The following is a 144179-nucleotide window of genomic DNA, read 5'->3' as shown; positions in this document are numbered from 1 at the left end:
CCATAAACTTCCACACCAAGGATTTTATATGTTCTGTCTCTAAGCCTGCCAGCAGCTCCACGGAGTCCCCCACTCTCTTGTTGATGATCAGAGGAACACCCACAACTGAAACACACAAATACACATGCTATTTTGACATCAATCAATGGTTGCACACTATATTACAATGATCTTATTACTGTGTAATTATTAATGTAGTACAATGTAGCAAGTGTTGTAATTACTCATTGTTACACTCTAATACTTGTTACAGTGTGCCTACATGAATATTTACACAATAATATCCTGCAATGCAACGTCCTACCAAATCAATAATAGATAATAATGGATTAGATTTATATAGGCCATTTCCAGGTTTCATTTATACTGTACATGATACTTTGCATATTTTCACTTGATATATTTACGTATCTGAGTGCTTGGGTCCTATTTTACTTCATTAAAGTGAACTCCTCCCCCAAATTCAGTAGAACAGGATGAAATTATAGGAAAAGAGAAGTGGGGGGTGGATCTGATAACCCCTCCTCAGCACACAAGTACAACTCCCACTGTGTTAAATGTTTAATAATTCACCTGAAATGTGTCATATACAACGCTGGCGGCATTATAAATACATGTCAGTCTGAAGTTATGAAATATAAACCCTTACACGAAAAAACATCTGTCATGAATTAAGGCAAAATAAAGTTACAACTCAATGAGGTGGGATATTTAGGGCATAACTGCAGTTATCCTAGTCTGGCAATGTCTCATATTATGTAATAGAAACAATTGATACAGTCCCATATCGCTTTAATTTTAATGAATGGCAGCCATTAGGCACAGGGTCTTAAGATCTGTTGCGATCTAGAAGCACTTGTTAGGTTCTTAGACACGGGAGAAGCTTAAACAAGTTGAATTCTTCCCAAAGGGTCAACACAGCTGTAGTCAGACAAAGACATGTTCCCACCATCACAAGTATATATACTGCATCACAAGTTTATATACTCCATCATAAGTATATATACTCCATCACAAGTATATATACTCCATCACAAGTACATATACTCCATCACAAGTATATATACTCCATCACAAGTATATATACTCCATCACAAGTACATATACTCCATCACAAGTATATATACTCCATCACAAGTACATATACTCCATCACAAGTATATATACTCCATCACAAGTATATATACTCCATCACAAGTATATATACTCCATCACAAGTATATATACTCCATCACAAGTACATATACTCCATCACAAGTACATATACTCCATCACAAGTATATATACTCCATCACAAGTACATATACTCCATCACAAGTATATATACTCCATCACAAGTATATATACTCCATCACAAGTACATATACTCCATCACAAGTATATATACTCCATCACAAGTATATATACTCCATCACAAGTATATATACTCCATCACAAGTACATATACTCCATCACAAGTATATATACTCCATCACAAGTACATATACTCCATCACAAGTACATATACTCCATCACAAGTATATATACTCCATCACAAGTATATATACTCCACAAGTATATATATAGTCCTCCTTCTCTCCAATCCTTACATCTTATGGTTCGACAGGAAAAGGGTAATAGGATAATAAACCATTATTTCTCCCTTCAGGGGATCTGACCTGACCTCCTGACCTCAACCCCTCCTTCACCTAATGCACAGATGTCCATCCCCTTCCCCTATAGCAATCATGTGACCTCCTCCTGTCCACCCAACACATTCCAAAGCCATCTGTCCTTCTACAGAGACCCATTACCTTCTGACATAAAACCCAGTCTCTTTCACTCCTCTATACACTATGCGTGTCTTTCGTATCTCAATTTTCAAAGTTTACCCCAAAACCAACCCAATGCTACCACACCATTGGCACTCATTCAAAACTGCAGAATCACTTGTCAGGAAAATAACCTCACACTCAATGTCAACAAAACTAAGGGGATGATTTTGTGGACTTCAGGAAACAGCAGAGGGAGCACCCCCCCTATCCACATCGATGGGACAGTAGTGGAGAGGGTAGTAAGTTTTAAGTTCCTTGGCGTACACATCACAGACAAACTGAATTGGTCCACCCACACAGACAGCGTTGTGAAGAAGGCGCAGCAGTGCCTCTTCAACCTCAGGAGGCTGAAGAAATTCGGCTTGTCACCAAAAGCACTCACAAACTTCTACAGATGCACAATCGAGAGCATCCTGTCGGGCTGTATCACCGCCTGGTATGGCAACTGCTCCGCCCACAACCGTAAGGCTCTCCAGGGGGTAGTGAGGTCTGCACAACGCATCACCGGGGGCAAACTACCTGCCCTCCAGGACACCTACACCACCCGATGTCACAGGAAGGCCATAAAGATCATCAAGGACAACAACCACCCGAGCCACTGCCTGTTCACTCCGCTATCATCCAGAAGGCGAGGTCAGTACAGGTGCATCAAAGCAGGGACCGAGAGACTGAAAAACTGCTTCTATCTCAAGGCCATCAGACTGTTAAACAGCCACCACTAACATTGAGTGGCTGCTGCCAACACACTGACTCAAATCCAGCCACTTTAATAATGGGAATTGATGGAAACTGATGTAAAATATATCACTAGCCACTTTAAACAATGCTACTTACTATAATGTTTGCATACCCTACATTACTCATCTCATATGTATATGTATATATTGTACTCTATATCATCTACTGCATCTTTATGTAATACATGTATCACTAGCCACTTTAAACTATGCCACTTTGTTTACATACCCTACATTACTCATCTCATATGTATATACTGTACTCGATACTGTACTCGATACCATCTACTGCATCTTGCCTATGCCGTTCGGTATCATCACTCATTCATATATCTTTATGTACATATTCTTTATCCCTTTACACTTGTGTGTATAAGGTACTAGTTTTGGAATTGTTAGGTTAGATTACTCGTTGGTTATTACTGCATTGTCGGAACTAGAAGCACACGCATTTCGCTACACTCACATTAACATCTGCTGACCATGTGTATGTGACAAATACATTTGATTTGATTTGATCGTGATATGTTCCTGAATATAGGTATTATGTAGGTGTTATCAAACAGTAATAAAGCAAAATATTCGAAATAAATTCTACATTCAATACACACCGTTGCAAAGACCAACAAGGTAGTTAGAGAAAGCTAACGGTTTTACTAACTTCATAATTCAAGAAAGCACATGAAATAGATATACAAAGCATGAACAGGATACAATTTTTTTTTTTTTTACAGAACTTACCATAGTGGAGGTTGGAGAGTAGGAGAAGCAGTATTCCCTGTTTGGAGAAGGAGGAGAAGGGACCACCAGACATCTCTTTAAGGCTTTGACTGTTTCCTCTGGCTGTATGTACTTATCTATCACTGTCACTGGTAGCTAGCGGTTGACTAACCGATACACACAGAGAAGGAATAGTAGTGTAGAGAAAGAGCAGAGACGTCCTTTTGATGACGGCTGCTGTTCTATAAAATTATGATTGTATGTTAGCTGAAAAGGAAGTCACATTCTCTAGTTGCTCTCTGAAAATACCCCTTCACTCAGCTTGAGAGTTAGACGATGAGACGTGGGTGTGTTTGGGGTCTGTCACTGTGTTGATCAGTCTGATGGTGCTGGTTTTGGAGCATGTGTTTCCTAGCTGCTGCTGGTTGTGTGGTTAATGGTCGTGGTCCTGGTGTTTCACAGATACCGGTAACTTGTTACTTTATGAGCAAACCACTCAAAGTTGCAGAGAAAGATAGGGGGCTCGGGGGAAGAGAGAGAGAGTGAGACAGAGACAGAGAGAGAAAGAGAGAAAATGATAGAGAAATAGATACAGAGAAAGAGAGAGAGAGAGAGAGAGAGAGAGAACAAAAGAGAACAAAAGAGAGAGAATGGGGGGGTTAGATAGAGTGAGTGAGAGAGAGCAAAAATATCAAAGCAGTTTGTGTGCATTTTCATCTAGGCTTCGTATGTCTGCAGACGTGTTTGCATGACTTCTTCTGCATGCTCATAGGTCAGGGTGACTGGGGGACATGAAACACCCGCCAACTTTTTCTGAAGGTACTGGGTCCCAGGTTACTGACAAAGGCCCCCCTTCTATGTTTCAGGCAACATCTTGTGGTGATGTCACTTCCTGTGACTTGTGGTCTCCGTGGCGACCTGTTTTATTTTATCAGGAGCAGTGACAATGACCTGGCTGCCGGCTGTCTGTCTGATCACATACACATAAACACATAGACACAGGAACCCCCTAACTGGAACAGTGATCTTCCAGACCATGCAGGGACACTGGAAATAGCAGTCAGAGTCATACACCACTAATGTCATCATTTGTCGGGACATGTCACACATTGTGGAGCATAAGATCTCTACTAGGCTGAAAGGAGTTTTGACCAAATTAGGTTTTATGGAAAAGTTGATGACGATGACAATATCCATTTACTGTAAGGAAGCACTCATACCATCTGGTGGATAAAAAAATTGCTTATTAAAAAAGCACAACGCAAAGATATTGTAAAAGTACAGGCCATTAGAAGAAAGCGTGAATAATTATTCTAATATTTAGGAAATTCATATACAAATATGTTAGTCTATCATCTGAATTACAGATATAATAAATCAAAGACAGTAGGTTTTAATAAAGTTACACAAAAAAAACATAACAATGCAATACACAATACATGTAAGGCGTGCGTACTGGTGGCAGAGAAGTCAGGCGAAGGAGAGCAAAAACTGTGTTTACAATGGCACAGTTTAAAAATAAAAACCACCGGAAACAGAACAATATATCAATGGGTACAAAACCCGTCGCACACCAGAATAACGTGCACAAGCACTTACAATAAACAATTCCGGACAAGGACATGGGGGGAACAGAGGGTTAAATACACAACATGTAATGATGGAAATGAAACCAGGTGTGTGGGAAGACAATATAAGACAAATGGAAAATTAAAAGTGGATCGATGATGGCTAGAAGACCGGCGACGCCGACCGCCAAACGTCGCCCGAACTAGGAGAGAAACCAACTTCGGCGGAATTCATGACAATACAAAGCAGACACAATTACTGTAGCTGCAGATAAGATCCATCTTCATTACACCTTATAATAAAAAAATCTGTTACAGTGAAACACAATTAAACCATGCTTAAGTATAATATACAGTGGGGCAAAAAAGTATTTAGTCAGCCACCAATTGTGCAAGTTCTCCCACTTAAAAAGATGAGAAAGGCCTGTAATTTTTATCATTGGTACACTTCAACTATGACAGACAAAATGATAAAGAAAATCCAGAAAATCACATTGTAGGATTTTTAATGAATTTATTTGCAAATTATGGTAGAAAATAAGTACCTACAAACCTACAAACAAGCAAGATTTCTGGCTCTCACAGACCTGTAACTTCTTCTTTAAGAGGCTCCTCTGTCCTACACTCGTTACCTGTATTAATGGCACCTGTTTGAACTTGTTATCAGTATAAAAGACACCTGTCCACAACCTCAAACAGTCACACTCCAAACTCCATCCACTATGGCCAAGACCAAAGAGCTGTCAAAGCTGTCACATCATTATATGTTGAAAACATTAATACATTTTAAAAAATGATTTACCTCTAAACATATCTAAGTGGTTTGTTGTAGAGTTTGAGACACTGTGTGACGAAACAAGGTAAACATCTGGGGTTTGTTATCGACCCCTTCAGTTCAGGCCTGTAACTACACCACATTCTTATGGATCACAATATAGAAACATATAATATATGTTTATGTAATATAATAATATGGTGATTGGTCCATAGCAACAACATAACCTCTCAGTCTACTGGGTTTGCCCTCTTATTCCTTCCTCTCTCTATGTCATCATATTAGTTCAAACATGGACCACTTCTGTATGGGTTCATATCAATAGAAGTCAAATCTGGATGTGGTTTACAGAAGACTGACAGCAATATTTTCCAAGCAATACAATGATGATAGATGCAACAGTGTAGCGGCTCAGGTTGGGCTGAAATCTCTGCCCAGCCTCCCTCATACTCAATCCATGGTTGAGCACATGGTCAACCAATGTGGCCCTGATCTCATCTGAGACAACTGTCCTTCCTCGTTTTCTCTCACTATTCTGTCTCTTTCTATTGCAATCCCATAAAAACAGACTTACATGACATGGTTAATTGTAGAGCATTACTTGTCTGGGTGTGTTTTAAGCCATTTCTTTTCTGAAGACCTTCACAGGTATATAGACCATTCATTGCAGGACTGATTCTGTACTCAGGCTCTGTTTTGGAGTAGACTGACTTCCCACTGTTATAAAAAATAATACTCAATCTCTTCTCCCCCCTGTATGTCACATCTGAGAGTGACAGTCTCTCCACTGAATATCTGGGGCCTGTTGGGTTGGAGGGTCAGAACAGCCACAGGTCTCTCTGCACAAACAAATATTATCACATTAGGTAACCTAGTGGTTAGAGTGTTGGGCCAGAAACTGGGAGGTTTCTGGATCGAATCCCATAGCTGAAAAAGTACAAATATGTCACTCTGAGCATTTAACCCAATGTTCCCCCTGTGCCAAAGCTGAGAAATTAATTTGGGGTTCGTCTTGTCCTTATCAACTGACACTGGTACTGACCAGCCTGATCAGAGAGAGAGATGGTGGTGGTTTTACTGGTCTGACTGGAAAGCCATTCTTTATTTATTAACCAGTGGTATGTCCAGTCTGTGTAGTCTGATAGTTCACACTGCAGCTTGACTGTGTCTCCGGAGTACAGTGTCTCCTGGGTAGTGACTATCTTCACAGACGCTGTAGGCAGAGCTGTGGAAACAGTTCAATGAAGACAAATGCAGTTAGTGCACCAATCAGTTAAAAGTATGATCTTAGTACCGTGCACCATATTTCTTCAATTATTACATGAAATGAGATTGAATTAATGGAGGAATCTGAACAGCAATGGTAGGCAGACCTTGAAATAGCCTTCTTAAAATGGGGCCCAATGTCAAGTTATTATGGGCATGGAGGCATTGATGTGAGTGAGAGATAAGATGATATACCTGTCACCGTCAGTCTGACTGCATCACTCCAGTAGAATGCTTCTTCTGATCAATATGTGTACCCAGACAACTGTAGTCACCATTGTCTGAAATCTTAATCTCACTGATCTCATATTCATGCTTCCTACTGAGGAAGTCTACATCATCCTTGCTCCATGTGTATTTCCAGTCTGTGACTTCTCCCCTCTATATGTTATATCTGAGAGTGACAGACTCTCCACTGAATATCTGTGAGGATTTGGGTTGTATGGTCAGAACACCCATTGCCTGTCCTGCACAAAATAAAACCAGCAATTGCTTAATTCGGGATCGGTGACCCTTCCACGGGACGGTTGAGCTAATGCAGGCTAATGCAATTAGCATGAGGATGTAAGTAACAAGAATATTTCCCAGGACATAGACATACAGTGGGGGGAACAAATATTTTATACACTACCTATTTTGCAGGTTTTCCTACTTACAAAGCATGTCTGTCATTTTTTTCATAGGTACACTTCAACTGTGAGAGACGGAATCTAAAACAAAAATCCAGAAAATCACATGGTATGATTTTTAAGTCATTAATTTGCATTTTATTGCATGACATAAGTATTTGATCACCTACCAACCAGTAAGAATTCCGTCTCTCACAGACCTGTTAGTTTTTCTTTAAGAAGCCCTCCTCTTCTCCACTCATTACCTCTATTAACTGCACCTGTTTGAACTCGTTACCTGTATAAAAGACACCTGTCCACACACTCAATCAAACAGACTCCAACCTCTCCACAATGGCCAAGGCCAGAGAGCTGCGTAAGGACATCAGGGATAAAATTTTAGACCTGCACAAGGCTGGGATGTGCTACAGGACAATAGGAAAGCAGCTTGGTGAGAAGGCAACAACTGTTGGCGCAATTATTAGAAAATGAAAGAAGTTCAAGACGACGGTCAATCACCCTCGGTCTGGGGCTCCATGCAAGATCTCACCTCATGGGGCATCAATGATCATGAGAATTCCATGCTATTTCTTGAGGAGAGTGCACAATTTTTAACATGAAAAGTTGTTAATAAACAAATTAGGCACATTTAGGTTGACTTGATACAACATTTTGAACAGAAATGCAATGGTTAATTGGATCAGTCTAAAACTTTACACATACACTGCTGACATCTAGTGGCCACAATCTAAATTGCACCTGAGCTGTAATAATACATTATGGCCTTTCTCTTGTGTTACAATAATGATAGTACAAAAAAATACAAAGTAACAGTTGTATTTTTCTTTGTATGATCTTTTACCAAATCTATTGTGTTATATTCTCCTACATTCCTTTCACATTTCCCACAAACTTCAAATTGTTTCCTTTCAAATGGTACCAAGGATAATCATATCCTTGCTTCAGGGCCTGAGGTACAGGCAGTTAGATTTGGTTATGTCATTTTAGGTGAAATTTTGGGGGAAACGGGCGGATCCTTAAGAAAAAAAGGGGCGGATCCTTTTGAGTCACTCAAAACACAAAACATGTCTATCCAAAAGCAGCTTTAAAAATAACAAATAAAACATTTGATGAAGCATTAAGAGATGGAGGCTTGATCAAGTGTACAAATATCTACCACCATCGTCTTCAGAGTGTCCAGAGTAGGTGTGTACTCAGCACTACAACAAAGAAATTCACATTGCACCAATATAAACTTGAAATAAATAACAACATGCCATATTCATGATACTGTTATTAGTCACATGCGCCAAATACAATTGGTGTAGACCTTACAGTGAAATGCTTACTTACGAGCCACTAACCGACAGTGCAGTTTCAAAAAACATGGATAAGAATAAGAGATAAAAGTAACAAGCAGCAGTAAGTAACAAGCGGCAGTAAAAAATAACAATCTATACAGGGGGGTGCTGGTACAGAGTCTAGGGTGGGTGGAGTCACCCTACCACTGAGTTAGCCTCAATCTTTAGTTCCTGAGTGATGACCTGGTTTTAAATGCACACCACCACACTAACCAGGTCTGCATGGCATCGACTATACAAGCTCAGGTTTTCACAGAGATACAACATCAATGTAGAGTGTTCACATTCTTACTTCATATCTCCACCATATTTGCTGCAATTTCCTTTGAGTGCCATTTACTAAGCTTTTGCACTGTTTTCTCAATAAGGGCACACCAAAAACACCAAAAACAAAGCTAAAGCATGAAACTGACTTCATTTCCATTAATGTCTTATTCGTTTTTCTCTTAAAGGCTTATTAAATTAGGTAATTATTATTCATACACAAACACATGTTGAAATCATGAATCCATTTGTATCAACAATTTACCTCTAAAAATAACTAGGTGGTTTGTTCTAGAGTGTAGAGTGTGAGACACATGTACAACATGTGTGAAGAAACCAACATGGGGAGAGAAAGGTTACAGGGGAAATCAGTTAAAAGCATAACTATTATTAAACATCAGGGGTTTCTTATCACTCGATTCAGGACTGTATATACTCCACATTCTTGTGGAGTAGAAACTAATATGGTCACTGGTCACATAGCAACAACATAACCCCTCAGTCTACTGGGTCTGCATCTTTGGTCCGACAGACGATTACATCAAACCCAGAATGCATTGTGTGTCAACAAACACGGCTCCACATATAGCTGGAATTTGCTTAGCTCATTATGATCAATACAACTTTCAAAAAAGTAACAATATGCGCCCATTACAATCGATTTATGAATCAGGATGTGTGATTTATCCCCGGGACTTGAAAACATGTTAATAAAATTACTACACAAAACACTTCCTGATAGTGATTTATTGATACAAGTAGCACGTGCCGGCAGTCAATCACGTAACCTCTTACTCACACTCTGGGCCAACCTAGCTCCTCCTGCTGCTGCTTTTGCTGCTGCTGCTGCTGTTGCTCCTGCTGCACCTGTTGCTTCTCCTGCTGCTGCTGTTGCTGCTGCCTCTGTTTACCACGCCGCTTGGTCCTTGGTTGGTGGGTGATTCTGTAACGGTTTTCTTCTGGTGAAAGAGAGGCGGACCAAAATGCAGCGTGGTTAGTTTTGTACATCTTTAATAAAGATGAAAATACAACACTCTACAAAACAAGAAACGTGAAAAAAACGAAACAGTCCTATCTGGTGACACAAACACAAAGACAGGAACATACAAAGCAAACTATGGTCAGGGTGTGACACAACCACTGTCGGTTAGGGGCTTGTAAGTAAAGGCCTTTTGGTTTTCAACCAGCGATTGAGTTGTGAGACTCCGCGGGAGAGCTCATCACTCCCCGCAACTGGGAGGGGTCAATAGGTCACATGGCAACAACTTAAACACAGGATCTGCCCTCTTATTCCTTCCTCTCTCAATGTTATCATATTAGTACAGACATGGACCACATCTCTATGGGTTCGTATAAGTCAACTTAGAATGTGGTTTACAGAAGACTGAGAGCACTATGGTGCATAGAGATGTTGTTAGAAAGTGTTGCTTTACACAATAAGAAGAGTTTAGGAATGTTCAAGATGTAAAAGCATTGTTTCAACTCAGCAATACAGACCGTAAAAAGGAATATGTCCTTGAATTAAATTAAATTTTAAAGAAATACAATGATGTGGGGATTCATCGCTTTCTATTTGACATATGTGAATTAATACAGTATAGAAAATACAACAGACACCCCATATGCAGTACCAGTCAAAGGTTTGGACACATCTACTCATTCCAGGTTTTTTTGTTTTTTTAAACTATTTTCTACATAGTATAATAGTGAAGACATCTGTACTATGAAAAAACACATATGGAATCATGTAGTAACCAAAAAAGTGTTAAAAAAAATCAAAATATATTTCATATTTTAGATGCTTCAAAGTAGCCACTCTTTGCCTTGATGACAGCTTTGCACACTCTTGGCATTCTCTCAACAAGCTTCATAAGGAATGCTTTTCCAACATTCTTGAAGGAGTTCCAACACATGCTGAGCACTTGTAGGTAGCTTTTCCTTCACTCTGCGGTTCAACTCATCCCAAACCATCTCAACTGGGTTGAGGTCGGATGATTGTGGAGGCAAGTACATCTGAAGCAGCACTCCATCACTATCCTTCTTGGTCAAATAGCCCTTACACAGCCTGGAGGTGTGACTTGGGTTATTGTCCCACTAAGAACAAACCAGATGGGATGGCGTATCGCTGCAGAATGCTGTGGTAGCCGTGCTGGTCAAGTGTGCCTTGAAATCTAAATAAATCACTGACAGCGTCACCAGCAAATCAACCCCACACCATCACACCTCCTCCTCCATGCTTCACGGTGGGGACCACATATGCGGAGATCATCCAGTCACCTACTCTGTGTCTCATAAAAGACACGGCTGTTGGACCAAAAATCTGAAGTTTGGACTCATCGGACTAAAGGACAGATTTCCACTGGTCTAATGTCCATTGCTTGTGTTTCTTGGCCCAAGCAAGTCTCTTCTTCGTATCGGTGTTCTTTAGTAGAGGTTTCTTTGCAGCAATTCGACCATGAAGGCCTGAGTCACTTTGATTCTTCTGAACAGTTGATGTTGAGATGTGTTTGTTACTTGAACTCTGTGAAGCATTTATTTGCAGCAGAGGTAACTTCCTTTCCTGTGGCGGTCCTCACAAGAAGCAGTTTCATCATAGCGCTTGTTGGCTTTTGCGACTGCACTAAAAGAAACTTTTAAAGTTCTTGAAATTTTCCGGATTGACTGACCTTCATGTCTTAACCTCTCTTGAGTAGGGGGCATTATTTTCAAGTCCGGATGAAAAGCGTGCCCAAAGTAAACTGACTGTTACTCAGGCCCAGAATCTAGGATATGCACACTGTAAAGTTTCTAAAACTGTTAAAATAATGTCTGTGAGTATAACAGAACTGATATGGCAGGCGAAACCCCGTGGACAAACCATCCCACAAAAAATAGATTCAGCCTACCACTATTTTCAATGGCTGTCACTTTTATTATAAAGTGAAGTCCTCCCAGATTGCAGTTCCTAGGGCTTCCACTAGATGTCAACATTCTTTAGAAAGAGTTTCAGGCTAGTTTTTGGAAAAATGAGCCACAAATTGTAGCTTTTCTAGGTGTTTCCAAGCGCGTGAATGAGAGCGCGTTCGGTGGTATTTTTCTCCGGTAAAGACAATAACGATTCTCCGTCTTAAATTTTATAGTTTATTTACATATTAGGGTATCTAAGGTTTGATTATGAACGTTGTTTGACTTGTTTGGAAAAGTTTATTAGTAACGTTTGGGATTCATTTTGTATGCATTTTGATGGAGGGAAACTGGGTGGATTATTGACTGAAGTGCGCAAGCTAAACTGAGTTTTTATGGATATAAAGAATGACATTATAAAACAAAAGGACCATTTGTGATGTAACTGGGACCTTATGGAGTGCCAACAGAAGAAGATAATCAAAGGTAAGGCATTTATTATAGCGCTATTTCTGACTTTCGTGTCGCACCTGCCTGGTTGAAATATGTTTTTCATGGTTTTGAATGTGGGCGCTGTCCTCAGATAATCGCATGGTGTGCTTTTGCCGTAAAGCCTTTTAAAAATATGACACAGCGGCTGGATTAACAAGAAGTTAAGCTTTAATTTGATGTATTACACTTGTGACTTTATGAAAGTAAAACATTTATAATTCTGTAGTTTGAATTTCACGCTCTGCAATTTCACCGGATGTTGGCCAGGTGGGACGGTAGCGCCCATAAGAAGTTAAAGTATTGATGAACTGTCTTTTCTCTTTGCTTATTTGAGTTGTTCTTGCCATAATATGGACTTGGTCTTTTACCAAATAGGGCTATCACCCCTACCTTGTCACAAAACAACAGATTGTCTCAAACACATTAAGAAGGACAGTAATTCTACAAGATAACTTTTAACAATGCTCGCCTGTTACTTGAAATGCATTCCAAGTGACTACTTCAGGAAGCTGGTTGAGAGAATGCCAAGAGTGTGCAATGCTTTCATCTCAAATATAAAATATATTTAGATTTGTTTAACACATTTTGGGTTACTACATGATTCCATATGTGTTATTTCATAGTTTTGAAGGCTTAACTGTTATTCTACATTGTAGAAAATAGCAAAAGTAAAGAAAAACCCTTGAATGAGTAAGTGTCCTAACTTTTGACTGGTGCTGCGTATAAAACATAGCAAAATCAGGTTTTTACCGTACAAGAGTGGTTGGCCAATAGTTTGATGTCTGTCTGGATCGCCACCGTGGATATAGGCTCTGACCAACCAGGAGAGAGATAGAGACTCATAATCAGTCTTCTAAATGAACCCTACCATAGCCATACCACCAGGAGATAGACGACTTGAAAATGGGATGGATATTTAACAACGCTTGGTGAGTTAGGTCAGTATGAAACCACAAAATCTATGTTATAGTTTAAAGATCATCAGCCATGGTTATGGATATACTTAACAATGACATGAAAATAGGATGCAAAAATGGTATTAACAGCCTACCGTGGACCTTCAGAGTGATGGTCTTACTGCCAATCTGACCTTTGTCCCCTTCACCTGTCATAGTTTAGATCCCCTGAATCTTGTCAGTTCTCTGACTGTTAAACTGAAGTGTGGTGTTCATATTTAGTCTCTTCTCGAACTTGGATCCAGGTGAATATACAACTTCTGAGTTGAATTCTGCAATATCATTTCACACATTATAAAGGCTAAATATATATTTTTTAAATAATTCTGACATCAATCGATGGTTGCACACTGTATTACAATGATCTTATTACTGTATAATGAATTATTCATGTAGTACAATGTAGCAAGTGTTGTAGTTACCTATTGTTACACTCTAATACTTGTTACAGTGTGACTGTAATACTTGTTACAGTGTGCCTGTAATACTTTTTGCAGTGTGCCTACATGAAAAATGACACAATAATAAACTGTAAGCAAAGTCCTATCTATTCAATAATAGATTATAATGGATTGGATTTATATAGCGCATTTCCAGGTTTCGTTTATGCTGTTCGTGGCACTTTGCATATTTTCACTTTATATCTTTACGTATCTGAGTGTGTGAGTCCTTTTTAACTTCATTAAAGTCCACTCCTCCCCCACATTCAGTAGAACAGGATGAGATGACAGGAAAAGAGAAGTGGGGGTGGATCTGATTACCCCTCCTCAGCTCACAAGTACAAATACCAATGTGTTTAATGTGTAATTATTCACCAGAAATGCATCATATACTGCATGGGCAACATTATAATTACATATCAGTCTGAAGTAATGTTTTATAAACCCTTACAACAACAAAAAAGTCAATGTATTAAGAAAGAAACACTGTTAGAGTTCATTGAAGTATTAAAGACATAACTGCAGTTATCCTAGTCTGGCAATGTATCATATTATGTAATAGAAACAATCATTTTAATGGATGACAGCCATTAGGCACAGGGTCATAAGATCTGTTGCGTTCTAGAAGCACTGCAACAGCTACTGACCCAACCACACAATCAGCACTCAGTAAAAATCTGTCATTCTGCCCCTGAGCAAGGCAGTTAACCCACTGTTCCCCAGGCTCCGAAGACGCGGACGTCGATTAAGGCAGCCAACCGCATCTCTCTGATTCAGAGGGGTTGGGTTAAATGCGGAAGACATATGTAATTTGAAGGCATTCAGTTGTACGACTGACTAGTTATCCCCCTTTCCCAGTACCATTGTCATTACTGTGTATAACTGCAGAATACACACATCATGATATGTTCCTGAATAAAGGTATTATGTAGGTGTTATCAAACAGTAATAAATCAATTGTTTTGAGTTATCCAACCAATCACTGATGACTAGGCATTCTACATTCAACACACACCGTGTAAAGACCAGCAACGAAGTTAGAGAAAGCTGACGGTTTTCCTTACTTCATCATTCAAGCAAGCTCATGCAGTAGATCCTGTTTGGGGATGATTCTACCCTCTTGGTTTCACATTAGAATAAGGAGACCGTTGAAAAGACCCTAAGCAGCCAACTGACTAAAGTCAGTAAGTGGTTATCCGTTTAGGCAAGACAGAATGTATCCTGTTTGGCAAGAAAGCACATTCAATACAAAGCATGAGCAGGAGAAAGTTTTTTTTTTTTACAACTTCTCGGTCAAGTTTAATGGTGTAGTGGTGAATTAAAAATGCTCTGTTACATACATTGGGGTGTGAACTGGACCAAGACATGACATGCAAACTTGAGGCTCTGAAGGCCATTGGGAATTTTCACTCCAGGACAAAGATCCTGGCAAGGGTAGCCAAATTCCTGGATATAGAGACTATGAAGACCCAGGCAACATCTCTGATACAGTGCCAGCATGACTAATCTTGTATCTCATGGTTCAGTGGCATAACAACAAATCTGAAGGACAAACTTCAAACGGCCCAAAACAAACTAATGAGAATTATGCTAAAACTAAGCCATATTTTCAACTACCTCAGAGTCTGATGGTGATTTGTTGTTCTCTCTCCAGGCGTAACTTCTGGACCCTCTACATCAGTCCTAGTAGGAGTGGTTGTGGGCCTGGTTGTTGCTGGTGTTCTACTGGCCTTTCTCCTAGTACTGCTGTGTCTATATAAAAAAGCCGAAGGTGAGACTTTTATCAATTCTAATTTATCTTTTTGGTTCATGTTTAGGAGAAAAAGGTCTAATTACAAAAGTTTAAAACAGTAACGACTTGATACAGTTTAATAGTATGCATTTCTCATTACAGATTCATGTTGCAACATAATGTTCTCGTGAGTACACCTGCCTTTCAACTACGTTCCTTTTCATACAGTAAAATATAATCTGTGTGTTTCATGACTCTCTCTCTCCCTGTAGGCCCACCCAGCCCCAGAGCACCAACCTGGACCTCCAACAGGACCAAGGATCTACCCAGGGCCAGGCTCCTGATGCTGGGTATAATAATCTGCAGCATGGTCAGTCTCTCATCCCAGACCACTGTCACTCTCCTCTCTGTAACTTCACGTACTGACTTTTCACCATTCACTATATTTACATGTTACCGTACTCTATGTCCCTAGGCAAGCTGATGGAAAACCAACCTATTAATCTTTCTCTCTTCTTTGGCCAACAGGTGGCGTCTAACATCTATGATACAATCACACCCTCAGACAGTAATGACAATGGTACTGGGAAAGGGGGATAACTAGTCAGTCGTACAACTGAATGCCTTCAAATTACATATGTCTTCCGCATTTAACCCAACCCCTCTGAATCAGAGAGATGCGGTTGGCTGCCTTAATCGACGTCCACGTCTTCGGAGCCTGGGGAACAGTGGGTTAACTGCCTTGCTCAGGGGCAGAATGACAGATTTTTACCTTGTTAACTCAGGGATTCGATCCAGCAAACTTTTGGTTACTGGCCCAGCAACCTTTTGGTTACTAAGCACTAGGCTACCTGTATGTTAAATTTGGCATGAATACAGTGTAGAGTTGTCGCAGGTGTTCTTCATATGTTTAATATGACTAGCATACTAACAGTAAGTAGAGATATTAGTGTATTACCTGTATGTTTCAGATGCTGGTGCTGCTACTGCTGGACCAAGTGATGTGATGTACAGATTCAACACAGAAAGTTGGACAAGAAAAAGAAAAGTAACTCAACTGTTACGAATTCATACAAAATGTAGCAGTGTTTTTTTACTCATCCAATGTGATAAAAACAAACAAATTCTCTCCCCCTCCTTCTTTTGGACAGCTGATCCAAAAGAAAATCCAGTCTATTCTGAGGTCAAGACAGGGAAGACCACAGGTATAAGACCCATTCTACAGGTTGGCAGTCAGTGAAATCTAAATGTGTGATTTTGGAGTTTTGAAAAAGATAGAAAGGTAGAATATTCAATAAGCTAATTCCTTATTTTGTTGACTGGAAATGTCCATTTTCAGCAGCAACTGGACCTGTTGATATGGCCAATGCTGAGGTTGACCTTAAACAGAAGGCCAAAGCCAGGAAGAAGAAAGGTAAGACTGGACATCCCTCCTTCAATATTCCCTCTATCATAACCTCACACCTCTGACCCCATATTGACTAGCTGCATAATATTCTGTATATAACTGTTATATTATTCTGATGTTTTATCCTCACCCCTGACAGAAACAGCAACCCCACCAGAGGCAGATTCAGTCTATTCTCAATTGAAGCCAGGTACAGCCTCAGGTAAGACTAATAGCCATGTGCTATTGATACTTAATATGATACTAATATGGAACTAATGCTCTGATATCAACGTATAATGTGTCTCTTTAAAGTATGTCTCTTTGTTTAATTCTAAAGAGTTTGTTTGACTGCATGTCCGAAACAACTTTGTGTGGTGATATGTAGCAGGTACTTGAGGGGGCAGGGATGGAGGGATTGAGCAATGGAGGGATGAAAGGATGGAGGGATGGAAGAACACACCATCAGAGGAGGAACCTGGAATATGGCTTTTGTACGCTCAACACACACATACACAAACACACACGCAATAACACCTTGTACATTAAGGAGTTCTTACCTATTTTATTTACTTATTTTGTTGTATTTAAACATGGTTTAATTGTGTTTTATTGTAACAGCTTTTTATTATTATAAGGTGTAATGATGTTGGATCTTATCTGCAGCTACAGTAATTGTATCTGCTTTGTATTGTGTATTGAATTGTGATGTTGATTTCTATCTGTCATTCAGATGATAGAATAAAATATCTGTACATGAATTTCCAAAAAGTATTATTCACGTTTTCTTCTAATGGCCTGTACTTTTACAACATCTTTGCGTTGTGCTTTATTAATAAACTATTTTTTTCCACCAGATGGCATGAGTGCTTTCTTACAGTAAATGGATATTGTCGCTCTCTCTAATCCCCCCTCTCACACTCTCTTTCCGCCCTCACATCATCAACTTTTCCATAAAACCTCATTTGATCATACCTCCTTTCAGCCTAGTATAGATCTCAGACTCCACAATGTGTGAGTTAAAGGGCAATTTGCTATTTCTGCATCCATTTTTGGACTTAATTACATCTACCCATTGAATCTTGAAGAATATAACATAAATGCCCCAAGAGCAAAGGTCAAATGCTGCACCCCATCAACTGAAGACCCATTGAGATTTTCAGAATTACTTTTTGGGGAAGAGTGTGCCTGAAAAGAATAGTTCCTCTCTGTTGTATTATGTCATATAATAGGGGTTCTGAGAATCTAGTAACCTACGTATGAATGACTACCATTTCTCCCATATTGCCTCCTCATCCTACAGACAGGTCATGACGATTAATGACATTAGTGGTGTATGACTCTGACTGCTATTTTCAGTGTCCCTGCATGGTCTGGAAGGTCACTGTTCCAGTTAGAGGGTTTCTGTGTCTATGTGTTTATGTTTGTGGTCAGACAGACAGCCGGCAGCCAGGTCATTGTCACTGCTCCTGAGAAACATTCACAGGAAGTGGCATCACCACAAGATGTTACCTGAAACGTAGAAGGGGGGCCTCTATCAGTAACCTGAGACCTACTGCCTTCCGATAAAGTTGGTAGGTGTTTCATGTCCCTCAGCCACACTGACCAATGAGCATGCAGAAGAAGTCATGCAAACACTTCTGCAGGCATATGACGCCAAGAGGAAACTGCACCGACACTTATGACATTCTTGCTCTCTCTAATCCCTCCTCTCACACTCTCTCTCCCCCCTCGCTCTTAGTCTTTCTTTCTCTATCTCGCTCTCTCTCTTCGCCTGAGCCCTCTATCTACCTACTTTCTCTTTCTCTGCAACATTGAGTGGTCTGCTCATAAAGTAACAAAGCTACCAGTATCTGTGAAACACCATGACCGTTAACCACACAACCAGCAGCAGTAGGAAACACATGCTCCAAAACCACCCCCATCATACTGATCAACACAGTGACAGACCCCAAACACACCCACGCTTCATCTTCTAACTCTCAAGCTGAGTGAAGGGGTATTTTCAGAGAGCAACTATAGAATGTGACTTCTTTTTCAGCTAACATACAGGAATTATTTTATAGAACAGCAGCCCTCATCAAAATGAAGTCTCTGCTCTTTCTCTACTCTTTCTTCTCTGTGTGTTTTGGATAGTCAACTGCTAGCTATCAGTGACAGTGATAGATAATGACATAAAGCAAGAGGAAACTGTCATACAACACCTTAAAGAGATGTCTGGTGGTCCCTTCTCCTGCTTCTCCAACCTGGGAATACTACTTCTCCTACTCAATAACCTCTAACTATGTTAAGTTTTGTATCTATTTTTTATTTTATTTAACATTTTAAACACAATAAAACCACAATACAACCATCAACGAGGATGACACAAACAAGTTTAAATACATCCCCATTGTGGTCCTCTTGAAAACACAAATATACACAAGATAACATGTGTCGTGTGTTTGATATAATCAAAGTTGAAGACTGATATTTTATCAAATCAATTCTCTGTAATTATTATTACGTCATTACAGTAATCATGTCAATTTAATTAACTAAGAAGTCGGGGCACCACGGAAAATCTTCCTTTTGGGAAGGAAGGCTAAGGAACGTTGGTCTTTAACGGACCTGGGAAGCTATTCTCACATAAATACACACTGTATGCCACAAACAATCGCTCAATCGGAAAACTAATGCACTCTATTTACTTGAAGCTGGTGGTGTGATGCTCTGGTTTTCCCTGTCCTTTGTGGTATCTTCCAGGTCGTCGTATGGTCACGTGGTCTGAGAGGTTCATCTCACTCTGGAGAGTCGTCCACTTCGGTCAGTGTTCTCATACTAGATTTGCATATATGTTCAGCTGCAGTCTGATATATGCTAGTTTAGTATGAGTTCATACCATTTCATGTGTGGCGCAAGCTTTCATGTTTCTTGGCCTGTAGGGTTGAAATTAGAATTAGCCCTTTTTAAATTTGAGGACAAGTCCTCCCATTATTTGGAACTTACAGTGGGCCAAAAAAGTATTTAGTCAGCCACCAATTGTGCAAGTTCTCCCACTTAAAATGATGAGAGAGGCCTGTAATTTTCATCATAGGTACACTTCAACTATGACAGACAAAATTAGAAAAAAAATCCAGAAAATCACATTGTAGGATTTTTTATGAATTTATTTGCAAATTATGGTGGAAAATAAGTATTTGGTCAATAACAAAAATGCATCTCAATACTTTGTTATATACCCTTTGTTGGCAATGACAGAGGTCAAACGTTTTCTGTAAGTCTTCACAAGGTTTTCACACACTGTTGCTGGTATTTTGGCCCATTCCTCCATGCAGATCTCCTCTAGAGCAGTGATGTTTTGGGGCTGTTGCTGGGCAACACAGACTTTCAACTCCCTCCAAAGATTTTCTATGGGGTTGAGATATGGAGACTGGCTAGGCAACTCCAGGACCTTGAAATGCTTCTTACGAAGCCACTTCTTCGTTGCCCGGGCGGTGTGTTTGGGATCATTGTCATGCTGAAAGACTCAGCCACGTTTCATCTTCAATGCCCTTGCTGATGGAAGGAGGTGTTCACTCAAAATCTCACGGTACATGGCCCCATTCATTCTTTCCTTTACACGGATCAGTCGTCCTGGTCCCTTTGCAGACAAACAACCCCAAAGCATGATGTTTCCACCCCCATGCTTCACAGTAGGTATGGTGTTCTTTGGATGCAACTCAGCATTCTTTGTTCTCCAAACACGATGAGTTGAGTTTTTACCAAAAAGTTATATTTTGGTTTCATCTGACCATATGACATTCTCCCAATCTTCTTCTGGATCATCCAAATGCTCTCTAGCAAACTTCAGACGGGGCTGGACATGTACTGGCATAAGTAGGGGGACACGTCTGGCACTGCAGGATGTCACTGATGGTAGGCTTTGTTACTTTGGTCCCAGCTCTCTGCAGGTCATTCACTAGGTCCCCCCGTGTTGTTCTGGGATTTATGCTCACCGTTCTTGTGATCATTTTTGACCCCACGGGGTGAGATCTTGCGTGGAGCACCAGATCGAGGGAGATTATCAGTGGTCTTGTATGTCTTCCATTTCCCAATAATTGCTCCCACTGTTGATTTCTTCAAACCAAGCTGCTTACCTATTGCAGATTCAGTCTTCACAGCCTGGTGCAGGTCTACAATTTTGTTTCTGGTGTCCTTTGACAGCTCTTTTGTCTTGGCCATAGTGGAGTTTGGAGTGTGACTGTTTGAGGTTGTGGACAGGTGTCTTTTATACTGATAACAAGTTCAAACAGGTGCCATTAATACAGGTAACGAGTGGAAGACAGAGGAGCCTCTTAAAGAAGAAGTTACAGGTCTGTGAGAGCCAGAAATCTTGCTTGTTTGTAAGTGACCAAATACTTATTTTCCACCATAATTTGCAAATAAATAAATAAAAAATCCTACAATGTGATTTTCTGTATTTTTTTTCCTCATTTTGTCTGTCATAGTTGAAGTGTACATTTGATGAAAATTACAGGCCTCTCTCACCTTTTTAAGTGGGAGAACTTGCACAATTGGTGGGTGACTAAATACTTTTTTGCCCCACTGTAGGTGACGGGGGCTTTTATAGAAATGTAAGAAATGGGTTAGGTGGCTCCACTCCCTGTTCGGGCGGCGCTCAGCTGTCGTCGCAGGCATACTAGCTGCCACCGATCCTTTCTCCTGGTTATGTCTGTTTTGTGTTTCACCTGGTTTCATTTTGGTTAATTAGAGGGGTATTTAATTCAACATTTCCTTTGGGGCTAATTGTCTGACCTTAGTTCCTTTTTTATGTCTTTAATTTAGTTGGTCAGGGCGTGAGTTGGGGTGGGCATTCTATGTTGCTTTTCTATGTTTTGTTCTGTTATATTTCTATGTGTTTGGCCTAGTATGGTTCTCAATCAGAGGCAGGTGTCAGTCGTTGTCTATGATTGGGAGCCATATTTAGGTAGCCTGTTTTCTATTGTGTTTTGTGGGTGGTTGTATAATGTGTTAGTGTTTTCACCATACGGGACTGTTTCAGATGTTTGTTTGTACTTTTTGTTATTTTGTTCAGTGTTCTGTTGATTTTATTAAATATGTCATTATGGACACTTACAGTGCCTTGCGAAAGTATTCGGCCCCCTTGAACTTTGCGACCTTTTGCCACATTTCAGGCTTCAAACATAAAGATATAAAACTGTATTTTTTTGTGAAGAATCAACAACAAGTGGGACACAATCATGAAGTGGAACGACATTTATTGGATATTTCAAACTTTTTTAACAAATCAAAAACTGAAAAATTGGGCGTGCAAAATTATTCAGCCCCTTTACTTTCAGTGCAGCAAACTCTCTCCAGAAGTTCAGTGAGGATCTCTGAATGATCCAATGTTGACCTAAATGACTAATGATGATAAATACAATCCACCTGTGTGTAATCAAGTCTCTGTATAAATGCACCTGCACTGTGATAGTCTCAGAGGTCCGTTAAAAGCGCAGAGAGCATCATGAAGAACAAGGAACACACCAGGCAGGTCCGAGATACTGTTGTGAAGAAGTTTAAAGCCGGATTTGGATACAAAAAGATTTCCCAAGCTTTAAACATCCCAAGGAGCACTGTGCAAGCGATAATATTGAAATGGAAAGAGTATCAGACCACTGCAAATCTACCAAGACCTGGCCGTCCCTCTAAACTTTCAGCTCATACAAGGAGAAGACTGATCAGAGATGCAGCCAAGAGGCCCATGATCACTCTGGATGAACTGCAGAGATCTACAGCTGAGGTGGGAGACTCTGTCCATAGGACAACAATCAGTCGTATATTGCACAAATCTGGCCTTTATGGAAGAGTGGCAAGAAGAAAGCCATTTCTTAAAGTGTTGTTTAAAGTTTGCCACAAGCCACCTGGGAGACACACCAAACATGTGGAAGAAGGTGCTCTGGTCAGATGAAACCAAAATTGAACTTTTTGGCAACAATGCAAAACGTTATGTTTGGCGTAAAAGCAACACAGCTCATCACCCTAAACACACCATCCCCACTGTCAAACATGGTGGTGGCAGCATCATGGTTTGGGCCTGCTTTTCTTCAGCAGGGACAGGGAAGATGGTTAAAATTGATGGGAAGATGGATGGAGCCAAATACAGGACCATTCTGGAAGAAAACCTGATGGAGTCTGCAAAAGACCTGAGACTGGGACGGAGATTTGTCTTCCTACAAGACAATGATCCAAAACATAAAGCAAAATCTACAATGGAATGGTTCAAAAATAAACATATCCAGGTGTTAGAATGGTCAAGTCAAAGTCCAGACCTGAATACAATCGAGAATCTGTGGAAATAACCGAATACTGCTGTTCACAAATGCTCTCCATCCAACCTCACTGAGCTCGAGCTGTTTTGCAAGGAGGAATGGGAAAAAAATTCAGTCTCTCGATGTGCAAAACTGATAGAGACATACCCCAAGCGACTTACAGCTGTAATCGCAGCAAAAGGTGGCGCTACAAAGTATTAACTTAAGGGGGCTGAATAATTTTGCACGCCCAATTTTTCAGTTTTTGATTTGTTAAAAAAGTTTGAAATATCCAATAAATGTCGTTCCACTTCATGATTGTGTCCCACTTGTTGTTGATTCTTCACAAAAAAATACAGTTTTATATCTTTATGTTTGAAGCCTGAAATGTGGCAACAGGTCGCAAAGTTCAAGGGGGCCGAATACTTTCGCAAGGCACTGTACCACGCTGCACATTGGTCTGATCCTTGCTACTCCTCTGAAGAAGAGGAATTCCGTTACAATAATAAAAATCAATCATTTTGCACCTTATTCAACCATCTTACATATAAAACCTTATTTGTTCATTGCAAATTGTGAATAACTCAAACAGGTTAATGGAAGGGGTGTGCTTGAAAGGATGCACATAGCTATGGCCATATACTCTTATAATATCCACCTGGCACAGCGAGAGGAGGACTGGCCACCCCTCAGAGCCTGGTTCCTCTATCTATTTTTACATTTCTCTATACAATTGACCATGTTAGGTAAGTCTGTTTTTGTGGGATTGCAAGAAAAAGCAGACAGTGAGATCAATAATAAAACAAAACTATAGTTTGATTTTGGAATAAGGTACAATAACAAAATGGGTAAACATTTTAAAGACTAAACATTTGATTTGTGTAATTTCCTTCATAACAGATAAACCCCAAGCTGTCCTAAGTGTCTCTCCTCAGTGGCTGAACCCTGGAGACTCAGTTACTCTGAGCTGTGGGGTTAAAGAGTAATCTACAGGCTGGAGGTTCTTATTGTACCAAGCTGTTGACTACACAGCTTGGTTACTCTCCCTTTTGGACAGGTCCTATTCTGTAGATCCTCTATCTGGCAGTGGGACTACTGAAGACTCCTACACTCTGATCCCTGCTGGTCCTAGTCACACAGGAGGATATGTGTGTAGAGCTGGGAGAGGAGACCCAGTCTATGACACACTCTACAGTGAACTTCAGTTTTTCTGGTCAGGAGGTAGCTAACTGCATTGAAACTGCATTTAGTCATATTTAAGTCACCCTTGTGTGTATATATAACCACTGTAAACGTTTGACTTGTTTCAGATCCGCAACCTTCAGTATCTCTCAAAATAAGACCTAACAGAACTCAACACTTTACCTCAAAGTCTCTCTCACTAAGCTGTGGGGAGAAGGGGAACTCTACTGAATGGAGACTGAAGAGATACAGAGAGAAAGCAGTGGAGTCAGAGTGTGGCTCTAACTGGGGATCAATAGCAGAGTCCACATGTACCATCAGATTCACATGTAAAAAGGACAGTGGAGTTTACTGGTGTGAGTCTGGATCAGCAGAGTACAGTAATGCTGTCAACATCACAGTGGATGGTACATCTGTTGTACAACAGTGACTAACCTTTTTTACTTTTCAATGTATGATAATGATGTTCAATTCTGAAACTGAATGAACGTATCTTATATAAAATGCAAGCTCATAAGAGGTTAATATATTGTGAGTGATTACTCAAGATTTACAGTTTAATGTATATATTATTTTACACAGTTGGCCCTCTGATTCTGGAGAGCCCTGCCTATCCCATGACTGAGGGAGACTCTGAGCTGTACAAATAGATATCAGGAAACAAACCCGAACCCCAAGGTTAATTTCTACAAAGATGGAGTACTCATCAGGAATGAGACCAATGGAGAGAGAACCATCCCTGCAGTGTCCATGTCAGATGAAGGCTTCTATAAGTGTAAATCTAATGAAGGAGAATCACCAGAGAGCTGGGTGACAGTGAGAGGTGAGAAAATGGTCATGATCACATTACCTTTTCATAATATCTGTGGTCATCAGTCATTTGTTGTGTTAAAAAGCATACTGTAGGTATGGAGTTACAAGCTCAGACTGGTCATCTGATCTCAAATCAGTTGTCAAATATATATTCCCTTTGTCCACTACTATTTATTTTCTACAACTACCTCAGAACCTGATGGTGATTTGCTGTTCCCTCTCCAGGCGTAACTCCTGGACCCTCTACATCAGTCCTAGTAGGAGTGGTTGTTGGCCTGGTTGTTGCTGGTGTTCTACTGGCCTTTATCCTGGTACTGCTGTGTCGACATAAAAACGTCAAAACTGTAAAGACCTGATATAATCGAATACAATTCTCATTGCAGGTTCTTGTTGTAACAGGACATTCTCGTGAGTAGCTTATTCAATAAGCTAATTCCTTAATTTGTTGACTGGAAATGTCCATTTTCAGCAGCAACTGGACCTGTTGATGTGACCTATGCTGAGGTTGACCTTAAACAGAAGGCCAAAGCCAAGAAGAAGAAAGGTAAGACTGGACATCCCTCCTTCCATATTCCCTCTATCGTAACCTCACACCTCTTTGACCCCATATTGACTAGCTGTATAATATTCACCCTTATTCACCCTGATAATATACACACCCTGATCTGTTTCACCTGTCTTTGTGATTGAATCCACCCCCCTCCAGATGTCACCCATCTTTCCCATTATCACTTGTGTATTTATACCTGTGTTCTCTGTTTGTCTGTTGCCAGTTCGTTTTGTTTCTACAAGACTACCAGCGGTTTTCCCTCTGCTCCTGTCTCTCGATTGTTCCTGTTTCCTTGTTTTCCCAGTGTTGACCATTTTGCCTGCCCTGACCCTGAGCCTCCCTGCCGTCCTGTACCTTTGCCCCACCTATCTGGATTACTGACCCCTGCCTGCTCTTGACCTGTCATTTGCCTGCCCCTGTTGGATTAATAAACTGTTGTTACTTCGACGTTGTCTGCATCTGGGTCTTACCTGAAACGTTATACTATGAACTGGCCAAGACTGACGCAGCAGACCCGGGGCCAGCTGCGCAACGCCATCTTCTCCCAAGGAGCCACCATCAGCACACAAGGATTTGCTTCATGGCCCAATGAAGGGGGTCCAAACGTTGGCTGAACCCCATGATCGTGTATCGGACATTTTGCTGGAGCAATTCCGCAATTCCGCTGGGAAACAGCCTACCATGGTGGAAACCTCACAGCCCCTCAGTAACTCAGCTGTTAACCTCTCTGGCGCAGGCGTTCCGCTAGCAACCCACCTCGACAACACCGGGTGAAATTGCAGAGCGCCAAATTCAAAATACAGAAATACTCATAATAAACATTCATAAAAGTAAAAGTGTTATACATCGGCTTAAAGATTAACTTCTTGTTAATCCAGCCGCTGTGTCAGATTTCAAAAAGGCTTTACGGTGAAAGCATACAATGCGATTATCTGAGGACAGCGCCCCACTTACAAAAGCATACAAACATTTTCAAGCCAAGTAGAGGAGTCACGAAAGTCAGAAATGGTGATAAAATTAATCACTTACCTTTGATGATCTTTATCTAGTTGCAGTCACAAGAGTCTCTGTTACACAATAAATGTTTGTTTTGTTCGATAAAGTTTCTCTTTATGTCCCAATAACTCAGTTTTGTTGTTCAATAATCCACTGGCTCAATGGTGGTCACATGCAGGCGAATACATCCTAATAGTACCGGTAAAGTTCATCGAAACGTGTCAAACGATGTTTAGAATTAATCCTCAGGTTGTCTATTGTCTAAATAATCGATAATATTTCAACCGGACAATAGCGTATTCAATGGAAAGGAAAAAGAATGTAGGGCGCGCAATCGGTCACGCGCGCAAACCAACTCTGCTTCACTCTACAGTCCACTTACAAAATGTCTCATTCTTCCTCATTTTTCAGAAAACAAGACTGAAACAATGTAGCGGAAGCCATAGGAACTGCAATCTGGGTCTTAACCGATTACATACTGTGTAGGAATTAAATTGAAAACTACACACATCAAAAATTTCCCACTTCCTGGTTGGATTTTCCTCAGGTTTTCACCTGCCATATCAGTTCTGTTAACCTGTTAGAGCTCTAGGGGCGCTATTTCATTTTTGGATAAAAAACGTTCCCGTTTTAAGCGCGATATTTTGTCACGAAAAGATGCTCGACTATGCATATTCTTGACAGTTTTGGAAAGAAAACACTCTGAAGTTTCAGAATCTGCAAAGATTTTGTCTGTAAGTGCCCCAGAACTCATTCTACAGGCGAAACCAAGATGATGCATCAACCAGGAATTAGCAGAATTTCTGAAGCTCTGTTTTCCATTCTCTCCTTATATGGCTGTGATTGCGCAACGAATGAGCCTACACTTTCTGTCGTTCGCCCAAGGTCTTAGCAGCATTGTGACGTATTTGTAGGCATATCATTGGAAGATTGACCATAAGAGACTACATTTTCCAAGTGTCCGCCTGGTGTCCTGCGTCGAATTCGGTGCGCAATTGCCAGCTGCTTCTACTTTACCATTTGATTCAGGGGAGAAAGCATGTGTCCAAGAACGATGTATCAATGAAGAGATATGTGAAAAACACCTTGATGATTGATTCTAAACAATGTTTGCCATGTTTTCAGTCGATATTATGGAGTTAATTTGGAAAAAAGTTTGCGTTTTGAGGACTGAATTTATGGATTTTTTTTGGTAGCCAAATGTGATGTATAAAACGGAGCTATTTCTAATACACAAGGAATCTTTTTGGAAAAACTGAGCATCTGCTATCTAACTGAGAGTATCCTCATTGAAAACATCAGAAGTTCTTCAAAGGTAAATGATTTTATTTGAAGGCTTTTATGTTTTTGTTAATGTTGCGTGCTGGATGCTAACGCTAATGCTAACGCTAAATGCTAACGCGAAATGCTAACTCTAGCTAGCTACTTTTACACAAATTATTGTTTTCCTATGGTTGAGAGGCATATTTTGAAAATCTGAGATGACAGTGTTGTTTACAAAAGGCTAAGCTTGAGAGATGGCATATTTATTTCATTTCATTTGCGATTTTCATAAATAGTTAACGTTGTGTTATGCTAATGAGCTTGCTGATAGATTTACACAATCCTGGATACAGGGGTTTTTTCATAGCTAAACGTGACGCAGAAAACGGAGCGATTTGTCCTAAACAAATAATCTTTCAGGAAAAACTGAACATTTGCTATCTGAGAGTCTCCTCATTGAAAACATCTGAAGTTCTTCAAAGGTAAATGATTTTTTTGAATGCTTTTCTGTTTTTTTGTGTAAATGTTGCCAGCTGAATGCTAATGCTAAATGCTACGTTAGCCATCAATACTGTTACACAAATGCTTGTTTTGCAATGGTTGAGAAGCATATTTTGAAAATCTGAGATGACAGTGTTGTTAACAAAAGGCTAAGCTTGAGAGCTAGCATATTTATTTCATTTCATTTGCGATTTTCATGAATAGTTAACGTTGCGTTATGGTAATGAGCTTGAGTCTGTATTCACGAACCCGGATCCGGGATGGGGAGATCAGAAAGGTTAAACTCACAGACATTATTGTAACAGTTTTGGAAACTTTAGAGTGTTTTCTATCCAAATCTACCAATTGTATGCCTATCCTAGCTTCTGGGCCAAAGTAACAGGCAGTTTACTTTGGGTGCGCTTCTCATCCAGATGTCGAAATACTGTCCCCAAACCATAACAAGTTTTTAAAGTGTCATCTCATTGGTCACTCCACCTTCTCGGGAGCCCCACTTACCTCCCCCGTAAGCTTCAATGGAGAGCCGAGCACCTGTTGGGTGTTTCTAACTTAGCGTGCCCTCATCTTCGAGCTTCAGCCCTCCTCCTTCCCCTCGGATTGCTCCAAGATTGCCTACCTCATTACGCTGATGTCCGTGAGGGCTCTCACCTGGGCTACCGCTGTATGGGAACAACAGCCGGCCATATGCGTTAGTCTGGAGGGGTTCGTGGGAGAGGTGAATAGGTGGGTTTTGATGCCCGTTCTCCGGGAGAGAAGCTGCTCGGAAGAAAATCCAGCTTCGGCAGGACTCCCTTCAGTGTGGCAGACTATATGGTGGATTTACGCATGTTGACAGCGGAGAGCGCTTCGAACCAGAAGCGCTGTTCTATATGTTCCTGCACGGTGTCTCGGAGGAGGTCAAGGACGAGCTTGCTGCTCGGGAGTTACCTACGGATCTCAATTATCTCATCGCTTTGACCATCCGAATCAACAGGCAATTACAGGAACGACGGAGGGAGAGGAAATTTGATTTCACTCACACGTCCAGGGATTCCACCTTGCCTTCGAGTCATCCCGGAAGTCCCCGACGGTCACATTGCTGATAGAACCCGAGGCTTCCCGACCTCCCCGGAGAGTCACCGAAGACGGCTGAGTCACCGCTTTCCAAGCCTATGCAACTAGGCAGAGCTGGGCTGTCGCCAGCAGAATGGCAATACAGGATCAACACTAAGAGTTGTCTGTATTGCGGGACACTTGGTCATTTTGTGTCTTCTTGTCCTTTAAAAAGACTAGGTTTACCGGTAGGGCAAGTACTCCGGTGGAGCATATGGAGAACTTTTCTGCTTTCCTTGCTCATAAGCCTTTTCATGACATTCTGCTGTGGGGAAATCAGTCTAAATCTCTCCGGGTCCTCATTGACTGGGGTCGCTGAGAGCTTTTTGGACGCTACCCTGGCTTCCGAGCTGAACATCCCCACTCAGCCCCTCTCCATTCCCATGGATGTTAGAGCACTGGACGTGCGCTCCATTGGCCGGGTCACTTATAATACCACTCCTTGTGTCAGGGATCACAGTGAGACTATTACATTTCTGCTCACCCAGTCTCCTCAGTTTCTTGTGGTTTTGGGATTCTCCTGGCTCCAGCGACACAATCCCCTCATCAACTGGTCTACTGGTGCCATCATGGGCTGGAATCCATGATGCCATGCACATTGTCTGATGTCAGCGCAACCTTCCCCGGGGGCTTGGAAGGTCCCCCGGACCTCTCCACCATTTCCGTGGAGTACCAGGACCTTAGGGAGATGTTCAACAAGGCACGGGCCACTTAGCTCCCGCCGCACTGACCATATGACTGTGGGATTGATCTTCTCCCTAGCAACTCTGCGCGCCGGGGGACGACTGTACTCGATGTCGAGACCGGAGACCAAGGCTATGGAGACTTGCATTGGGGACTCCCTACCTGCAGGTTTATCCATCCGTTGTCCTCTCCCGCTGGCACAGGGTTCTGTGGAGAAAAAGGACAAGACCCTGCGCCCATGCATCGACTACTGGGGACTCAATAAAATAACGGTGATGAACCGCTACCCGCTACCACTCATCTCCGCGGCCTTTGAGCCGCTAAAGGGGACTTGTTTTCCAAGCTGGATCTACAGAACGCCTACCACCTAATGTGGATACGGGAAGGGGATGAGTGGAATATCACCTTCAACATGGCCAGTAGCCACTATGAGTATTTGGTCATGCCATTTCGCCTCACCAATGCCCCTGCCATGTTCCAGGTTCTGGTAAATGATGTTCTCCGCGACATGTTGAACCGGATCGTCTTCATTTACATTGATAACATCCTCGTCTTCTGCCGCTCCCCCGAAGAACATGTGCTCCACATCCGACAGGTTCTTCAACGCCTGCTGGAGAATCAGCTGTTAGCTGTTAGCTGTTCTGGCAGAGAAGTGTGAGTTGCATCGCGCCACCATCCCCTTTCTGGGGTACATCATCTCCGCTGGGAGTGTCAAGATGGATCCCGGGAAGGTGAGAGCGGTAGTGGATTGGCCCCAGCCTGGGGTTCGCCAACTTTTATTTTTTAATTTTATTTTTTTTAATTTTAATATTTTTTTTACCCCTTTTTCTCCCCAATTTCGTGTTATCCAATTGTTGTAGTAGCTACTATCTTGTCTCATCGCTACAACTCCCGTACGGGCTCGGGAGAGACGAAGGTTGAAAGTCATGCGTCCTCCGATACACAACCCAACCAAGCCGCACTGCTTCTTAACACAGCGCGCATCCAACCCGGAAGCCAGCCGCACCAATGCGCCGGAGGAAACACCGTGCACCTGGCCACCTTGGTTAGCGCACACTGCGCCCAGCCCGCCACAGGAGTCGCTGGTGCGCGATGAGACAAGGACACCCCTACCGACCAAGCCCTCCCTAACCCGGGCGACGCTATTTTCAAAATATGCTTTTCAAACAAAGCTACACGAGCATTTGTGTAAGATTATTGATAGCCTAGCATAGCATTAAGCCTAGCATTCAGCAGGCAACATTTTCACAAAAACAAGAAAAGCATTCAAATAAAATTGTTTACCTTTGAAGAACTTCGGATGTTTTCAATGAGGAGACTCTCAGTTAGATAGCAAATGTTCATTTTTTCCAAAAATATTATTTGTGTAGAAGGAATCGCTCCGTTTTGTTCATCACGTTTGGCTAAAAAAAAATCTGAAAATGCAGTCTCTACAACGCCAAACTTTTCACCAAATTAACTCCATAATATCGACAGAAACATGGCAAACGTTGTTTAGAATCAATCCTCAATGTGTTTTTCACATATCTATTCGATGATAAATAATTTGTGGCAGTTGGGTTTCTCCTCGGAAGCAAGCGGAAAAATACACGCAGCTGGAGATTACGCAATAATTGCGACGGAGCACACCAAGCGAGCACCTGGTAGATGTAGTGTAAAATGGTCAATCTTCCAATGATATGCCTACAAATACGTCACAATGCTGTCGACATTATGGGGAAACGACAGAAAGTCTAAGCTCATTCGTGACCCATTCACAGCCATATAAGGACTCATTGGAACACAGCGCCTTCAAAATCTGGGGCACTTCCTGTTTGAAATGTGATCTTGGTTTCGCCTGTAGCATCAGTTCTGTGGCACTCACAGACAATATGTCAATTATATGCATAATCGAGCATCTTTTCGTGACAAAATATTGCGCTTAAAACGGGAGCGTTTTTTTATCCAATAATGAAAACCGCCCCCAGAGTTCCAAGAAGTTAAAACCTCTTGAGTGTAGGGGGCAGTATTTTGATGTTTGGATGAAAAACGTACCCATATTAAACTGCCTATTTCTCAGGCCCAGAATCTAGAATATACATATAATTGTCAGATTAGGATAGAAAACTGTCAAAATATTGTCTAACAGAACTGATATTGCAGGCGAAAACATGAGGAAAATCAAACCAGGAAGTGGCTTCTATTTTGAAAGCTCCATGTTCCATAGCCTGCCTTCGCTCCTTTTAAAGGGATATCAACCAGATTCCTTTTCCTACGGTTTCCCCATGGTGTGAACAGTCTTTAGGCATAGTTTCAGGCTTTTATTTAGAAAAATTAGCGAGAAAGATCACATCGCGTCATTGTATGGCTGGGTGCCAGCAGCATTTTGTATGCGCAACAGCATGGAGCATCCATTTTCTCTCTCTCTCTCTGAAGAAGCTACATTCCCAGTTGATATATTATCGATTATATATTGCAAAGACAACCTGAGGATTGATTATAAAAAACGTTTGACATCCTCGATCATTACGGATACTATTTGGAATTTTCATCTGAAATGTCGTGACCGCTCGAGCCTGTTGATTTCTGAACATATCGCGCCAAACAAATGGAGGTATTTTGGATATAAAAATAATCTTTATGGAACAAAAGCAACATTTATTGTGTAACTGGGAGTCTCGTGAGTGCAAACATCTGAAGATCATCAAAGGTAAGCGATTTAATTTATTGCTTTTCTGACTTTCGTGACCAATCTACTTGGCTGCTAGCTGTTTGTAATATTTTGCCTACCGAGAGAGATGTGCTTACATAAACGCTTGGTATGCTTTCGCCGAAAAGCTTCATTGAAATCTGACACGCCAGGTGGATGAACAACAAGCTAAGCTGTGTTTTGCTATATTGCACTTGTGATTTCATGAAAATTTAATATTTTTAGTAATTTAATTTGAATTTGGCGCTCTGCAATTCAGCGGTGGTTGACGAAAATGATCCCGCTAACGGGATGGGTGCATCAAGAAGTTAAAGGAAAAAGATTTTTCCAGTCCGTGGTGAGTAATCACTTTTCTGATGTCCAGAAGTTATTTTCGGTCATAAGAGGCAGAAACAGAAACATTATGTACACAATAAGATAAAAAATAAGTTACACAAATTGCAAAAAACTGTAACAAAATTCCACAATTGGTTGGGAGATTGTAAAACGTCAGCCATGTTCTTCGGCGCCATCATTAATTGCCTTTTAAACAGAGTATCTCCACACCACGAAACGCCTCAACTCCAGGCAAGCTAGATGGGCCCTGCTGTTCACACGGTTCAACTTCTCCATCTCATATCGGCCGGGATCCAAGAATGTCAGGCCGGATGTGCTGTCTCACCGTTATAGCCCCATGGCTATTACCCAGGAGCCCGAGACCATCCTTCCCAACTCGTGCCTGGTGACGGCACTCAGCTGGAAGCAGGTCAGGGAGGCGCAGCGATCCCAGCCAAGGGGGAGGGGTCAAGATAACCAAATGTTTGTGCCTGAATCATCCAGACTGGCCTGCCACCTGGGCTCCCGTTGAACCCTGGCTTTTGTGCGACAACGCTTCTCGTGGCCTACCATGGTCCCTGACGTCTCCGCATTCGTCGCCGCTTGCGCGGTTTATGCACAAAACAAGCCTCTTCGACAAGCTCCGGCTGGTCTCCTCCAACATCTTCCTGTCCCTCACCGTCCCTGGTCTCACATCTCCCTGGACTTGGTCACGGGTCTTCCCCCATCTGATGGCAACACCGCCATCCTGACTGTGGTGGATCGGTTTTCTAAAGCCGCCCACTTCATTCCTCTCCCCAAATTACCCTCTGCCAAAGAGACGGCCCAGTTTATGGTGCAGCACGTCTTCCGGATCCATGGACTACCAGTCGGCATGGTCTCTGACCGGGGCCCTCAGTTCTCGTCCCGGTTCTGGAAGGCATTCTGCACCCTCATTGGGTCGTCGGTCAGTCTGTCCTCCGGGTGGAATCCCGCTAACTCTTCCCCCCCGGTTAATCGACCCGTTTCCCATTTCCAAAATCATTAGCCACTCTGCTGTTCGTCTTCTGTTGCCCTGGACCCTTCGTATGCATCCTAACTTTCATGTGTCCAGAGTTAAACCCATGTCTCACAGCCCTTTGTCTCCTGCCTACCCTGACCCTGAGCCTGCCTGCCATCTTGTACCTTTGCCGTACCTTTCTGGAATACTTACCCCTGCCTGCCCTTGACCTGTCTTTTGCCTGCCCCTGTTAGATTAATAAACTGTTGTTACTTCGACGTTGTCTGCATCTGGGTTTTACCTGAAACGTGATAATTCTGTAAATAATTAGTAATATTATTCTGATATTTTATCTTCACCCCTTATAGAAACAACAACCCCACCTGAGGCAGATTCAGTCTGTTCTGAAGTGAAGCCAGGCACACCTGAGTGAAGGGGTAGAATGTGACCTATTTTTCAGCTAACATAAAATAATTATTTCATAGAACAGCAGGCCTCATCAAAAGGAAGTTTCTGCTCTTTATTCTCTGTGTTTTGGTTAGTCAACCGCTAGCTATCAGTGACAGTGAAAGACAAGGACATACAGCCAGAGGAAACAGCCAAAGCCTTAAAGAGATGTCTGGTGGTCCCTTCTCCTGCTTCTCCAAACAGGGAATACTACTTGTCCTACTCTCTAACCTCCACTATGATAAGTTCTGTCACTATTTTTATTTATTTCAACATTTTAAACAATGTAGAACCATCAACGAGGATGACACAAACAAGTTTAAAAACGTATCCCCATTGTGGTCCTCTTGAAAATACAATAAAACAAAAATACAGTAAACACAAGATAACATGAAAACAAAATACATCTCATCATTAGAGAGGAACCCGTAAAAGGAATAAAATAGATTACCAAGTAACATTCATTGAAACAATTATACTTGCACAGTTTTAAAGCATTTTGCACATAAACCCTTTCTTAAGGTTTATCTTAAAACTCCCTAGTGTATTGATCGATTTTATATGGTTTGGTACACCATTCCATTCCTCTGCACCAGTGTTAAGGAAAGAGCTTTTTCCAGCCATGCTCCTATAGAGCAGCAGTCTCATATTGGCAACACTGGCTCTGGTGTGATGGCTATGAGAGTCTCTAATGAAATTAAAATAACCAGACAGGTAACTGGGGGAAAGGTCATGTATCACTTTAAAAAACATCAACAGTTTAATCTGCACCACCACCAGATCGCCTGGAAACTGGCGAAACTGTTTTGGGCCATTGGAAGTTTGTCCTTCAGATTTTTTGTTATGCCACTGAACCATGAGATACAAGCATAGTCATAGTGGCACTGTATCAGAGATGTTGCCAGGGTCCTCTTGCCGGGAAATGTGTTCTGGAGTGAACATTCCCAATGGCCTTCAGAGCCACAAGTTCACATGTCATGTGTTGGTCCAGTTCACATCCCAATGAATGTAACAGAGCATTTTTCCTTCACCGCTACACTATTAAACTTGACCAAGAAGTTGGAAGAGTTGTTCACTTTGTGTTTGGAACCAAACAGAATACATTATGTCTTGCCTAAATGGATAACCACTTACTGACTTTAGTCAGTTGTCTGCTTAGGGTCTTTTCAATGGTCTCCTTATTCTAATGTGAAACCAAGAGGATAGAATCATCCCCAAACAGGATCTATTGCATGAGCTTGCTTGCATGATGAAGTGAGGAAAACCGTCAGCTTTCTCTAACTTCCTTGTTGGTTTTTACATGGTGTGTGTTGCCTGTAAGCATGCCCAATCATCAGTGATTGGTTGGATAACTCAAAACAATTGATTTATTACTGTTTGAACACCTACATAATACCTTTATTCAGGAACATATCATGATGTGTGTATTCTGCAGTTTTGAATGAGTGCCAATGGTGTGGTTGGGTCAGCAGCTGTTGCAGTGCTTCTAGAACGCAACAGATCTTATGACCCTGTGCCTAATGGCTGTCATTCACTACATTTAAGGGGATATGGGACTGTATCAAATTATTGTTTCTATTAAATAATATGATACATTGTCTGACTGGGATAGCTGCAGTTATGTCTTAAATTCTTAAATGAACTGTAACTGTGTTTTTTTCTTAATTCAAGACAGAGGATTTTTCGTGTAAGGGTTTATAATTCTTTACTTCAGACTGATATGTAATTATAACGTTGCTCATGCAGTATATGATGCATTTCTGGTGAACAAATACACAGTAAACACAGAGGTATTTGTACTTGTGAACCGAGGAGGGGTTATCAGATCCACCCCCACTTCTCTTTTCCTGTCATCTCATCCTGTTCTACTGAATGTGGGGGAGGAGTGGACTTTAATGAAGTTAAAAAGGACACACACTCAGATACGTAAAGATATAAAGTGAAAATATACAAAGTGCCACGTAAAGCATAAATTAAACCTGGAAATGCGATATATAAATCCAATCCATTATTATCTATTATTGATTATGTAGGACTTTGCATTGTAGTGTATTATTGTGTAATTATTCATGTAGGCACATTTTAACAAGTATTACAGTCACTCTGTAACAAGTATTGCAGTGTAACAATGAGTAATTACATCACATGCTACATCGTACTTACATGAATAATTATACAGTAATAAGATCATTGTAATATAGTGTGCAACCATTGATTGATGTCAGAATAACGTGTGTATTTGTGTGTTTCAGGTGTGGGTGTTCCTCTGATCATCAACAAGAGAGTGGGGGACTCCGTGGAGCTGCTGGCAGGCTTAGAGATGGGACATTTCAAATCCTTGGTGTGGAAGTATATGGGAAAGGATATTGCAGAATTCAACACCGAAGTTGTATATTCACCTGGATCCCAGTTTGTGGGGAGACTAAAGATGAACACCAAAAACTTCAGGGGATTTTCTACTTACAGTAAGACCATCACTCTGAAGGTCCACGGTAGGCTGTTATCACCATTTTTTTAATCCTATTTTGATATAACTCTTATTTATATCCATAACCATGGCTGATGATCTTTAAACTATAACACAGGTTTTGTGGTTTTATACTGACCTAACTCACGTGCTTTGTTAAATATCCATCCCATTTTCAAGTTGTCTTTCTCCTGGTGGTATGGCTATGGTAGGGTTCATTTAGAAGACTGATTACGAGTCTTTATCTCTCTCCTGGTTGGTCAGAGCCTATATCCAAGGTGGCGATCCAGACAGACATCAAGCTATTGGCCAACCACTCCTGTACGGTACGGCTGGTGTGCAACGTGTCCTCCTACCCCAACATTACCTACACCTGGGAGAGAGACAATGAGATCTACGGGGACGCCCAGCAGATTCACTTCTCTCTCTCACCAGCAGAGAGAGACATCAGTGTAAAGTGCAACGCCTCCAACCTAGTCAGTTGGAAAACTGCTTTTGAGATGGCAAAGTGTAGTAATGACACAACCACCCCAGGTACCTAGATATCATAATAATCCCTTCCATACACTTTTTAGTGTGCTTATACGATAATGTTGAACGCAATGTGATTACATTGGATGTACTGTACATGATATAGAGACATTCAGTCTTTATCATATTGTATAGTCTAATCGTGTGTGTTGTACAATATGTGACAGGACTGGCGTGGTATACCATCTACATCGGAATATCAGTGGGAGGCGCTGTGGTGCTGATCCTCACTGTAGCTGTGGCAGTCTGCTACTGCAGGGGCCAAAGTAACACAGGTATGTACAGCTTAGGGGCCTCAGCTATACTTAAGGTGACATTTCAGGTGGTTCTAGAAGTATTCTTCAGCTGCTATGATTTTGGGGGGGGATTTGCTAGAAATGAGAAAAACCCCTAATTAATTCATGGGTATGTTTGTTGATATCCCGTATAAAATGTTTCTGATTGGTTGATATTTTGTTCTTATAAAACACAGAAGATCTAATTGACAACACAATATATGCTGATGTTATGGACAACATAATAATTAGAGATGTAAGTATACATTGCCTTATTATGTATCTGAATGTGTTAAAGCTGTATGTACTGTATTGTAATGGGCTGTATTTTGATTCCAGACAAGATCAAACAGTCATCGAAACCCAGTATCCATCTATGAAACTGTCAATGATCTGGTTATCCCAAGATTGAACAAGGTAAGATATAAATGGTCATAATGGTAAAATGTCTGTGGTTGAATGGAAGACTATGTAGTCTACTTTGAGAATAGTCAGTACCTTTCTTGATGCTGAAATAGTTTCTTCTTGATTATCTGTCACATGTAGCTGCAGACTCTGTATGACAAGATCACATTTGGACGCCCAGAAGGCCCCCCTTTTCCCTACCAGGAAGTACTGTGAGCTGAACAGGATGTGGTCATAAGCTGGGCCTTCCATAGATGTGGAACCCTCTCCATCTTACAAGTGTATATTCTGTAGATAGGCCTAGATGTTGCTGTTTAATTTCATCACAAACTACACTATTTGCTTTCTTTTTCACCATTGTAATCTTCTCCCTTTATTATTTCTCATATCTACAGAATATCATAAGGCCTTATGCCTTTCTTTGAAGGTCTAGTTACAATTAGGAGATTCTGAAATGTCACTACATCTCTGAGCATGAGGACTTCCACTGACCGGCGCCGACAGAGATGGCCGCCTCGCTTCGCGTTCCTAGGAAACTATGCAGTATTTAGTTTTTTTACATTGGTACCCCAGGTCATCTTAGGTTTCATTACATACAGTCGGGAGGAACTACTGAATATAAGGGAAACGTCAACTCACCATCAGTACGACCAGGAATGATTGATTTTATGATTGATTTTATGATATGATTTTCCCGAAGGGGATCCTGTGTTCTGCCTTCCACCCAGGACAATGGATTGGATCACAGCCGACGACCCAAACAACGACGTCGTAAAAGAGACAAAAGAAGCGGTCTTCTGGTCAGGCTCCGGAAACGGGCACATCGCGCACCACTCCCTAGCATACTACTCGCCAATGTCCATCTCTTGACAATAAGGTTGATGAAATCCGAGCAAGGGTAGCCTTCCAGAGAGACATCAGAGACTGTAACGTTCTTTGCTTCACGGGAACATGGCTCACTCGAGAGAGAGAGACGCTAACGGAGTCGGTGCAGCCAGCTGGTTTCTTCACGCATCGCGCCGACAGAAACAACCATCTTTCTGGTAAGAAGAGGGGCGGGGGGGTATGCCTTATGATTAACGAGACGTGTTGTGATCATAACAACATACAGGAACTCAAGTCCTTCTGTTCACCTGACTTAGAATTCCTCACAATCAAATGTTGACTCCATTATCTACCAAGGGAATTCTCTTCAATTATAATCACAGACGTATATATTCCCCCCCAAGCAGACACATCGATGGCCCTGAACAAACTTTATTTGACTCTATGCAAACTGGAAACCATAGTTGCATTCATTGTAGCTGGGGATTTTAACAAGGCTAATCTGAAAACAAGACTCCCTAAACTGTATCAGCATATCGATTGTGCTACCAGGGCTGGTAAAAGCCTGGATCATTGCTATTCTAACTTCCGCGACGCATACAAGGCCTCCCCCGCCCTCCTTTCAGAAAAGCTGACCACGACTCCATTTTGTTGCTTCCAGCCTACAAACAGAAACTAAAACAAGAAACTCCCGTGCTCAGGTCTGTTCAACGCTGGTCCGACCAATCTGATTCCACGCTTCAAGACTGCTTCGATCACGTGGATTGGGATATATTCCGCATTGCGTCAAACATCAACATTGATGAATACGCTGATTCAGTGAGCGAGTTCATTAGACAGTGCATTGATGATGTCGTACCCATAGCAACGATTAAAATATTCCCAAACCAGACACCGCGGATTGATGGCAGCATTCTCGTGAAACTGAAAGCGCGAACCACTGCTTTTAACCAGGGCAAGGTGACAGAAAACATGACCGAATACAAACAGTGTAGCTATTCCCTCCGCAAGGCAATCAAACAAGCTAAGCGTCAGTATAGAGACAAAGTAGAGTTGCAATTCAACGGCTCAGACACAAGAGGTATGTGGCAGGGTCTACAGTCAATCACGGATTACAAAAAGAAAACCAGCCCCGTCGTGGACCAGGATGTCTTGCTCCCAGACAGACTAAATAACTTTTTTGCCCGCTTTGAGGACAATACAGTGCCACTGACACGGCCCGCTACCAAAACCTGCGGACTCTCCTTCACTGCAGCCGACGTGAGTAAAACATTTAAGCGTGTTAACCCTCGCAAGGCTGCAGGCCCAGATGGCATCCCCAGCCGCATCCTCAGAGCATGCACAGACCAGCTGGCTGGTGTGTTTACGGACATATTCAATCAATCCTTATCCCAGTCTGTTGTTCCCACATGCTTCAAGAGGGCCACCATTGTCCCTGTTCCAAAGAAAGCTAAGGTAACTGAGCTAAAGGACTACCGCCCCGTAGCACTCACTTCCGTCATCATGAAGTGCTTTGAGAGACTAGTCAAGGACCATATCACCTCCACCCTACCTGACACCCTAGACCCCCTCCAATTTGCTTACCGCCCAAATAGATCCACAGACGACGCGATCGCAACCACACTGCACACTGCCCTAACCCATCTGGACAAGAGGAATACCTATGTGAGAATGCTGTTCATCGACTAAAGCTCAGCATTTAACACCATAGTACCCTCCAAACTCGTCATCAAGCTCGAAGACCCTGGGTCTCGACCCCGCCCTGTGCAACAGGGTACTGGACTTCTTGACGGGCCGCCCCCAGGTGGTGAGGGTAGGTAACAACATCTCCACCCCGCTGATCCTCAACACTGGGGCCCCACAAGGGTGCGTTCGGAGCCCTCTCCTGTACTCCCTGTTCACCCACGACTGCGTGGCCATGCACGCCTCCAACTCAATCATCAAGTTTGCGGACGACACTACAGTGGTAGGCTTGATTACCAACAACGACGAGTCGGACTACAGGGAGGAGGTGAGAGCCCTGGAGTGTGGTGTCAGGAAAATAACCTCACACTCAACATCAACAAAACAAAGGAGATGATTGTGGACTTCAGGAAACAGCAGAGGGAGCACCCCCGTATCCACATCGACGGAACAGTAGTGGAGAGGGTAGTAAGTTTTAAGTTCCTCGGCGTATACATCACGGACAAATTGAATTGGTCCACCCACACAGACAGCGTCGTGAAGAAGGCGCAGCAGCGCCTCTTCAACCTCAGGAGGCTGAAGAAATTTGGCTTGTCACCAAAAGCACTCACAAACTTTTATATATGCACAATCGAGAGCATCCTGTCGGGCTGTATCACTGCCTGGTACGGCAACTGCTCCGCCCACAACCGTAAGGCTCTCCAGAGGGTAGTGAGGTCTGCACAACGCATCCCCGGGGGCAAACTACCTGCCCTCCAGGACACCTACACCACCCGATGTCACAGGAAGGCCATAAAGATCATTAAGGACAACAACCGCCACTGCCTGTTCATCCCGCTATAATACAGAAGGCAAGGTCAGTACAGGTGCATCAAAGCAGGGACCGAGAGACTGAAAAACTGCTTCTATTTCAAGGCCATCAGACTGTTAAACAGCCACCACTAACATTGAGTGGCTGCTGTCAACACACTGACTCAACTCCAGCCATTTTAATAATGGAAATTTGATGGAAATTGATGTAAAAATATATGACTAGCCACTTTAAACAATGCTACTTAATATAATGTTTACATACCCTACATTACTCATCTCATATGTATATACTGTACTCGATACCATCTACTGCATCTTGCCTATGCCGTTCTGTACCATCACTCATTCATATATAGTTATGTACATATTCTTTATCTCTTTACACTTGCTTTGGAATTGTTAGGTTAGATTACTCGTTGGTTATTACTGCATTGTCGGAACTAGAAGCACAAGCATTTCGCTACACTCGCATTAACATCTGCTAACCATGTGTTTGTGACCAATACATTTTGATTTGATTTGATTTAGTAGGCGTGGTGATCAGACAAGCTCCTATGTATCTTTCTTGATTAAAGAAAAGAGTTGTAGATAATAGTGTGACATTGATTAGTGAGGTTGATTTATGCCTGTGAATAGAAAGTGTACTCTTTTGCATCAGGATTATGTGCTGGTTAGGCATTGTTGAGGTTATAATCAGAGAGTATATGATGGAGAGCCTTTGTTACATGTGGATTGTAGTTGTTCTTATTTGATTTGTCCGCATGTCCAAAATGGCATTCATGCCGGTCCCAATAACCAGATGGAATTCAATTACTTCCAAAAAATATGCCGTTCACAGAATAAACAAGTTTCTAATTTTGTGCGTACATTGAGTGCCTTGCATTTAGAGTGAATTGTAATTAACACTCATGACTGTATTTGTTTGCTACAGAGACATTATTGTTGTATTGAATGGTTTTAAGTACTCTAGCCTTCACCAACTGAGTGCCTAAGTGAATATGTTGTCTTTAAAATTAAACTCATTATGACACACATTACATATACAGGTATCATAAAGCCTTGGAGGGCCTAGTTACACACTAACACACTGGTCTGAAACTCCTTGTTTACTGGCCATATCAAGCCTGCAAGTCACATTATGTTGGCTTGCAAAGTGAAGTGAAGTGACTACTATTGGATTAGTTTAATTGGTTGATTAATCTTATGCTACACAAACATAGATAACATAATTTTTTTCTAAAGTACATGCAAATACACAGGTATTGAAACAAACCATTCTGAAAATCAACCTGCAAGAGATCGTGCTGAAATAATGATAATGATAATGATTGGTGTGGTTTTGAGTTATTTTGAGCAAACATGAATTTGTAATTTTACTCAACAAGTTTGTTCAAATACAACTGACTTCAAGCAGAGTTTCTTGACTAAAGACACGAACACATTGGCTCAAATTATTGTCCGTTTTAAGTCCACTCAACTTGCATAATAACACTAAATAAGTAATTGGTTAAGTTTGACTTTTTGTGTATGAAATTAAAAGTCTGAGAAACTTCACATTAGGTCACCTGTTTGTCATAGTTGAGGGGTCATGGTTTGCTCTCTTCCTCTTTAGCAGTGTGGGTTTGTGAAGGAAGGCGCTGTGTGATGCTGATCAGAGAGAGTCAAATAGAGAAATGGTTGTAGTCATATGCAAAAACCTGCAAGAACCTAGTTGTTGGGCTGATGAGTACACATGAAAAGTTGTGCATGGATTTATGTCCTTTTCAGAGAGAAGAATGACAATGTTCTGGCAGCATCTATTATCTGTAGTTCACTTATTAATTTATATTTTACATTCAATCTATCACTGTGATCACTACTTTCCTGGGTTAATACTTTGAACAGTTGACAGACTGTAACTCAAGAACATCCACATGCAGTTGACCTCCAAATAGCTACAACATAAACCAAATGATAAACATGCCATGACCTCAAACCTTTGACACCTCTCTTAGTGACATTAAAGATTGTACTGAAAATGTAAACATGACCAGGTATGGTCAATATTGACTTCACTTTTTACACAAATATGTTATTATTCACATACTATAGTTTTCTCTTCCTCCCACAGAAAGACCACAGTGTTGATGTGTCCATTTACTTTTACAGTAAGAGGAAGTTGTGTAGAAATGAACATGACAATAGATGCTATTTAAGCATCTGTACCTTTCTAATTTTGTCAAAGCCCCATTCGTGTCACAGACCGCAGGAACTGTAAGGGTCCGGAGGACACGCTGGTGTCGACAGTCACTTACCAGCGGCTCAGAATGGAGCACACTTCACTTTATGTGCTACTCTGTGAGTATGATTAATGTATTTATCTGTATTTAAAATATTGCTAGCTAACTATTTCCTTCATTGGAAGAGAAAATGTTTCAACCGTAGAATATGAAGTATGTCACATATGCGACAACAGATGACAATGTTGTTTGGTTACACTATGTTTACCGACTACAGAGATATGGAGATGTTGGTCAATGCAGCTTTTACTTCTTCTATAGTATGAGCCTGAGAGACAGGAATCCATTTTTTATTTACCTTTTATTTAACTAGGCAAGTCAGTTGCAAACAAATTCTCATTTAGAATGACGGCCTACCCGGACCAAACCATAACCCGGACGACGCTGGGCCAATTGTGTCGCCCTATGGGACTCCCAATAACGGCCTGTTGTGATACAGACTGGAATTGAACCAGGGTCTGTAGTGACGCCTCTAACACTGAGATGCAGTGCCTTATACCACTGAGTCTATATAGTGTCATTTTATACTATATACAGACAGGTTCAAAATTATTGGCATCCTTGATTAAAGTACCATTAATAAATTGACAAAATAAAAATATTGTCTGTGAGTATAACAGAACTGATATTGCAGGCGAAAGCCTGAGAAAAATCCAATCAGGAAGGGACTCTTATTTAGAAAGCTCTGGGTTCCAATGCGTCCCTGTTAAGCAGTCAAAATCAAATCAAATCAAATCAAATCAAATGTATTTATATAGCCCTTCGTACATCAGCTGATATCTCAAAGTGCTGTACAGAAACCCAGCCTAAAACCCCAAACAGCAAGCAATGCAGGTGTAGAAGCACCGTGGCTAGGAAAAACTCCCTAGAACGGCCAAAACCTAGGAAGAAACCTAGAGAGGAACCAGGCTATGTGGGGTGGCCAGTCCTCTTCTGGCTGTGCCGGGTGGAGATTATAACAAAACATGGTCAAGATGTTCAAATGTTCATAAATGACCAGCATGGTCGAATAATAATAAGGCAGAACAGTTGAAACTGGAGCAGCAGCACAGTCAGGTGGACTGGGGACAGCAAGGAGTCATCATGTCAGGTATTCCTGGGGCATGGTCCTAGGGCTAAGGTCCTCCGAGAGAGAGAAAGAGAGAAGGAGAGAATTAGAGAACGCACACCTAGATTCACACAGGACACCGAATAGGACAGGAGAAGTACTCCAGATATAACAAACTGACCCTAGCCCCCCGACACATAAACTACTACTGCAGCATAAATACTGGAGGCTGAGACAGGAGGGGTCAGGAGACACTGTGGCCCATTCCGAGGACACCCCCGGACAGGGCCAAACAGGAAGGATATAATCCCACCCACTTTGCCAAAGCACAGCCCCCACACCACTAGAGGTATATCTTCAACCACCAACTTACCATCCTGAGACAAGGCTGAGTATAGCCCACAAAGACCTCCGCCACGGCACAACCCAAGGGGGGGGGGGGGGGGGGGCCAACCCAGACAGGATGACCACATCAGTGACTCAACCCACTCAGGTGACGCACCCCCTCTAGGGACGGCATGAGAGAGCCCCAGTAAGCCAGTGACTCAGCCCCTGTAATAGGGTTAGAGGCAGAGAATCCCAGTGGAAAGAGGGGAACCGGCCAGGCAGAGACAGCAAGGGCGGTTCGTTGCTCCAGAGCCTTTCCGTTCACCCTCCCACTCCTGGGCCAGACTACACTCAATCATATGACCCACTGAAGAGATGAGTCTTCAGTAGAGACTTAAAGGTTGAGACCGAGTTTGCGTCTCTGACATGGGTAGGCAGACCGTTCCATAAAAATGGAGCTCTATAGGAGAAAGCCCTGCCTCCAGCTGTTTGCTTAGAAATTCTAGGGACAATTAGGAGGCCTGCGTCTTGTGACCGTAGCGTACGTGTAGGTATGTACGGCAGGACCAAATCAGAGAGATAGGTAGGAGCAAGCCCAGTGAATGAGATATCAACCAGATTCCTTTTTCTATGGCTTCCCTAATGTGTCTAGTGTCACAATACATAGTTTCAGGCTTTTATTTTGAAAAATTAGCCTGAACGTCAACATTGCGTCAGTGGTCAGCTGGAGTCTCTCAGAGTGTTTTGTGCGTAAGAGACAAATACGGCCATTGTTTCTCTCTTTCCTACTAAGAAGCCACCTGTCCCGGTTGATATATTATCGAATAGATATTTGAAAAACATCTTGAGGATTGATTATAAACAACGTTTGCCATGTTTCTGTCGATATTATGGAGCAAATTTTGAATACTTTTCGGCGTTGTCATGACCGCAATTTCCGGTCGAATTCTCAGCCAAACGTGAAGAACTAACGGAGTTATTTCGGCTACAAAAATAATATTTTTGGAAAAAAGGAACATTTGCTATCTAACTGGGAGTCTTGTGAGTGAAAACATCCGAAGCTCATCAAAGGTAAACAATTTAATTTGATTGCTTTTCTGATTTTCGTGACCAGGTTGCCTGCTGCTAGCTAGGCATAATGCTATGCTATCGATAAACTTACACAAATGCTTGTCTTGCTTTGGCTGTAAAGCATATTTTCAAAATCTGACATGACAGGGTGATTAACAAAAGGCTAAGCTATGTTTCAATATATTTCAGTTGTGATTTCATGAATATGAATCTTTTCTAGTTATATTTTTGTCCGTTGCGTTATGCTAATTAGTGTCAGTTGATGACAACGATCCCGGTAGTTACAAGAGGTCTGATGGCCTTTTTCAGTCTCTCGGTCCCAGCTTTGATGCACCTGTACTGACCTTGCCATCTGGATGGTATCGGGGTGAACAGGCAGTGGCTCGGGCAGTTGTTGTCCTTGATAATCTTTTTGGCCTTCCTGTGACATCGGGTGCTGTAGGTGTCCTGGAGGGCAGGAACTTTGCCCCCGGTGATCTGTTGTGCAGACCGTACCACCGTCTCGAGAGCCCTGCTGTTGTGGGCGGTGCAGTTACCGTACCAGGCGGTGATACAGCCCGACAGGATGTTCTTAATTGTGCATCTGTAAAAGTTTGTTAGGGTTTCAGGTGACAAGCGACATTTCTTCCACCTCCTGAGGTTGAAGAGGCGCTGTTGGGCCTTCTTCACCACATTGCCTGTGTGGGTGGACCATTTCAGTTTATCAGTGATGTGTACGCCGAGGAACTTAAAACTTTCCACCTTCTCCACTGCTGTCCCGTCAATGTGGATAGGGAGGTGCTCCCTCTGCTGTTTCCTGAAGTCCACGATCATCTCCTTTGTTTTGTTGACGTTGAGAGGTTGTTTTCCTGACACCACACTCCGAGTGCCTTCACCTCCTCCGAGTGCCCTCACCTCCTCCCAAACTGCAGACAGTGAGATCAATGATGAATCAAAACTATAGTTTGATTTTGGGGTAAGGTACAATACCATACAGTGTTTCAGAGGCACGACTCTCAACCTTCGCCTCTCCCGAGTCCGTACGGGAGTGATGGGACCAAACTGTAACTAGGGTGGAGGGATGGAAGGGTGGAGGGATGGAGAGGTGGAGGAATGGAGAGATGGAGGAATGGAGGGATTTAGGGATGGAAGAATGGAGGGATGGAGGGACACATCTTCAGAGGAGGAGCAGAAGGAACCCGGGAACATGGATTATGCACGCTCAACGCGCACGCACAAACACACCAACACACTCACGCACAAACACACACACACACACAAAACACACACACAAGCACAAACACACACACACACACACACACACACACAATAGCACCTTGTACATGAAGGATTTTTTTCATATTTTATTTACCAACAGATATATTATACTTTAGCATGGTTTAATTGTGTTTCACTGTAACAGATTTTTTAATTATAAGGTGTAATGATGATGGATCTTATCTGCAGCTACAGTAATTGTGTCTGCTTTGTATTGTGTATTGAGTTTTGTTGTAAATTCATTCAAATGTATTATCTTTGATTTATGATGTCTGTCATTCAGATCTGTTTGATGTCTGTCATTCAGATGATAGAATTACATATGTGTACATGAATTTCCAAAATATTACAAGTATTATTCACGTTTTCTTCTAATGGCCTATACTTTTACATTATCTTTGCATTGTGCTTTTTAAAAAAAGCTATATTTTATCTACCAAATGGCAAGAGTGCTTTCATACAGTACATGGATATTGTCATCGTCAACTTTTCCAGAAAACCTAATTTGGTCAAACCTCCTTTCAGCCTAGTATAGATCTTATGCTCCACAATGTGTGATTTAAAGGGGCAATCTGCTATTTCTACATCAAATTTTGGACTTAATTACATCTACCCATTGAATCTTGAAGAATATGACATAAATGCCCCATTAGCAAAGTTAAAATGCCATACCCCATCAGCTGAAGACCCGTTGATATTTTCAGAATGATTTTTTGGGGAAGGGTGTGCCTGAAAATAAAAGTTCTTCTCAATTTTATGATGTTATATACTCTGCAGGAGTTCCTTTTTAAAATTGAAATGTGGACATGCACATCTATGATGGCAAAGCGGTCTTCCAAGTAAGCAAAGGTTAGACTCATGAGCCAAGGTGTGGTATTTACACAGAAACAATATTGAATATTTCCATTACTGTGTTGAATTCCAAGTAGAAGAGGGGCCTTTGTCAGTAACCAGGGAACCACTACTTTCCGAGAAAGTTAGCAGGTGTTTCATTTCCCTCAGCCACACTGACCTATGAGCATGCAGAAGAAGTCATGCAAACACTTCTGCAGGTATATGAAGCCAAGATGAAAACACACACACACTGTTATGATATTTTTGCTCTCTCTCACTCGCTCTCTCTAAACCCCCCTCTCGTCCTCTTTCTGTATCCCTCCTTTTGACTTTCTGCAACTTTGATTGGTCAGCTCCTAAAATAACACAGCTACCGGTATGTATCGGAGTAATACCATGACCATTAACCACACAACCAGCAGCAGCTAGGAAACACATGCTGCAAAACCACCACCATCAGACTGATCAACACAGTGCCAAACCCCAAATAGTGCCAAAGCCCACGCCTCATACGGGAATTATTTTTTTTAAACAGCAGCCCTCCTCAAAAGGAGGTCTCTACTCTTTCTTCTCTGTGTGTTTTGGTTAGTCAACTGCTAGCTACCAGTGACAGTGATAGATAAGTACATACAGCCAGAGGAAGCAGTCAAGCCTTAAAGAGATGTTTGGTTGTCCCTTCTCCTCCTTCTCAAAACAGGGAATACTACTTATCCTACTCTCTAACCTCCACTATGGTAAGTTTTGTAAAAAAAAAAGTTTTTTAAATAACTTCCTCCTGTTCATGCTTTGTATCTATTGCATGGGCTTTCTTGTATTATAAAGTTAGTAAAACCGTTCTCTAACTTCCTTGTTGGTCTTTGCAACGGTGTGTGTTGACTGTAGATTGCCTAGTAATCAGTGATTGGTTGGATATTCAGGATCTTTTGCTTTATTACTGTGTGATAACACCTACATAATACCTATATTCAGGAACATATCGTGATGAAGTGATTCAGCAGTTTTGAATGAGTGCCGATGGTGTGGCTGGGTCGGCAGCTGTTGCAGTGCTTCTAGAACGCAACAAATCTTACGATGTGAAACGCATGTCATTCATTAAATGTAAGGCAATACGGGACTGTATCAAATTATTGTTTTTATTACATAATGAGATACACCGCAGGACTAGGATAACTGTAGGTATGCCCTAAATATCCCCCCTCTTGGAGTTGTTACTTTATTTTGTCTTAATTCATGACAGATGATTTTTTGTGTAAGGGTTTATAATTTGTTACTTCAGACCGACATGTATTTATAATGCCTCCAGCGTTGTATAGGACACATTTCTGGTGAATAATTAAACATTAAACACAGTGTGGTTTGTACTTGTGAGCTGAGGAGGGGTTATCAGATTCACCCTCACTTCTCTTTTCCTGTCATCTCATCCTGTTCTACTGAATGTGTGGGAGGAGTGGACTTTAATGAAGTTAAAAAGGACCCACACACTCAGATACGTAAATATATAAAGTGAAAATATGCAAAGTGCCACGTAAAGCATAAATGAAACCTGGAAATGCGATATATAAATCCAATCCATTATTATCTATTATTGATTAGGTAGGACTTTGCATTGCAGTGTATTATTGTGTAATTATTCATGCAGGCACACTGTAACAAGTATTACAGTGTAACAATGAGTAATTACAACACTTGCTATACAGTACGTACATGAATAATTATACAGTAGTAAGTGCACTGTAATATAAAGAGTAACCTTTGATTGGTGTCAGAATGCTAATGTACATGTTTGTGTTTCAGGTGTGGGTGTTTCTTCATACTCGCCGTTCCACAAGACAGTAGGGGACTCTGTGGAGATCCCTGCAGGCTTAGAGGGGCAAAATGTCACCAATGCAGTGGAAGTACAGAGGAAAGGATATTGTAGAATTCAACTCAGAAGTTGTATATTCACGAGGATCCCAGTTTGATGGGAGACTAGAGTTGAATGTCATTAACTTCAGTTTAACAATTAGGAAACTGACTCTGCAAGACTCAGGGGAATTTCTTGTTACTGCTGAAACAGACAAGCAGATTCCCACTAAGGCTGTCACTCTTCAGGTTCACGGTAGGCAGCTATCAGCTTTTTTTACATAGTTTGTTTCCTTTTCTATGACTATAGTGTTAATGACATCTTCCATCCATTGTCTTGCACTCTGGTATCATCTCGTTGACGTCTCTCTCTCAGAGCCTATATCAAAGATGGTGATCCAGACAGACATCAAGCTATTGGGCAACCACTCCTGTACGGTACGGCTGGTGTGCAACGTGTCCTGCTACCCCAACATTATCTACACGTGGGAAAGAGACAACGAGATCTACGGTGACGCCCAGCAGATTCAATTATCTCTCTCACCAGCAGAGGGAGACATCAATGTAAAATGCAACGCCTCCAACCTAGTCAGTTGGAAAACTGCCTCTACGACAGTAAAGTGTAGTAATGACACAACCACCCCAGGTACCTAGATATCATAATAATCCCTTCTATACACTTTTCAGTGTTCTTATAGGCTTATGTTGTCAAGTAGAATATGTCATACTTTTGATTACATTTACATCATTTAGCAGACACTTTTATCCGGCTCGGGGGTTCAAATGGTGTGTGAAAAACGCTGACTCAGATACCACTCCAGAATCCCCCATAAGTGTTCAATTGGGATGAGCCCTGGTGACTGAGACACACACACCCTTTAAGCCCCCTATAATCCATTGATACCCCTCTTTCAAAGTCATTGACATCTCTTCTTCTAGTCATGGTAGACAAAATAATGGACAACTGGGCTTTTTTTTAAACCCCTTTTCCTCCCCAATTTCGTGGTATCCAATTGGTAGTTTCAGTCTTGTCCCATCGCTGCAACTCCCGTACAGACTCAGGAGAGCCAAAGGTCGAGAGCCGTGCGTCCTCCGAAACACAGCCCAGGCAAGCTGCACTGCTTCTTGACACAATGCCCGCTTAACACGGAAGCTAGCCACACTAATGTGTCGGAGGAAACACCGTACAATTGGCGACGGTGTCAGTGTGCATTGCGCCCGGCCCACCACAGGAGTCGCTAGAGTGCAATGGGACAAGAACATCCCTGCCGGCCAAACCCTCCCCTAACCAGGACGATGCTGGGCCAATTGTGCGCCGTCCAATGGGTCTCCCGGTCGCGGCCTGCTTCGACAAAGCCTGGACCCGAATCAGGATCTCTGGTGGCACAGCTAGCACTGCAATGCAGTGCCTTAGACCACTGTGCCACTCGGGAGGCCCGCAACTGGGCATTTTTATTTATGACCCCAAGCATGACGGGATGTTAATTGCTTAATTAACTCAGGAACCACAACTGTGTGGAAGCACCTGGTTTCATTTTACTTTGTATCTGTCATTTACTCAAGGGTTTCCTTTATTTTGGCAGTAACCTGTATAAGACATAGAGCCCTGTAGTTGTTATCATACTGTATAGTCTAATCATGTGTGGTGTACAATATGTGACAGGACAGGCATGGTATTCCATCTACATCGGAGTATCAGTAGGAGGCGCTGTGGTGCTGATCCTCACTGTAGCTGTGGCAGTGTGCTACTGCAGGAAACACCGTAACAAAGGTATGTACAGCTTAGGGCCCTCAGCTGTACTTAAAGTGACATTTCAGGTGGTTCTAGAATCATTCTTCAGCTGATATGATTTTGTTTTCAATTTGGGGATTTACTAAAAATTGGTAAAAGAGTGAAACCCGTTATGAGTGTTGTTTATTTATTCCTGGGTATGTTTGTTGATATCCTGTTTGAAATGTTTCTGATTGGTTGATATTTTGTTCATATTAAACACAGCAGATCTAACTGACAACACAATATATGCTGATGTTATGGACAACACAAGAAGTAGAGATGTAAGTATACAATGCCTTATTATGTATCTGAATGTGTTAAAGTTGTATGTACTGTATTGTAATGGGCTGTATTTTGATTCCAGACAAGATCAAACAGTCATCTAAACCCAGTATCCATCTATGAAACTGTCAATGATCTGGTTATCCCAAGATTGAACAAGGTAAGATATAAATGGTCATAATGGTAAAATGTCTGTGGTTGAATGGAAGACTATGTAGTCTACTTTGAGAATAGTCACTACCTTTCTTGATGTTGAAACAGTTTCTTCTTGATTATCTGTCACATGCAGCCGCAGACTCTGTATGACAAGATCACGTTTGGACGCCGGGAAGCCCACCCTTCTCCTTTCCAGGAAGTATTGTGAGCTGAACAGGATGTGGTCACAGGCTGCGCCTTCCATAGATATAGAACCCTCTGCATCCTCTGCATCTTACACATGTACATTCTGAAGATAGGCCTAGATGTTACTGTTTAATTTCACGCTCTACACTATTTGTTTACTTTTTCATGATTGTAATCTTCCCCCTTTGTTGATCTCATATATACATTGTATATATTTACAAGTATGTGGACACCTATTCAAATTTGTGGATTCAGCTATTTCAGCCAATCTCCACAGACAAACATTGGCAGTAGAATGGCAGCACTGAAGAGCTCAGTGACTTTAATCATGGCACCGTCATGTTTTGTGGCTGTTTTTCATGGTTCCCGCTAGGCCCCTAAGTTTCAGTGAAGGGAAATCTTAACACTACAGAATACAATGACATGCTAGACGATTCTATACTTTTAACTTTGTGGCAACAGTTTGGGGAAGGCCCTTTCCTGTTTGATGATTAACAATGCCCCCATGCACAAAGTGAGGTCCATACAGAAATGGTTTGTCGAGATCAGTATGGAAGAACTTGACTGGCCTACACAGAGCCCTGACCTCAACCCCATCGGACACCTTTGTGAAGAATTGGAACGCAGACTTCGAGCCAGGCCTAATTGCCCAACATCAGTGCCCAACCTCCCTAATGCTCTTGTGGCTGAATGGAAGCATGTCACTGCAGCAATGTTCCAACATCTATTGGAAAGCCTTCCCAGAAAAGTGGAGGTTGTTATAGCAGCAAAGGGGGGACCAACTCCATGTTAATGCCCAGAATTTTGGAATGAGTTGTTCGATGAGCAGGTGTCCACATACTTCTGGTCATGATGTATTGATTCTGAAGATTTGAATGATTGGCAATGGTGTGGTTGGGTCAGCAGCTGTTGCAGTGTTTCTAGAATGCAAAAGATCTTACGACCATGAGCTAAACTCAACAAAAACAGAAATGTCCTCTCACTGTCAACTGTGTTTATTTTCAGCAAACTTAACATGTGTAGATATTTGTATGAACATAACAAGATTCAACAACTGAGGCATAAACTGAACAAGTTCCACAGATATGTGACTAACAGAAACTGAATAATGTGTCCCTGAACAAAGGGGGGTCAAAATCAAAAGTAACAGTCAGTATCTGGTGTGGCCACCAGCTGCATTAAGTACTGCAGTGCATCTCCTCCTCATGGACTGCACCAGATTTGTCAGTTCTTGCTGTGAGATGTTACCCCACTCTTCCACCAAGGCACCTGCAAGTTCCCAGACATTTCTGGGGGGAATGGTCCTAACCCTCACCCTCCGATCCAACAGGTCCCAGACGTGCTCGGGATTGAGATCAGGGCTCTTCGCTGGCCATGGCAGAACACTGACACTCCTGTCTTGCAGGAAATCACGCACAGAACAAGCAGTATGGCTGGTGGCATTGTAATGCTGGAGGGTCATGTCAGGATGAGCCTACAGGAAGGGTACCACATGAGGGAGGAGGATGTCTTCCCTGTAACGCACAGCGTTGAGATGGCCTGCGATGACAACAAAAACAGTCCGATGATGCTGTGACACACCGCCCCAGGCCATGACAGCCCCTCCACCTCCAAATCGATCCCGCTCCAGAGTACAGGCCTCGGTGTAAAGCTCACGATAAACACGAATCCGACCATCACCCCTGGTGAGACAAAACCGTGACTCGTCAGTGAAGAGCACTTTTTGCCAGTCCTGTCTGGTCCGGCGACGGTGGGTTTGTGCCCATAGGCGACGTTGTTGCCAGTGATGTCTGGTGAGGACCTGCCTTACAACAGGCCTACAAGCCCTCAGTCCAGCCTCTCTCAGCCTATTGCGGACAGTCTGAGCACTGATGTTGGGATTGTGCATTCCTGGTGTAACTTGAGCAGTTGTTGCCATCCTGTACCTGTCCCGGAGGTGTGATGTTCGGATGTACAGATCCTGTTCAGGTGTTGTTACACATGGTCTGCCACTGCGAGGACAATCAGCTGTCCGTCCTCTCTCCCTGTAGCTCTGTCTTAGGCGTCTCCCAGTAAGAACATTGCAATTTATTGCCCTGGCCACAACTGCAGTCCTCATGCCTCCTTGCAGCATGCCTAAGGCACGTTCACGCAGATGAGCAGGGACCATGGGCATCTTTCTTTTGGTGTTTTTCAGAGTCAGTAGAAAGGCATCTTTAGTGTCCTAAGTTTATTGAACAAGCATGGGAAACAGTGTTTAAACCATTTACAATGAAGATCTGTGAAGTTATTTGGATTTTTACGAATTATCTTTTGAAGACAGGCTCCTGAAAAGGGGACGATACTTTTTTTGCTGATGCATGTCATTCATTAAATTTAAGGTGATATGGGAATGTATAAAATGATTGTTTCTATTACATAATAAGATACAGTACACTGTAGGATAACTGCAGTTAAGCCCTTGTTACGGTCATCGTTGCATGAAGATGTGGACAAAAGCACAGCGTCGTAAGTGTTCATGATTTATTAATAGAACTGAACACTGAATAACAAAAAAAAACAACGAGAACGAACGAAACAGTTCTGTCTGGTGCAGACACAAAAACAGAAAACTACCCACAAAACACAGGTGGGAAAAGGCTACCTAAGTATGGTTCTCAATCAGAGACAACGATAGACAGCTGCCTCTGATTGAGAACCACACCTGGCCTAATACACAGAAATAGAAAACATAGAACACAAAACATAGAATGCCCACCCCAACTCACGCCCTGACCAAACCAAAATAGAGGCATAAAAAGGATCTCTAAGGTCAGGGCGTGACAGCCCTAAATACCACACTTTAAATACCACAATTTAAATAACACACTTTAAATACCACACTTTAAATAGCACACTTTAAATAACACACTTTAAATACCACACTTTAAATACCATTATGACAGTTGTTTTGGTTGAAGGGTTTATAATACATTACTTCTGACTGACATGTAAAGAAGTAAAATCGGACCCACCTGCTTAGATACGTAAAAAGTGCAAATATGTAAAGTGCCACGTACAGTATAAATCAAACCCTGAAATGTGCTATATAAATCCAATCAATTATTATCTATTATTGATTAGGTAGGACTTTGCATTGCAGTGTATTATTGTGAAATTATTTATGTAAGACACACTGTAACAAGTATTACAGTGTAACAATGAGTAATTATAACACTTGCCACACCGTACTCACATGAATAATAACACAGTAGTAAGTGCACTGTAATATAAAGTGTCAACATTGATTGATGTCAGAATGCCAATGTGCATTTTTATGTTTCCGTTGTGGCTGTTTCTTCATACCGGTCATTCCACAAGACAGTAGGGGACTCTGTGGAGATCCCTGCAGGCTTAGAGGGGAAAAATGTCACCATAAAGCAGTGGAAGTATAGAGGAAAGGATATTTCAAGTTGTATATTCACCTGTATCCCAGTTTGAGGGGAGACAAGAGATGAATGCCAATGAATGCTTCAGTTTAAAAATGAGGAAACTGACTTTGCAAGACAATAACTACAAAATACCATTTCTAAAACACCACTACGGTAGTCTAGTTTGGAAATGGGCCACCTTTCATGATGCTGAAATGGTTTATTTTTGGTTGTCTGACACATTTTGCTGCAGACTGTGTATGATAAGATCACATTTGGACACTCCTCTTCTCCCTACCAGGAAGTACTGTAAGTTGAACAGGAAGTTCTCTAGGCTGAACAGGATGTGGTCATAGGCTGGGCTTCCATAGATACAGTGCCTTGCGAAAGTATTCGGCCCCCTTGAACTTTGCGACCTTTTGCCACATTTCAGGCTTCAAACATAAAGATATAAAACTGTATTTTTTTGTGAAGAATCAACAACAAGTGGGACACAATCATGAAGTGGAACGACATTTATTGGATATTTCAAACTTTTTTAACAAATCAAAAACTGAAAAATTGGGCGTGCAAAATTATTCAGCCCCTTTACTTTCAGTGCAGCAAACTCTCTCCAGAAGTTCAGTGAGGATCTCTGAATGATCCAATGTTGACCTAAATGACTAATGATGATAAATACAATCCACCTGTGTGTAATCAAGTCTCCGTATAAATGCACCTGCACTGTGATAGTCTCAGAGGTCCGTTAAAAGCGCAGAGAGCATCATGAAGAACAAGGAACACACCAGGCAGATAACCTGATGGAGTCTGCAAAAGACCTGAGACTGGGACAGAGATTTGTCTTCCAACAAGACAATGATCCAAAACATAAAGCAAAATCTACAATGGAATGGTTCAAAAATAAACATATCCAGGTGTTAGAATGGCCAAGTCAAAGTCCAGACCTAAATCCAATCGAGAATCTGTGGAAAGAACTGAAAACTGCTGTTCACAAATGCTCTCCATCCAACCTCACTGAGCTCGAGCTGTTTTGCAAGGAGGAATGGGGAAAAAATGTAGTCTCTCGATGTGCAAAACTGATAGAGACATACCCCAAGCGACTTACAGCTGTAATCGCAGCAAAAGGTGGCGCTACAAAGTATTAACTTAAGGGGGCTGAATAATTTTGCACGCCCAATTTTTCAGTTTTTGAAATGTTAAAAAAGTTTGAAATATCCAATAAATGTCGTTCCACTTCATGATTGTGTCCCACTTGTTGTTGATTCTTCACAAAAAAATACAGTTTTATATCTTTATGTTTGAAGCCTGAAATGTGGCAAAAGGTCGCAAAGTTCAAGGGGGCCGAATACTTTCGCAAGGCACTGTATACTGTAGAACCGTCTGCAGGTTTTTGGTTTTCCCTTTCAATTAAGACCTAAACAACCAGGTGAGGGGAGTTCCTTAATGTACATTTTGTATATTGGCGTAGAAGAGAAGTCTAGCGGTTAAAAGTGTTGGGCCAGTAACCTAGTGGTTGTTGGTTTGAATCCCCAAATGACTAAGTGAAGGATTTGTCGATGTGCCCTTCAGCAAGGCACTTAACCCTAATTGCTCTAGGGTCACTGTCAATAATGGCTGATCCTTGGCCAGACGGAGTGGGATATGCAAAAAAAACACATTTCACATTTGTATAATACACACTTTTAAATGATTGAAATAGGACAAATGTAAGCACCCACCTAATGATTATTAAGATGTTACTGTTGAATTTCATCATGACCTGCACATTGCAGAATTTTTTTGTTGCCTACTTTTTCATTATTCAATATTTTCCTTTTGTTGATCGTAGAGTAGATAGATAGATATAACCTTTTATTTTGAAGAGATTTAGGCTTACATAACTTGTTTGATGAAGTTGTATTGTTTGATGAAGTACATGATAGGCATATAAGACATTTAGTATCTTAGATAAAGTGATAAGTCTGCATCACAAATGACTGGGTGACAGGCAGCATAAGGTATGAAAGAGGTACTACAGAAAGTACTTTTACTGGATTAACTATGGGAACCCTACACAACATTTTCTTATTCAAGAACAACTAGCGTAGTAATCAAATGTGCTTCAATATCTTTATATTGTTACCAATTATGGCAATATTCTCTGGTCTGATGAAACCAAGATTGAACTCTTTGGCCTGAATGCCAAGTGTCACATCTGGAGGAAACCTTGCACCTCCCCATGGTGAAGCATGGTGGTAGCAGCATCATGCTGTGGGGATGTTTTTCAGCGGCAGGACTAGGAGACTAGTCAGGATCAAGGGAAAGATGAACGGACCAAAGTACCGAAAGATCCTTTATGAAAACCTGCCCCAGAGCGCTCAGGACCTCAGACTGGGGCGAAGGTTCACCTTCCAACAGGACAATGACCGGAAGCACACAGACAAGACAACGCAGGAGTGGCTTTGGGACAAGTCTCTGAATGTCCTTGAGTGGCCCAGCCAGAGCCCGGACTTGAACCCGATCAAACATCTCTGGAGAGACATGAAAATAGCTGTACAGCGATGCTCCCCATCCAACCTGACAGAGCTTGAGAGGATCTACAGAGAAAAATGGGAGAAACTCCCCAAATACAGGTGTGCCAAACTCCCCAAATACAGGTGGGCCAAGCTTGTAGCGTCATACGCAAGAGGATTCAAGGCTGTAATCGTGGCCAAATGTGCTTCAACAAAGTATTGAGTAAAGGGTCTGAATACTTATACAAATGTGATATTTCAGTTTTTGTTTTGAATACATTTGCCAAAATTTCCACAAACCTGTTTTTTCTTTGTCATTATGGGGTATTGTGTTTCGATTGATGAGGATTTTAGAATAAGGCTGTAACGTAACAAAATGTGGAAAAAGTTAAGGGGTCTGAATACTTCCCGAATGCACTGTACATGCGACAACGAGCCAGTAGGATCTCGCTAGCTCGTGCTTTGCTCACCTTCTTGCTTTTTCTGCCCACTATGCTTAATTTGCTCCCACTGTAAATGGCACAGATGAACTATATTGGGTTAGTTATAAATATATTTAGTCTGGTGTAAGCAAGACTATATTGGAATGGCAGCAATCCTAATACCTTTAATTGTTGATTACCAAAAAATATAAATAATAATTCAGCTTTATTTGAACAGGGAGTCATGCTAAGACCAAGGTCTATTTTAAAGATGAACCCTGTATACACATCAATATACAGTTCATAAGCACATCAATATACAGTTCATAAGCACATCAATATACAAAAAGCTAAACAGTCATAGAAAACAAATACATTCTTCAGTATAAAGGTCCTCAATTAGCCTTTTGAATTGCCCCTAGAGGCCCCAATTCACCCAACTTTAGAAAGCCTTGGAGATCTTTCCACAAGTAAAGTTCAAGATAACTCAAATCAGATTTACCTAACTCATTGGAGATCGAAGGGATCTCCAGAGTTAGCCATCCCTGAGACCGGGTTTGGTATCTCACCACCTTTGTGGAGAGGGAGAACACGGGCCGCCTTCCAAACCCTGGGGATAACACCCAAGATAATTGTCAGTTAAAAAACCTGTGTCAATTACTCCGCAGAAAGCTGCAGCAAGAAAGGACCAAGCAAATCAGCTGCAGCGAATTTCATTTTTTACATCAATTTTAAGCAAGGCATCATGCACATGAAAACAAAGTTTACAAAGTTGGTACGGGGAATACTTTTAACTCAACTCTAAAACAAATATATGTTAAAACACATCCAAACACAATTCCTAAGAGCAACATTAGAAAAACTATTCCAGGGAAGCGGGTCTCTCCCACCATGTCGGGCTCTGAGGAGACAGGGAGAGAATAGAAATACAGTCAGGTCCAAAAATATTTGGAAAGTGACAATTGTGTTGTTGTAAAGTAGTCAAAAGATTAGTATTTGGACCCATATTCCTAGCATGCAATGACTACATCAAGCTTTTTCAGTGTAAACTTACACGACTTAAACCGGATATGAAGTCTGTAGAAAAGATAATGGGGCAAAATGTTTTTAAATAACATCATCTTTGAGAACTATCACCAAAATAAGAAAAATCTGAAAATCTGAAATTCCAAAAATGTCATGGCATGGGGCACCCATTGATTTTGTTTTAATGTTTAAGTCACTCAGATAGCATTAGGACACGGCGTAAGCCATGGCAAAATGTGTATAATTGCAGGAAATTAGCTATAAAATGGAAAACATTTGTATATGCGGCCATGAGGAGAGCCTCTAAAACTGTGCCATTGACCACACCCACTACTTTTTTCTTTTTTTTTTACAATAAAAGTGACTCCAAAATGATACAATACATTATTTACCATTCATTTCTATAGGGCACAAAATAATCTGAAACAACCAAAATGTGTCATTGTCCAAATACCTCACTGTAAGACAAATACTGTTCTCAAACACAACAGCAAGCTTGACCAGCGTAAGAACTCCCTGCCCATAGAATGATGAAATCACCACTGTTTTTCTGGTCAGATCATGTGTTCCCGGGGAAAGAATCCTGGCCCTAGAAGTGACCGTACCTTGGCATCTCTCCGTCACAACCCTGGAGGCTTTAGAGAGCCCATTGCTGGCAGTACAGGTGAAGGTGGCATTTCTGTTGGGGCTGTAAGACGTCCAGACGACAGAGACGTTGGTGTTGGGATTCCCCTTCCAGAAGGCATCCTCAAACGCAGCCTCTGGTTCCCAGGAGAGGTGGGTGTCCTTCACTGAAGAGGAGCACTGAAGAGCCATCACACAATGGCTGTGCTTCAACATGCTGAAGACCTTACGGACGCTGGGCTTGCTGAGACGCTCTGGACATTTGAACGGAAATACAGGAAGCTCTCGTGAATAGAAAACACATTTTCCAGAAACAAAACTGGGAATACAATATGAATACAGTAGAGCTGTTCCACCAAATGAGTACAGTTTGCATCCCTTTGATATTTTAATTAGAAATTGTGCTTAAATATTCAGTTTTAAAAGCCTGTTATAAGAATAAGACCTCATAGAAAATACAATAAATCTGTGAGAAAGTGCCAAAATTCTGCATTTGAACATGTCCCTCCTGTCCGCACCTACTGTGATTTCTAGATAGATCTCAACATAATTAACCCCAACCCCAAAAGTGTTCACCATCATTGTAAAGCCCTAGTTATTTTGTTGCTTTAACAAATTAATTTCTGAAGATTATTATTTATTTCATATGATTAGTGATTCATCTTATCACATGAAACACCTGTCCCTCATGTTAAGGTCAACCCTGTTACGTGAACTGGACTCTTGTTTTAATATTGTGAAACTATTCATATTTTTTTCAAAAGAAACATTGAACATCTAATATTGAAATCATAATGTAAAAGCAGGCGAGCTGGTTCTACTCTTTTTTGGCCTTTTTCTGGTGTTTTGTGGTGGAAAACTGAGTGAGTCGAGCATAACACGTATACCCTGTTACCCATAGATAGACAGACTAGAAATGTTTAACAATACATTTTTGGCGGGCTGAAGCTTGCATTCAATTGCCATTTTGGGACCCTTGGGTTCTGGGCTCACTTGCCCCGGCAAATCTGATGGAAATCCTAGAGTGCACCTTTAATATAGGTACACTGTTGTGATTGAGAGCCTTACCTCTCACAGTGAGCTGGACAGATACGCTATGCTGCTCTCCCTTATAGTCTTTCAGGAGAACAGAGTAAACCAGGGCATCCCCTATCCTCACATCTCTTATCTCTAAGTCCCCGGACGAGATGTTGAGTCTTAGACGACCCTGAAACTGCCAGAAACGGTCTGTTTTGAGAATGTGTGGTTCTTTCCTGTACGTTGCAATCCAGGTGTTGTTGCTGAATATATACCACTCTATCTTGCTCAAGATCCAGGATGAGTTGGCTCCAGAAGACAAGGTGACCGAATCTCCCAGGTAACCAGTGGTATCTCCCATCACCACTGAAACATAATGGAATGGAATGATTGTCCTGATGGTGATGGTATCATGTATAGTAATATACACAGAATTAGATAGAACAGAATTCAAATATGTATCCTTATGTTAATAACAGAGATCATCATCATTATCATCATCAATTGCTTCAATATTCTGAGAGTATAAACATAAATTATTATTCAGTTTAAATAAATAACTGGTTTTGTGATCTGTCATTTTAATGAGATAGTATATAATTTAGGACAATTTAGAATTTGCTTTCTGTTTCTGTTTTCTATTTCGGTCATGGGTCAAGACGTAGGCAATACGTATCAATGGAGGTTTGAAATCTTAACCTTAAACAAATTGTATCAAAAGTGGTCAAATTAGCCTAAACTACTTCATACGAGATGTGATATGGACTGATGAAAGGTTACATATACCTTGATCTTCGGTACACCATTAGAGTTCAAAAAGCTCATCGATAAAGGTGACATCATAGCAAGTGCCTTTATCAGGGTTTGGGGTCAGTCCCATTTTATTCAGATGATTTAATTCAAGAATGGAAAATGTACATACAGTTGAAGTCAGATGTTTACATACACCTTAGCCAAATATATTTAAACTCAGTTTTTCACAATTTCTGACATTTAATCCTAGTAAAAATTCCCTGTTTTAGGTCAGTTAGGATCACCACTTTATTTTAAGAACGTGAAATGTCAGAATAATATTAGAGAGACTCATTTATTTCAGCTTTTATTTCTTTCATCACATTCCCAGTGGGTCAGAAGTTTACATACACTCAATTCATTTTTGGTAGCATTGCCTTTAAATTGTTTAACTTGGGTCAAACGTTTCAGGTAGCCTTCCACAAGATTCCCACAATAAGTGGGGTGAATTTTGGCCCATTCCTCCTGACAGAGCTGGTGTAACTGAGTCAGGTTTGTAGGCCTCTTTCCTCGCACACACTTTTTCAGTTCTGCCTACAAACGTTCAATAGGATTGAGGTCAGGGCTTTGTGATGGCCACTCCAATACCTTGACTTTGTTGTCCTTAGGCCATTATGCCACATCTTTGGAAATATGGTTGGGGTCATTGTCCATATGGAAGACCCATTTGCGACCAAGCTTCAACTTCCTGACTGATGTCTTGAGATGTTGCTTCAATATATCCACATAATTTTACTCCCTCATGATGCCATCTATTTTGTGAAGTGCACCAGTCCCTCCTGCAGCAAAGCACCCCCACCACATGATGCTGCCACCCCTGTGCTTCAGTTGAGATGTTGTTCTTCGGCTTGCAAGCCTCCCCCTTTTTCTTCCAAACATAACAATGGTCATGATGGCCAAACAGTTCTATTTTTGTTTCATCAGACCAGAGGACATTTCTCCAAAAAGTATGATCTTTGTCCCCATGTGCAGTTGCAAACCATCGTCTGGCTTTTTGATGGCGGTTTTGGAGCAGTGGCTTCTTCCATGCTGAGCGGCCTTTCAGGTTATGTCGATATAGGACTCGTTTTACTATGGATACAGACACTTTTGTACCTGTTTCCTGCAGCATCTTCACAAGGTCCTTTGCTGTTGTTCTGGGATTGATTTGCACTTTTTGCACCAAAGTACATTCATACCTAGGAGAGAGAACGCATCTCCTTCCTGAGCGGTAAGACGGCTGCGTGGTCACATGGTGTTTATACTTGCATACTATTGTTTGTATAGATGAACGTTTGGAAATTGCTCCCAAGGATGAACCATACTTGTGGTCTACAATTTTTTTCTGAGGTCTTGGCGGATTTCTTCTGATTTTCCCATGATGTCAAGCAAAGAAGCACTGACTGAAATGATGTCAATTAGCCTATCAGAAGCTTCTAAAACCATGACATAATTTTCTGGAATTTTCCAAGCTGTTTAAAAGGCACAATCAACTTAGTGTAAGTAAACTTCTGACCCACTGAAACTGTGATAAAGTGAATTATAAGTTAAATAATCTGTCTGTAAACAATTGTTGGAAAAATGACTTGTGTCATGCACAAAGTAGATGTGCTAACCGACTTGCCAAAATTATAGTTTGATAACAAGACATTTTTGGAGAAGTTGAAAAACAAGTTTTTTTTTAACTTCCGACTTCAACTGTGCATTTTCAATGAGGATTTCCTTTAAAGTCTTGTAATGTAATTTCAATTGACTTACTTGATTGAAACAGAATTGACCTCAACCCTGCCTCTCTCATCACTCATTACTTCAAAGTATTAACAATGACAGAGTTTTAGAGAGACCCTCAATGAAATCAAGAACATTTTAAAAGTAAGCAGCCTACCTGGTAAGATTGTAAGAAGAGCGAGAACAACACATGCCATATTGAAATGTGACCTTCAAAATGGATACTGTTCCACCTTCTAGTGACAAGTTGATGCAGAGGCTACATCCTGTCATTTGTGGTTAGGCTTCCGTTTTGTTAACAAACGTGTCAAAAAACAGTTTGTCAAAGTCACAAGTATAAAAGGTTATTCCACACTATTCCTTTGAATTGTACATTCAGCATGAATTTTCTGACAAATCTATTAATCTACAGTATAAATTGTCGTTCCAATACTACTATAAATTTAAATATGAGACAGAGAGAGACAGGGGTGGGAGGGGCATCATATCATGAGAGATAATTTATTGAAAAGGTCGTAACAATTTAGTCCTAAAATTATGAAATATGAAAAACATTCACATCATAACTGCAATCTACAAATGTATTTACAACATGAAGTGATACTAAAAAATATCAAATAAAATGCATTTCTTATGTAGAAAAAAAGGGGAAAAAAGCTACCATTGTCTCAAACATATGGTACACATATAAAAAGATAAAAAACATTTATATACAACAATAGGAGACAGACGACAGCAGCTCTAAGCTGCCAAAGAGCCCAAGAACCGTTGTTTGTGCTGGACCCATAAGGACTGTTGCTGATGTTCACCTCAGAGCCTTGAATCGAACAAATCATATCTTAAACTGCACGCAAGTACAGGTTAATAAAAACAAATGTGTTAGTTTGTGTGTTTAGGCATGGTCAAATGTTCAGAACAGTACAGTGGTCATGTTGTACACATGACTATGGATGTGTCTCTCTTTCTTACAAAAAAATGACTTCTTCACTGACTTGATGACTGGTATAAGTAATATGGTGGAAACTCCCACTAGCCCTGGCCTCCACCAAGGCAATGCTTTTGATGGGAAGTAGTAAATGAGTCCACAATTCAGGAGAAATTAGATACTATTGGGACTCAGCCCTATATCTGATATGGACTTTTATTTGGGACCAAAAACAAAAATAACCTCTCATATCATGACGACAATAGGTTCAGTCTGTTTTTTGTATCTGTTCCGTCTTCTTCATTATAAAACCAACACTGGAATACACCTCAAAAGTCCCCAACATAACATCCATTAATAAACGTCACAAAAAATATCCTAAACGTTTAATTTCTTATGAAAATCAGCTGCTCAGTGTTTCAACTAAACATTCATCAGCTGTCCCTAGAACAACCCACTTCCTTTGGACCAGGGTCAGATGTTGTCCAATGAAAATGGTTCCACTGTCAGGAAGCAGTCAGTTTATTTGTCGATTCAGTGATTCCAATCACCTGATTGGTTGACGTCGTAGCTAATTTGCAACTTTTGCAAGCACGTAACTTTTCTAGTTCTTTAAAAAAAAAAAAAAAATGTTTAATCAAGTCTTCCTATTCACATTTATCTTTAATATTTTATCAGTTCATTGGTTAGTAATGTAGTAATGTCAACTTCAAATAATGCGGTCCAGTTACTGTCAAGGAATGAGAAACATACAAGTCCCAATGACTAACACAGTAACACACACAAAGACATTCACACACAGTTAATAAAACGGGATAGCCACAGAGGTCTCTCCTCCAGCCCTTGGTAGCAGACGCCACATTTCCACTGCTTTGTGCAAAAAAAGAGACACATAGCCGTCTTCTCTCCCTTTTTCACACGGAGGTCAACACAGAGAGATGGGCTTTGAGGAAAGATGAATCATAAGTTCCCTCTTCCTCTCTCGCACCCCCCCCCCTTTATCCACTACTTTCTCTCCCTCTCTCTACACAGAGGTTTCCGACTGCAGCCTCATGACAAACTTGTGGCTCTTGGGGTCGATAAACTCCTCCCCCAGGTGGAGGAAGGGGAGGGGTGTCACCGTGACAACCAGGGAGAAGTCGAGACGTCGCAGGGAGAAGACGAGACCCCGACTCAGGGCTGATGTCACCGGCTCCTCGCTCACTAGGGTCCACTGGCGACCCATACCGTTCTCCCGCTGGTACTGCAGCGTGGGGCCTGGAGAAAGGTAGCGCTCCAGGAAGGCCTGAGAGAAACACACAGAGAAGAAGCAGATAGACAGCCAGCCAGGGTGGGACGTCATATCGATAGTGGGGCAACCGCTAGGAGTTAAGTGTTTGTAGTGTGCAATTTCTCTCTGTGGAATGTAAAGTAGGCTAGATATTATTCCTCAGGGGAAACATGCTTATATCAATCCCTTTACGGTCAAGAATAGTGTCTTATATGGGCTGTTATTTGGGGTATAATACGGGTCCTATTTAAGAGCGTAGGGGTCATATGTAAAGGGTATAGGTGTCACATCAAGAGTGTACATCTTACTGTCTGATGGGCATCTTAGGGGTCATGTTGTGAGGGCGTAGGAGTCATGTTGTGAGTGTGTATGGGGTCATGTTGTGAGGGTGTAGGGGTCACGTTGTGAGGGCATAGTGATCATGTTAAGGGAATGGTGGCTCACCTTGGGGGTCATGTTGTGCGTGATACAGAACTGCAGGTGGTTGATAATGCTCTCCATGCTGTGATAGGGTTGCTGGCGCGTGGTCCTCAGGTACTTCTGCATGGCCCGGGCCATGGGGGCGAAGATGGCCTGAGCTGCCTCCCGGGGGTCCATCACCTCACGGGGGTGTTTGGGGGACGACGCGGCTGGCTCGTCGTCCTGGAGACGCTTGATGTGGGTGAAGGCTTCCTCTACCGCCACCACCAGCCTGGGAGGAGAAATAGGCACGCGTAATGAGTACGCAGGTGTCGTTTCAGGCTAGCATTTGTATTGCAAGCGCTAAACCGAGAGGTGCTAAAATAACGTCCGCCTTATTGAAATAGCACAGGCGACGGAGAAAAACAAATTGGTACCATTTAAGGCCAAGTGGCAAACAATAATGCAGGAACTAGGGATGGGGATATGAGCAGGCAGGTCTAGGCGGATGAGATGTAGCCATTGTTTGGATGCGTCTGTAAGTTGGTGTTCGTATGTATACGTTTGTTTTTGTATTGTAATGTAAAAAAAAAAGAAAGAATAGGAAAAATTCAAAAATATATATATTTAAATCTACTATTTTTTTTTTTATAATGGCAGCCTTTCTATACCTGGGGTTTGAAAAATCTGTGATGTTCCCTTGATTAGTCTTGAACTGTTTAACTCACCAAATGACACAAAAAAAATGCACTTTTCACAAAATAAGTTTTTCTACAACAAATGGATTGAAATGTTCTTTCTTTGACGATCTACCCAGCCCAGCGTGTCTCCCCTCCTCACCTGGCCTTGCGCTTGCGGACCCTGCGGTCCGTCTCTGCCTCCTCGTAGTAATACTCGTTGTGGGAGTTGTCTCTCCTGCGGGCGGCCGCAGCGATCATCGCTCTGGACTGACCCGTAGAGTTGTTAGTGTTGTTCTCTGGAAGAAAAATCACAATAAAGAAAAAGGATCAACAAACATCTAATGTTACAATTTCTTTGCAAAAAAAAAGAACACATAGAAGACAGAGGCGAAGAGGTGAGAAAATGACTGAGGGAAAAGAGGGGCGAGACGATGAGAGACGGAAAGGATAGCATTCGAGACTTACCTTCACCCAGAGTGTAGACTTTGAAGCCAGAACTCTTCTTAGAGAGGATGGACTTGGGCAGGTTGAGGAGGGCAGGGTTGTAGACTGGGAAATCACTGTAGTACCGGTCCAGCACCCACACTGCTGCCCTCTGAATACTGGAGAACAACAAGGGAGGTACGAACCCTTATTAATCTATGTCATTACTATGGAATATGTCCTAATCATCATCAGTAGCAGCATCATCATTATCCCTTTGGCAGCATCTTAACTCTAGCGATGTGCCCTTGAGCAAGGCACTTAACCCGAGGTGGTCCTGCAGCTATTTTAGATGATCAGCTGGGTGGGGTATAGTTGCACCCCAGGCCTTGCTGCTTCAAACACACTAAGGTGGGAACCAGATGACTAGCGGGGCAGACACAACCGCTCCCATTTGATCATATGTATGACTGCTAACCAAATAGCCTGGTGCAACCAAAACATTTTGAGGGGGAATAAACATACACAGACACACATATTATTTTGTTTCTCTTTGTATTATTATTATTATTATTTGCTGTATATCTTTGTATTTTACATTTGGGTGAGTGTCCTTGTCTACCAGTGTACCAGTGTTGTGTTACTTGTCATGTTTTGTGTCTTGTGTGGATCCCAGGAAGAGTAGCAGCTGCCTCTGCAAAAGCTAATGGGGATTCAAACAAAGAAATGAAGAGATTTGTATGCAAAAAGCCCAAACAAACTGACTGATGAGGTAATGCGGGTTTCGGTTAATCTCCGACTGACAGATTTGCAGGCCAACCACAATGATATCATAAGTCTCTGAAATCAGAGTACTAGGTTACTAAAAATGCAAACAAATCAAAACAACCTTTACACAGAACCCCACACAATAGACACCCACTCCCCAATCGCTATACAAAACAGCATGTAAACTACAAACACCTCAAAACACCTCAAAACACAACCACAACGTCTCCAAGACCCACCTGAGATGTCCCACGTTGTAGAAGCGACTTTCCCCGTCAGTTGTGCGCACCACCTTGAGGCAGAAGGCAGGCTGCAGGTGTCTGACCTCCAGCAACACCAGGGCCAGGTACTGGATGAAGAGCAGCGCGTCCACCAGCGACGCCGCGTACCCCACGATGCCCCTGTAGTCCCTCTCCCGGGGCTCCAGCACGCGCACGCCGTAGAACAGCCAGTAGGACGCCACGAACAGGAAGACGAGCGCCAGCAGCAGGCAGCGGAAGACGTAGAAGCGAGGCAAGGTAGCGCGCGGCGGGCGCAGGAACAGAGCCCAGGTGGAGATGAGGAGGACCAGGAGCTTAAAGGCCAGGGAGACGTAGAGACCCTCGCAGGGCGTGCCGCAGGGCTCCAGGGTCTCGCGCCACAGCAGCTGCGGAAGAGCCAGGAAAGCCAGGGGGGTGACCAGGGCGAAGAGGCCAAGGATGGCACCCAATCCTGGGCCCAAGAAACGCCGGCATTCCAGCGGGGAGGACTCCTCGAGCTCCTTGGAGACGCGCGTCAGGTCCTCATTGGAGACGCTGTGTTCTGACGTGCCAGTCTGCACGGTGGTTGTCTCACCCCAGTTATCATCCTGGAGTAGGGAGAGAGGGGGGGGGGGAGATTTCTTTGAGCATATGTTGGGAGGTGTGATAGGGAAGGGGCAATATTACCTGAACAAATGGGAGAAGACAAGAGGATGAGTGATAAGAGACAGAGTAGACAGAGAGAAACTAAAGCCAGGTATTGACCCTCAATCAAAGATCAGGGTGTGGAAGTGAGGGGAGATGTAATGTAGGAAAGAAGTGAACTCTGACCCGATCGTCTCCGCGGGTGGACTCGGTGTCCAGTAGAGGCTCTCCAGGGGCATGGATGGTGACCGACTTGTCTCCACGACTACTGCCGTCCCTGCTCTTGGAGCGGTGCCTGTCCCGCCTATCCCTGAACATCACACACAGAGACAGAAACAAAAAGGGTTAACCGTAACTGTCATGGTTTTCTATTTCTGGGGGAGGATAACCAAACCAAGTCAACAAAGTTATACACAGCTTCCCTGATATGCATGTTCACGCAAGTGAGAGTGTAGAAACAAGAGAGTGAGTGTGAGTACATGTACAGTATAAGTATCTATGTCGTACACGTGTTACCCACCTGTGCTTCCTAGAGTTGCGGGAGTGTGAGGACTTGTAGGAGTAGCCCGAGTACTGCGACTCGTTGTCCATGTCAGAGGCCGGTGGGCGGGGTTTGCCCCTGTGGGCACCTCCTCCCCCCGTGCCGTGCTGCCCGGCTCCGCCCAGCTGACTCTTGCGGTGGCTGATGGACTTGGATGAGAGGGCCAGAGGCAGGCGGAGGAGCTCAACCTTACTCCTGAAGGAATCTATCTTGGAGGCCGGAGAAGAAGGGGTGGGATGGACAGACCTGACGGAGGGGGGAGAGGGGTGGTGGGCAAATGAGGAGATATTAATAAACAGTTTTCTGTGTTATTAACATGTCCGTCAGGACTAATTACATGGTAATAGTGTATCGGACAGACAAGCAGTCACAACAGGACTAAAGGGCAGGTTGTGGAAAAAAAAAGAGCTCAAAGGGATAGCTTTTATATACGACTCTAAACAGCAATGTGGGAAAAAAACTATATTTTAATAGCCCAATTTCACTCCTCATACGTAAGTTCAGATGGAAAATACACACCATTTAACAGCAACAAAATGCGTTTCACCAAGTTGACAGGAGCTTGCCACTGCCTTTTCATATTCCCGATTGTGCGCACGCAAAAACTGCATTCCCTGCCATCCCCTGTGGTCTCCAGGGCAACAGAGCTTGGCTATTGCTATGGGGATGAATAAGAGGCGATGGGTGAGAGGGGATTGGGGGGTGTTACCATGGTGGCCTGACCAACTCCCCACCTTCTCTCCCACTTGTGTCTAGAAAGACATTCGGGTTCTGAACTACTCCATCCTGATTTTGCCAGTATGTGTTTACATCAGGTAATATGTTGCAAAGAACCCAATGCAATTTCAGCTGGACTAGCACTGCTATCTCCAATGAGAGAGGCATTGATTCTTAATGTGATAATGTGTGGTGAATGAATAACTATTTCTGTCGCTCTCCCTCGTCTCTCGCTCCAATTCACTCCTCAACCCTTTTTGGGCCCTCACAATAGGTTTCATGTGAGAATAAGACAGGAGCTTCTTGGTTAAGACACACACACACACACTCTCTATTCATACAAATGCCAATGACATTAGCTAGAATTCTATACATGGCTTCTAGAGGCCGAGAAGGCTAAATCATTTAAAGAACGATGACAACAAAATGAGGAGGTTTGCAGAAACACCAACTGTTTGCCCAGGTGCCTTAACAATGAATGAAATAGCTGAATAAGAATGAAACGTCTAGAAATCGACAGAAAAAAATATATATGGCCATCTAACATTTAATGGGGAATAGGCCTCTTTTGAGAGAACCTGAGTAGCTCACGGAAGTAAAGGTCTCACCAAATTCATCAGGACAGCTATATAGAAAACAGGAGAGGTAATGATGTCAAGAAGTTAACTACTTTTTGGTTATCAACTGTGTTAGAGAGAGTAAGCTAATAGCAATGTCGGCTATCCTCCTTTAAACTCAAGTTAAAACAGTCTTTGCTAGCCGCAATCCTTGGGACGTCCCTACGCCATTGAAGTTGGGACGTCCCTACGCCATTTAAATTGGTTAAGGTAAGAATTATGGTTAGGGTTAAGGATGTCCCAAGTATCCTGTATAGCACTGACCAAGTTAAAACTATTGGCAAAGATCATCATTGCTGATGAAAACCTAAGGCATTTTTAACTCAAATACTTCTAATAAGTTGAACTCAAAGTCAATGAAAAGTCATTATTACTTAAAATGTTTGTGGTACTGACTCAACTAAATGAGAATTCACATCAACTCTATTTTTTAAAAGTTACTATAAGAAATCATTTTTACCCCCAGGATGCTCTACTGCAGGTAGATTTTTTGGAACTGTTTATAATACGTGTTTTTGCATGTACATTGAGTGATTAATTGATTAATTGTATGCTACACAAAGATAAATAAATGTTTATAAAACGAATCCAATCATTTAGTTTGATTTTTAGCACCACTTACTGAAATGGTCATTCCAGTTTAAAATGGCTTAGGTATTCTCCTCACACTGTTCCTAACGCTGGCAGACATTATGAATGCAGGTTGCGGGTGAATAAAAATGTAAATTGTTGGAAATCTTAACTCTGGCTGGATTCCAATAGGAATTACATATCACTTGGCAAGTCCACATAATGCAACTTGCAGATAAGGTTGCAAAATTTGGGTACATTTTCAAAGGTTTTCCACAAATCTGGGAATTCTGGTTAAATTACAGGAATTTTGCAACCCTACTTGCAGGGCTGATGTGGCCTGTAAACCATGAGTTTCAGGCCACTGTATTAGGGTAAAGCTAGGCTTCAAAATAAGGCCGTACAAGATATGTAATGTATTGTCATAAAGAGTTTAATTATAAAGATAACATTCCCCTAGGACCTCACTTTGTGAAGGGCACAGAACTGAAAATAAATACATCCAACAACCATGTCTCTATCACTAACAAATCAGTTTGAGTAATGATTACTAAAAAAATAAATAAGTAGCTGTACTCAGATATATGAAGTGCAACGGGTTTCCTCAAAAGTTTTGAGTAATGGTATCACATTGGGGTTTACAGTGTGGGTTCAATCGGAGTTCACCCTCTGTACTGGACCATAGATGTGGTAAGAAGTCATGTTAAGATGTCGTCCACTGTCAGCTCGGACTATCGTCTCTTGCCTCTGCACCGCTCTCCCACCATCCTCTCCCAAAAGCCAAACTGTCTTCTTTCTTGACTTTATTTTCTATGTGAATCACTGCTAAAAGTAGTTTGACTCCCTTCAGCTTGGTTTATTCAATGACTCATCCAACTCAGATTTGCAAAAGGCAAATAAGCCCTTTTCAAATCTGTCCTCTCTCTCACACACACAGTAATTACAGTAGCTGGCATTGTTTCACAAGCAGCAGGGCACTATTGTGGTTGATGTGTGGAGGTGTGGTCATGAGTGTGTTGTATAGCTTAGTGGGGATATTACATTACCTATTATTCTCCATTTCTTCTCTACCAGTTAACCCGAGACTTAACAAGTCACTTGCTTAACAAGTCACACAATAAGTTGAATGGACTCACTGTGTGTAATAATTGTGTTTAACATTCTTTTTAAAATGACTCCCTCATTTTTGTACCCCACACACACAAGTAAGGTCCCGGAGTCGAGGAGTACATTTCAAACACAGATTCAACCACAAAGACCAGGGATGTTTTCCAATACCACACAAAAAAGTGCACCTATTGGTAGATGAATATCCCATTAAGCATGGTGAAGTTATTAATTACCCTTTGGATGATTTAGCAATACACCCAGTCAGTACAAAAATACAGGCGTCCTTCCTAACTCAGTTGTCGCAGAGGAAGGAAACCGCTCAGGGATTTCACCATGAGGTCAATGATGACTTTAGAAACAGATAATTTAATGGCCGTAATAGGAGAAAACTGAGGGTGGATCAACAATATTGTAGATACTCCACAATACTAACCTAAATTACAGAGTGAAAAGAAGGAAGCCTGTAGAGCAGGGCTCTCCAACCCTGTTACTGGAGAGCAACAGTCCTGTAGATTCTCTCTCCAACCCTAATCTAGCACACCTGATTCTAATAATTAGCTGGTTGATAAACTGAACCAGGCAGTGGTGTAAAGTACTTAAGTAAAAAATACTTTACCTAAGTAGTACTTTAGTTTTTTGGGATATCTGTACTTTACCATTTATATTTTTGACAACTTTTACTTTACTACATTCCTAAAGAAAATGTACTTTTTACTCCATACATTTTTTGTTCTCACAACAAAGTGGGGCAGGGCGGCATTGTAGCCTAGTGGTTAGAGCGTTGGACTAGTAGCCGGAAGGTTTCAAGTTCAAACCCCCGAGCTGACAAGGAACAAATCTGTCGTTCTGCCCCTGAACAGGCAGTTAACCCACTGTTCCTAGGCCGTCATTGAAAATAAGAATTTGTTCTCAACTGACTTGCCTGGTTAAATAAAAAAATGTAATTATGTTTGTGCAAATCCAACACATCAATGAGTACCACTCTTCATATTTTCAAGCATGGTGATGGCTGCATCATGTTATGGGTATGTTTGTCATCTGCAAGAACCTGGGAGTTTTTTCAGGATAAAAAGAAATGGAATAGACCTTAGCAAAATCCTAGAGGAAAACCTGGATCAGTCTGCTTTCCAACAGACTTTCGGAGACAAATTCCCCTTTCAGCAGGACAATAACCTAAAACACATGGCCAAATATCCATTGGAGTTGCTTACCTAGCCAACATTGAATGTTCCCGAGTGGCCTGTTTATAGTTTTGACTTAAATTGGCTTGAAAATGTATGGCAAGACTTTAAAATGGCTGTTTGGCAATGATCAACAACCAAATGATCAACAACCAATTTGACAGAGCTTGAATAATTTTTTCAGACTGTACAATTGTTGCAAAATCCAGGTGTGGAAAGCTCTGGGAGACTTACCCCAAAATTCTCACCACTGTAAATGCTGACAAATGTGATTCTAACGTGTATTGACTCAGGGGTTTGAATGCTTATGTAAATTACATATTTAATTTGCAATAAATTTGCAAAAAAATCTAAAAAATTTTTCACTTAGTCATTGTGTTTAGATGGGTGAGAAAAAAAAAAATGTAATCAATTGTTGAATTCAGGCTGCATCACAACAAAATGTAGAGTAAGTCAAGGGGAGTGAATACTGGGAAAGGCACTGTAAACCCCTAGTTTGTGGGACTAGTGTGTGTGGTAGAATAAATGTGTGTACCTTTAATTCCATTGCAGTCCACTGCAACCATTTAACTGTAGGACTCTAATTTAGACAACACACAAATGTTCTGGGTATTCCATCTGGAACCTCAAAGGCACCTGCGACTTCATAATATGCTGTAAAAGTTATAGTCCCTAGTGGCACTGCTGTCGAAATGCCGGGGGCTCTCCTCCCTTCCACAGGCCTCGATGAAAGCCTCGGAGGCGCAGCAAGGCGCTAGAGCGTGGCGGCGCCTCAGCCCAGTGTAACTCAACTAATCGAGCCACAGGCTTCATGGGGCCTATCCATTACGAACCGGTCTCATTCCAACAATGAGACGCATGCAACTCAAACGCGCAGATATGTTTAAAATTGGGTCAGAATAGCCCTTTTCCCTCAAAATATTAGCTACGTTTTGTCGGTGAAGGAGTGTTTGTGCGAGCCGACTTGAAACAATGTAAAACGTCTCACGCCCATGCAGCAGCACGGATATGTTGGTTGCCAATACAGATTTTTAGGGGATTTGTTTATAGTCTGGACGAAAAACCGTCAGCATGCTCACATTCATCAACCTAAACTGTTATTAACCAGTTTTATACCTGTGCTATATTTGGCACACATGCGTAAAAGTGCAATTTGGGTGACTAGTGAGATACTTCATCATGTTGTTGCCTAGAGACATGCAAACTCAAACTCAATGGATTCAAATCGGAGTTTAATTTATCGGACCAAACTGCAAGTGGCTACCATCAAGCCATAATGGTTTACAGATATTGCGCCAATGTCAACGGATAATGTTCTAATTACATTTTTCTAATAAATTGACCAAATATCCTAACCATCAATGCCACCTATTCATTAATGATAAACAATCGGCCAGCAAGAAATGAACGGTCCCAGAGTGCTTTGAATAGAGAGGCTGTGAATGACAAACCTGCCACGGAGAAAGGAAAACTATTTTAGAATTTTTTAAAAAAGACTCCAAGCTGTTCAGAAAGCTTACCTTTCTTTTCAAAATGTGATACCCAAATGGGTGAACGTGAATCGTAGCCTAAAAATCTCGACACAAAGAAAACCCTAAACAGTGACTCAAATCAGGCGGCGGAGATGTATCCTAATTAGGTTTCTTTTCCAAATACATCATTCAGGAAGGAAAGGTTTGTAACTTGATTCCTCTTCATATACAATATAATTTATTCAACTGAAAATCATCCAGGCTATACAAAAGCCATGAGCCGCATCCATTCTCGGTTTCTGCATCTGTTCTTTGCTTGAAGCCCCGCTGCGCGTGTGAATAGTCATTCATCACCGAGAGGGGTGCGCGAGGCAACGCTCCACAGAGACGCAATGCTTTTGTATCCCGTTAAATCACATAATACAATCAATAAAGATAATCCAAGTGTAGGCTTTATCGGGCAGCTGATATAAATTCAAAATTTTCAGTTCTTAGGAGCTCAAATTTCTTGCGCTCTTGTTCTGTGGTCCCTTGTAACGACAGAACACGTCGCCGGGTTTGGGACAATTGCTCGCCCCTTTCCAAAAGGGCTAAACTGCGTTACACGGTCCCTCGCGGTTTGGAATATTCAACCACAGTTTCCCGATTGGTTTCTGTTTCCGCGTATGGAAACGGTTACCCAGTCAGTCTTTCTGGATAACTAAGATCCAGATTCGTCTTTCCTCCGTTCAAAAGTACTCTAAAACCCTAAAAATCAATGGCCTCCCTCCACTCGCCAAAGTCCCCAACGGTGCTCCGCCTCCACTCCACCCGCTCCCCTCCCCCTGTTCATTCTGTTCCCAGACACTCACTCACCTCTACTTTCTCTCGTCGACGAGGGCAGGACCATGGTGTAATCCTGCCCCGTTCACGTCTTTACGAAGGACGATCACAGAACAGCAGTTTGTCCCAGAACAGATCTACTACAAATGCGTAATCCTCCCTAAACCGTCTGTTTCATACAAAGCTAACTCTGACCCGTAGATGCTCCCCGAATTTAACAAACCTAACAGATGCAGGCCTATTCCATGTAGGCTGTGCCCCAAAATAAGGTCTAAGACCCAAATACTAGCTACAATTCTGAATTAATTCAACTTCCAGGCTCTTCAATGTAACGGATTTGGGATATTTGGCCAGACGGTGACGGGCTTGTTAACTGCCCCAGTGAACGTGGCCCTGAGCATGCGTAGCAGTGTGTGGAATGCAATTTCTCGTACCTCAGTTATAACACAAGACTTGACACATTACCAAACACAACATAAAACACACTTTACTCTGATATACATCGACTGCTCAACTGGAAAGTGCATTAGGCTTAACAGAAACCTACCAACTGTGCACAAATCCCCATAAAAGGGTCAAATATATCCTATACCAATTTACAGGTGAATCTCAATTGTTTCCTTGTGTACTCTTCTCACCTCCTTCTCAAAGCACATTGGAGGACAAAGTCAGAGGTTCCTTCCCTTGGGTCATCTCTGCATTTTTAGAAGGAAGCAAGGAGAAAGGACACAAGAGTCAAGGAAATACAATTGAGATGCACCAATCATGTCATGGCCCTTGGAGACAGATCAGTTAGGATTTCTCCTATTGAATAGAATATTTCCTAGCCCCAAAGTTTAATACTTGGCTTACTTGATTCCTATAAAAGGAGTGTAGGCCGCTAAACGAATGTCCTCCGCCTCACTCGGTTCGGGGGCAGGTTTTTCCAGGTCACACCAGTTAGTTACTAGGGCTGCCGCTCACTGTGATCTCTACCTGGACGTTTCTCCTCAAAGTGGTCGACTTCAATACGGGCATTGAGCTCGAGCGAAATAAGCCCGATATTTCTGTAGACTCAATATTGGATATAAAATGTATGAATAAATATGCTTTGGGGTAGCTGCATTTGGTCTGGATCTATATATGTTCAAGGCAGAATAAGTTTCGTTTTCACATCAGCCAGGAAGAGTTAGGACTCAAGTTCCGGTCCAGGACTTTCAAAACAGTTATTTTTAATGTCACAAAACACATGTTCATTTTCCTTCTGTGCAGCTAACAATCTCACCTTTTTCTAAAAAACAGGGGAGAGAAAATAACTTACATCTTGTTTTGATCGAATCTACAAAAATCTAATCAAAAGAAAGGACTAAGGCTTTACAGAAAAAAAAAGATTCACATATAAAACAAGGTTGTGATTTCTATATTACATGAGTGAACAAGATTTAAACAAGAGAAAGGATCGTTAAAGACCTCTGTATGCATACAGTAGTTTGCACTGTGCAGCAGTTTGCTGTGCAACGTTTGACAAAGGGAAGAAACATCCGTTCTAACCTCTGTATGAGCGAGGTGCGTACACAAACTCAGACTTCTGACAGACGAACCCCAGTACGAAAAAGCTTAAAAGACGCTAAAAAGAAGAGGTAGAAAGTACAAAGATGGAGACTGAAAAAAAGGCTTCTCAAAAGGGTAAGTGAATGGAGAGATGGACGAATAGAAAAGTTAGAAAGTAAGAAAATGTATGAGAAAATAGTCTGGAATTGTCCACCATGCCAAGTTAAACTGAAAACACTGCATCCCCTCAGATATCCCATTACACACTGTGGTGTCACACACACACACACACATTGTATGCTGCTGATTACACACTTGAACAAGGGATTACATAGGGTTAACAGACTTCCTCTCCCAATAAATACATGTCTGTGCCGAGGGTCTCTCAGTTCAAACGTATGCTACTTGGTATAAACAACCATCCCTTCATGTTTTGGTGTGACAATACGGTAAATACTACTCACGGTATAGTAGGGAAGAGGGGAATTCACAGTATTGTACACACCCAATACAGTAGAGCATTCTTTAGGGGAAAAAAAATGACAACTTGTTAGACATCTGGGTATTCATTGAACAGGTTTCCTTTTTCGTAGTAGTGATCCCTGTATGTCTAGGAGTAGTGGTGCAGAAGACGACAGCCATTCAGTAGAGAACAGTGCAGTACTAGTGTTGTAACCCTTAATATGTCGCCGCTACAGACAACCCATCCTGTAGCATAGCAGCTGTACAGAGACACAGGACTGACTGACCCGACCGGCCACCATCTTGGTTTTCCCAAAACAAAAACACACCTCTTTCTTCATGTGTGATTACGAAACGTACGTTTCTCATAACATGAAGAATATTATGGATGAATGACGCTTGTGTATGTTGATATCTTTACTCTTTATGACCCATTCCTTCCTCTGGGCCCAGGGCAATAAACCTGAACATATATAAACAAAAATATAAAACGCAACATGTGAAGTGTTGGTCCCATGTTTCATGAGCTGAAATAAAAAAATCCCAGAAATGTTCCAAATGCACAAAAAGCTTATTTCTCTCAAATTTGGGGCACAAAATGTGTTTACATCCATGTTAGTGAGCATTTCTCCTTTGCCAAGATAATCCATCCACCTGACACAGATCAAGAAGCTGATTAAACAGCATGATCATTACACAGGTGCACCTTGTGCTGGAGACAATAAAAGGCCACTCTAAAATGTTCAGTTTTGACAACACAATGCCACAAATGTCTCAAGTTGAAGGAGCGTGCAATTGGCATGCTCACTGTAGGAATGTCCTCCAGAAATGCTGCCAGATAATTTTATGTTAATTTCTCTACCATAAGCCGCCTCAAACGTCATTTTAGAGAATTTGGCAGTACATCCAACCGCAGATCATCATGTGTAATCACCGTCTCAGGGAAGCTCATCTGCATGCTCGTGGTCCTCAACAGGGACTTGACCTGACTGCAGTTCGGCGTCGTAACCGACTTCAGCGGGCAAATGCTCACCTTCGATGGCCACTGGCAAGCTGAAGAAGTATGCTCTCCCCGGATGAATCCCAGTTTCAACTGTACCGGGCAGATGGCAGACATGTGGGCGAGCGGTTTGCTGATGCCAACATTGTGAACAGAGTGCCCCATGGTGGCGGTTGGGTTTTTGGTATGGGCAGGCATATGCTACGGACAACGAACACAATTGCATTTTAATCGATGGCAATTTGAATGCACAGAGATACCGTGACGAGATCCTGAGGCCCATTGTCGTGCCATTCATCATCTGCCATCACCTCATGTTTCAGCATAATAATGCATGGCCCCATGACGCAAGGATCTGTATACAATTCCTGGAAGCTGAAAATGTCTCTGTTGTTCCACGGCCTGCATACTCACCAGACATGTCACCCAATGAGCATGTTGGGGATGGTCTGGATCAGCGTGTATGACAACTTGTTCCAGTTCACGCCAATATCCAGCAACTTCGCACAGCCATTGTAGAGGAGTTGGACAACATTCCACAGGCCACAACCAACAGCCTGATCAACTCAATGCGAAGGAGATGTGTTGAGCTGCATGAGGCAAATGGTGGTCACACCAGATACTGATTGTTTTTTTTGACCAACAGATGCATATCTGTATTCCCAGTCATGTGAAATCCATAGATTAGTGCCTAATGAATTCATTTCAATTGACTGATATTCTAATATGAACTGTAAATCACTAAAATCTTTGAAATTGTTGCATGTTGCGTTTATATTTTGGTTCAGTGTGTGTGTGCACGCATACTCACACACCGTTCTTCGATTGGCCTCCACGGTAGGCATACTGTAAAGCAACCAGTAGTAACGAACTACCATCTTGGCTCAAACAAGGTGCAGCTTTGACTCACAATGGAGCCGGTGATCTGTCCAGTTTCCAGTCCCTCACTAATCCAATCCGTAGTGGAGTATGTATACGCGACAGATGATATATTGTGGGTAAAGTGCTAGGGTCCTTACGTTGTCCTGTTCACCTGTCACTTCTCAACTCTCTCCCTTGAACCATCACTACTTCGTTCAAAGTATACTAACTTCTCCTTCAAATGTAACCAACCTTACTTCCATCCAACATCTCATCCATGGCATTATTCCTTGCCAATTTAGATTCTGCCCACTCTCCACTTTCATTATGATCTATTTGCTTCTTCACACATTTCCATCACTTGTTCTCTACTTTTCAGTCTCTTCCTTTTTTTGTCCTTCATCTGTCCATTCTCTCGTCCCTGGACTCCCTCTGGCTCCACAGAGGTCAGAGTTCACCCTGAACCCGTGTTGGGGGCAAATCCTTCGGTGTCAGGGGGCCGGGGCCATCAGTCCTGCATCACTTCCTGGTCTCCCAGGGCAACACCAAAGACATCACAGTACTTTCTGGATCCTGCTCCTACGAGCAGTGTATGCTAGGATTGGGCTGAGGGTTAGGGGTGTGAGACGTGGGGTAGGGGGTAAAGGCTGGGGTCCCAGTCCATCAGTGTGTATGTGCGTGTCTACGGCAGAGCAGGGGTGAATGAGTCTTAAGAATTCCTCATTGAGATAACATCTTTAGAATCCAGTGGAGAGGATCTCAGGCTTAGCTGGCTCTGCTGGACAAATAGAAACAGAGAGAGTGAGAGGTTTATCAATAACAGAACTCAGAGAACTGAATTAAACCCAAACAAAAAACAACAAGAACTGCCCCCATTGAATTTCAAGGTTTGAGAAATGCCTTTGTGAAAAGGTTGTATCCAGACCATATCTTTCAACACATGGTGGGAATGACCCTTGACCGCTGAACTCACTATCCCCTGGGTCCCGGTCCAGAGACGGCGTCCTGACGACGGTTTCCTGGTTGCGAGGGAGATCATCCGACTCCTGATTGACAGGCGGCTCTCTTAGTGTTTTCAGCAGCTGGTGATGAGCTGTCTCGATGTCCTGTTGGGGTTATGGGGGGGAGAAAATAACAAGTAATAGATAGCATGGAAATAATGTCAAAATGTGTATTCAACTCTGGGTTCTAAATTGTGAGTGGGTGAGTGAGTGGATTCTCATGTTTCTCATGTAATAGCATGTCACATCTGTGTGTGTGTGTGTGTGTGTGTGTGTGTGTTTAAACGCCTTACCCTCAGCTGGTGCAGCTTGCTCATCAGCTCCTCGATTGTGTGGAAAATCTCATCCACGTGTTTGATCACATAGCTCTGGAGGACCTTTTGTGATTGGCCAAGCCCTCCCTCCCGCCTCAGATTTCCTGGCTCCAATTGGTTGCCAGCAGACAGGGTGGAAGAGACCTGCCCTTCTTCCTCATGATGCTTAATGTTTGATGACATCACTTCCTGGTCCAGATCAGGAAGTTCGGTGGAGGTCAGGGTGGGGGGATCAATGACCTCATCTGTGTGACTCTCATCCAGCAGTCCGTCTCCCTGCTCTGTAGGCATCACCAGGTAGAACACGTTTCCTACAGCACAGTGGAATTAAAGGCGATCGTCAATCTTCATGGTGAATTGACAGTAGAGCTGTGAAATCTTATAGTATGTGGCCGGTGTGCTTGGTCAGTAGGTATGAATTGGAAAACGCTTCAAAGTGGAAAAACTAAAAACGAGTGGATAAATTTAGGTAGAACCAAACAATCTGTGTTTCTAAAATGTTCTCTGGACGCGAGCCTGGTGTAGTAATCACAAACATTCTCAGGAGAACAACTGGTCTGTCTACTGGAGCATTACCCCGTACACTGGCCCCGCCTCTCGGCTCAGGTGATTGGTCGGAGTGGAGGTTGACACCAGTGATGTCATCAGGGATAGAAGGAGAGCCCGCAACCACAGCTGTGCATAAGAGGACAGATGGCGTGAAAGAGAGTGTGTGTGTGCACGCGTGTGTCAGACAGTATACATTTATGTGTAGGGGAGCATGGTAGTGTCATGGGGGTGAGAGTTTGAGTGCAAGTGAGGGAGATGTGATATTGTACGAGGGCGTGAGAAGGAGGCGAAAAGCAAAACAGAGTTGTGGAAAGAGGCAGAAAGAAAGATCAGAAGTGCACCCGACCAATTGAAATCACACAGAGCTTCGGGAACATGCCAAGAGAAAGGAGTGTGTATTATCAAACAATTAGAGGCATTCAGTGGTCATTCAGTGGAGTCTACGGCTGACCCCATTTAGTTCGATTATTTGGTCGACAGATTTTTTTCTGTCGAACAGTCTAAAATATTTATGTTTTCTGGCACGAGACACCCGTCTGATTCACGCCTGTCTCAGTGGACTAATCCATTGGAGGCCGCGGGGATAGAGAACCAGTATCACCAGTAGTACATTTACTGTTAATTACCATCAATGTTTGTTTGGTTATGGTCATTTCTGTTCATAAATTCAATACATTATTATTACAGTCTTTTACCGTTTTCATTGTCGGAGTGGACACGTTGCTGGACATGTTGTTTGCGGACCGCACTACCTAGGCTATACTTGTGAGTTTTGGTTTATTTCGTTCCATTTTGGACACGCACCTGATTATACACAGAAGAAGGCATAGGCTACCTGGCCTGCGCACAAATGTAGGTCTATAATTGTGCCCTATTGGGGATCTGATAGTATTTCTGATTGTCTTAACTGACCACCACTGTGGAACTTCTCAAAGTAATATTTTCTTTACCTCAAAACAGCAAGTAAACAAAGTCTGTTTTTACAACCATTGAGAATGACAATAGCTCCTCAATGTAGCCTATTTGAAAAACCTTTCCAGCTCTTCCTCCCTTTCGATAACCACTCAGCATGAAAAGGGGGGGGGGGGGGGGGGGGGGGGGGGGGAATGTAATGCTCTGATTCGGTGGAAACGTCATAAAAATAGGCCTACCTGATAACTTTTCATCCCTTGCGCAAATAGCCGACAACTATGTCTTTCTGAAGTTCACTGGGGCGGGAAACACTGAGGGCCCAGAATATTTCATAGAATGTTGCAAGTTTGCTTGCACAAGCAGGACCTAAGTTAATAGTTTCAAGCTCCTTGCTGACAGGCAATGTGTAGCCAATGTGAGTTATAGGATTTAAAAAAAATAATAATAATAATATATATATATATATATATATATATATATATATATATATATATATATATATATATATATATATATATATATTTTTTACATTTATTTTTAAATCAGGATATTTTCTACCTGCAGGCTGCAATGTTTTTATTTGTTGGCTTTATGCAGGCATTTTTTTTTTTACATAGTTGTCAATAGAAGTTACTTTTATAAGCACATGATGATTTAGAGATACAAAGAGTTTATTATAAAGGAAATGAAACCGTTCCACAAAAAGGTGCAAAAATCAGAACTGCCATGCACATCAATAGAAATGGTAAGATAAATTGCAACTCCAAATGGAAAAGCTGGCCAGCAGAATCTGTGAAGGCCAGCAGCAGTGGGGGGGGACGGGGACTGTTTTTTGTCTTCTTCTGGTTAGGCTAAATTTATCTCTGGCTCCCTCCAGTCATTTGTGTGTCTTAATTATTTAAATCAAAGTGTCCTTAAAGCATCCGACAAGCTCAGTACATATAGTTGATTTGATAAAAAAAACACAGGTTGTGTCTATATGTAAAAATACACGTTTTAAAATTTCAACCAATTAATTGGTCGAAAGAACATACAACTAGGTTGACCAAGATTTTTTGGGGGTCGGGGACAGCCGTAGTGGAGTCAGACTTGATTTGACCACAGTAGGCACCAACAAACAAGCAGTCATTTAACCAAAACAGCCAAAGTTATTAGGTTGTTGTCTACACCTTCTGTCCCCATTACCTTTCCTCACAACATGTACACTGGGGGACCCCACCTCCGAGGGCGGGGCTTCGGAATGCTCAGCCTCCAATTGGCTGGGACTGGCACTGAAAAGAGTCTCAGAGGATGCCAGTCTCTGTCCGTCATTGAGCGGGCTCCTCTCATTGGCTGTCTCGTTTGTGGGCGTTCCGTCCGAGTCGTGACTCCACCCAACTTCCTCAAAGTTGTGGAAAATCAGCCGCTTTAGTATCTCCACTGAGACAGAAAGAGGAATTTAATAAGTTGACAGTTGATTATCAAACAAACATATTCTAGTGACGCAAAAGTATATGTTCAAGTCAAAAGGTCTCTCTTTCAGTCTCACCGTCTTCAAGAGCTGCCTCAGCCACTCCAATCTGCTTCTTGACGTAGTCCCGTCCCTCACTGTGGAGGAAAGCCCCTGATTGCGCTGTTGGTGTGGTGGGCGTGAGCTCATTGTCCTCATTGTTAGGAGAGTTTGTCCCCATTGAAACTGCCTGCTCCGTCATCGAGTCGTCTAGGGAGATTAAAGATACTCAATATGGTGAACGACAGAGAATGATACAGAATATTACTGTATAGAAATGTACTCAATCTAAATACAATCTACTCCAAAACATATGTATGTTCCCTGTCTGACACAATCTCTCTTACCTGATTGGTAGACATGGCTGCCAGTTGAGACAGGGGAAGCATTACCAAGACTCGGGGAGCTGAGTGAGTGAGAGAGTGAGAGAGAATTTAGTCTGGGCCGTTTTGATTAGGACCAACATAGTGAATAGACTACAATGCCATCTTTTCAATGGTAATTGATAGAAACAGATCAGCTTACAAAATAGGTGTGGATCTGTTATTGGTCGAAGGTGAGGAGCCAGCAGCCAATGAGATGGTCTTTTCAAGTTGGTCCTTCCAGCTGTGAAAATAAATAAATAAGACTTAAGAACCAAAGCTTTTCCATGTGATAAGCAAAATGCATTAGTTAAAATGCTAATGATGACAACTCTTGTGTATAAAACTGGTGGACTATAATAGTCCTATAGATATAGCTGGTCTAGATGTGCTCACATGTTTTTCTCTGAGGACGTCCCTGCTACCAGCTCGTATATCTGCTGCTCTGTTGTGCTAATGACGTACAGGGCCTTGTTATCTGAGGAAGGAATGGCACATGATGAGTGACAGCTGTCAATCATTCAAAAAGCAATCACTGTTTTTTTGGGCATCTCATTATGGCCTGCATTATCAAAGAGGCATCACTCAACCATGATTACTATGTAATGATCATTATTTCAACATTAAACAAAAGTATTGAGATCGTACGTTCTGCTATTACAGATGTCTATTACAGTGTTGTTACACCATTAACGGAAAACTGGTGGTTACATCTAAGCCCAACCACTGACTACTCCACACGGCCTCCCATAACCCCTGACCTCTTACCTGTGGCCACAGAGCGCACCAGCAGTGAGTCTAGCTGGACCACGGGGCTGAAGGAGGCCTTGGTATCCCCGCTACCCCCACCTCCCCCCCCCAGAAAGCGGGACGGGCAGCGCAGCAGCAGCCGGTCGTCTGGACCTCTCTGGAGCAACACCAGAAGGTCTGACAACAGCAGAGCCTGGATCTCTGGGAGCGGCAGGGAGAAACAGAACCACGTGGTTAGAACCTTCCGGGAACAATGCTAACAAAAACCTGATGGGAAATGGATGCAAGGTTTGTAGAACGTTTGCAACCCAAAAGAGACCAGTGGGGCTTATTAGAGTGATTAAAAAAAAAAAAAAAATTTTTAAAGGTGTCGACTACAATGACAAGGGGGTTTGACTAGAGACTGTATGAGGTTTGACTCATTGTGGGGTGTGGTGGGCTTTTCTTACCCAAGGTTTTGTCTTTACTGACTTTCCAGGTGAGAGGACCCTCATGGATCATTCTCTTACTGGTCAGGTCCAGACTCTGAGAGGAGAGACAGAAGACAAAATGGTAGACATCAGCATCACCATAACAACATCGTTGGGTATGTCCAAAAAAAAAAAACATTCCTTAACCCAGGTTAAATTACTCAACTAAATATTTCAGATCAGTCTTTATTCTCTCTCTATGCGGAAATCTTTATTCTATTTATCTTTATCCTCCTGGAGGGTCGCCCGTTGAATTGTTCTGGGGTAAGGGATGTTTTGGGGATTTTCAAGTCCCTCAGTCGAGCACCTGATTCCCTTTTTTGTTTAAGCTGGACTGAAGCACGTTTGGGTAGACCTTATCATTGGGTATGTGTTGGAGGAAAAATCTAAACTTTGAGAGGAATGTAGGATAAGGAAAAATTAACAAGATCAAATTGGGCAGTACCTTGAACTGTGGCGTGGGGTCCAACCTGCGCTGGTATTGGTTGAGCCGCTGCCGGTGTTCCGTCTCCCTGACAACCTCGTTGACGGCCTGCAATATCCCCCGGCAACAGGCTTGAGCCTGTTGGAGAGGAGGGAGGTCTGTGGAACCGGCTAGGGGAAGAGAAGGACGTTATTCCAAGTGACATCAAATAAGCTAAAATACCATAGCCAAAGTTTGAGTCAATAGCTAGTAGCTACCTGTCTGCTTCTAGTTAGCTATTACGTGAGTGAGCAGTTACTGAAAGCCTTTCATCAAAACAAACAAGGTTACCAAATCACCATACATTCTCCACTGGGATGTCTGTCTGTGTGGTAGAAACCTATCCTACTTACCCTCTGTGTGTTTGAGGATGTTGTCCAGTAGCAGAGGGTACTTGGTGAGTCTCTGCGTCTCAGACACCAGCAGGTCCTTCAGCTGCAGCCTCCTACAGTGAGGACTGGCCTCACACTCCTGTTAACACATCAATCAACCAATACATCAATCAAATCAATCCATGAGCCGAGAAGCCATTGCAACTGTGTGCGCGCGCGTTACCTGGATGATGTGTGCGAAGCGGGGGTCTTTGCGCTGCTTGTTCTTGATGAGCTCCAGGGCCTGAGACTGCTGACTGCACAGGTGGGACGCCTGCTCCTGAAACTCCTCCCCCGCCACGCCCTCAAACTACCAGAAAGGTACACACCGACGCCCCATTCAAAATACACCACAATTATCCCTAGACATTTTTTCTTTCTTTCTCTGATTTAAATCTATTTGGCAGGTATTAGCAATAGCAAAGTCTTCAAATCTAGGAATGGGCATTTGAAGTTATCAGCCATTTTCTCTCCCTCAGATATCCATACAGTAAATACATTTAGAAAAACAAAAAGCTCTACTTTATTGACCAATCAGAATGATGCTAGGTGCCACAACCGCAGACAGCGCGCCATTTCAGGGTGCTATTCCGACAGTATTTGACAACAAATACATATTCACATAGTAAAATAAAAAAGGATATTTCATGATGAAACCCTCATATTAAACACAAACGGTATTCACTAAGTTGGTTTATATTTAGGATAACGATCTACAGCTTTGTCATTCATTTGATTCTATTTTACATGTGATAAGACCACACAGAGGGCCAGAGTTAGACACCGGTGATAATATGAGGTACCCAAAAGGGCCACTAGGGGTCTTGTGATAAATTACATCTAAAAAAACGAAGATACCAAAATGCTTTGTAGTTGACTGGTAAAAGTTGAATGTTTCCAGCAATCCTACCCATAACCTATGAGAAGAATCACTTTGTGTAAGAACTGGATATTCGATTAACACACTCCATCTCACTGACGAAGATTGGGGGGGGGTATATATATAAGAGAGCGAGATGGGATGACATGGTTAGTTAAAATCACCCTGGCCAGCATGATGTCGCCGATGCCCTGAACGATGGGAGATTCTCGTCTCTTCTTCATGGCTTCGCACAGACTCGCTGTAACACAACAACATTGGAGCAAGGTTGATAAAACACAACATTGGAGCAACATTGACCAAAAAACAATAACTACATTGAATCAACATTGAGCATAAGCATCAATGAGACGGAATGCCACTCAAAGGCAATGCTGCAACATTGCTTCAACATTGCACCAACTAAAACCATTTAAACATATGACATTTACACAGCAAAACCACTCAAAGGGAGGACCCCTTTTATGCGACGTGACCTTATCAGAACTTCAAATCCACATTGCTTGGATACATATCGGCAGGATGGAGAAACACGCACAGACACACACAGTGACTGACCGTGGAGCTCGTAGACCTGAGGCAGGTTGGGGAAGATGCAGGCCAGCTCTTCAGAGCTCAGAACACACCTCATCTTCTGGAAGAACACCTGATCCAACACCCTGAGTGTACGCAGGTGAGACGCCTCCGTCGTCAGCAACTCTGATAAAGGAAGGGGGGATAGAAAGACGAGACTAAAAAAGGGGTGTAAATATAACCCTCTCCTCTAATTTCCTTCTGAAATAACAGTCCCATAGAGGCGGGTGTCTGATAGAATCCCTTTGGGCTTTTCGCAGCCATCTTTAGAGAGGACAAGGCTTACGTGTTGTGTGTATATATATGGGGTGATTTCATGTGTTAACTAATCTGATAGACAGTGGTCTTTAGAGGTTACAGGCCCAGTTATAGATGTATAGCAATGTCACGTGTTACTCTCAGCCTTGCACATTCCTCTGTTTCTAGACAAAGCCTGGTCAATCAGTGTTTTAAAAAAAAGATATATATATATATATATATATATATGTTTTACCGTAGATGACAGCCTGTCTGTCCACCTCTCGGGGACAGAGAGTAGCCAGGACCTGCGGGGCCACCGTCTCCTGCCAGTTGTGACTGTCCACCACGTCCTCCTCTAGGGCTGGGGCGTCAGGGAGCAAGGCCACTGGGAACTCCACACTCCTACACACAAATACGCACGCGCACACAGATATTCAATACACTTGCAAGTCCCTCAGCAAAGCTTAACACATTATAGTAGTAAGGTTGACTTACTTTCTTCTGGAAGACCGAGGGGTGTACGGAGGGGTGGGGTTCTCGCAGGATCTGAGGAGAACAACACACAGATTTGCTATATATTCAATGCTGCTGCTCAACCAGTCTCTAGGAGTGTGGGATTCATAGTTCCAAAGGAGTGTGGGATTCATAGTTCTAAGGGTGTGTGTGTTTGAGCAGTGTGCATGCTCCAGATCTTGGATTGGGTGTGTGTTGTAGTCTCACCGTGCTGAGCTACTGGAGGCAGAGGAGGTGCTGTGGTTTAAGGGTCTCAGGCCCGGCCCTTCACTCTCCTCTCCACAGTCCTCCATGTCCACGTCGCTACGGGACCGAGGGACTGTCTCCACCCCCGAGGACCCGCCCCGCCGACGCCCCTCCCCCTGCGCCTTCAGAGACTCACTACGAGCCAGACGCATCGACACCGTGGGGCTGAGAGAGGGAGAGACACGAATCAAACACATGCACGGGTTTGAACACACTAAGAATTTTGCACAAGGGTCGAGACACACACACTCTCTCCCTCCCTCCCTCTGTTACCTGTCCATGCTGTCCTCTCCCAGGCTGCTGGAGGACAGTCTCGGAGGGTCTCCCTCAGCCCCCTCTTCCCCGGGGATCTCTGTGTGGTTCTCAAACTGCTGGATGATGTTCCTCACACTGCCCGGGCGCACTGAGGAGAGGAGACAGGAGACGCACAGAGAACAGGCACATTGATTGATGTTCTATCAAACGTAAATGTATAAAAACGACATACACCGAGTGTACAAAACATTAAGAACACCTTCCTAACAGCCTTAATTGGTCAGTGCATGGACTCTACAAGGTGTCGAAAGCATTCCAAAGGGATGCTGGCCCACGGTGACCCCATTGCCTCCCACAGTTGTGGAAGGTTGGCTGGATGTCCTTTGGGTGGTGGACCTTTCTTGATACACACGGGAAACCCAGCAATGTTATATGGTTATTCACACAAACCGGTGCACCTATTACCATACCCCGTTCAAAGGGGCACTTAAATATTTTGTTTGGCCCAGTCACCCTGCGAATAGGACACACACAATCCATCTCTCAATTGTCTCGAGTCTTAAAAATCCTTCTTTAACCCGTCTCCTCTCCTTCATCGACACTGATCAAGGTGGATTTAACAAGCGACATCAATAAGGGATCATTGCTTTTATCTGGGAGGTCTATGTTAGGGAAAGAGCAGGTGTTAATGTGTTGTACACTCGGTGTAACTCGGCAGTTGTCAAAAAGTGCTTTACAGATACCCAGCTTAGACTACAGAGAGCAAGCGATAACAGCAAATGATGTATGAACGCATGACTAAGTCGCTTTGGATAAAAGCGTCTGCTAAATGGCATTTGTTATTATGCAGTGCCTTCAGAAAATATTAAGTATATTATTGAATCGGCTTGAAAATCTGTCAAGACCTGAAAATGGTTGTCTAGCAATGATCAACAAGCAATTTGCCAGAGCTTGAAGAAATTTGAAAGGAATTTAAAAAAAAAAGGCAAATGTTAACTTACCCAGAAAGACTCACAGCTGTAACTCACAGCTGTAATCGCTGCCAAAGGTGAGTCTGACACGTATTGACTGAGGGGGGGGTTGAACACTTATGTAATCAAGATAATGCTATTTTTATTTTGTTTTGTTTACAAATGCTATAATTGTTCTTCCACTTTGACAGAGTATTTTTTTTGTAGAATGTTGACCCCCCCCCCCCAAAAATGGCAATTGAACCATTTGAATCCCATTTTGTAAGCACAACACTTGGAAAAAGTCAAGGAGCGTGAATACTTTGTGAATACTTTCTGGAGGCACTTTATATTAACGCTTTCAAAATGAGCTTAGAAAACACTGAAGAAAAAAATGCAATAAAAAGGAAAGACCTAAAATGATAAATAAAAATACATAAATGATATACCTTCAGTGGGAGACAAGGGGACATGGAAGGCTGGAAAATCAAAGTGAACCAAAACAAAAATAATGAAATCAGAACAATGGAAAAGTATTCGATCAATCATTTTAAATGCGCTAAAACAAATCAATAAGACTGAAAACAAAGGATGAGGTCAATGGAATTCAATTATACCGTTAGATGAGAACAAGAAGTGTGTGTGTGTATATATATATTTACTGGACTGAGAGGTGCTCCTGGGCTTGCCGATATACTTCAGGATGGGGTTTCTCTTCCTGTCCTCTCCATCCTTCTCTTTCTTTGAACTGCTCAGCTGTAGTAAACATAAACAAAAGAACACCAGTGGAAAATTGGATAAACTGGCGTCGAAGCAAAACTCCAACACAACGTTTCATACCCTATAACGATGAACGGTAAGACAGAGGAATTAGACCGAACACGTGAGACCTCTCGGTTGATCATTACCTCAAGGTTTGTAGCTTATGGACTACATGCTCTGCCAATTCAAAATAGCCCGAAAAGCTTTGATGTTTCAATAAATACGACTGATAAGAGAATTACAAATCCATGCGTCGGTGGTAGGACAAGAGTCCTGCCTCCTCCCCTCCTTACCTTCTTGGTCTTGGGAAAGAAGGAGAGCCACTTCTCCTTCTCAGTGCTGAGGCCTGGGAACACCCTGGAGTCCCTCAGCTTTATGCCTGAGTGACGGAGGTACAGCAGCACCGCAGAGGCTAGACGAGAACTGAAGAGGGGAGGGAGAGGGAAGGAAAAAGAGGGGGAGAAGGTAGAAGGGGGAAAGAGAGGAGAGAAAAAAAAGGTAGAAGGGGGTAGAGAGAAAAGGAAAAAGGAGAGAGAAAAAAAGGTAGGGGGAGAAAAAAGGTAGAAGGGTAGTAGGGGGGAGAAAGGGGAAGAAGAAAGATAAACAAATAAAGGGGAGGGGAGTAGAGAGAGAGCAAAAGAGAGTGAGAGAGAGAGAGGGATGGGAATAGAAGAAGGGAGAGCGAAAAAAAGCGAGAACGACAGAATTGAGTAGAGGCATCTCCATGCCGAACAGAGTAGTATTGAGAGTCAGTCATGCTCCAGCAAACACACGCGCCGGCTTTAATTACCTGCTCTCCTCTTCGTGCTTCGAGCTGCAACACACAGGAAAAACAACCATTAGCTTATTCTAAATCGCTTGTCCTTTTGGCCTTCCACACAAAATAAAAATACAAAAAATAGATTTTTATGAGATCTGGGGATTATTTCCAAAGAGTCTCGGCCCAGTAAAACAAGGTGATCCCCAAAAAAAATCCTCCCTGAGAAAAATCAAGGCGACCCGTTGAGCGTCTACCTGCTAGCAGTGAGTCATGTGATAGGAGTGGGCGGGTGTGTTTTAAAGCATCATGTGGCTAGGCAGCCATGGCTAGTCTGCTGAAGCTCCCAGTGATCACACACTGCCCTTTGGTACGGTGCAGTGAGAGGTTGAGCTGGCGGACTCACGGTCATGCGCTCCAATACTGTTTTATTGGCCACAGGGCGGCTACAACTGCTGACTCGTTGCTTGGCAACCGCCGGGTTCAGTGCTCTGATGGTTACAAACAGTGTGTCCCACTGTAGTTGCTGTTGTGCTTTGCTGACATTGAATAGAAGAAAAAAGGTAAGCGCAACACGTATCATCCTTCGTATTGTTTGAAGTTATCATAGTAGTGACGCAAGAGCACAAAAAAAAAAAAGCTTTGAGGACACCTCACCCTGGGTGAACTTGATGGAAGATTTGGGTTTAGATGATGCATAGACACAGCCACCAGAAGCACTGCAACTAAAAATAGCACTGCCACCTCACGACACGGCCACCCGAAGCACTGAAACTAGTAGCACTGCCACCCCACGACACGGCCACCCGAAGCACTGAAACTAGTAGCACTGCCACCTCACGACACGGCCACCCGAAGCACTGAAACTAGTAGCACTGCCACCCCACGACACAGCCACCCGAAGCACTGAAACTAGTAGCACTGCCACCTCACGACACGGCCACCCGAAGCACTGAAACTAGTAGCACTGCCACCCCACGACACAGCCACCCGAAGCACTGAAACTAGTAGCACTGCCACCTCACGACACAGCCACCCGAAGCACTGAAACTAGTAGCACTGCCACCCCACGACACAGCCACCCGAAGCACTGAAACTAGTAGCACTGCCACCCCACGACACAGCCACCCGAAGCACTGAAACTAGTAGCACTGCCACCCCACGACACGGCCACCCGAAGCACTGAAACTAGTAGCACTGCCACCTCACGACACAGCCACCCGAAGCACTGAAACTAGTAGCACTGCCACCCCACGACACAGCCACCCGAAGCACTGAAACTAGTAGCACTGCCACCCCACGACACGGCCACCCGAAGCACTGAAACTAGTAGCACTGCCACCTCACGACACAGCCACCCGAAGCACTGAAACTAGTAGCACTGCCACCCCACGACACGGCCACCCGAAGCACTGAAACTAGTAGCACTGCCACCTCACGACACAGCCACCCGAAGCACTGAAACTAGTAGCACTGCCACCCCACGACACAGCCACCCGAAGCACTGAAACTAGTAGCACTGCCACCTCACGACACAGCCACCCGAAGCACTGAAACTAGTAGCACTGCCACCTCACGACACAGCCACCCGAAGCACTGAAACTAGTAGCACTGCCACCCCACGACACAGCCACCCGAAGCACTGAAACTAGTAGCACTGCCACCCCACGACACAGCCACCCGAAGCACTGAAACTAGTAGCACTGCCACCTCACGACACAGCCACCCGAAGCACTGAAACTAGTAGCACTGCCACCTCACGACACAGCCACCCGAAGCACTGAAACTAGTAGCACTGCCACCCCACGACACAGCCACCCGAAGCACTGAAACTAGTAGCACTGCCACCCCACGACACAGCCACCCGAAGCACTGAAACTAGTAGCACTGCCACCGCACAATGGAAAGGCATGATAGATCTACTCGACTTATCACTGACAGGCAGCGTGTGATAGGTTGAACTATCCTCATCATCATCCCAAAAGGTCATATCTGACTTTCATACTCTAGAACAATTGTAACTTTTGATTCCTGGATTTTGTAAAGAGACGAACAGAGACAACTACCCCGTACCCTCCTTAATAAATCCACCCCGTACCCTCCTTAATAAATCCACCCCGTACCCTCCTTAATAAATCCACCCCGTACCCTCCTTAATAAATCCACCCCGTACCCTCCTTAATAAATCCACCCCGTACCCTCCTTAATAAATCCACCCCGTACCCTCCTTAATAAATCCACCCCGTAACTGGAGTAGATACACAGCATCAGTGGTGTTACCAAGGGTCTTGATCTTGACACAGCCTTTTAACAAGATTCAGCGAATCACAGTACAAACTTCTAGTAGGAGGAACAGATACTGAGTGATTGGATAAAATCTATAGAGATATTGTGAGTTGAAGAACATACTCTTTGGGAACCAACCAGGTCAGCCTACGCTAAGGTAATTAACCGCTTGTTGTAATACATGTATGAGGCATTAAGAGTTCAAGTGTTTTGATGATTGTTCATGTTATAGATTAAGGACCAAAAAAGAAACTGTAATAATGTGCAGAACTGTGTGAATTGCAAAACATTGAATAAAAAGTATAAACTAGCCCCAAAACCCTAGGGGAGAGAACACCTCTGACACTCCCAATCTAGGGAAACAAGACTAGTTTCTACACTAAAGACAATAACGGTTAGGACAGAATAATCATTTTATTGTAACAGATATCCTCTATATTAATATTCAAGTAGTATTAGTCGACGGACATAAGACTGTAAATCGTAACCAAGGTATAGCTTGCGTGAGTCTAGATATAAGAGCATACAAAGGGAAAGAGAAAGTGAAACTAGAGGTACTCTAAGTCTGATTGATATTATCTAAGATCCCGAAACAAGCCTGACGGCATCACACAAGGCCAATCTCAGAATAAACGGGCAGGATACATAACCAGGTCAGTCCGGCGGACCTGTGAGTCACCTGTTAGCCGGGTGGCATGAGAACTTGAGTGAGACGACTTGTATCACTCGCAACGGGGGTACCGTTAACGGTCCCTATAGCAAAATCCCCTACCGTGACAGTAGTCATAGTAGTCATATTGCTATTTAAAAAGTGGCCCTGAAAAGCTTGTGGCCCTGACATATACTTAATATACAGTGGGGTCTAAAATGATTGACATCCCTGTTTTCAATACCTCCCCGTGCAAGGACACAGACTTTTTAGAAAATGCTTCATGAGCTGGAGAACACAATGGGAGGGATCTTCCACCATTCCTTCATACAGAAACCTTCCCGATCTTTGATATCCTTCGTCTGCGCTTATGGACAGCCCTCTTCAATTCAAACCACAGGTCAAACCAAGATCCACCACCATTTTTTTTTACAGTAGATGTTAGGTTATTTTCTGCTCGCGCGTTCTCATTTCGACGCCGAACCCATTGCTGGTGTGCGTGGCCAAAGAGCTTCATTTTTATGTCATCTAACCAAAGCACTGGTTCCAATCCAAGTCCACTTACAAGTGTCGGATGACATGAAAATAGAGCTGTTTGGCCACTCACATCAGTGGTGGGTTTGGCGTCGAAATGAGAACGCGCGAGCAGAAAATAACCTCCTTTTGAGCAGACAATAGTAGCCGACTTCTTTTACACAGTCATTTTTGCTCCTCTTTATCAAGGGTGGCAAAAATGTCAGACCACACTGTATGTATATACTGAATATCCAGTACTTCAAACTCCAACTCACAGTACCTGGCCCTTATAAGATAGACTTTACGTATCATATCAAATCGGTAGACGTTCCAACTCACAGTATTTCCCAGAGAGCAGTGACCTGTCTGTCCACCACTAGCCTCTCCTTGGCTGGGTCTCCATCCAGCTGCTGCAGGTCTCCCTCTCCAAACAGAGAACCCAGACCCATCATCTGCTTACTCCTGCACACACACACACACACAACATAGGTTACACAAACACAACACACACGCAATACAAACACAATTAACACACACAGCCATTTTCTGCATTTTACCACAAGCCTCACCTACGGTTTCATATACACACACCCTTCCAAACAACACGGACACACACACACTACTCAACTAGGCAGTACCTGTAATCCTGTATTTGGTCCTGAATGTCAGGCAGCACCTGCTGTTGGAGCTCAGAAAGAGGTCCTCTGATGTCCTCCTGGGCATGGAGTCGACTCTCTGGGACAGGGCAACAACACCAGACAGTAAGACTAACCAAATAACACAACACAGTGCATTCATAGCACAGATTGCTCAAACAGTGTAACAACTGTTGACCTATGTTGAGAATAACTTACCTATATCAGACAGGTATTCTTCTCGTACTCTGATTTTCAACGGCTGCAAAATAAAAAAAATAAAAAACACATTTAAGGAACCATTACATAACCGAGTTCAAGATTTCTTTACAATCTCTCAAGATGAATCGATGGGCTGAGTGAGTAGCAGGGCGGAACAAGGATCAGCCCCCCCCCCCCCCCCCCCCCGATCCATGGTATTTTATTCATTATGATCCAAAAGTCCAAACGGATCCTAAATTAGCACTCCCACTTTGAGATGCTTGATACCTACAGGCCCTGGTCTAACTGAATGAGATTCATTAATTGAACCAATGAGAGACATACAGCATCAGGGTCCAGGAAGTGGGAGCAGATCTGTGGGGCGAGGGCACGGGCGTCTTTAGGGCTGGAGCCCAGATAGACCTCCACCGATAGGTAGAACAGCTGTTGTAAAGACACACACACACACTAGATTAATTCCCATGTAAAAGATATCAAACTACAGTAAATAACAGTATTCAAGGTCAAAGCACTGACCAGCGGGTTGGGATCCAGTAGCTGGCTGAAGAGGTATCTCATGAACACGGTCATGTGGGCCGGTCGCGACTTGAGAAGTTCTATGTCCTGAAATGGGCCGTCCATCTGGGGGGGGGGAGAAGGAGATTAACACAGTTAAACATAGCTACGTGAGACGCAGGGTAGTTAGATGAGGTGAGTGATGTTTTCTGATGAGGACCATCTCACCTCATTGAGTGGATAGCTGTCGTCCTCTTCCTCCTCTTCCTCTGGGCCAATGATCTGAGCCTTCCCAGCCTGACAAGAGACACATCATGATGATACGAGGCAAATAGAACTGGCATGTGTTTTTGTGTGTAGGAGACATTGTTCACCTCACCAAAGGGTAGACTACAGGTATCTGCAAGTGTGTGTGTTCTCACGGAATCGGTGTGTGTGCGCAACGCGTGTTGCTTGGTCTCACCGAGTCGGAGAAGGTGTGTGTGTCAGAGCCCTGTCTCCGGTAGAGGGGGGTCCTGAAGGAGGAGGTGGAGGGGGAGGAGTGGGGGCTCTCACAGGCCTGAGGGAGGAGGAGTGAAAAGGACCATATCTCTCTTCCTCAAACTTTCTCTCTCTGGGATTCTCTCTCGCTAATCAGTCTTAAAGAAAAGGATGAGCGCCTTCATTACTTACCTCAAAGTCTCCTTCACTTGAATCCCCCGACAACCGACCTGCAGAAACATCAAGACAGTACATCAATTTTCCTCACAGAAAAAAAACCCCACAAGAATCATGGACAAACAAAATCCCATAGAAACCTTCTCCTGCTACTACATAGCTGGTCACAGATTCCAATCGAGTTCCATCCTTGAGAGACAGAGAAACAACAAAGATGTTAAACTGCGGTAATGCCAACGTAATAGATAGTGCCTATTAGGTACTGACAGGTTTAGATGACTGGTGTTAAGAGTCTGTTGTCATGCACACAGGTATCTCACCAGATCTTGCTGGATTTTAACCCTGACTTGTTGGGCCCGCCGCTTGGCACTTTCAATTCGCTCCTCCAGGGATGGGGAGGGGTTCAGTAACAGTTCCCCCATCAAGTCCTGCGGGATTGGTCAAAGTGACATTATCAGAGGCACTGATTGGTCAGTGATGAGAACCCCCTCCCCAATGATTATTGGTCTGAATAAAGGGCTACTTTCAAACGCAGTGTCCCCTTTCCATTGCATATTCAGTGGGGCACAACATTTTGAGATAGAAATGCAATATATAGAACGGATATGTCTATATTCCAGATGACCGAAAAGTATCCATTCTAAGTGTGTTTGACTGTTTGGAGTAGCAACATTTCCCCAAAGGATTCCGGATCCTGCTTATTACCTACTGATTCCGGGAATCTTCCAACCAAGATTTCTGGAAAACCCGGAAGTTTGGGTAAAGTTACCGGAATTCCGCAACCCTGTACGTAGCCGTTACCTGAAGCTCAGCCTCTCCCTGTTCCAGCATGTTCCTGAGGATCTGAGTGGCGTGTTTCTGTACGTCTAGGTTCTAACACACAAAATGACAGAGGAGGAAGAGAGAAAATGCAGTGTTATTCAACTCATTGTCGTTTGACCCATGTTACGCAACATAGCTTGATCATACGGTCACAGAAATCGTCAGGTTTAGCCTACCAGCCAGTGTCTAAGTATTATGGTGACGGTTAAGGTATGGTACTCAGCGATTGAGGGAACTCGCCTGCAGTGGTTTGGTGATCCTTTGGGAGGGGTTGCTGGTCAGTCCGGGGGAGAGGGGTGGAGGTGGTGGAGGCGGGGCTTCTCCTCCCAGTGACGTCCGCTGATTGGGTAAGAGGTCAGTGGGGAGGGGATGTAGGGGGAGGGCAGCTGCTGAAGGGGGCGGCCCTTGAAGAGTCAGAGCAACATATGTCCCAGCTGGAAGGAAAGAGTAGGCGAGAGCGATAGCGCGTGAAAGAGCAACAGAGAGGACAGGAAGTGACAAGACATATTACTACTCCTGAACACATTTCACAAATGAAGGCATCCTAAGCAGAGGCGTCGCCACCAACGTTATAGTGACCAGTGACACTCACACTTGATGAGCTTCACCACTTCCTGATGAGACATGGACGACACCAGCGAGCCATTGACCTGAGAGAGAGAGATGGAGAGAGGATAAGAAAGAGAGAGGAGCACTCAATCCGCTGAGTGTAGTCTCTGATCACGAAGACATAGATATTGGGTTAGTGGTAAAAGTTTGAAACGAGGAGTAACCTTTATGATTCTGTCTCCCTCGTGGACCCCTGCCTTGACCGCTGCGCCACCTGCATGGAGAGATATGAGTGACATATGACAGACTGTCCAGGAAGCATTAGAGAAGACGTGTAGAAATGTACGTGTTGGTTCTAGACGGTTCTGACCTGGTCGAACATTCTGCACCAGCTTGATCCTCTCGCCACACACAGTGAAGCCGAACCCTAGCTGGTCCTTCTGTACAACCACACATCTCTGAACCAGACCTTGACCTGAGAGAGGGAGAGAGAGGTGGGAGGGGGGAGGTGAGATGGAGTGAAGGAGGGAGGGGAAGATCTATCTGTGCTATAAAACCCATGTACCTGTGCTCTCAGTGGGGAAGTCAGCCAGAGGCTCCCTCTGCTGGCTGCTGGAGGTCTTGCGCTCCGAGTCTCCTATCGTCAGGCTGCTGAGCCTGCAGGGAAAGGCAGGACAAGAGAAACGTGAGACACAAATAGGGTGCTACACGATGGAAGGATTAATCAATCAGGATCACACTTGGATGGCTGGGGAGAAGGAGAGGGAGGGAGGAATTCTGGCAGGTGGTGAAGAAGGAACGAGGAGAGAGTAAAGAGGAGTGTATGGGACACAGCAGCTGCATCTCAAGTCGCCTTTCCCTGGATCCCATCTCCTTGACTCCTTCTCAAGCGTTTTGGAGAAGGTCCAAAATCCTGTGTCGCTCAGACCTTCTTCTCCAACGCATTTTGAAAAGGAGGCGAAGAGAGAGGATGTGGGGTATTGAGGAAAGATGTACTGTAAAAGAGCCAGAGATATAGGCAGAGGAGACCAGGGGTAGTTAGATGGAGAGAGTGCCAGAGGTAGGAGAGATCATGTGGGGGGGGGGGGGGGGCTGTGGAAAGTGGGCAAGCTGGAATCTGTGCTTAGTTTGCCTTTCAGCATTTCTTACAGCTCAAGTATAAACTGAGCAGAAAACTCACCAAGCAGCAAAAGGGCTGAAAGCGAGAAGCCAGAGAAGAAGAAGGGACCAAGAGAGAAAAGGAAAGGTGGTTAAGAATAAAAGTAGGAGAGTAAAAAGTAGACGAGCACTGACAGAAAAAGTTAGAGTACGTAAAGTTTGATGACACCAAGAAAGGAAGCCTGCTGTAGCAGCTTTCTGAACCTCCTCCCCAGGCTGGTAAAACTGTGCTTCAAAGTGGAACTTGAAAGTGGTGTGGGTAAAAAAAGACAAATCGGAATCCAAAATTAAAATCATTTGGCGCTGATTTGCTGTTTTTTAAAATCTTTTTATTAACAGTCTATTAGGTCCAAAAATTGTAAAATAGTTAGGTTTTTTTTTTGCTCAGAAAACGTATGGGCCAAATAGAAATCCCCCGCGGGCCAAATTCGGCACACGGGTCACTTGTTGGGGGAACCCTGATCTAAGGGTTATGCTAGATGTTGGACTGAGAGCTCAGCCATAGGCTTTCATTCAAGTTCCATTCTGAGGCGCTGTGAAACCAGACGGTTAGACAGCGAGAGAGCCGGCAGGTGGACGAGATTAGCAGCGTTCCAACTGCAGATCTACATTAACCACCAACAGGGGCTCTTATTAGACAGCCAGCCTACCTGGGCAGATGAGAGTGTTTCTTAATGGCTGCCCCACTGTCACATGACACAGGAAGTGGACACAGAGATAGCAAAAGTGAAAGGAGGAAAAGGGAAAAAAAAAAAGAGGTACACATGGACAGACAGACATGCATGCAAACACATACAGTATTCAAATACAATAGGAGAGTGAGTCATAAAGGATACACCACATCAAATGTAACCAGTGAATCAAATGTGATACAACTCCTCCATAGTTGAGAATAGCCCTGTACGGAAATGTACGCTCAGGGGATCACAACTTAGTACAACATCCAACATGCGGTAATGCGGGCTGGTAGAAGCAATAGGCTAAAGCTAGTAGATCTTTGAACATAATAGTCACTGACTGCATGTCTAGCAAGAAGACATCAGGAGAATCAATTGTACAGTGGCAAGAATAAGTATGTGAACCAATTGGTCATAAAATTTGATCTGATCTTCATCTAGGTCACAACAATAGACAAACAGTCTGCTTAAACTAATAATACATTTTCATGTCTTGATTGAACACACCGTGTAAACATTCACAGTGGAAGGTGGGAAAAGTATGTGCACCCTTGGATTTAAAAACTGGTTGACCCTCCTTTGGCAGCAATAGTTGCAGATCAGACCCGCACAACGGTCAGGAGGATTTTTGGACCATTCGTCTTTACAAAAGTGTTTCAGTTATGCAATATTCTTGGGAAGTCTGATGTGAACTTGTCTTGAGGTCATACCATAGCATCTCAAATCGGGTTGAAGCCATTCTGTTGTTGATTTACTTCTGCGTTTTTTTTTTTTTCAATTTAAAGTTATTAAGTTTTCTTGTTTTTCAATCAACCAACAAAACACATTCCACATTCACAGATGTGACAGGCTTGAAAAAAATAAAAAATAAAAAAATAATACTTTTGAAAAATAAAAATACAATTAAAATGAATGATAAAGTCAAATAAAAGCATTTATTTTTCTTAATCTATATATTTTCCTTGGTACATATATATATGTACATACATACGCACATATACATACACACACACGTACTCAAAAACGAAATTAGAATAAAAACACAAAAAAAACAAAAACAACACTTGCAGCAGCACTATCAAGGTTCTTATCAGCTATTTCAAGCATTCGCTGAGACGACGGGCCAATAATTCGTTTTTAGGTTTTACAGTACCTTACACAACATGTATCTGCGCATTTCCCTAGTCACCCCGTTCACTCTGTCCAGTTTGAAATATAGTTGAATAGTGGAGACCAGAGTCTATCAAACTTGGGCTGTCTCTTGTGGAGGTCATAAGTGAGCTTTTCAAGAGGAAGAAAGTCAACAATCTGGTCAATCCACATTTTAAATGTAGGAGGGGTATTAGAGGCCCACAATAGAAGAATACATTTCTTAGCAAAGTATGTAATAGTCATAAGCAAATTTTCTCTGTCAGGATCAAGAACAAAGTCCTGCTGGGCATTAAGAAGATAGATACACGGGGTCATATCAAACTGTACCTCTAGTATTTTCTGTGCAGCAGTATGTACAGATTGCCAGAATCTGGCAATCTCCCTACAGCTCCAAAATACATGCATATGGGTTCCGCTTTCAGAGGTACATCTTTTACAGTTAGGAGACATATCTGTTTTCATTCTGTGGAGTCTCAAAGGAGTATAATTAAATTTGTACAAAAATTTGTAATTAGATTCTTTCATTTTTACACTGGTAGAGGAGCAGTATACCCTGTCGCAAACCTCCGCCCATAACTCATCACTGATAGTCAGACCAAGGTCCTTTTCCCAGATAATTTTCAAAGGAGTAAAGGAGGAGCTTCCTTTCTCAGAAAGGAGTCTATAGATGTAAGATATTTTGCCTTTAATGGATTGTGCTGTGACAAGAAGGGTTTCAACTTCATTCAACTGAGTTCTAAACCTCCTCTTGGAGGTAAATGAGGAAATTACATGTCTAATTTGAAGATATTTAAAAAAAATGGGATCTTGGCACATCGAATTCACTGCAGAGCTCTTGAAAGGATTTCAGTGTAGTGGTTTTCTGATGAAATAGGTCTGAAAAGGTCCTGATTCCTAGAGTATGCCAAAGATTAAAGTTGGCATCCCTCAGGGCTTTTGGCAAGTCTGGGTTGCCTACTGGCCATCCCACATATGCTCTCTCTAATTCTCTCTTTCTTTCTCTCTCTCGGAGGACCTGAGCCCTAGGACCATGCCCCAGGAATACCTGACATGATGACTCCTTGCTGTCCCCAGTCCACCTGACTGTGCTGCTGCTCCAGTTTCAACTATTCTGCCTTATTATTATTCGACCATGCTGGTCATTTATGAACATTTGAACATCTTGACCATGTTTTGTTATAATCTCCACCCGGCACAGCCAGAAGAGGACTGGCCACCCCACATAGCCTGGTTCCTCTCTAGGTTTCTTCCTAGGTTTTGGCCTTTCTAGGGAGTTTTTCCTAGCCACCGTGCTTCTTCACCTGCATTGCTTGCTGTTTGGGGTTTTAGGCTGGGTTTCTGTACAGCACTTTGAGATATCAGCTGATGTACGAAGGGCTATATAAAATAAATTTGATTGATTGATTGATATAGGCGAGTGAGAACATATTTGGGAGGAAATGCCCAGGTATTTCTTACAGTCCCTCCACGCTAGTAGGGTGCTGTAAATCGCAAAGGTTTTGGCTATGTTGCCCACTTCACTAAAGTTATTAATGAATATAATTGAACTTAAGGGCAATGAACCACAGGATTGGGCTTCTATCTGAATCCACGTTGACTCTTGTCTGTTTGTGATCCATGTTAGCATGTTGCAGATTTGGGCAGACCAGTAGTACAGTTGAAGGGAGGGAAGGGCAAGACCACCTTTAGATTCCGGTTTTGATAAAGTGGAAAACTTGATCCTAGGTTTTTTATTGCCCCATATAAATTTGGTGATGCTTTGGTTAGTTGTTTTGAAGAAGGAAACTGGGAGATAGCATGGGAGCATCTGAAATAAGTAGTTTAGTCTAGGGAGGACGTTCATACGGATTACATTAATTCTTCCTACTAAGCTAATTGGGAGGGAGATCCAGGTTTGGAGATCGTTCTTGATTCGATCCAGGAGTGGAAGATAATTTTCCTTAAAAAGGCTATTCAGATCTGGTGTTATGAAGATCCCGAGGTATTGAAACCCGTGTGTTTTCCATTGGAAAGGACAAAGTGTCTTCATAGAGCTGGTGAGTGTAATATTGAGAGGCCAGACAGTGGATTTGTTAAAATTGATCTTGTACCCTGAAAACTTGCCATACTGAGCAATTGTGTCTAAAATGAGAGGGAGTGATTTCTCAGGGTTGGATATGTAGAGCAAGACATCATCCGCGTAAAGCGAAATCTTGTGCTGCAGGCCACCTGCAGAAACACCCATTATACTTGGATTGCTCCTTATCAGCTGTGCCAGAGGCTCCGCCCCCAACAAGTAGAGCAGGGGGGACAGCGAGCACCCTTGTCTTGTGCCCCGTTCCAGAGGGAATCTGTCCGAGTTCAGTCCATTAGTAGTCACCATGGCATTTGGATGAGAGTATAGTGATTTGATCCATTTAATAAAATTTGGGCCCATATTGAACTTTTCTAAGACTGAAAACAGAAAGCTCCACTCCATCCTGTCAAACGCCTTCTCAGCATCCAGTGAAGCCAGCAGGACAGGGGTCTTTTGTGCGTTTACTTGATCAATAATATCAAAAAGACGGCGAATGTTATCAGAAGAGTATCTGTCTCTAATAAATCCAGTTTGGTCCGCTTTTATTATTTTGGGAAGAAGAGTGTTTAGTCTCTTGGCGAGCAATTTGGTAATTATTTTATAGTCGAAATCCAACAAGCTTATGGGCCGGAAGGACGAGCAGGATAGGGGGTCCTTGTCCTTTTTTAGCAACACTGTAATGCGAGCTGTGTGCATTGAGTCTGGGAGAACTCCGTTTTTGCAAAAATCCTCCAGCATTGGCATGAAGATAGGGCTGAGCTGGGGCCAAAAAGCTTTGTAGAACTCTCTGGGGAATCCATCTGGGCCTGGGGACTTATTAGGTGGCATGGAGGTAATTGCCTCCAGGATCTCCTCAGGAGTGAAGGGGGAGTTGAGATCTTCCTGGTCGGTCTCTGATAGTTTAGGTAGCGAGATTCCCTCTAGGAAAGAGTGGAGTTCTGCCTCTGTGTGTTTTCTCTCAGAGGTATATAGTTTGCAGTAAAAATCATGAAAAGTTAAATTGATCTTTTTTGGGTCATATGTGACCTCGTCCTCTGCTGTTCGGATAGCCATGATTGTACGCTCTGACTGCTCCTTTTTTAATTGGTAAGCAAGCAATCTACTGGGCCTATTGCTATACTCATGGTATTTCTGTTTAGTAAAGAAAACTTTTTTTTTTATCTCCCGAGTGTAGTCCAAATTCAGTTTGGCTTTGGCTGCTTTAAGATGACTCCAGGAGGTGCTGTCTAGGGATTGTTTATGTATTTTTTCACAGCATTCCAGCTCCCTCTCAAGATCTAGCCTGTGTGCTTCCATTGCTTTTTTCTTAGAGGAAGCATATGCAATTAGATGACCTCTTAGTGTGGCTTTAGCAGCGTCCCACATTGTGGCCGGAGAAACAGGAGAGTTTTTATTGTCTTGTGTGTAGTTGTCTATCCATGTAGTTACCAATGTATGGAACTCGTCATTTGATAGCATGGAGGTGTTGAATTTCCAGCTCTTTGACCTCGGGATGTTTTTGCAGAGGTCAAAGCAGAGGTGGACAAAGGCGTGATCTGAAAGTGCTATGGGTCCGATTGTACATGTGGCTGAATTTATGAAACGCTTTGGGATAAAAATGTAATCTATACGGGAGTAGGTGTTATGGACATTAGAGTAGTATGTATAGTCCATAGATGAGCTATTATTCTCTCTCCAGATATCTATCAGTCCCATCTCTTTAGTAAGAGAGTTCAACATCTTTGCAGATCTAGGATTTGTGGTGGGGACTTGAGATGATTTGTCTAGGGTTGGGTTAAGGGTACAATTAAAATCTCCGGCCACCACGCCAAAGGAGACACAATGCTCATTGAACAGGGTTATAATTTTTGACATGAAGGCAGGAGTATCTGTGTTAGGGGCGTATATGTTTAATATAGTAATTGGTTGACCATATAGTGACCCAGTTATCAAAATAAATCTCCCCTCCGGATCAGATATGTTTTTGTCAATTATGAATGGAACATTTTTATGGATAAGTATGGCTGTGCCTCTACTGTTTGATTTGAAAGACGAGAAATACACCTGTCCCACCCAAGCTCTGCGGAGTTTGGCATGTTCAGCATCACAGAGGTGTCTCTTGTAATAGCGCAATGTCTGCTTTTTCCTTTTTTAGAGCACATAGTATCTTTTTTCGTTTTATTGCATGCCCTAGACCATGGCAGTTCCATGTCAATAGATTTAAGGTACTAGTCATCGTCATCGAGCAGTAATCGAACTTTAGTGCAAGTCATCGCTGGGTAAAAGTGGATAGTAATTACAGCTGCGTTCACATAAAAGGAAAATAAATGGTGTACATAAAATAATAATCTCTGAACACCCCAGCCGAGTTCCCAAACAACTCGACTACTTCTGTGTTTTGAGTCGTTGTCTGTTGCATCACCCAGCTTCTGTTGAGCATCAATTGGCAGACAGATAGGCTAACATTCTCCTGCAAATGTCTTGATAAACTTCAGAGTTCATTTTTCCGTCAATGATAGCAGGCTGTCCAGGCCCTCCATGACGCTCCCTTCACCATACTTTACAGTTGGGATGAGGTTTTGATGTTGGTGTGCTGTGCCTTTTTTTCTCTGCGCATAGTTTGTGTGTTCCTTCCAAAACAACTCATCTGTAGTTCCATCTGTCCACAGAATAATTTGCCAGTAGCGCTGTGGAACATCCAGGTGCTCTTTTGCAAACTTCAGACATGCAGCAGTGACTGGAGAGCAGTGACTTCTACTGTAGTGTCCTCCCACGAACACCATTGTTGTTTAGTGTTTTACGTATCGTAGACTTGTCAGAGATGGTAGCATGTTCCAGAGATTTCTGTAAGTCTTTAGTGTCAGCTGACACTCCAGGATTCTTCTTAACCTCATTGAGCATTCTGCGCTGTGCTCTTGCAGTCATATTTGCAGGACGACCACTCCTAGGGAGAGTAGCAACACTGCTGAACTTTCTCCATTTGTTGGCAATTTATTTGTCTACCGTGGACTGATGAACATCAAGGCTTTTAGAGATACTTTTGTAACCCTTTCCAGCTTCATGCAAGTCAACAAATCTTAATCTTAAGTATACTGAGATCACTTTTGTTCGAGGCATGGTTCACATCAGGCAATGCTTCTTGTGAATAGCCAACTCTCATTTTGTGAGTGTTTACAGGGCAAGGCAGCTCTAACCAACATCTCCAATCTCATCGCATTAATTGGACTCCAGGTTAGCTGACTCCTGACTCCAATTAGCTTTTGGAGAAGTCGTTAGCCTAAGTGTTCACATACTTTTTCCAACCTACACTGTGAATGTTTAAATTATGTATTCAATATAGACAAGAAAAATAAACTAATAACACACAAATTATTGTAAGCGCACTGTTTGTCTATTGTTGTGACTTCAATGAAGATCAGATTTGATGACCAATTTATGCAAGGGTTCACATACTTTTCTTGACACTGTACTTCCTTGATTACTTACATCCTCCCCACTCGTCTCCTTCTCAAAGTGCATTGGAGCTCCCTCCCCTCTGATCTTCTCATCCAATTGCGTTTTGAGAAAGAGACAAGGAGAGAGGGCCAGAGAAAACAAGGAAATAAAACAGATTGACCCATCTGTCAGTAGCACCATCATCAGCAGTCAGTCCTACCTGTCCAGTGTTGAGGTGGGGGGGCGGAGACTCATGGCTGCAGACGGCTCGAGAGTGTCCGTGTCCTCTCTCCTCCAGTCCAATGATGTCACAGCAGGGTGACCATCTCCTTTTTTTCTTCAAGTTTCTTTGTACAGAGTTCCACAGTGCTGCTGCTGTCTGCCAGCTATGTCCAAAAGTTACAACTCCTCACGTCAGCTAGTGGGGAGCTTATTCCTTTCAGAGAGCGCTCGGTGCATATTCCTCATTTTGTCATAGGCAATCTTCAAGTATCTTACAGTAGACCGTTGAAACAGCGCTCCCGGCGAATTGAAACAGTGTTAGAACAATCTAGCGTGACAGGAAAAGTCAAGAAGAAATAGCTGGTGGGGGACTTTAAATTGTGTGCTATCTCAAAGCAAAATACATGAAATTCAGGCACCACTGACTGTGCAATATCTACAGTGTTATTTTAATTTAGTCTTAAGACAAAGCGTAACTACATAGCAATACCAACAACAAGCAAATCAATACAAAGGTAAAGAGTATATTTTTTTAAAGGCCTGTTGTGTTTCCAGTCCTACCAGGAAGTGATAGCTTGCACAATAACGTTGTCATCAAATGTCTTAGTGACAGAGTAATGCCTGTTTGTCAACAGCTCCTGTCCTATTGTATTTGTTTTCTGAGATAATAGCTAGTAAACATTCTAATTAATTACAATGCATATGCATTTCCACTAGTATCCCAACATTAGCTTAAACTCATTCAAATCTAAGTAATATGAGTATATATAAAGATTTCCTCCAGCTTATTATGTTGATACTTCCAATCCAAGTAAAGTCAGCTAGACAACTGTACTCGCATTATCCTCAGTAAATTGGTTTCCATCCCTTGCGAGCTAAATTTAGTTACAGAGTCCTTGAGGCTAGTTTACTGGTGTGGCTCTTGGGAGAACAGTACATGATCTCCGTGCACGTGATGATGTTCGACTAGACGTCCCTTTATCTGTGTTAAAACTTGGCCAATGTTCGATGTGGTGCTATGAACTGTTCTAAAATGCGAGTTCGTGCAACATTTAAAATGCACAAAAAGTATCTTCGAATGGCATGCATTGGTGCAGCATGATTACCTAAGTGTTCCTAAACTGACTATGAGGTGGATATCCGCTGTAAACAGGATGCCTTCTGACCTGACTGGACTTTCCACTGCAACACTAACTCGTAGCTGTACACTGGAGCCTGTTTAATGCTACAATATCTAGTAATGCAAAGCGAACTACGATGTAAGGGCTAGCTCCCTAACAAGCTAGCTAACGTTGACTGGTCAGTGAACGTTGCAAGTAAATGCCCCCGATAAACTTTCCCAAAATTGAAAGAACAATTATATCCACGACAAGCGACTAGTTGGCTGATGTTATTGATATCCAGCATTACATAACGTTAAGAACCGCGCTATGTTAGCTGGGTAGATAGCTTGCCCTTTACATCAAGTTGGCTAGCTTGCTAACTAGTTAACGTTAGCCATAACGATGGCTATTATTGCTATATAGCTAACTAAATATTGTTTTGATGCAAATTAAATACTTGTTTTTGCCAACAAATGGGGTCTCTTTCTGCAACACTCACTGTTGTAGATAATATTTTGTTGTGATAAGCAAATAATGGCTGGCAGGCTACTAACAAGCTAATTCCGATAGAGGCCAAAAGCCATCCGCGACATCACGTGAAAACTGTGATTGGACACAAGAGCGTTCTCATCGGCTATGACGCCGACGCGACAGGGAGCAATGGCGAGCAGCAATGGAGAACTAGCTAAACTAGTCTGCCACTCGAATGCATTGGCTAGCTAGCATCTGAAATGCAGACAGAGGCCAGTTACCCCTCTGGAATGTAAAGATATATCCAGTATCCTATTACTTGTACAATCAACTTGGATGTCTTGCTCTCAAAATACAGTCCATTCGATTCGGCTTAGCTTTATAGGTAGATGCAGGCGACGTCTCTCCTTCCCAAACAACTCGCTTCATGTGATCAAACTGCTGAATTCCATAGGGTGAGATTCCATTGTCCCATACTCCCTCGCATTCCTCGATTAATCCACATTTCTGATTGCATGAATATGTTCATGTATTTAGCTGTAGCCTTCAGGCCGATGATCCATATTATGTTGTTTTCCACCCACCTAAATCCAGTAGCAAGTCCTTCTCTCCCATAAAGTGGTGGTTGTGTATGGAAATCACACCATTTCCAAAGAGCAAGACAAACAAAAGAGACGCCACCAACTGGTCGGATTCCAGTATTGCAGCAGTCCATACACAAATCCCCAGAATTACCAATTGTGTGTGATTGTGGCTAGCAATTAGGGGCGTTCCTGCATGTAGGTATTCCAGCATCTGCATGAATATAATATGTATAATTAGTTCAGTGGCGAACCTTCATGTTTTTGTGTATATTACTTTGGCATTAATACGTGTCACATATTAGTTTTTAAAAGAAGTTGAGTAAATTAAGCCGGATACAAATATGGTCACTTTTTTGCTTTCTTGAGTAAAGCAGGTGTTTCAGCCTAGCTCAGTGCTTTCTGGGGTGCTGGGGCAGCCAGCGGAAAAACAGAGCGTAGGGGTTGGACATATAATCTAGTTGTACCGTGATTGGCTCAGTGTTCTATCAGTCATTGGGACACTACATCACCGCAAAATTTACAGGGAGAGCTCAAAAAATCAAGTGCTGCTATCAGCAGTGGTGGAAAAAGTACCCAATACATACTTCAGCAAAAGTAAAGATATCTTAATGTGCCACCAGAGACTCTGGGTTCGCGCCCAGGCTCTGTCGCAACCGGCCGCGATCGGGAGGTCCGTGGGGCGACCCACAATTGGCCTAGCGTCATCTGGGTTAGGGAGGGTTTGGCCGGTAGGGATATCCTTGTCTCGTCTCGCACCAGCGACTCCTGTGGCGGGCCGGGAGCCAGGTGCTTCGTGTTTCCTCCTGCGGCTGGCTTCTGGGTTGGATGCGCTGTGTTAAGAAGCAGTGCGGCTTGGTTGGGTTGTGTATCACATGACTTTCAACCTTCATCTCCCATCTCTCCCAAGCCCGCTCCCCATCCAACCTGACAGAGCTTGAGAGGATCTGCAGAGAAGAATGGGAGAAACTACCCAAATACATGTGTGCCAAGCTTGTAGCTCATACACAAGAAGACTCAAGTCTGTAATCGCTGCCAAAGGTGCTTCAACAAAGTACTGAGTAAAGAGTCTGAATACTTTTGTAAATGTGACATTGCCATTTTAAAAAATATATAAATTAGCAAAAATTCTTAACCTCTTTTTGCTTTGTCATTATAGGGTATTGTGTGTAGATTGATGAGGGGGAAAAAAACTATTTAGAATAAGGCTGTGACCTAAGAATATTTGGAAAAAGTAAAGGGGTCTGAATACTTTTCGAAGGCACTTGAATCTACGTAACTTTGAGTGGACTGATCATGTCAACGTCATACTTTCAAAATCTTAGGTAGCAAGCTAGACAAACAGTCATCATCATGAATCAAGTCAACAATCTACTGACAAATCCATTTCAATCCTTGTCATATGAAGAGAAAGTATAGATAAAACATATCAGTGCTCATCTGCCATTGGACATAAACATTAGACAACAAATTGTAAAACGCCAATTCAACAATGAAGGATTTGGAAGGAATCAGTGGCTAACTGCAAGCGTTGCAAAGCAATCACTAGCCTGCTATTCAGTGGAGAGAGTGTGTGATCTAAGTCTGGGTTTAAGGGTCTCTTTTCCAAGCTTAAAAGGATAAACATTCACATGCAACACCAAGGGCCAGAAAAGGTTGAATACATTGGCCATGCTGTCAATCCAGCATGACTTCTGCCGCATTCAAAACTGGAAACTCAGAACTGGGAAATCTCAGACTTCAGTGAGTTCAAGACAACTGGAAACTCTGAAAATTATTAGCACCGACCGGGAAAATATGTTTTGAACGGTCATCCAACTCGGAATTCCAAGTTGGGAACTCGGGCCTCTTTCTAGAGCACCGACCTGAACATCACTGACGTCATGATTCAACTTTGTTTTTTTCAGAGTTCCCACTTGTTTTGACAGCATCATAAATCCAGTAAAAGATGACAAAGTTTGACAAAATGTGCCCACAAGAAGGACCACCGCGCCACCTTCCTGTTCAAGTGAGCTCAGCACAACAAGGTGAGTCCAAAAATGTATTGTATGCTGCTGCATAAATTATTTAATAAACCAGGGAGATATGTATACTGTAGCTAAGAAAGTAATACTAAGTGTATGTTGTGTAGTAAGCTGTTCGTAGCCCATGTGCCTCTCCCTAATAATTTGGTCCCTTTCCCCTTCATAACTTAGCCTATTGTTCCGACTTGGTGGTGTACTTGAAGCCTGTTTAAGAGAAATTTCATTGTCTGCTTATCTGATTCCTTTATTTATCCTACGGTTCTGACTTGGTGTACGGGTAGAATACTGTAAGAATGGCCCATGTTCTGAATTTTGTCACTGTACATTTCAAAAGTGCTGAGTAAATAGTTATAGTGACTACGTCCGTCTTTGCTCGCTCATTGTCTTAATCGAAATTACGGATTGCCTCTTATTCGCTCATCGTTCCCTTCTGCCACAGTTTGTCCATCTCAATTGTCAGTAGAAACCACATTTGTTTAAGGAAGTCAACCATTTCAGCTATGCTTTTTAAAAAGGCAGGAAATGAGTGGTGTAGTGCCAGGTGTAGTGGTGGTAAGGATTCACTCCATGGTGCTGAAAAGAAAGCTCTGCTGTTAGGGCCTACATAAAGTTGTCCCAACAGTTTGTGGGCACCGCTTGTCACCGTTATAGTGCAATTAATGTATTGTTTAGTGTTGTGGCTTTGCTGGCATGCATCAACATTTTTTGGGGGGGATATTGGGTCAAGACTTTATTTTCCTTATTATCATCATCATTAAATAGCCTACCTAAGATGTCATGAGACTTGTAAACTACATAGAAGTGCATGAAATTAGCTTCAAAACAACATTTTCCTAAATCCTTCAAATTAAACAAAATCATGCTGGTGTTGTATTTAATATAGGTTATCTTAATAAACAATAATAATGAAGAAATGGGGGCGGGGGTGAGGAAAGGAGGGAAATAAATGGAGCTAGGCAAGGAGGAAAGGCAAGGAAAGGAATATAGGAAAGAAAAGGAGGCGTTCACATGAATATGGTAGGGATTAACCATGGCCAGTAGAGAGGGAAGGAAAGGCAGCTAGGAAATGAGAAAAGGAATCTAGGAAAGAAAAGGAGTTCACATGTCGGTGGTAGGGACTAACCACTGCCAGTAGATGGCGATAGTATTGGCTTTAGTGTAGACTAATTTTAGCAACTATTGTTAAAACTATTGCTGAAACTCTGGACCTGATGGAAACTGTTTCAGCAGAAGATGCCTCCCCATACCTTCAAACAGCTTCCACCACTTATCCACACACATCTGGGCCAAGATCATTAGCCAAACGTTGTCGAACATTGCAGATAGGAAATGCCATCAGTAGAGCCAACATGATTCTTTGTTCTCCATGTCCAAGAAGCACGTTTGTTATACATAGCCTAACATTATTTATAACAGTTCCAAAATATTGCCCCTGGTTAAGCCCCCAATTCCAGTTCCAGGCATGACCTACTTACTATAAATGAGACATATGACCAAATTTGGCGTGGAGTTTGTGAGAAAGTGAGGGGATTCGATTAATCTGTCCCGGGCGCCTGGATGGGCGTGTTTTGCACACAGTGAATGTTGATTGCCTTCGTTTAGGAACCGGGCTGCCACCCGGGCGTGTGCCAGGTGCCCCGTTTAAAGCCCATGATGAAGTCAGCTCAAAACAAAAGTGACATAATTAAGCACGTGGAGAATGAGTATGATTTTCTGTGTTTTCACATGCAAAAGTGATTGTGTTTGATAAAAACGCATGATTTGCCTTCCCAATAAAAACTATTTTGAAAATTCAAATATATACGTGTGTGTGTATATATTTATTATATATATATTATGGGAAAGAGATGTATCTTCGTGGACGATGCACCATGCTGACTGTTCGATTTGAGAAGGGCGCCAGCCATAGACCGTTGCCCCGCGGTTCAGCATAATCGAACTTGCCCAGTTCTTCTCTGAGCTACTGGTAACTGCCAAAATAAAGGAAACATCCACATAAAGTGTCACAATGAGACATTGGGCCACCAGGAGCCAGAACAGCTTCAATGCACCTTAGCATATATTCTACAAGTGTCTGGAACTCTATTGCAAGGATGCGACACCATTCTTCCACGTGAAATTCTATAATTTGGTGTTTTGTTGATGGTGGTAGAAAATGCTGTCTCAATCACCACTCCAGAATCTCCCATAAGTGTTCAATTGGGTTGAGATCTGGTGACGGACACAGCCATGTCATATGGTTTACATCATTTTCCTGCAAACCATTCAGTGACAACTCGTGTCCTGTGGATGGAGGCATTATCTTCCCATGGGGGCATACCCATGGTAGTCCAAATAATGTCCTGCCCAGCATTCTATACATGACCCTAAGCTTAATGGGATATACAATTCTTATTTAAATGAGGAACCACACACTTGTGTGGAAGCACTTGCGTTCAATATGCATTGTATCCAGTGGTGTAAAGTACTTCAGTAAAAATACTTTAAAGTAGTTTTTGGGGTATCTGTACCCGACTTTACTATTTATATTTTTGATGACTTTTACTTTTACCTCACTACATTCCTGAAAAGAAGAATGTACTTTTTACTCCATACATTTTCCCTGACACCCAAAAGTACTCATTACATTTTGAATGCTTGGCAGGACAGGAAAATTGTATAATTCACACGTCCCTGGTCATCCCTACTGCATCTGATCTGGCGGACTCATTATACACATGTGTTGTTTGTAAATTATGCTGGAGTGTGCCCCTGGCTATCCGTAAAAAAAAAGAAAAAAAAAAAAAGAAAATGGTACCGTCTGGTTTGCTTAATATAAGGAATTTGAAATTATTTATAGTTTTACTTTTGATACTTAAGTATATTTTAGCAATTACATTTACTTTTGGTACTTAAGTATATTTAAAACCAAATGCTTTTTTACTTTTACTCCAGTAGGAGTTTACTGGGTGACTTTACTTGAGTCATTTTCTATTAAGGAATCTTTACTTTTACTCAAGTGTTTCCATTATTTTGGCAGTTACCTGTAGACGAAGTGGTCGCGAGCGTAAAAGTGCGCGCCCCGGCTCCAAAACGGTAACAGGAAGGAAGAAGACCATGCGAGATCAGAGGTAAGAATAACCGTTCTTCTTTAAAATGCTATTTCTATTCCAGTGAAGTCTAGATTAGAAAGAAGGTACAGAAAATACCGTTACTTTCTATTTTTAGTCCAATGAGAATGCCTCAGATACCATAGCATTAATCTACTTAGGTGCAGTGCGTCGCGTCGGCCACAGCCCTTACGCTTGTGCACTCACTCACTCATCATTGATGATCCGTATGTGTTGGAAATACCATCAACAAGTCTGGTCATGCTTTGAGGAACTTTTCTCCCCATGTGTTTCAGTTTGAACATCCTGCCAATATTAGAATCATTTAAATTCTAAATAAAACATTCATAGGGAATTTCTCACTGGCATGAAAATAAACAATAAAACCAGCACTCTCCTGCTAAGAATATTGCAATACTTCCTTTTCAAGAGAGAGAGAGAGGGAGACTTGGGCACATACCATAACTGCACCCATCACATCCTCCTAACCCCCATTTCACCTCAGTTTAGTTTTGTTCCCCAGCCTCCAGATGTGAGTAACTCGGACCCCATCTAAAAGAGAAATGGAATATGGTATTGACAATGTGGGCCAGCTTCCCAGACACAGATTCATCCTAGTTCTGGACTCGCCTAGGAGTAGTTTTGGTCTAATCTGGGTCCAGTAAACAAGCCCAAGGTTTGTGTAACCCAGTTTTATATCACAAACTTGTCATTTCCATGTGGACTAGGTCTACGGTACAGTAGGCTAGTAGTATCTGGGCCCCTGTAGATGTGAGATGGAGACATTAGTTCAGCTTCCTGTTTTTCTTCCGCGGGCAGAGAGGAAGGGAGGCTCTTTTAAAGCTCTCCTCTGGCTAATAGACTCAGTAAAGAAGTACTTAAAGCAACAAAGCCTTAAATAAGCCAGGTTTAGAGCTTGACACACTGAAGAGGAAGTCAATGTGTTACTGACAAGCATATGATGAGGATGACTGAAGTATCAGTGTACCTTGCATTCAGGTCATGAGTATATTAAATATGAGTCAAAGGCCACGTCCATAGGGCTCTGGTCAAAAGTAGTGCACTGTGTAGGGTATAGGGTACCATTTGGGATGCAGACGTGTCTCGAAGTCTTAGGATCTTAGCTTTGGCCCAATGAAAAGGGATGATGATGCTGTGTGACTGACAGTGAACACCAATGCCTTCTCAATTCAGTCTGAATTCACAGTTTTTTTATTTCCTCATTACTGTGTGCATACTCCCTAGCCTAGTACAAGTCACAGCTAGAATATATGTTTTCTCTCTGACTGCTATATCTTTCTTAGTGTGAGGAGAAGTGGGTCACATTTTATTTGGATAGTCCGGGTAATCCATCTGTAGATGCTTTACAGATGGTCATACTGTACTATCAACAATATCGTGTTGATAAGGGTTGGTGTTGAGGTTAGGGTTAGTAGATAGTTAGTTGAAATCTTTCTGATAGACTATATATAGTCTGTAGAGGATCTAAAGATGGACTATCCAAATAAAGTGTTACCGATAAGTGTAACCTACTGGAGGATTATAACATGTGACCAGGAGGGGGGGATGTGGTAATCAATTAGTAGGCCTAACAACCCTAAAGAGCTGGGTTGAACAAAATTCATTTGTGCACACCGTAGCGAAAACATTTTACACCATAGCGAAAAGGTTTTACACTGGTTAGAGGTGTATTCATTCCGCCGATTCTGATGCAAAATGTTTCTTAAACGGAAGCAAACTAACAGGGAGGGACTTACCTGAATTTGTCTAATAGAAACTCTAGTTTTTGTTAAAATGTATTAAATATTAAAACATACAATCTACCTGCAGTGAAGCCGCTCAACATTTACGTTACATTCAGTCATCTAGCAGACACTCCCATCCAGAGCAACCCACAGGAGCAATCAGGGTCAAAGCACCCCGCCAAAGGGCACGTCGACAGATCTCCCACCAAGTTAAATCGGGAACCCGAACCAACAACCTATCGGCCCAAGCCCCCAACATGCCAGGCTCTGCAATGCTTGTTTCAACAAGAGATACTTTCAACAAGGTTTAATTTTCAAATAATCGAAAATGAGATGTGGCAATCTGCACAAAGGCAATTTTTAAACAAGTTTTTCTTAGTAATCTACTTGAGAACCATTTGGGGTTCAAGTAAAATATTTGTATAAGTGAAGCTTTTAGAGGTTTAGAGCTTTTATATATAATCTCAACCCACCCAGTTTATATTCATTATATAGATGGGCACGCTTTATCTTGTCTGGTTTAGCATCCCAGATAAAAGAAAACAACATTTTTTTTTGCTCATATGATTTGAAATACAAATCATCAGGGGTAGGCAAGGCCATAAGTAAGTGAAGTAAACTAAGATATGACTAAGGAGTTAATCAGTGTCATTTTTTTTCCTGTAAATAGACAGGTATTTACTTTTCCATGGTTGCAGGAGCTTGACTATTTTTATTAGTTTTCTATTGAAATTCATTGTGGAGAGCTCATTTATATATTTAGTTTTCTTCACCATCAGACATTGTATAGGTAAACATACAATACTTAGTATGGATCTTTAAATTATACTGAATAAAAATATAATCACTACATGTAAAGTGTTGGTTCCATGTTTCATGACCTGAAATTTCCCATACGTACAAAAAAACGTATTTCTTTCAATTTGTTAGCACGTATTGTCACAGTGAATACAATTCTCTCATGCATTTAAACTTAGAACTGCGAGTCAAGCCATGTTGATGTAATGTGTGTACTTAAACTAGGAGAGCATGTAATCAGGCATCTCTCTGGGGAGGGAGGGACATGCAGGGAAGAAGTGACTGGGAACCGTTTTCAAGAACTGCTCTCGTGTATGTAGAACTGAGAGTCGTGTTAACGGTTTCAGTTTCACAATCTCACAATGGTTTCATTTTTATTTACAGTGTATCACAAAAGTGAGTACACCCCTCACATTTTTGTAAATATTTGAGTATGTCTTTTCATGTGACAACACTGAAGAAATTACACTTTGCTACAATGTAAAGTAGTGAGTGTACAGCTTGTATAACAGTGTACATTTGCCGTCCCCTCAAAATAACTCAACACACAACCATTAATGTCTAAACTGCTGGCAACAAAAGTGAGTACACCCCTAAGTGAAAATGTCCGAATTGGGCCCAAAGTGTCAATATTTTGTGTGGCCACCATCATTTTCCAGCACTGCCTTAACCGTCTTGGGCATGGAGTTCACCAGAGCTTCACAGGTTGCCACTGGAGTCCTCCTTCCACTCCTCCATGACGACATCACGGAGTTGGTGGATGTTAGAGACCTTGCACCCCTCCACCTTCCGTTTGAGGATGCCCCACAGATGCTCAATAGGGTTTAGGTCTGGAGACAAGCTTGGCCAGTCCATCACCTTTACCCTCAGCTTCTTTAGCAAGGCAGTGGTCGTCTTGGAGGTGTGTTTGGGGTCGTTATCATGTTGGAATTACTGCCCTGCGGCCCAGTCTCCGAAGGGAGGTGATCATGCTCTGTTCCAGTAATCCATGTCCTTAGTCTGCTTGTCTTCAGCAAACTGTTTGCGGGCTTTCTTGTGCATCATCTTTAGAAGAAGCTTCCTTCTGGGACGACAGCCATGCAGACAAATTTGATGCAGTGTACGGCGTATGGTCTGAGCACTGACAGGCTGACCTCCCACCCCTTCAACCTCTGCAGCAATGCTGGCAGCACTCATACATCTATTTCCCAAAGACAACCTCTGGGTATGACGCTGAGCACGTACACTCAACTTCTTTGGTCGACCATGGCGAGGCCTGTTCTGAGTGGAACCTGTCCAGTTAAACCGCTGTATGTTCTTGGCCACCGTGCTGCAGCTCAGTTTCAGGGTCTTGGCAATCTTCTTATTGTCCAGGCCATCTTTATGTAGAACAACAATTATTTTTTTCAGATCCTCAGAGAGTTCTTTGCCATGAGGTGCCATGTTGAACTTCCAGTGACCAGTCAGTATGAGGGAGTGTGAGAGCGATGACACCAAATTTAACACACCTGCTCCCCATTCACACCTGAGACCTTGTAACACTAACAAGTCACATGGGAGGGAAAATGGGCCCAATTTGGACATTTTCACTTAGGGGTGTACTCACTTTTGTTGCCAGCGGTTTAGGCATTAATGGCTGTGTGTTGAGTTATTTTGAGGGGACAGCAAATGTACACTGTTATTTATACAAGCTGTACACTCACTACTTTACATTGTAGCAAAGTGTCATTTCTTCAGTGTTGTCACATGAAAAGATATACTCAAATATTTACAAAAATGTGAGGGGTGTACTCACTTTTGTGTTATACTGTGTTTCTAAATTGGGATGTTCTGTGATTTGCCTGGCCCCTAAATCTTGCTTTGTTTCTTTATCTCCTTGCAGAACCCTGGATGAGAACAGGACAAGTTCAGAGTCTTTTAATTGTATCTGAGGAAGGGCCAGAACAAGAACTATTACGGTGTTCAGCTATATTACAGTACATATTCCCCACTCCCCTGTATAACTTGACAGTATAACACCTCCCACCATGCCATTGATTGTGCTGCCCACCTCCCAGCTGCTGTGGGTGCGTGTGGCTGCACAGTTGTTCTCCTGCGTGGCCTTCAGTGTGGTGGCCCGTGAGGCCTCTCTCTCCCACGGGTTAGCAGACTGGTGTGTGTTCTGTTGGGCTTTCAGCTTCTCCATGACCCTGCTGGTACTGCTGGTGGAGCACTTTGGCCTCCAGGCCCGAGCCCCTGTCTCCTGGAAAAACTTTCCCATCACCATGGCCTGCTACGCCACCCTGCTCTGCTTCTCCGCCTCTGTCATCTTCCCTGTCTACTTCCTCAAGGGCCAGCAGAACCACGGGGAGGCCCGGGACAGACGCATCGCCTCCACCGTCTTCTCCTGCCTGGCCACCGTGGCCTACCTGTGGGAGGTGACCCTGACGCGGGCGCAGCCAGGCGAGGTGGTGGGCTACATGGCCACGTCTCCAGGCCTGCTCAAGGTGTGCCAGACCTTCGTGGCCTGCATCATCTTCATGCTGGTCAGCGACCCAGTGTCGTACGATCATCACGCAGCGCTCAAGTGGTGCATGGCGGTCTACTGTGTCTGTTTCATCCTGTCGGCAGCCGTGGTGGTGCTGTGTGTCGGGGAGTGTACCGGCTTTCTCCCGTTCCCCTTCACACGCTTCCTGTCAGCCTATGGCCTGCTGGCTGTTGTCATGTACCTGACCGCCACCATCATCTGGCCCGTGTTCCAGTTTGACAAGAGTTACAGCCACATCCAAACCCGTCAGCAGCCAACACTGTTGATGGTTGCAGTTCTCACCGCTCTCAACTTCCTGCTCTACCTGGCAGATCTGGCTTACTCTGCACGCCTGGTTTTTGTCAGTGTGTGAGGGAGGAGGGGGAGAGATTGGAAGGGAAGGAGAGAGTGGGACAAATGCTACTGTGTACAATTCATTCAGTTGTGAAAGTATTTCTGCGTTGCCTTTATCTTCAACAAGCATCTCTTCAAAGGGTGTGACACTCTAGACCCAAACTGTTATAGACCTATATCCATCCTGCCCTGCCTTTCTAAAGTCTTCGAAAGCCAAGTTAATAAACAGATCACTGACCATTTCGAATCCCACCATACCTTCTCCGCTGTGCAATCTGGTTTCCAAGCTGGTCACAGGTGCACCTCAGCCACGCTCAAGGTACTAAGCGATATCATAACCGCCATTGATAAAAGACAGTACTGTGCAGCCGTCTTCATAGATCTGGCCAAGGATTTTGACTCTGTCAATCACAATCACCACATTCTTATCGGCAGACTCAACATCCTTGGTTTCTCAAATGACTGCCTCGCCTGGTTCACCAACTACTTCTCAGACCAAGTTCAGTGTGTCAAATCGGAGAGCCTGTTGTCCGGACCTCTGGCAGTCTCTATGGGGGTACCACAGGATTCAATTCTCGGGCCGACTCTTCCGTAGCCTCCAACTGCTCTTAGACGCTAGTAAAACCAAATGCATGCTTTTCAACCGTTCGCTGCCGCACCCGCCCACCCGACTAGCATCACTACTCTGGACGGTTCTGACTTAGAATATGTGGACAACTACAAACTACAGTCTGGCTAGACTGTAAACTCTCCTTCCAGACTCATATTAAACATCTCCAATCCAATATTGAATATAGAATCGGCTTCCTATTCGCAACAAAGCCTCGTTCACTCATGCCGCCTCGACTTCGGCGATGTCCTTTACAAAATTGCTTCCAACACTCTACTCAGACTGCATCCAGTTTGCTATCATAGTGCCATCCGTTTTGTCACCAAAGCCCCTTATACCACCCACCACTGCGACCTGTATGCTCTAGTCGGCTGGCCCTCGCTACATATTTGTTGCCAGACCCACTGGCTCCAGGTCATCTATACGCCTATGCTAGGTAAAGCTCCAGCTTATCTCAGCTCACTGGTCACGATAACAACACCCACCTGTAGCACGCGCTCCAGCAGGTATATCTCACTGGTCACCCCAAAGCCAACACCTACTTTGGCCTCCTTTCCTTCCAGTTCTCTGCTGCCAATGACTGGAACGAATTGCAAAAATCGCTGAAGGGAGACTTATATTTCCCTCACTAACTTTAAACATCAGCTATCTGAGCAGCTAACCGATCGCTGCAGCTGTACATAGCCCATCTGTAAATAGCCCAACCAACTACCTACCTCATCCCCGTATTGGTTTTATTTACCTTTCTGCTCTTTTGCACACCAGTATTTCTACTTGCACATCATCATCTGCTCATCTATCACTCCAGTGTTTATTTGCTAAATTGTATTTACTACGCTACTATGGCCTATTTATTGCTTTACCTCCTCACGCCATTTGCACACACTGTATATAGACTTTTCTTTTCTATTGTGTTATTGACTATACGCTTGTTTATCCCATGTGTTTGTGTCGCTTTGCTTTATCTTGGCCAGGTCGCAGTTGTAAATGAGAACTTGTTCTCAGCTAGCTTTACTGGTTAAATAGAATAAAAAAAGCAAATGAAAAGACCATTCTTTGTCTTAATTGTATCACACGGGCTTCAGTTGTGCTGATACAAAACAGGTACAAACCAAAAAAAAATGATACAATGTGGCTAGAACTGCACCACCAGGGGCATATTTCACACATGTCACAGATGTATTTCATTACATGGGTTATTGTTAGATGATTGATTGCAAACAAACTTGATGCTTGGCATCACCCTGCAGAAGAGTTTGTCACAGTAGCAATGGAATGTTGCAACACCACAGGCAAAACGTTTTGAAAATAAATGTTTGAGCCAGAGTGTCTGGTTGAAGTGCTATGCTAATGTGCACTGTAACTGTATTTCTTCTATAAATAAACTCTGTTTTATATCATTTTATTCCTTGAGTGTTTATGCTAAATGACAAACTTCAGTGAGCTCCAAAAGTATTGGGACAGTGACCATTTGTGTTGTTGCTTTGGCTCTACTCCAGCATTTGTGATTTGAAATGATACAATGGACTGACGTGCAGACTTAACTTTAATTTGAGGGTATTTTCATCCATATCGGGTGAACTGTTTAGAAAGTACAGTACTTTTTGTACATTGTCCCCCCATTTTAAGGGACCAAAAGTACTGGGACAAATTCACTTATGTATTTAAAGTAGTCAAAAGTTTAGTATTTGCTCCCGTAGTCCTAGCACACAATGATTACATCAAGCTTGTGAGTCTACAAACTTGCTGGATGCATTTGTCACTGTTATTGTAAATGAGTATAGAATATGTTTCTAAACACTGCATTAATGTGGATGCTACCATGATTACGGATCATCCTGAATGAATTATGATGAGTGAGAAAGTTATAGGCATCAATATCACACCCCACAAAAAAAGCTAACCTCCCCTGTTATTGTAAGGTTAGCATGTCTTGGGGGAATGGTATTAGTGCGCCTGTAACTCTCATTCATTGTTATTCACGATTCATTCAAGGCTATCCGTGGTCATGGTAGCATTGCATCATTTCAAATCCAAAGTGCTGGAGCGCAGAGCCAAAAAATGTATAAAAATGGGCCACTGTCCCAATACTTAGGGAGCTCAGTAGTCTTGTCATCATGCAGGGTGGGTATCTTGTTAGTACTGTGAGTAATCGCTGTTGTCATTATTTATTGCTTGCTGTTTTTTTAGTAATTGGTCATGTAGTTAAGTTCACTTGTGTAGTTTTTGTTAATCAACTTAAGCACTTCTTGTTTGGCCACGACTGCGTGCCCAAACACGACTCCCACACCATCATTATGTTTGCTGACGTTGTTTGCTGACACAACTGTGGTAGGCCTGATCACCAACAACGATGAGACAGCCTATAGGGAGGAGATCAGAGAACTGGCAGTGTGGTGCCAGAACAACAACCCCTCCATCGATGGGAGCAAGACCAAGGAGCTGATCATGAACTACAGACAAAGGCGGGCTGAACAGGACCCCATTCACATTGACAGGGCTGTAGTGGAGTGGGTTGAGAGTTTCAAGTTCCTTGGTGTCCACATCACCAACAAACTATCATGGTCCAAACACACTAAGACAGTTGTGAAGAGGGCACGACAAAACGATTTCCTCCTCAGGAGACTGAAAAGATTTGGCATGGGTCCCCAGAACCTCAAAAGGTTCTACAGCTGCACCATCGAGAGCATTCTGACCGGTTACATCACCGCCTAGTATGGCAACTGCTCGGCATCTGAAAGTATGGTGTTACAGAGGGTAGTGCGTACATCACTTGGACCAACCTTCCTGCCACCCAGGACCTATATAATAGGCGGTGTCAGAGGAAAGCCCATAAAATTGTCAGAGACTCCAGTCATCCAAGTCATAGACTGTCTTCTCTGCTCCCGCATGTAGAGTGGTACCGGAGCGCAAAGTCTAGGACCAAAGGGCTCCTTAACAGCTTCTACCCCGAAGCCATAATAGTGCTGAACAACTTGGCCTGCTGAGGGTCAATACCACGAAAAGCCTCTCTAGCGCAATCAGTTAGCACATGTATTCATATTAATCTGGCTAGTATGACAACGTAAATGATGTCAATCTGGCATGAAAAGCCTTAGCATTTATATTTATCTCACTTGAAGGACAATGTTGGTCCAGTGTGTTTGTGTGTATATGTATGCCTATACGCCATGAAAGTGACTCGCCACTACATCATTCTTCCGGAGTCAGTCCCCTAATTATTTTTGAATGGGCTTGGCGATTATATATTACATTTGTGAAAATGCAGTTGTTTAAAATATATATTTATCATAATATATTTGTGATTGTGGCTGAATTTACTCCTGCCAGATGCCTTTTAATATAATGTTGCGCTGACGAACATTGCGCTACATTTTTGCCCTTTTAAGGCCTTTCAAAAAGCTAACAAACATTAGAAAACTACAGGGCTACTTCCTTGAAAATGTTGCTGCACTTTCGATGCACGTTAACACAACCATTGGAACAAAGTGTTGTTTCGTAAACTCCATGTTCAGTTGGATGAGAGCACGGATGGCCAGCGATCTAGCGTCAGGATTAAATACACCACAAGTCTCTGTGGCGCAATTGGTTAGCGTCTTAGACTGTTAATCTAAAGATTGGTGGTTCGAGCCCACCCAGGGATGAGAGTTTTCAGTTTGTTGTGCTCCATGATGTGGATGTGACATCCTGGACCTGTCATGAGATTCCCTGTAACTTTGGCCTGTTGAGGGTCAATGCCAACACAAGCCTCTCAAGTGCAATCATTTAGTGTGTTTGACTGTCAATCTGAAGGTTGACAGTCATCCACCCAGGGATGACATTTTTCCGATTGTCGAGATGTGAACTGACCCTTCCTAACTTGAAGTGAGCTTCCATGAGACTTTGGCCTGCTGAGGGTCAGTATAACCACAAGTCTCTGTGGTGCAATTGAATGGCGCGTTAGACTGTTAATTTAAAAGTTGGTGATTTGAGCCCACCCAGGGATGCTGTCTTTCCGTTTTTAGTGATGTGGAAGACCTTCCTGGCCTTACAGTAAGCTTGCTTTTGACCTGCTGTGTTTCCTGTTGTCACATGTGATTGGTGTGTTGTTGAACATGAAAGATGACAAGTTATGATACCTACTGGTAAAATGGCTGTCAATGGTCTCTGATCTTCTGTTACTCAATAGCTTGATCATTCTGTGTTCTCCAAGGAACATATAATTTATTCTTATTAATATGGCTGGTATGACAACGTAAGACGTATTAACGTATTAAGAACAAAATACAATTATAGTTCATTGAAGAATTTAAGACAACTGCAGTTATCCTAGTCTGGCAATGTATCTTATTATGTAATAGAAACAATAATTATATTTTTGGGGATTTGAACTGGAGCAGCACATGACATGCGAGCTTGTGGCTCTGAAGGCCAAGTTCCTGGATATAGAGACGATGAAGACCCTGGCAACATCTCTGATACAGTGCCAGTATGACTAATCTTGTATCTCATGGTTCAGTGGCATAACAAAAAATCTGAATGACAAACTTCAAATGGCCAAAACAAACTGATTAGAATTATACTCAAGCTCAGCCATAGGGACGCATGTTGGTCCTAATCATTTCAGGGAACTGAACTGGCTTCCAGTTGATCTGGTGGTGGTGCAGATTCAACTGTTGATGGTTTTTAAAGTGAAACATGACATTTCCCCCAATTACCTGTCTCTTTATTTTAATTTCATTAGAGACTCTCATAGCCATCACACCAGAGCCAGTGTTGCCAATATGAGACTAATGCTCTATAGGTGTCATGCCTGCTCCCGCTCCCCCTCTCTGTCGCTTGAAGGTGCCAGGCTCCCCAGCATTACGCACTCCCGCCACCATCATTACACAACCTGCCTTTCCCCCATCACGCGCATCAGCAATTATTGGACTCAGCTGGACTCAATCACCTCCGTCATTACCTCCCCTGTATCTGTCTGGTTCCCCGCTCTATTCCCTGCTGCTGCATTGATTGTCATGTCCTTTTTTTCCCTGTGTGCTGACGCTGTGCCTGTCTTGTTTCATGTCTGTTCTTCATTAATTGTTGAACTCCCCGTATCTGCTTCTCGACTCCAGCGTCGGTCGTTACAGAATGCTGCAGCCACCACATGAAGCATCGGAGAGTGCTGGCTTTCCCGTTGTTGAGACGTCGGGTCCGGGTGCCGCCACTGATGGAACTGGGGGTGCCTAAGCCAGCTCGTTGGGCTGTCACGCCCTAGCTGGCTCGATAGGTTTCTTTTCTGGTTGGCTCAGAAGGTGCCCATCCCACGTCAGGCCTCAGCCGGATTGGCAGGGTTTTACACCCAGCCGGCTCGTCAGGCTGCTATTCCTTAGCCGGATCACCTTGCTCCCGCGTCTCAGTGGGATTGACAGGATTTCACACCCCAGCCGGATCGTCAGGCTCCTATGCCTCAGCCGACTCGCCAGGCTCCCATGCCTCTGCCGGTTCATCAGGAGTTTACGCCCGGCCGGCTTGTCCAGCGCCCGTACCTTGGCCGGCCTGTCAGGTTCGCACTGGTAGGAATGCCGGGTGGCGCCCCTACAGTGGGGGTACTGTCACGCCTGCTCCCGCTCCCCCTCCTTGGCGCTCGAAGGTTCCAGGATCCTCATTATTACGCACACCTGCCTTTCCCCCGTCACGCGCATTAGCGATTATTGGACTCAGCTGGACTTAATCAAGTCTATCATCACCTCCCCTATATCTGTCTGGTCCCCCGCTCTATTCCCTGCTGCAGCATTGATTGTCAAATGTCCTTGTTTTCCTGTGTGCTGACACTGTGCCTGTCTTGTTTCATGTCTGTTCATTAAATGTTCAACTGCCCGTACCTCGACTCGTGCGTCTGTAGGAGCATGGCTGGAAAAAGCTCTTTCCTTAAAGTGGCTGGAGTTGAGTTGAGTATGTTGGCAGCAGCCACTCAATGTTAGTGGTAGCTGTTTAACAGTCTGATTGCCTTGAGATAGAAGCTGTTTTTCAGTGTCTCTGTCCCGGCTTTGATGCACCTGTACTGAACTCGCCTTCTGGATGATAGCGGGGTGAACAGGCAGTGGCTTGGGTGGTTGTGGTCCTTGATGATCTTTATGACCTTCCTGTGACATCGGGTGGTGTAGGTGTCCTGGAGGGCAGGTAGTTTGCCCCCGGTGATGCGTTGTGCAGACCTCACTACCCTCTGGAGAGGCTTACGGTTGTGGGTGGAGCAGTTGCCATACCAGGCGGTGATAAAGCCCGACAGGATGCTCTCGATCGTACATCTGTAGAAGTTTGTGAGTGCTTTTGGTGACAAGCCAAATTTCTTCAACCTCCTAAGGCTGCTGCACCTTCTTCACAACGCTGTCTGTGTGGGTGGACCAATTCAGTTTGTCCGTGATGTGTACGCCGAGGCACTTAAAACTTACTACCCTCTCCACTACTGTCCCGTCGATGTGGATAGGGTGGTGCTCCCTCTGCTGTTTCCTGAAGTCCACTATCATCTCCTTTGTTTTGTTGACGTTGAGTGTGAGGTTATTTTCCTGACGCCACACTCCGAGGGCCCTGACCTGCTCCCTGTAGTCCGACTCGTCGTTGTTGGTAATCAAGCCTACCACTGTGGTGTCATCCGCAAACTTGATGATTGAGTTGGAGGCGTGCATGTCCACGCAGTCGTGGGTGAACAGGGAGTACAGGAGAGGGCTCAGAACGCACCCTTTTGGGGATAAGCGGGGTGGATATGTTGTTACCTACCCTCACCACCTGGGGGCGGCCCGTCAGGAAGTCCAGTACCCAGTTGCACAGGGCAGGGTCGAGACCCAGGGTAATGAACTCGCTCACCGAATCAGCGTATTCGTCAATGTTGTTGTTGGACGCAATGCAGAACATATCCCAGTCCACGTGATCGAAGCAGTCTTGAAGTGGAATCAGATTGGTCGGACCAGCGTTGAACAGACCTGAGCGTGGGAGCTTCTTGTTTTAGTCTCTGTCTGTAGGCTGGAAGCAACAAAATGGAGTCGTGGTCAGCTTTTCCGAAAGGAGGGCGGGGGAGGGCCTTATATGCGTCGCAGAAGTTAGAATAACAATGATCCAGGGTTTTACCAGTCCTGGTTGCGCAATCGATATGCTGATAGAATTTTGGGAGTCTTGTTTTCAGATTAGCCTTGTTACAATGAATGCAGCCTCAGGATATGTGGTTTCCAGTTTGCATAGAGTCAAATATAGTTCGTTCAGGGCCATCAATGTGTCTGCTTGGGGGGAATATATACGGCTGTGATTATAATCGAAGAGATTTCCCTTGGTAGATAATGGGGTCGACATTTGATTGTGAGGAATTCTAAGTCAGGTGAACAGAAGGACTTGAGTTCCTGTATGTTGTTATGAGCACACCACGTCTCGTTAATCATAAGGCATACCCCCCCCCCCGCCCCTCTTCTTACCAGAAAGATGCTTGTTTCTGTCGGCGCGATGAATGAAGAAACCAGCTGGCTGCACCGACTCCGTTAGCGTCTCTCGAGTCAGCCATGTTTCCGTGAAGCAAAGAACATTACAGTCTCTGTCTCTCTGGAATGCTACCCTTGCTCGGATTTCATCAACCTTGTTGTCAAGAGACTGGACATTGGCGAGTAGTATGCTAGGGAGTGGTGCGCGATGTGCCCGTCTCCGGAGCCTGACCAGAAGACCTCCTCGTTTGCCCCTTTTATGGCATCGTTGTTTAGGGTCGCCGGCTGGGATCCTATCCATTGTCCTGGGTGGAAGGCAAAACACAGGATGTGCTTTGGGAGAGTCATATTCCTGGTTGTAATGATGGTGAGTTGACGTTGCTCTTATATTCAGTAGTTCCTCCCGACTGTATGTAATGAAACCTAAGATTACCTGGGGTACAAATGTAAGAAATAACTCGGAAAAAACCTAAATACTGCATAGTTTCCTGGGAACGCGAAACGAGGTGGCCATCTCTGTCGGCGCCGGAAGTGGGTCATTCTAAGGCAGAGATTGTCGAGTGTAGGTCTTTCACCTCATATAAATATCTTTGGAATTTTAATTGATGATGGCCTCTCTTTTAAATTGCATATTCAACAATTTACACAAATTGAAATTGGGATTTAATTTTAGGAATAAGGTCTGTTTTTCTTTTGAAGCCAGAATGAGGCTAGTATCAGCTACATTTATGCCTTTACTAGACTATGGAGATATTACTTGTAGTTTTTCATGTTGTTTGTCTGGAATTTTTGTAATGACTTGGTGGTGCCTATCTTGGCCAGGACGCTCTTGAAAATGAGATTTTCAATCTCAATGAGCCCTTCCTGGTTAAATAAAGGTTAAATAAAATAAAGATATTCCTGCAGAAGTGTTTGCATGACTTCTTCTGCATGCTCATAGGTCAGTGAGGGACATGAAACACCTGCCAACTTTTTCGGAAGATAGTAGGTCCCAGGTTACTGATAGAAGCCCCCGTTCTACGTTTCAGGTAACATCTTGCGGTGATGCCACTTTCTGTGACTGTTTCTCAAGAACAGTGACAATGAACTGGCTGCCGCTGTCTGTCTCACCACATAGACATTAACACATAGACACAGAAACCCTCTAACTGGAACGGTGACCTTCCAGGCCATGCAGGGACACTGGAAATAGTAGTAAGAGTCACACACCACGAATGTCATTAATCGTCATGACCAGTCTGTAGGATGAAGAGGCAATATGGGAGAACAGGTAGTCATTTATACATAGGTTACTAGATTCTCAGAACTCCTGCAGAGTATATGACATAATAAAACCGAGAAGAACTGTTATTTTCAGGCACACTCTTCCCCAAAAAGTCATTCTGAAAAATCTCAATGTGTCTTTAGCTGATGGGGTGCAGCTTTTGAACTTTGCTCTTGGGGCATTTATGTTATATTCTTCAAGATTCAATGGGTAGATATAATTAAGTCCAAAAATTGATGCAGAAATAGCAGATTGACCTTTAACTCACACATTGTGGATCCTGAGATCTATACTACGCTGAAAGGAGGTTTGACCAAATTATGTTTTATGAAAAAGTTGAAGATGACAATATCCATTTACTGTAAGAAAGCACTCATACCATCTGGTGGATAAAATATAGTTTATTAAAAAAGCACAATGCAAAGATATTGTAAAAGTACAGGTGTCACGACTTCTGCTGAAGTCGGCTCCTCTCCTTGTTCGGGCGACATTTGGCGGTCGACGTTGTCATGTTGTGTCTTTCTGTCCTTTCCTTTCACCCTGTCTCCCTCTGCTGGTCGTATTAGGTTACCTTTTCTCCCCCGCTTTCCCCCAGCTGTTCCTTGTCTCCTCCTGACTACCTCGTCACCCCGTTTCCCACCTGTTCCCTTTTTCCCTCTGATTAGTCCCCTATATCTCTCTCTGTTTTTGTTCCTGTCCTTGTCGGATTCTTGTTTGTTGTGTTTCATGCCTGAGCCAGACTATCGTCATGTTTGCTGTAACCTTGTCCTGTCCTGTCGGAATCTGCCGGTCTATCTGAGCCTACCTATGTTTGGTTATTAAAGAAGCTCTGTTTAAGTTAGTTCGCTTTTGGGTCCTCATTCACTCACCGTAACAGAAGAATCCGACCAAGAATGGACCCAGCGACTTCGGATCCTCTCCACTCAGCCGTCGAGATCCAGGGAGCGATGCTAGGCAGACACGAGCAGGAATTGTCTGCTGCTCGACATGCCGTTGAGACCCTGGCCACCCAAGTCTCCAACCTCACAGAACAGGTTCACCATCTCCGCCTCGATCCACCGGCCACTTCCAGGGCTTTCGAATCTCCGGAGCCCAGAATCAATAACCCGCCGTGTTACTCTGGGGAGCCCACTGAATGCCGCTCGTTCCTCACCCAGTGTGATATTGTGTTTTCTCTCCAGCCCAACACTTACGCCAGGAGCACTGCTCGTGTCGCCTACGTCATATCTCTCCTTACTGGACGGGCTCGTGAGTGGGGCACGGCAATCTGGGAGGCAAGGGCTGAGTGTACTAACCAGTATCAGGACTTTAAGGAGGAGATGATACGGGTTTTTGATCGATCTGTTTTTGGGGAGGAGGCTTCCAGGGCCCTGGCTTCCCTATGTCAAGGCAATCGATCCATAACAGACTACTCTATTGAGTTTCGCACTCTTGCTGCCTCCAGTGGCTGGAACGAGCCGGCTTTGCTCGCTCGTCTTCTGGAGGGTCTCCGCGCAGAGGTAAAGGATGAGATTCTCTCCCGGGAGGTTCCTTCCAGCGTGGATTCCTTGATTGAACTCGCTATTCGCATTGAGCGACGGGTTGATCTTCGTCACCGAGCTCGTGGAAAGGAGCTCGCGTTCTCCGTTGCCCCCCTCTCCGCATCACTACCATCTTCCTCTGCCGGCTCGGGAGCTGAGCCTATGCAGCTGGGAGGTATCCGCATCTCGACTAAGGAGAGGGAACGGAGAATCACCAACCGCCTCTGTCTCTATTGCGGTTCTGCTGGTCATTTTGTCACTTCATGTCCAGTAAAAGCCAGAGCTCATCAGTAAGCGGAGGGCTACTGGTGAGCGCTACTACTCCTGTCTCTCCTTCAAGATCCTGCACTACCTTGTCGGTCCATCTACGCTGGACCGGTTCGTCAGCTTCCTGCAGTGCCTTAATAGACTCTGGGGCGGAGGGCTGTTTTATGGACGAGACCTGGGCTCGGGAACATGACATTCCTCTCAGACAGTTAAGGGAGTCCACGGCCTTGTTCGCCCTGGATGGTAGTCCTCTCCCCAGGATTCAGCGTGAGACGCTACCTTTAACCCTCACTGTTTCTGGTAATCATAGCGAAACCATTTCTTTTTTGATTTTTCGTTCACCTTTTACACCTGTTGTTTTGGGCCATCCCTGGCTAGTTTGTCATAATCCTTCCATTAATTGGTCTAGTAATTCTATCCTCTCCTGGAACGTCTCTTGTCATGTGAAATGTTTAATGTCTGCTATCCCTCCTGTTTCCTCTGTCTCTTCTTCACAGGAGGAGCCTGGTGATTTGACAGGGGTGCCGGAGGAATATCACGATCTGCGCACGGTGTTCAGTCGGTCCAGGGCCACCTCTCTTCCTCCACACCGGTCGTATGATTGTAGTATTGATCTCCTTCCGGGAACCACTCCCCCCCGGGGTAGACTATACTCTCTGTCGGCTCCCGAACGTAAGGCTCTCGAGGATTATTTGTCTGTAGCTCTTGACGCCGGTACCATAGTCCCCTCCTCCTCTCCCGCCGGAGCGGGGTTTTTTTTTGTCAAGAAGAAGGACGGGTCTCTGCGCCCCTGCATAGATTATCGAGGGCTGAATGACATAACAGTTAAGAATCGTTATCCGCTTCCTCTTATGTCTTCAGCCTTCGAGATCCTGCAGGGAGCCAGGTTTTTCACTAAGTTGGACCTTCGTAACGCTTACCATCTCGTGCGCATCAGGGAGGGGGACGAGTGGAAGACGGCGTTTAACACTCCGTTAGGGCACTTTGAATACCGGGTTCTTCCTTTCGGCCTCGCTAACGCTCCAGCTGTCTTTCAGGCATTAGTCAATGATGTCCTGAGAGACATGCTGAACATCTTTGTTTTCGTTTACCTTGACGATATCCTGATTTTTTTCACCGTCACTCCAGATTCATGTTCAGCACGTTCGACGTGTCCTCCAGCGCCTTTTAGAGAATTGTCTTTTTGTGAAGGCTGAGAAGTGCACTTTTCATGCCTCCTCCGTCACATTTCTCGGTTCTGTTATTTCCGCTGAAGGCATTAAGATGGATCCCGCTAAGGTCCAAGCTGTCATTGATTGGCCCGCCCCTAAGTCACGCATCGAGCTGCAGCGCTTTCTCGGCTTCGCGAACTTCTATCGTCGTTTCATCCGTAATTTCGGTCAGGTGGCAGCTCCTCTCACAGCCCTTACTTCTGTCAAGACGTGCTTTAAGTGGTCCGTTTCCGCCCAGGGAGCTTTTGATCTCCTCAAGAATCGTTTTACATCCGCTCCTATCCTTGTTACACCTGACGTCTCTAGACAGTTCGTTGTCGAGGTTGACGCGTCAGAGGTGGGCGTGGGAGCCATTCTTTCTCAGCGCTCCCTCTCTGACGACAAGGTCCACCCATGCGCGTATTTTTCTCATCGCCTGTCGCCGTCGGAACGTAACTATGATGTGGGAAACCGCGAACTGCTCGCCATCCGGTTAGCCCTAGGCGAATGGCGACAGTGGTTGGAGGGGGCGACCGTTCCTTTTGTCGTTTGGACTGACCATAGGAACCTTGAGTACATCCGTTCTGCCAAACGACTTAATGCGCGTCAGGCGCGTTGGGCGCTGTTTTTCGCTCGTTTCGAGTTCGTGATTTCTTATCGTCCGGGCTCTAAGAACACCAAGCCTGATGCTTTATCTCGTCTCTTCAGTTCTTCAGTAGCCTCCACTGACCCCGAGGGGATTCTCCCTGAGGGGCGTGTTGTCGGGTTGACTGTCTGGGGAATTGAGAGGCAGGTAAAGCAAGCGCTCACTCACACTCCGTCGCCGCGCGCTTGTCCTAGGAACCTTCTTTTCGTTCCCGTTCCTACTCGTCTGGCCGTTCTTCAGTGGGCTCACTCTGCCAAGTTAGCCGGCCACCCTGGCGTTCGGGGTACGCTTGCTTCCATTCGCCAGCGTTTTTGGTGGCCCACCCGGGAGCATGACACGCGTCGTTTCGTGGCTGCTTGTTCGGTCTGCGCGCAGACTAAGTCCGGTAACTCTCCTCCTGCCGGCCGTCTCAGGCCGCTTCCCATTCCCTCTCGACCGTGGTCTCACATCGCCTTAGATTTTGTCACCGGACTGCCTTCGTCAGCGGGGAAGACTGTTATTCTTACGGTTGTCGATAGGTTCTCTAAGGCGGCTCATTTCATTCCCCTTGCTAAGCTTCCTTCTGCTAAAGAGACGGCACAAATCATCATCGAGAATGTTTTCAGAATTCATGGCCTTCCGTCAGACGTCGTTTCGGACAGAGGTCCGCAATTCACGTCTCAATTTTGGAGGGAGTTTTGCCGTTTGATTGGGGCTTCCGTCAGTCTCTCTTCCGGCTTTCACCCCCAGTCTAACGGTCAAGCAGAACGGGCCAATCAGACTATTGGTCGCATCTTACGCAGTCTTTCTTTTCGCAACCCTGCGTCTTGGTCAGAACAGCTCCCCTCGGCAGAATACGCCCACAACTCGCTTCCTTCGTCTGCGACCGGGCTATCTCCTTTTCAGAGTAGCCTCGGGTACCAGCCTCCGCTGTTCTCATCTCAGTTCGCCGAGTCCAGCGTCCCCTCCGCTCAGGCTTTTGTCCAACGTTGCGAGCGCACCTGGAAGAGGGTCAGGTCTGCACTTTGCCGTTATAGGACGCAGACTGTGAGGGCTGCTAATAAGCGTAGAACTAAGAGTCCTAGATATTGTCGCGGTCAGAGAGTTTGGCTCTCCACTCAGAACCTTCCCCTTAAGACGGCTTCTCGCAAGTTGACCCCGCGGTTCATTGGTCCGTTCCGTATTTCTCGGGTCATTAATCCTGTCGCAGTTCGACTTCTTCTTCCGCGATACCTTCGTCGCGTCCACCCGGTCTTCCATGTCTCCTGTATTAAGCCCGTTCTTCGCGCCCCCGCTCGTCTTCCCTCCCCCCCCCCCATCCTTGTCGAGGGCGCACCCATCTACAGGGTCCGCAGGATTTTGGACATGCGTCCTCGGGGCCGTGGTCACCAGTACCTCGTAGATTGGGAGGGGTACGGTCCTGAGGAGAGGAGTTGGGTTCCCTCTCGGGACGTGCTGGACCGTGCGCTGATCGAGGATTTCCTCCGTTGCCGCCAGGTTTCCTCCTCGAGTGCGCCAGGAGGCGCTCGGTGAGTGGGGGGGTATTGTCATGTTGTGTCTTTCTGTCCTTTCCTTTCACCCTGTCTCCCTCTGCTGGTCGTATTAGGTTACCTTTTCTCCCCCGCTTTCCCCCAGCTGTTCCTTGTCTCCTCCTGACTACCTCGTCACCCCGTTTCCCACCTGTTCCCTTTTTCCCTCTGATTAGTCCCCTATATCTCTCTCTGTTTTTGTTCCTGTCCTTGTCGGATTCTTGTTTGTTGTGTTTCATGCCTGAGCCAGACTATCGTCATGTTTGCTGTAACCTTGTCCTGTCCTGTCGGAATCTGCCGGTCTATCTGAGCCTACCTATGTTTGGTTATTAAAGAAGCTCTGTTTAAGTTAGTTCGCTTTTGGGTCCTCATTCACTCACCGTAACAGACGTCACCGGCCTTCTAGTCATCGCCGCTCCACTTGTCATTCTTCCATTTGTTTTGTCTTGTTTCCGTGCACACCTGGTTTACATTCCCTAATCACACTACATATATATTCCCTCTGTTTCCCCCATGTCTTTGTGTGGAATTGTTTCGTTACGTATTATGGTGTGTGTGTGTGTGTGTGTGTGTGTGTGTTTGTGCATGTGTGCATTGAGAGCGCAAAATCCTGTTCCGGTTTCCTTCTGCTCCTCCTCTGATGGTGTGTCCTTCCATCCTTCCATCCGTCCATCCATCCATCCCTCCAACCCGCCATCCTTTCATCCTCTCCATCCCTCCATCCCTGACCCCCTCAAGTACCTGCAGCACAAGTTGTTTAGGACATGCAGTCAAACAAAATCTTAAGAATCAAACAAAGATACATACTTTAAATAGCTACATTATACTTTGATATCAGAGCATTAGTTCCATATTAGTATCATATGTAGTATCAATAGCATATGGCTATTAGTCTTACCTGAAGCTGTACCTGGCTTCACTTGAGAATAGACGGAATCTTCCTCAGGTGGGGTTGATGTTTCTGTCAGGGGTGAGGATAAAACATCAGAATAATATAACAGTTATATACAGAATATTATGCAGCTAGTCAATATGGGGTCAGAGGTGTGAGGTTATGATAGAGGGAATATTGAAGGAGGGATGTCCCAGTCTTACCTTTCTTCTTCTTGGCTTTGGCCTTCTGTTTAAGGTCAACCTCAGCATAGGTCACATCAACAGGTCCAGTTGCTGCTGAAAATGGACATTTCCAGTGAACAAATTAAGGAATTAGCTTATTGAAAACTCTGCATCTTTTTCAAATCTCCAAAATCACACATTTAGATTCCACTGACTGCCAACCTATAGTATGGGTCTCACCTGTGGTCTTCCATGCCTTGATCTCAGAATAGACTGGATTTTCTTTGGGATCAGCTGGCATTTCTGAGGAGGAGGAGGTGAGAATTTGTACGTTTTTATCAAATTTGACGAGTAAAAAACACTGCTACATTTAGTATTAATTTATGTAACAGTTGAGAATTACTTCTCTTTTTCTTGTCCAACTCTTTGAGTTGAATCTGTGCGTACGTCACCTCACTTGATTCAGCAGTAGCAGCACCAGAATCTGAAATATACAGGTAATACACTAATATCTCTACTTACTGTTAGTATGCTAGTCATATTAAACGTATGAAGAACAGCAACAACAACGCTATACTGTATTCATGCTAAATTTAACATACAGGTAGCCTAGTGGTTAATAACCAAAAGGTTGCTGGATCGAATCCCTGAGTTGACAAGGTAAATGTCTGTCGTTCTGCCCCTGAGCAACCCACTCTTAACCAGGCGCCGAAGACGTGGATGTCGATTAAGGCAGCCCCCTGCACCTCTCTGATTCAGAGTTAAATGCGGAAGACACATTTCATTTGAAGGCATTCAGTTATGTACAACTGACTAGGTATCCACCTTTATCTTTCCCAGTACCATTGTCGCTATTGTCTGAGGGTGTGATTGTATCATAGATGTTAGCGCCACCTGTTGGTCAAAGAATAGAGAGAAAGATTAATAGGTTGGTTTTCCATCAGCTTGCCTAGGGACATAGAGTACGGTAACATGTATATAAAGTGAATGGTGAAAAGTCAGTATGTGAAGTTACAGAGAGGAGAGTGACAGTGGTCTGGGATGAGAGACTGACCATGCTGCAGATTATTATACCCAGCATCAGGAGCCTGGCCCTGGGTAGATCCTTGGTCCTGTTGGAGGTCCAGGTTGGTCCTCTGGAGCTGGTGGGGCCTACAGGGAGAGAGATACTCATGAAACACACAGATTATATTTTACTGTATGAAAAGGAACGTAGTTGAAAGGCAGGTGTACTCACGAGAACATTATGTTGCAACATGAATCTGTAATGAGAAATGCATACTATTATACTGTATCAAGTCGTTACTGTTTTAAACATTTGTAATTAGACATTTTTCTCCTAAACATGTTGAATGAGTTAAATGAGAATTTATAAAAGTCTCACCTTTTGGCTTTTTTATATCGACACAGCAGTACCAGGAGAATGGCCAGTAGAACACCAGCAACAACCAGGCCCACAACCACTCCTACTAGGACTGATGTAGAGGGTCCAGGAGTTACGCCTGGAGAGGGAACAGCAAATCACCATCAGGTTCTGAGGTAGTTGTAGAAAATAAATAAAGTAGTGGACAAAGTGAATATATATTTGACAACTGACTTGAGATCAGATGACCAGTCTGAGCTTGTAACCATACCTACAGTATGCTTTTTAACACAACAAATGACTGGTGACCACAGATATTATGAAAAGGTCATGTGATCATGACCCTTTTCTCACCTCTCACTGTCACCCAGCTCTCTGGTGATATTACTTTAATAGATGTACACTTATAGGAGCCTTCATCTGACTTGGACACTGCAGGGATGGTCATTTCTCCTGTGGTCTCATTCCTGATGAGTACTCCATCTTTGTAGAAATCAACCTTGGGGTTCGGTTTTGTTTCCTGATTTCTATTTGTACAGCGTAGAGTCACAGAGTCTCCCTCAGTTATGGGATAGGCAGGGCTCTCCAGGATCAGAGGGCCATCTGTGTAACATAATATATAATTTAAACTGTAAATCTGAAGTACAGAATTGAACATCATTATCATACATTGTAATGTAAGAAAGTGTTAGTGAATGTTGGACAATAGACGTACCAGCCACTGTGATGTTGACAGCATTACTGTACTCTCCTGATCCAGACTCACACCAGTAAACTCCACTGTCCTTTTTACGTGTGAATCTGATGGTACATGTGGACCCTGCTATTGATCCCCAGTTAGAGCCACATCCTGACTCCACTGCTTTCTCTCTGTATCTCTTCAGTCTCCATCCAGTAGAGTTCCCCTTCTCCCCACAGCTTAGTGAGAGAGACTTTGATGTAAAGTGTTGATTTCTGTTAGGTCTTATTTTGAGAGACACTGAAGTTTGCGGATCTGAAACAGTAACAGTGACAGAGTCAAATGGATAGTTATATATACACATGAGAGTGACTTAAATATGATTAAATGCAGTTTCAATGCAGTTAGTTACCTCCTGACCAGAAAAACTGAGGTTCACTGTAGATTGTGTCATAGACTGGGTCTCCTCTCCCTGCTCTACACACATATCCTCCTGTGTGACTAGGACCAGCAGGGATCAGAGTGTAGGAGTCTTCACTAGTCCCACTGCCAGATAGAGGCTCTACAGAATAGGACCTTTCTGATAGGGAGGGTAACCCAGCTGTGTAGGGAACAGTTTGGTACCAGAAGAACCTCCAGCCTGTAGATGACTCTTTAACCCCACAGCTCAGAGTAACTGAGTCTCCAGGGTTCAGCCACTGAGGAGAGACACTTAGGACAGCTTGGGGTTGATCTGTTATGAAGGAAATGACACAAATAAAATGTTCAGTCTTTAAAATGTTTACTCATTTTGTTACTATGGTATTGTACCTTACCCCAAAATAAAACTACAGTTTTGATACATCATTGATCTCACTGTCTGCTCTTTGACCTCATCCCTTATGTCTTTCTCTTGCAATCCCATAAAAACAGACTTACCTAACACGGTCAATTGTATAGCATTACTTGTCTGGGAGTGTTTTAAGCCATTTCTTTTCTGAAGACCTTCACAGGTATATAGACCATTCTTTGCAGGACTGATTCTGTACTCAGGCTCTGTTTTGGTGTAGACCGACATCCCACTGTTATAAAAAGCATACTCAATCTTTTCTCCCCCCTGTATGTCACATCTGAGAGTGACAGTCTCTCCACTGAAAATCTGGGGCCAGTTGAGTTGGAGGGTCAGAACAGCCGCAGGTCTCTCTGCACAGACACAACACAGAAAATAAACATTATCACACACCTTGGAATGTAAAATAATGTTGATCAACATTCATCACAACATGACCATATCATATGTTGTCATTTCTGAACATACGTATGCAGTCTGAACTGTCTGACTTACCAAGATCTGGTCATCAGAATATATGTACAGTGATGTCCACACACAGACACACACACACACACACATATACACATATACAGTGCCTTGCGAAAGTATTCGGCCCCCTTGAACTTTGCGACCTTTTGCCACATTTCAGGCTTCAAACATAAAGATATAAAACTGTATTTTTTTGTGAAGAATCAACAACAAGTGGGACACAATCATGAAGTGGAACGACATTTATTGGATATTTCAAACTTTTTTAACAAATCAAAAACTGAAAAATTGGGCGTGCAAAATTATTCAGCCCCCTTAAGTTAATATTTTGTAGCGCCACCTTTTGTTTCGATTACAGCTGTAAGTCGCTTGGGGTATGTCTCTATCCGTTTTGCACATCGAGAGACTGAAATTTTTTCCCATTCCTCCTTGCAAAACAGCTCGAGCTCAGTGAGGTTGGATGGAGAGCATTTGTGAACAGCAGTTTTCAGTTCTTTCCACAGATTCTCGATTGGATTCAGGTCTGGACTTTGACTTGGCCATTCTAACACCTGGATATGTTTATTTTTGAACCATTCCATTGTAGATTTTGCTTTATGTTTTGGATCATTGTCTTGTTGGAAGACAAATCTCCGTCCCAGTCTCAGGTCTTTTGCAGACTCCATCAGGTTTTCTTCCAGAATGGTCCTGTATTTGGCTCCATCCATCTTCCCATCAATTTTAACCATCTTCCCTGTCCCTACTGAAGAAAAGCAGGCCCAAACCATGATGCTGCCACCACCATGTTTGACAGTGGGGATGGTGTGTTCAGGGTGATGAGCTGTGTTGCTTTTACGCCAAACATAACGTTTTGCATTGTTGCCAAAAAGTCCCATTTTGGTTTCATCTGACCAGAGCAACTTCTTCCACATGTTTGGTGTGTCTCCCAGGTGGCTTGTGGCAAACTTTAAACAACACTTTTTATGGATATCTTTAAGAAATGGCTTTCTTCTTGCCACTCTTCCATAAAGGCCAGATTTGTGCAATATACGACTGATTGTTGTCCTATGGACAGAGTCTCCCACCTCAGCTGTAGATCTCTGCAGTTCATCCAGAGTGATCATGGGCCTCTTGTCTGCATCTCTGATCAGTCTTCTCCTTGTATGAGCTGAAAGTTTAGAGGGACGGCCAGGTCTTGGTAGATTTGCAGTGGTCTGATACTCCTTCCATTTCAATATTATCGCTTGCACAGTGCTCCTTGGGATGTTTAAAGCTTGGGAAATATTTTTGTATCCAAATCCGGCTTTAAACTTCTTCACAACAGTATCTCGGACCTGCCTGGTGTGTTCCTTGTTCTTCATGATGCTCTCTGTGCTTTTGACGGACCTTTGAGACTATCACAGTGCAGGTGCATTTATACGGAGACTTGATTACACACAGGAGGATTGTATTTATCAACATTAGTCATTTAGGTCAACATTGGATCATTCAGAGATCCTCACTGAACTTCTGGAGAGAGTTTGCTGCACTGAAAGTAAAGGGGCTGAATAATTTTGCACGCCCAATTTTTCAGTTTTTGATTTGTTAAAAAAGTTTTAAATATCCAATAAATGTCGTTCCACTTCATGATTGTGTCCCACTTGTTATTGATTCTTCACAAAAAAATACAGTTTTATATATTTATGTTTGAAGCCTGAAATGTGGCAAAAGGTCGCAAAGTTCAAGGGGGCCGAATACTTTCGCAAGGCACTGTATATATATATATACAGACACACACACACACACACACACACACTTACTCACCTTTCACAGTGATAGTGACAGGATCGCTGATGATTGATGATATGGATCTGGACTGGATCTCTCCCTGACACCAGTAGAGACCCTGGTCAGACTCAGCAGCACTACTGATGGTGAAGGTGGCTCCTGTTGTAGTGTGTCTGCCAGACAAGGTCACTACTTTCTTAGTGTTGTCTTTGTACCATATATACCTCCAGCCACTGTCAGACCCCACTGAACACGTCAGAGTTACTGTCTTTCCAGTGTATGCAGGGTTTGGATACACGCTCAGTGTAGTTTCAGGAAGAGCTAAGAAAACAGAGAGCAGAATATCAAAACGTCTGGATACATGTTTGGTCATTTCTAATAATTTAGCTATTGTTATGTTTTGATTAAAGTTGATTTTAAATAGGGGTATGTTGTCTCTATTCAGTTAGAATTTACACTCTATACAGTATATTTAGATGTACCCTCATTTTCTCAAATTTCAGAATGTCCAGACAGTGATTGAAAATTAATAGCGAGCTCACTAGTGACACTAATGTGGAGAGATGAGCTGAGATATGAATTTTGGGGCCGTCTTGTCCTTGTCCCCTGACACTGGTACTGACCAGCCTGATCAGAGAGAGAGATGGTGGTGGTTTTACTGGTCTGACTAGAAAGCCGTTCTTTATTTATTAACCAGTGGTACGTCCAGTCTGTGTAGTTTGATATGACACACTGCAGCTTGACTGTGTCTCCAGAATACAGTGTCTCCTGGGTAGTGACCATCTTCACTGAGGCTGTAGGCAGAGCTGTGAAACAGTTTGTCTTCAATCAGTTAAAAGTATGATCTTAGTTCCATACACCATATTTCTTCAATTATTACATGAAAGGAGAATTAATTAAAGTAAGAATCTTAACTGCAATAGTAGACAGAATTTTTTTAAACGACAAAATAGCATCCTTGAAATGGGCCCCAATGTCAAGTGGTTATTGACAAGGAGGGACTGATGTGAATGAGAGACGAGATGACTTACCTGTCACTGTCAGTCTGACTACATCACTCCACTCAGAATACGTCCCATTACCAATATGTTTACCCAGACACCTGTAGTCACCACTGTTTGAAATATTATCCCCACTGATCTCATATTTATGCTTCCGACTGGGTAAGTCTACACCATCCTTGCTCCATGTGTATTTCCAGTCAGTGACTTTTCCCCTCTGTATGGTACATCTGAGAGTGACAGATTCTCCACTGAATATCTGGGAGGGTTTGGGGTGTTTGGTCAGAACAGCCTTTGCCTGTCCTGCACAAAATAAAACCAGAATGAAACAATTTATTTACACATGTTATTTTGAGACAATCAAAACACAAAATATGTTTATCTAAAAGCAGCTTTAAAAATGACAAATAAAACATTTGATGACGCATTAAGAGATGGAGGCTTGATCAAGTGTACAAATATCTACCATCATCGTCTTCAGAGTGTCCAGAGTAGATGTGTGTACTCAGCACTGCAACAAAGAATGTCACATTGCTCCAATATTTGGTTGAAATAAATAACAACATGCCATATTCATGTTACTTATTACCAAATCCACCTTTAATTTATTTTAAAGGTGCAATCTATGATTTCTACACACCTTTTTTATCATTACATTAATCATAGGCATTTATTCTTGAAGAGTATAACTTTTAATTCCCTCAACTGTCTTATCCCATCATCATCCCCAAAAAATTGTTATTTTATGACAATTATTGTAAACAATGTAGATGAATGAATTTCCTTAGCCCCATCCCTCAGCCATATGCCACAAAAAGTGTCAGGGTGGCCATTCTGTTGTAGTTTGATTTACGGACTGCAGCTTTAAATGGCCGCTGACTTCCCGTGTTCTGCACACAGAGAGACCACAAACACCAAAACACCACTCATTAATCTCTTAACACAGTTTACTATAACTGTAGCGTAGGAACCCTCAACCATTTACAATAATCACTTCTTGATACTACAACACATCCAACAAATATTGCATTTTATATTCGTTGTCATTGATAGCACATTTTGCAACCACTGAGTTGGCACCACTTTTTAGTTCCTGAGTGAAGACCTGGTTAAATGCACAGCACCACACTAACCAGGTCTGCATGGCATCGGCTATACAATCTCAGGTTCTCACAGAGATGCAACATCAATGTAGAATGGTCACTTTCTACACAATATTTGCTGCAATTTCCTTTGAGTGACATTTACTAATGTTTTCTCAATAAGGGCTGAAACACCAAAAACAAAGCTGAAGCATTAAACTGTCTTCATTTTGATTAATGTCTTATTCCTTTTTCCCTTAAATTCTTATTAAATGAGGTAATTAGTGTTCATAAACAAACACACTAACTCAGTACTTACATAGTAGCAAACAGAACAAGGTGTGCTCCATTCTGTCCCCACAGACAAGTGACTTTCTCTACAACTACAGTCCTTCTAACAAACTCCTCTACTTCCTATATGATGACAGTCTGCTTAGATCACACCACTTCATGCTTAGATCACACCACTTCACCGTACACAGAAAAGCAAAGTAATATTCTAGAGATTATTCTCACTAACACACAAACGCACACACACACACAACCTCACATGGTTCTGTTATGAGTAATACTTTTAGCTACTGTCTACATAGATATGTTTGTTATTGTGTTGTTTATGGATGTATTTACATGTATCTGTATATGTGATGTGTATCAGGGCTATTGTTCATGTACTATATTTTGTGTGTGTGTGTGTGTGTGTGTGTGTGTGTGTGTGTGTGTGGTGTGGGGTTTGTTTGTGTGTGTGTGTGTGTGTGTATTGTTTGTGTGTGTGTGTGTGTGTGTGTGTGTGTGTGTGTGTGTGTGTGTGTGTGTGTGTGTGTGTGTGTGTGTGTGTGTGTGTGTGTATTGTTTGTGTTTTGTTTATTATTTTCATAATATTTTTACTTTTTTTCACTTGCTTTTCTTTTTGTAATTGATTTTTTTACTTATTTACTTTTTAAAATTTTTATACACATGA

The 144179-nt window shown here is 43.0% G+C and overlaps 8 protein-coding genes across 21 annotated transcripts in view; 3 read left to right on the top strand and 5 right to left on the bottom strand.

Annotated features, from left to right (window-relative positions):
* LOC110500937 (SLAM family member 8-like) overlaps positions 1-3650 on the bottom strand; it is a 5528-nt gene extending 1878 nt beyond the window's left edge. Inside the window, exons 1-2 of the mRNA XM_021578441.2 lie at positions 3293-3650; positions 1-105 (exon numbers count right to left, since the gene is read on the bottom strand). The exon at positions 1-105 is cut by the window's left edge and continues 198 nt beyond it. Of these exons, the coding sequence (XP_021434116.2) occupies positions 1-105; positions 3293-3365 (178 nt within the window). The 5' untranslated portion in view covers positions 3366-3650. The remainder of the gene's footprint in view (positions 106-3292) is intronic.
* Positions 3651-33974: 30324 nt separating this feature from the next.
* On the top strand, positions 33975-44136 carry LOC110500841 (SLAM family member 8-like). Its single transcript, XM_036956509.1, has 5 exons — positions 33975-34047; positions 37039-37278; positions 37518-37787; positions 37940-38059; positions 44027-44136. The coding sequence occupies exons 1-5, from the start codon at positions 33975-33977 to the stop codon at positions 44134-44136; spliced, it is 813 nt and encodes a 270-aa protein (XP_036812404.1).
* A 4879-nt stretch (positions 44137-49015) lies between these two features.
* On the top strand, positions 49016-53255 carry LOC110500437 (natural killer cell receptor 2B4). Its single transcript, XM_021577814.2, is given in 8 exon segments — positions 49016-49335; positions 50396-50474; positions 50476-50699; positions 50820-51089; positions 52107-52214; positions 52440-52498; positions 52582-52659; positions 52789-53255. Coding segments are annotated over 8 exon segments (966 nt in total). The 5' UTR covers positions 49016-49262; the 3' UTR covers positions 52864-53255.
* A 6098-nt stretch (positions 53256-59353) lies between these two features.
* LOC110500441 lies at positions 59354-64730 on the bottom strand. 4 transcript variants are annotated; one of them, XM_021577820.2, is made up of 5 exons: positions 64468-64730; positions 61863-62177; positions 60776-61048; positions 60199-60221; positions 59354-60045 (listed from the first exon to the last, which is right to left on the bottom strand). In XM_021577820.2, the coding sequence occupies exons 1-5, from the start codon at positions 64505-64507 to the stop codon at positions 60007-60009; spliced, it is 690 nt and encodes a 229-aa protein (XP_021433495.1). In that variant the 5' UTR covers positions 64508-64730; the 3' UTR covers positions 59354-60006. The 4 variants fall into 4 exon arrangements, 3 of the variants coding, with proteins under 3 accessions (XP_021433495.1, XP_021433494.1, XP_021433493.1); XM_021577819.2 differs by lacking the exon at positions 60199-60221; XR_005038605.1 differs by having other exon boundaries at positions 59991-60045; positions 60199-61048; positions 64468-64728.
* Positions 64731-64797: 67 nt separating this feature from the next.
* On the bottom strand, positions 64798-76929 carry LOC110500440 (vang-like protein 2). 2 transcript variants are annotated; one of them, XM_036957856.1, is made up of 8 exons: positions 76723-76929; positions 70180-70446; positions 69846-69969; positions 69015-69622; positions 68050-68186; positions 67745-67880; positions 66950-67196; positions 64798-66520 (listed from the first exon to the last, which is right to left on the bottom strand). In XM_036957856.1, exons 2-8 carry the CDS (start codon positions 70248-70250, stop codon positions 66260-66262), a joined length of 1584 nt encoding a protein of 527 aa, XP_036813751.1. In that variant the 5' UTR covers positions 70251-70446; positions 76723-76929; the 3' UTR covers positions 64798-66259. The 2 variants fall into 2 exon arrangements, with proteins under 2 accessions (XP_036813751.1, XP_036813750.1); XM_036957855.1 differs by lacking the exon at positions 76723-76929 and adding an exon at positions 75916-76678.
* A 3943-nt stretch (positions 76930-80872) lies between these two features.
* On the bottom strand, positions 80873-110168 carry LOC110500439 (rho guanine nucleotide exchange factor 11). Of its 10 annotated transcripts, none has more exons than XM_036957846.1 (43): positions 107908-110168; positions 100411-100425; positions 99796-99887; positions 99601-99705; positions 99455-99504; positions 99274-99331; positions 98922-99115; positions 98661-98732; positions 98180-98287; positions 98000-98048; positions 97875-97912; positions 97666-97761; positions 97431-97499; positions 97224-97328; positions 97032-97130; positions 96705-96747; positions 96489-96585; positions 96190-96312; positions 92433-92456; positions 91936-92065; positions 91543-91636; positions 91330-91359; positions 89949-90078; positions 89637-89840; positions 89412-89462; positions 89170-89318; positions 88662-88802; positions 88268-88344; positions 87408-87533; positions 87206-87323; positions 86835-86983; positions 86369-86444; positions 85938-86120; positions 85566-85647; positions 85333-85413; positions 85155-85213; positions 84847-85017; positions 84504-84737; positions 82434-82532; positions 81837-82168; positions 81468-81648; positions 81245-81317; positions 80873-81154 (listed from the first exon to the last, which is right to left on the bottom strand). In XM_036957846.1, the coding sequence occupies exons 1-42, from the start codon at positions 107940-107942 to the stop codon at positions 81280-81282; spliced, it is 4407 nt and encodes a 1468-aa protein (XP_036813741.1). In that variant the 5' UTR covers positions 107943-110168; the 3' UTR covers positions 80873-81154; positions 81245-81279. The 10 variants fall into 10 exon arrangements, with proteins under 10 accessions (XP_036813741.1, XP_036813745.1, XP_036813747.1 ...); XM_036957850.1 differs by having other exon boundaries at positions 81245-81320; positions 81516-81648; positions 107908-110167; XM_036957852.1 differs by having other exon boundaries at positions 81516-81648; positions 107908-110167.
* A 4970-nt stretch (positions 110169-115138) lies between these two features.
* Positions 115139-120822, top strand: LOC110500442 (myeloid-associated differentiation marker homolog). The gene is made up of 2 exons (XM_021577821.2): positions 115139-115198; positions 119582-120822. Exon 2 carries the CDS (start codon positions 119727-119729, stop codon positions 120576-120578), a length of 852 nt encoding a protein of 283 aa, XP_021433496.2. The 5' UTR covers positions 115139-115198; positions 119582-119726; the 3' UTR covers positions 120579-120822.
* A 16605-nt stretch (positions 120823-137427) lies between these two features.
* LOC110500443 (Fc receptor-like protein 5) lies at positions 137428-143925 on the bottom strand. Its single transcript, XM_036956508.1, has 10 exons — positions 143538-143925; positions 142603-142647; positions 142167-142439; positions 141678-141941; positions 141172-141456; positions 139008-139271; positions 138502-138822; positions 138126-138404; positions 137765-138013; positions 137428-137549 (listed from the first exon to the last, which is right to left on the bottom strand). Exons 1-10 carry the CDS (start codon positions 143566-143568, stop codon positions 137428-137430), a joined length of 2133 nt encoding a protein of 710 aa, XP_036812403.1. The 5' UTR covers positions 143569-143925.
* Positions 143926-144179: the final 254 nt, after the last annotated feature.

Source organism: Oncorhynchus mykiss, chromosome 21 (genome assembly GCF_013265735.2).
Source record: "Oncorhynchus mykiss isolate Arlee chromosome 21, USDA_OmykA_1.1, whole genome shotgun sequence".
Classification (NCBI taxonomy): domain Eukaryota; kingdom Metazoa; phylum Chordata; class Actinopteri; order Salmoniformes; family Salmonidae; genus Oncorhynchus; species Oncorhynchus mykiss.
This window is presented reverse-complemented; position numbering and strand designations above follow the sequence as displayed.

Coding starts and splice junctions, on each gene's coding strand:
- LOC110500841 (XM_036956509.1), top strand. CDS start 33,975: ATGCACAAAACAAGCCTCTTCGACAAGCTCCGGCTGGTCTCCTCCAAC. Junction 34,048..37,038: donor CCTGTCCCTCACCGTCCCTG/GTCTCACATCTC, acceptor TGTGTGTTTCAG/GTGTGGGTGTTCCTCTGATC. Junction 37,788..37,939: donor TAATGACACAACCACCCCAG/GTACCTAGATAT, acceptor TGTGTGTTGTAC/AATATGTGACAGGACTGGCG.
- LOC110500441 (XM_021577818.2), bottom strand. CDS start 64,507: ATGGCATGTGTTGTTCTCGCTCTTCTTACAATCTTACCAG. Junction 62,178..64,467: donor TCTTCTTACAATCTTACCAG/GTAGGCTGCTTA, acceptor ATTATGTTTCAG/TGGTGATGGGAGATACCACT. Junction 61,049..61,862: donor TGTCCAGCTCACTGTGAGAG/GTAAGGCTCTCA, acceptor TCAAATGTCCAG/AGCGTCTCAGCAAGCCCAGC.
- LOC110500440 (XM_036957856.1), bottom strand. CDS start 70,250: ATGGACAACGAGTCGCAGTACTCGGGCTACTCCTACAAGTCCTCACAC. Junction 69,623..69,845: donor CCACCCGCGGAGACGATCGG/GTCAGAGTTCAC, acceptor TCCCTACTCCAG/GATGATAACTGGGGTGAGAC. Junction 68,187..69,014: donor TACAACGTGGGACATCTCAG/GTGGGTCTTGGA, acceptor GTTGTTCTCCAG/TATTCAGAGGGCAGCAGTGT.
- LOC110500439 (XM_036957845.1), bottom strand. CDS start 107,942: ATGAGTCTCCGCCCCCCCACCTCAACACTGGACAG. Junction 88,345..88,661: donor TCAGGTCTACGAGCTCCACG/GTCAGTCACTGT, acceptor GTTGTGTTACAG/CGAGTCTGTGCGAAGCCATG. Junction 84,738..84,846: donor TGAGGCAGCTCTTGAAGACG/GTGAGACTGAAA, acceptor TTTCTGTCTCAG/TGGAGATACTAAAGCGGCTG.
- LOC110500442 (XM_021577821.2), top strand. CDS start 119,727: ATGCCATTGATTGTGCTGCCCACCTCCCAGCTGCTGTGGGTGCGTGTG.
- LOC110500443 (XM_036956508.1), bottom strand. CDS start 143,568: ATGGAGCACACCTTGTTCTGTTTGCTACTAT. Junction 138,405..138,501: donor TCAGTTTTTCTGGTCAGGAG/GTAACTAACTGC, acceptor TTACTGTTTCAG/ATCCGCAAACTTCAGTGTCT. Junction 137,550..137,764: donor GAGCTGGGTGACAGTGAGAG/GTGAGAAAAGGG, acceptor TTCCCTCTCCAG/GCGTAACTCCTGGACCCTCT.